We start from the raw sequence: 144,179 nt of genomic DNA, 5'->3' as shown, positions 1-144,179 counted from the left end.
ACTGTCGTTTCTTCACTTGTTTCTTGGATTTTCATGAAGAAAGAAAATATAAGTAAAAACTAGTATTAAACTGATGGGCTCTATAAAATCCAACAGCTGCACTGCAAATACTCTGAGTTTGGAGTTTTAACTAGAAATCTACCAGAATTAATGTTCTTTTAACAGTTTGAAGGTGTTTAAAATATTTGTACATTTGTACAGTCTGAGACAGAAACTTGAGTTCAGACGGTGGACGGTTGGATTTTTCTGATTATAAAGAATTTAGGAGTGAAAATATTTCCTGTCTTGACATTTCGTGAGTTTATGTTGTTGACTTATTAGACTCAGTAGTGAACTGGCTGCTTTTACATCTCCAGCTGAAGCTACAGGCTGTCAGACTGTCACCTCTGAGCTACAGAGTGCTGTTAGGAGACAGGACGGACACACAGAGACGTCTTTGACAGGACGTCAACACTGTTGTTCTTCACTCTGCTCAGAATGTTAGCTGGTTAGCTGAATGTTAGCTGGTTAGCTGAATGTTAGCTGGTTAGCTGAATGTTATTGTAAAGTTAAATCATATCTTACCTTTAAAGAACTGAAAGCAGCAGGTGAGAGCAAACACAGTCCCTCCTCAGCTGCTGACGGTCTCTCAGGTGTGCTTCATCACAGGAGGAGGAGACCAGGTGAGCTCTCACACTCTGTGTACACGCCCTGATGCCTGCTGGGTCCTAGTGCTCAACCCAGTGCTGCCTTCCCTTCCACATCAATAAGAGTCCTGACTGTTGTGAAACACATCAGACCTCAGATCAGACTGAACTCACCTTCTTATCACAGTGTCATCATTCAAAGCACCATGACAAACCACAGCTTCTCTCTGCCGTCAGGCAGCCATCTTGGCTCAAAGACCAGGCAGTTTCCCAGCTGATGTTTGTGTGTGAAAGCAGTACAGGCCTTAAGCAACTTCGTGTTGTCATATATATATATATATAATATTTATGATATATTGTTCATTTGTTCTGAAACTGAAGTGAAACAGTGAAGATAAAGCAGCAGTCTGATGAAAAACAGCAGGTGGAGGAAACTGGCCGTCCTTTCCTTTGCAGGGATAGCAGCTCGGTGCTAACTTGTTCTTTGGATTGTGTAGTTAGCTGGTCAGCTCTGCATCGAAGCTCTGCCGCTGACTGATCTGGAATACTAGCAGGATCTTGCATCGCTGCTGTGAGGAGAAGTTCTCTGAGATTTGACGACCTGGTCAGTCACAGTTTTGAAATCCACAAATCCCCCCTCAGGTCTCAGGATGTTGCTTCACATGTGATCCTGAGAGCACAAATCTACTTGTATAATCCAGAGTTTTAAGGAGTTCATCTGTCAGTTCATTAATATTGGTAACATCTGGGCAGTTCAGTAACCAGCTGGGCATCGGCTTAGTCTCTATCTTGGCTCAGCAAGAATCATGAACAGAACATCAAGATCAGAAGTTACACAAAGAAAAGAAAAATCCAGATAAACACTATAGTTATGACATTGAATTCACTAAATACTGTGTTTCTCAGTTAATCTCTGGGTTAGTGAGAACAGGAAAGTTAGTGATATCAGTTTGTTAGGGTGAGATGCAGAGAGTGGCACCTACAATGATAGAGTCATTTCTGGAGTGTCCAAGAGTGTTTGTGTTCACTCCTTGGATTACAATGCTCATTAAGTGGTAGTCAGACTTATTTTGGCAGATTTAAAATGTGGTCCTTCAGGCAGGTTTTGCTGCTGAAGGGCGTCACAAATGTGTCAGGGGCAGGACAGCTGTTATCACTGTCATGGAGGTGCAGAGAGGAGGCGGGGCACTCCTGGACTGATCTGGTCTCCCTTTCAGAGGGATGGGCACTGATGAAGGTGTCATGCATCAGAGACTGGGAACAGTGGCTAGAATATCTTCTGGGGGAAAAACTACCTGTGACCTCACTGTGTGTTTCAGAAAGATGGAAGTCATGTAACTTATCTCTGTGTCTGGATGGAGGTTGAGGAGCTGACTTCATTCCCAAGGACTAAGGAGGTCAGTCAGGAAGTGTTCACATGGTCTGAGTGGAGAGGGAGTTAACCTTCCATCAAGGGAGGAGTGTGAACCAGAGGAACCAGAATCACATCGGCTCAACGACTGTGGTGGAGAAAGACGTTCTGACCCAAAGCCTTAACAACTCCTTTATGTGTGTATTAGAGTCCATTTTGAAATGCACAATGAACGACTTCATCTGCTGGTCCCAACACTGCTCTGAATCTTTTAATCTGCTCTTCATTTCTGTGATGTGACGTCGTCGTCTTATCGTCCTTTATTGATCTCATTCTTTCATTCATCTCTTTATTTGCATTACCTTTTTCTGTTCAGTGTTTATTCTGTAATGTTCTTGATTCTGCTTGATTGTCAGAGCACTTTGTAAACTCTGTGTTTAAAGCTGCTGTATGAATAAAGTTTATTGTAGTAAAAATCATATATTTGTGTGAAGCCTCAGCTTTAAGTATTTCTTTGAAGTATTCTGGAGAACTTCGGCACCTTTTCAGGTTATAAATTAAATTTGGGGAAAAGTGAGTGTTTTCCCATTAATACTGCAGCACGTCATCTTCAACAGTCAGATTCACCTTTTCAATTTAGTCCATCAGGGTTTAAATACTGAGGTATTAACGTGACTCGTTCTTTATCGAGCCTTGCATCTGCTAATTTCACTCCCCTTATCTCAAAGATTACATCTGATATTCAAAGATGGGGTAACCTCCTGCCTTTCATTAATTGACAAGATCAATGTTGTTAAAATGAATATTTTACCAACATTTCTATTTTTATTCCTGTCAGTTCCTCTTTTTCTGCCAAAATATTTCTTTGACTCACTGGATAAGATCATTTGTTCTTTTATTTGTGGTGGGAAATCACCGAGGGTTCGTTAAACTTTACTGCAGAGATGCAGACTTAGTGGAGGACTTGCATTACCTCATTTTCTAACTTACTATTGGGCTGCTCACATCCATAAACTTTGCTACTGGTTCAAATCTCCTGAATCCTCTTGGTGTAAATTGGAACTATCATCCTGTAGGGGATCTTCTATACCTGCTCTACTTTATTCCTCTTTACCTACAAAACCCTCTATATACTGATAATCAAGTGGTTCTTGTTGGACTTTAAAACTGGTCTGTAACAAGTGGAGCCACCGGGTCAGACAGAGAAAGACTTTTCTCACAGCTGTTTAGTTTCACAGACGAGATTCAAATCACGAGAAACAGACGAGAAACAAACATCCTGAAAATACAGCCGGACTTCAACAGCCACAAAACACTGAGAGAAACACAATGATTGTCATTAAAATGTGTTTTCTTCTCATATAATAATCACACAGAAATGAACAGATGTTGTGCAGTTTATCACGTCACTACGGACATAATTACATGTGTTAACCAACACCATCAAACTTTTAGTTTCATCATTAGAAACACATGAAACAAGTCAGAGTGTTTCAGGTGGAGTGTCGAGTACATTTGATCAGATTTTACTGTCCATTCACAACTTTGTTCACAATGATTCTTTACAATTAAAGCTGCAGACGAGTCAATGTTTTCTGTTTCTTACATTTCACTAATTTTATTGGAACAAGAGCCGGAATTCAAAACAACACATGACAGAAAGTACAAGTCAACACAATTTACACAATTTAATGGAAGAAGTTTAAAATGTAAATGAAGAATCTTTTCAATCAGTTTGAATAATTTTGTACAAAGTTGGCTGATGAATTTATTACAAGAAGCTGAAAGATTGATGTGACTGTGATCCTGTACAGACTCAACTGTTCAGCACTGACAATGTTTCTGTGACAGGAGGAGACTCTGCACACTAAACACCACATAGACTCACTGAGGAGGAACCAGAACTGGGCCAGGAGAGTCCAAATCCAGGATAAAGAGGTTCAGTGAATGTGGTGTTGAAGGTGTGGAGGAGGATCAGTGAGTCAGAGGAGACTCTGTAGAAGGACAGAGTGCCAGCAGGACAGTCCACATACACTGCTACTCTACCAGAGGAGGAGGAGGAGGAGGAGGAGGGTGGAGGAGGAGGAGGAGGAGATGTCTGTTCGTCTCTTATTGTGCCAGACATAGTAACGACCATCATCAGAGCACCTCAGACTCCAGGACTGATCATTGAATCCAAACACACAGTCATTACTGCCTCCTTTCCTTCTGATTCTTCTGTAACTCACTGATATATAAACACTTCCTCTCCACTCGACCTCCCAGTAACAGCGACCAGTCAGACCAGTTCTACACAGCAGCTGAGGCCACCATGAGGACTCAAACCTCTCTGGATGATCAGGATATGACTGATCCTCCTCCTTCACATATGTCATCTTCCTGTTGTTGTCAGACAGTTTGATGTTTCTGCTGACTGTGTTTGTGTCGACTATGAGCTCACAGGAATCTGATGGAGAGAAAAAGACACAACACAGCTGCAGTTATTAATGTGTCATCAGTGTGATGATGACATCACAGATGTGAATGAGTGATGTCACAGTGTTTTCATGAATGAAAGTAAAAAGACACTCACATCTCCACGGACCTGGTGTCAACCATCGGACTCCAGCAGGCTCCACCCTGAAAGGAGGAGGGGGGTCAGAGCAGCACATCCTCTTTCAGCATGCAAACATGGACATGACATGACTCTCATACACAGAAACACAATCTGTCCATCAGGCTGCTTCTCCCTGTTCTCCCTGAACCTCTTCACCTCTGCCACTCTCCTCACACACTGAGAGTGAGCCACAGGATGTTGGTGTGTGTGAAAGAGGACCACAACATCTGAGAACACACACAAACCTCCTGTTGGATTTATCACTTCATCTTTATTTTATTGGATGTTGTTGCTGTTTCCTGTGGGCGACCTTACGCTTGCTGTTTGATCCAATGTCAACTTGTGCTTATGTTTCTATATTATAGGACTTTTGTATTTGGACGTCAGAACTTTTGAGGTCCGATTCCTGTTTGAAGCTTGGAGGGCTTTTCTGAATCTCAGCTGCACAGTCTGCTTTTTGTTCTTGCTGTGTTTCTGCTGCTTTGTTTTACTGCGCAAAGAAACAAATACAATTTATACGTAATAAATCAATCAGAAAACATTGGACGTTGGTTCCCGACCTCTGCCACAAAACCAAGTGACAGAGACTCCCAGACTGTTTCCCTCCAGAACCTCACAAGTGTCACTGAACCTGTTTGTGATAGAAACAGTTTCATGGTTTCATGTGTTGACATGTTCATGTTACTATAGTTTGGTGCTGGATTGATATCTGATGTATATTACAGCAGTAATAGTTACTGTGAGGAGAACTTCATGTCATGTTTGATGCCATTAAAAGCAGAATAATGACGGAAAATGTCTCTTAGTCTGAAATCTGCTGTGGTGAACATGATGTGTCCAGTCAGTGTTTCCCACAGGATTTTGTGAGACTGTGGTGGGTGGATGTACGGGGGTCCATGTTCCCCCGGAAGATTTTTTTAACATTTTAAAGTTAAATGCATCAATCTGGTGCAATTTGAAAGCAAAATCAAGAGGCTAGATCTATGAGAACTGTGTGCTCTTGTACACAATTTAATCACAAACACATTGGTTGTATAGACACAAATGGTGAAAACACAAATTCAACTACAGCATACATCTGAGCCATCAAAGAAATAAAGCAAAAGTGGTGACCTGTGTTGAATTAGTTCATTTTTTAGTTTATTTTTTTAAATAAATAATTAAACTGTAAGCTAAAGTGTAATAAAAAACTAAATGGATTCGGAGGGTACATCATCAGTTCATCATGAGTTGCAGCCTTAAGGGGAGAAATGGCAGGCAAAAACATTTTGGGCTATTTTGTTTCCATAACATGTCTTCTTTCAGACTAGTGGAAAGAAAACATCCAAAATACACATTTATACAACTCTCCCTACATTCCATTCATGGCAACGATACACAGACAGCCAGTGTTGGTCACGTTACTTTTAAATAGTAATTAGTTATAGTTACTAGTTACTTCTTCCAAAAAGTAACTGAGTTAGTAACGGAATTACTCCAATATAAAAGTAATTAGTTACCAGGAAAAGTAACTCTTGCGTTACTTTCTTTTCTTCCCCTTTTGAGCTCGACATTGATTTTAATGTACTCTGCATCTATGTATTTAGAAAATGTCTTTCTGCATGGTGGACCGGCACCTGCTCTCCCCGGTATTTAGCCAATGAAGGAGTCTGGGTCAGCTGTTGATAACGGGAGCATGTTCTCAACAACATACCTGTCTATCATTGCATTCAGTTCAGTCTGTGTCACAAGTTTCAGTGAAGCTGGAGCAGAAACATCCAGCTTTAGCTGCTCGGACGGCTCCGTGTCCTTCTGTGTTAGCGGAGCTCACGTTAGCCACACCTGCTGTCATCATCAACAGTTTCAACAACGGAGTTTTTGGCCACTAGTATTGTAGAAGCGTGTGCAGTTGAGAGATGCTTCATTAGATTAGAGTTGCTTAAAACGGACGTGGACAAAGGAGATTAAAGTAGTGTCTGTACTTCCACTTTGAAAACGTAAACTTTCCCTCTGGACTCGCCATTTCTGCAGCTCACCTCTGCTAGTTTGTGTGTGCCAGGCTGTGTGGTTTGTGTGTAAACCGAACACAGCCTGGGATTGGCTTACGAACTCTCACTCTACCTTAAAGAGCCAATCATCACCTCCACCTTGTCCCGCCCCTCCCTCCTGCCTCACCGGAGAAAAATAAAGCAGCCCTGCTGCTCCGGTGGCTGAGAGCCGAGTCGGATGACTTCAATGAGAAACTTCAATTTGTAACGCGCTACATTTTATAGTCGGTAACGGTAACGGGCAGAGCCGACTGACCTGGAGTGAGAGATGCTTTGCTGAAGCGCGAGACCCAAGTAACAGATCTTTTATGTTATTATGAGAAGTGTACGAATTTTTTCAGTTCACTCTGAGACTGTGGCGGGACAAATTAGACCGTGGCGGGCCGCCACAGTCTAAGTAATTAATGGGAAACACTGCCAGATGTGACCAGAGGAACAACTGAATATGAAGCCAGGAATCTGTCTGTCTTTCTGTCTGTCTGTGGTTCACATGTCTCCAGAACCGTTCATCCAATCTACTTTATACTTGGCAGGTTTGTTGCTGAGGACTCAAAGAAGTGCAGTGTTCAACTTGAATTCAATAGTAGAAGTTTTTAGGGCTGCATCAACTAACCCATTAAATCAATTATAAAAATAGTTGCCGACCAGCTTCATCGCGGATTAGTTGGTTTATGTTGTGATGCAGACGCTTTGACACGGAGCGAGCTACTTCACTTCATAGTAGGGCTGGGCGACAAAACAATAATGATATCTATCGCGATAAACAAGTGATCAATATCAATAGAAAATATGTTCGATAGAACGTTCGATAATTTAACTGAACTCCGTTAGAAACAGGTGATCTGCGAGCAGCGAAATACAGTGTGAGGCCGGACAAGAGGATTATGCATGCAACTCTCTTTACTTTCGATGAAAACAAACTTGACAATTTCAGACACAGACCGTGGAGCCTCCGTATATATATGGATACGGAGGTTCTACGGTTGAGAAAATGTAGTGCCAAAAGAAAGGGTGGTCTGACGGCGATGTAAAGCGGTGTGAATTTTCTCTATACAACGTACAATGCAATAATATAGACTTTTTTAGGTGGGCCTTGTTTTAGGTGGTTAAAATTCGCTTTGCATCTGGACTCCGTTCACTGCAGTACTGAGCTGAGCATCCGGGCTGGAGCGGCTCTCTGCTCCTCCAAACTGTGGCTGCGCTGATCGGTTACGGAAGGGAACAGATCGACTACAGCTATGTACTTCATATGACCCCACTTCAAAAAACCCAAACTATCCCTTTAACATATTGTCAAGCAGCAATGTCAGCTTCTACACTATTCTGTCGCTTTTTTTTTTCTACTCACCTGTAGTCACCATTTAAATGTTTATTTTTCAAATTTATCTCATTTGAAATGGGTAAAAAAAATATATCAATAATTATCGATATCGACTGATATGAAACACTTATATTGTGATACATTTTTCAGCCATTTCGTCCAGCTCTACGTCATAGTCAAAGACGTAGAGCGGAAAATACATCTGGAAAACAATTCAGTGCTGCAGTTCTTGTCTCCTACATTGGGGAGCAGCAAGCCAGCCAATGGCAAGCCTCGTGTAGCTCAGGTGATTAAACAGGAAGCTACTCAGAGTTCTGCTGTCTCCTTTCTGAATCGGCTCCGTTCCACATTTGCAACATAGTGGAGGCCACGGAGGAACAAAAACTACAAACATTATAGAAGAGAAAAGTGTACGAACCAAGTCATCAAAAGTGTGGCAGCACTTTATATTAAAGTCTTCAAAGAAAACAGCTCCAAGATGTGCAGAGCTGATCTCACATGGCCCGGTAGCACCACATCACTGAGACCTGAAGAGAAAGCAGGTCGGAGCCACTACAGGTGACTCGGCACGGTGACTTAGTAAAGGTTTCAAACCCAGAACCTGTCTCCACTGATCTGTAGTGTCTGTCCCTTTAGTCACTTATTGTTCAGAGTTTTAATGAGCAGCAGGATTTGTTTGTTGGACAGGCTGACTGACAAAAGTTTGGACAGGATGAACTTTTGGACCTGATCCACTTCATCCATTATTAAACCTGTTGTTCCTGCAAACACAAGATTAGGGCCCGGCTACATTACAGGTTTCAATTTAACAACCAACGTTTAAGACAGAAACAGCTTCCGTCTGTGCTCTCAGGTCTGTGATGGATCAGTGTCGCCCCCTGGTGGGTAATTAGCTGAAGTACGCTCAGAGACACTGGAGGACATCAGAGGAGGTTTTAGAATATTTCATAATAAGAGATCGTCGGAAGTGAAGTCTTAATTTCTTCACAGTAGAAACTTGAGCACATCTGTTCTGTTAAAATATATATTAAATGTCTTTTTATTCTCAGTGCATGGCTCAGGCTGCATTCAAAACATACATTTATCTTTTTATTTCTTTTTCTATATTCAAATCCAAATTCAAAATGTCTTTATTGGCACGAAACATGCATCTTCTTGCATTTAACACTTCCTTTAAATACTTCACAATAAAAGTCCTGCATTATGTATTTATTTGAAAAATTTTATTTTGAAGCAGCAAAATCAGGAAACATTGGATTTCCAGCAGCAGAACCTTAACACACCTCCAGAACAGCTGAGAGTGAAACTGAGTCAGCAGCTACGAGCCAGGCTGAAGTAAATTACAACAGCATTAAACCAGAGGTCCACCAACTACTGTAGAGAGCTGCAGCTCTGCACAGGTCACATATCATGTTAATCAATTGAGCAGATGATTGATTACTGAATGTTTTCTTATGTCTTTTGATTTCACTGAGCCCATCACTGCTGTTGTTATGGTAATGCGACGGGAAGGTTCCACCTCGTGTCATCTAAAGTTCTTCTTGGACTGTTTTATATCTTCTGTTCACTTTAAACTGATGCCACAGACAGTTGTTACAGTCTGTAAATCTTTTCACACTGAGGCACAAATACACTGTCAGTGATGATCTAGAATATAATTACTCCAGTGTTGATAAAGATCCATGTCAGAACCATTTAAAGTTCAAAGTCAAGCACTTTGGCCAGAACACTGATTCTTCAGTTCAGGGAAAGAGTTTCTAGGACATTCAATGATTAAATTAATGTGTCACAGAAATATTTTGAATTTGAGGTTCAGTATTTTCTGATCAGACAGCGAGCCTATTGTTATTTGTTATCATAATATCCTAACACTGCAGTGAAGTGGTGGAAATTCGACTTATTGTTAAAGTTTTGATAATCCTTTGCAATCAGTGTGGAGTGTGAAGTAGTTTGGACGAGTGATTCATCAAGCAGCAAAACCAGAGGACAAGAAATTAAACAGGGACATTATGAATGAGCACTCAATTAGTCTGAAAAAAGAGGTGTAACTTTAGTGTTCGCCAAGGCTCTCCTAGCTGCTGATCTTGGTCTCTTCTCTCCTTTTTCCTCTCTTCAATAGTCACTCTTGGCTTTAAGCTATGCTGCCTTTTCTCCTGAACTGAACTGAACAACTGGAGGTGGAGTAAACGAAGCAGACTTCCCGAAACTGAACATCTACAGTCGAGAAACAGAGTCTCATGCTCGCCCCTTTCACACAGAGAAATCGCATGAACGCCACAGCGGCAGTTCGCCAATTCTCCGCTGTTGGTCATTCACAGAGAGTAAAGCCCCTCCGCCTAAAAACTAACACATAAGCCGGCGCTGCGGCTTCTAAAGAGGTGTGAGGGTACACGTTATGACGATGAGGTCTGTGTGTTTTCAAGGTGTTTCCCCGATGTCCTTCTGTCAATCTAAACCCGCGGATAGTTTATCATCATATGGATGCTGTTATAATGTGTAGTGAATGAGATCCTGACCCACCAAACATCCTTGAAAGTGACAAAGTTACATTTTTTGCTCTTAAGTACATAATTAGATAATTACCATCAATAAACTCGATGCTGTCTGATTCTGACTCATGGGAAAAGAGGCTGTTTTCTGGGGGAAAGTTCACTGAAGTCTCGGTCTGGAGCAAAGCATGTGAATGGAGCTGAGCGGCGACAATTTCCGCTCCCGGCTTACGTGGGTGTTCACTCCTTCGCTCCTTCGCTCCATCGCTCAAAGTTATACCAGACAGCTCCGCTCACCTAAAATTTCATTCAGCTCCAGTGAAATCGCTCCACACTCGCTCATATTTAAAAGAGGGAGCAATTCCTGACGTTGCACCAATATGACCTCTCTGCTTGCTTTTCGAAATATTTTACAAACTCCATCTCTCAACGAATGACCTCTGATGTAGGCTAGCCCTTGAAGGCAGACGTGAGTCTGGACTTGTGCATGCCCTCGACTCTTGAAGAGAGGTATCGGAACAGAACTGGAGCGAAACGGAACCATCGCTCTGGCCTTTGAATTAAAACACGCTCTGCGCTCCGACCATTTCGCACACTCTGCTCCCCGCTCGCTCTGCGCTCCACTCACATGCCCTGGTCTGGAGGCCTGATTTTCGTGGTGATTTATTTTTCAACACAAACACTTGGTAAGTTTAAGTTGTTGCTTAAAGTTTTTTGTCAGTGACAGACGCTGTTTTTCAGGCAGAGATGTGATTTAGAGTCGGAAGGACGGACGAGACGACAGACGGGAGGACAGATGCTTCTCCACCTATAACTGCAGTATTTTTTTCCTCATATTAGCTGCCAAAGACAGTTACAGTTACTACATTACTTTTGCTTGTTCCTGTAATGTTGCTTTGTGAGACATTTCTATTTATTTAGTTGCGTGAAGGACCTGAGTTAGTTGAATGAAGGACCGAAATGTGCCGATCAGCACCGGAGTGAAATTTCACCCCTCGCCGCCTCTGAAAAATTCTCAGAGGTGGAGGCGGAGAATTGGCAGTGTGCAGTGTGAATTGGGCTACTGACTTTCTGTGGCTGCAGCAGGACTCTACATACCTGAGAGTGTCCAGTCTCCAGCCTGGATCCTCCAGTTGAGCAGAAAGCTGCTTCACTCCTGAGTCTCCTGGATGATTGTAGCTCAGGTCCAGCTCTCTCAGATGGGAGGGGTTGGAGTCCAGAGCTGAGACCAGAGAAGTACAGCCTTCCTCTGAGATCAGACAGCCTGACAGCCTGCAGACACACAAAACAACACACATCACACATCAGCTGAGAGTCCTGATGATTCAGTGCACATCTGTGTTTAAGGGATTCAATGTTTATTATATACATCGTCTTAGTTTTCAATAAATTAATAATTAGCACTGAACACAGAGTATTACTGAAGCTGATGGATATGCCGTTAGTTTTGCAGATATCTTGTCATGAACCAACATATTGTACGGATTAAAATGATGTCCTGATGATGACATCAGATGAAAAGTCAGACGATCACCGAAGCAATTACAGTTCATCCTGAGGGGAGCATGAATGTCAGAATCCACATGACAATCCATCCAATTGTTTTTGATAAATGCAAGTCAGGATTAGTGCAGAATAGACTGACTGACCGATATTTTAAATATATACATAGATTAGGGGTGTCATTGGTTTTGTTTTCTTACTTTGATGAGTGAAGGATCTGAAAAGTTGTCAGACTGTGAACACTGTCAGAACATCACACTCCTGTCCACACAGATGTCGTCTCACCTCTGTTTCTACCTCTGTTTGAGGGTCAGAGGTGGAATGAAACCGTCCCCCCATTCCACCTTTGTAACTTTCACACCTACAGTGAGTTGGAATATCGAGATATCAAGAATCCTGCCTTGAAGAGGCAGTGTGAATTGGGCTTCTATGTCTCTATCTCTCAACCCAACCAGTTGAGACAGATGGCGGACAACCACTAAGTCCGGTTTTGCTCAAGGTTTCTGCCTGTTAAAAGGCAGTACTTTCTCAACACTGTGGGGGAAATGTTGGGTCTTTTTAATAAATTGAATTATATTGGGAGTGTGATCAAGACCTGCTCCAATTGTTAAGATACATAAAATAATGAAATAAAATAAAGAATCCTGACCTGAGAGTTTCAAGGACACAGTGTGGACTCTTCAGTTCAGCAGAAAGTAGCTTCACTCCTGAATCCTGCAGGTTGTTGTTGCTCAGGTCCAGCTCTCTCAGACTATAGGACTGGGAGCTGAGAACTGAGGACAGAGCTTCACAGCTTCTCTCTGAGAGGTCACAGACACTCAGCCTGAAGTGTGAACAGTAAAAAAAAAAAGACATTTACATTATTTATAATAACATTGTACCACATGTGAACTTGCTTTCTGTTTTACTCTAAAATGTCAGAGATATGAAAAATCACCAAGACTAAATCTGGACTAAACAGACATGAAACAATAATAAGCAGCATACTTTCAAAACACAAGAGTTCTGACATGAGAGAGAGAATTGAATTCAAACATTAAAGAAATACAAAAATAGTTTGAAACAAACTATGGACTATCTGACCTGAGAGTTTCAAGTCCAAATTGTGGACTCTCCAGTCCAACAGACAGATGCTTCACTCCTGAATCCTGCAGGTTGTTGTTACTCAGGTCCAGTTCTCTCAGACTAGAGGACTGGGAGCTGAGAACTGAGGACAGAGCTTCACAGCTTCTCTCTGAGAGGTTACAGCCACTCAGTCTGGACAAAGAATAATAAAGTAAATTATTTCTATTTAGGTCAACAACAGCACAATAACTGCATTCTGAAAAAACTTCTCCACACTTACAGAGCTTTGTTGGCGGCTTTGACCACTGGCAGCAGCCTCAGAAGAGCCTCCTCTGAAGCAGAGTATTTCTTCAGGTCAAACACGTCCAGATCTTTTTCTGATGACAGTAAGATGAAGACCAGAGCTGACCACTGAGCAGGAGACAGTTTATTTGTGGAGAGACATCCTGATCTCAGGTACTGTTGGATCTCCTCCACTAGAGAACGATCGTTCAGTTCATTCAGACAATGGAACACATTGATGCTTCTCTCTGGAGACAGATTCTCACTGATCTTCTTCTTCATGTACTTGACTGTGTCCTGATTGTTTTTTGAGCTACTTCCTGTCTGTGTCTGCAGACCTCGGAGGAGATTCTGATTGGTCTGCAGTGAAAGACCGAGGAGGAAGCGGAGGAACAAGTCCAGATGTCCATTTGGACTCTGTAAAGCCTTCTTCACAGCACTCTGGTAGAAACGTGTTGATTTTCCGCCGAACACCTTAGACAACCGGGATGTTGACTGCTCTTCTTCTGCCAGCAGATTGACTCTAGAGTTCATGAATGTCAGATGGACATGAAGAGCAGCCAGAAACTCCTGAACACTCAGATGGATGAAGCAGAACACCTTGTCCTGGTACAGTCCTCTCTCCTCTTTAAAGATCTGTGTGAACACTCCTGAGTACACTGAGGCTGCTGTGATATCGATGCCACACTCTGTCAGGTCTGATTCATAGAAGATCAGGTTTCCTTTCTGCAGCTGATCAAAAGCCAGTTTTCCCAGAGACTCAATCATCTTCCTGCTCTCTGGAGTCCAGTGTGGATCTGTCTCAGCTCCTCCATCATACTTGACTTTCTTCACTTTGGCCTGAACCACCAGGAAGTGGATGTACATCTCAGTCAGGGTCTTGGGCAGCTCTCCTCCCTCTCTGGTCTTCAACACATCCTCCAGAACTGTAGCAGTGATCCAGCAGAAGACTGGGATGTGGCACATGATGTGAAGGCTTCGTGATGTTTTGATGTGGAAGATGATTCTGCTGGTCTGCTCCTCATCTCTGAATCTCTTCCTGAAGTACTCCTCCTTCTGTGGGTCAGTGAACCCTCTGACCTCTGTCACCATGTCAACACACCCAGGAGGGATCTGATTGGCTGCTGCAGGTCGTGTGGTTATCCAGAGGCGAGCAGAGGGAAGCAGTTTCCCCCTGATGAGGTTTGTCAGCAGCACATCCACTGAGGTGGACTCTCTAACATCAGTCAGGATCTCAGTGTTGTGGAAGTCCAGAGGAAGTCGACACTCATCCAGACCGTCAAAGATGAACACAACCTGGAACTCTTCAAAGCTGCAGATTTCTTTGGTTTCAGTGAAGAAGTGATGAACAAGTTCCACCAAGCTGAACTTTTTCTCTCTCAGCACATTCAGCTCTCTGAAAGTGAATGGAAATGCGAACTGTATATGCTGGTTGGCTTTGTCTTCAGCCCAGTCCAGAGTGAACTTCTGTGTTAAGACTGTTTTCCCGATGCCAGCCACTCCCTTTGTCATCACTGTTCTGATTTGTTCATCTCTTCCAGATGAGGCTTTAAAGATGTCTTCTTGTCTGATTGTTGTTTCTGGTCTGTGTGGTTTCCTGGATGCTGTTTAAATCTGTCTGACCTCATGTTCATCATTGACGTCTGCAGTCCCTCCCTCTGTGATGTAGAGCTCTGTGTAGATCTGATTCAGAAGGGTTGGGTTTCCTGCTTTAGCGATCCCCTCAAACACACACTGGAACTTCTTCTGAAGGTTAGATTTAACTTTACGCTGACAAACTGCAGCAAGATGTTCTAAATTAACACACAACAAAAAAGATCATTAAGTTATTTATGAAGAAAATATGTCAATCCCCCCCAAAGATTGTGTATATGAACAGATTCATCATCAGACTTCAGTAAACGTCTCATTGATCCAGGATGTTAAACCTTTAGTGAAATCCTCTTACTGCTCTGCAGACGGTCAGCCAGCTCCTCCTGCTTCATTCTCCTCAGGAAGTGAAGTGTGATCTTCAGAAATGCCTCTCTGCTGCTCCTCCTCTGTTCTTCATCCTCACCATCCAACACCTCCTCATCCTCCCTCTGATTCTCTGAGCATTCTGGGTAATCTGAACTCAGAAGCTTCCGGACCTTCTTCAGCTCGTTCTTCACAAAAGTGGCAATGTTCTCCTCCAGCAGCTGAAACAGAATATTATGTGAATGACAACATTTAACATCAGATCCATGTTGGACAGATACACCACTGGTCTGTAAAGTGCAACATGGAGATTATTATGAACAGACTGGATGTAAAAGTAGTTGTTGTTCATGTACAGACCATAATTATGGAGTCCAGGTGTGTCTGATGCTGCTGGACAGACGGACCTCTGGGAACCTCTGAGCTCTCCTGGTCGACTCTGTGGAGGAATCATGAAGAATCTGTCACATTGTGTCTGTCCACTCAGAGACAAACACAAGCTGAAGATCCTTTGAGTTAAAGTGTTGATGACATCATTGAATCAGATGGTTTCCTCTGACATCACAGTGTTGGTCGTACTGCTGATCCCACTGTGAATCAACAGTCAGTCAGTTTACTGGGTTGGTTCAGCAGCTTGTCTGGTTTAGTCCCTCCAACTCTTGACCTGTTTAATACTGAGGACAGCAACACATAGCTAACCCAAGCTAGCTGGATGCTAACTGTTCAGTGTAAATTGGTGAAGCGTCTCAATAAACTTGTATTCAATCTAGATTCCAACATTGGAGAATGAAAAAATGATTCATTATGTCTTTTCGTTTTCATTTATATTATTTCTGCAATAAATTTGAATCTGACTGTCGTACAAACTTGATTTTGACTATTTTGTGTGTCACTTTATGGCGATTAACGACACAATGACCTAATTATAAAGATAATAATGAATTCATAATTTGTAAAAACAAGCTATACTCATGTAGATATGACTTGTAATACTTATGTCTGAGTTTAAAAATGCTCCACGTAACTTGAGACATATTTTTAACAGTTTATTATTTTGGATATATAATAAATATTGTAAAACAGTAAAATGTTCTGCCTTCATTCATAACTTTTTCTCAAGTGTCCAAACTATATTTAAGAGATCAGAAAATGAGTTATTTGTTTTTATATATTTTATATCTAATTAGCCGATGTATCAGTTATCACAGTTTTTTACTCTTCATATGGGTTTTGGTACCGGCCCCATGAAGTCCAGTTGGGTCGGGCCCTTGTAACGTCAGATATAACACACAGCCCTTCCTCTCCTCAGCAGCAGGACTCAGATTTCAGCAGGAGGTGAGTCACTGCTGTTTGTCTACAGGAGGAACACTGTCCTGTCAGAGTTGTTGAGGCACGGACATGAAGAAATGTGAACCTGTCCTTTAATACTAATCCTGCTCTGACCTCCATCATCACTCTGAGAACATGAAGACTATCAGGACAACTGGTCAGACTGGATTTAATGAGGACAAACATCAACAGAGAGCAACATGACAACAACTTACTGTCTGTCTGAGGAATGTTCTTGTTTGAATTCAATAATAACGTCCTTTGACCCGTGACTCTTGAAGGAAACACAGCTGGGCTCAGGTCCAGGTCCTGGTTCAGGTCCAGGTCCAGTAGAGGCTGGTCTCCTGTTGGACAGAGAAGAATACCACCAGAGATGTTAATTCACTTTCTATTCTTCAGACGTCCGTAAAATAGTGGAAAACATCAGGAATAAACCTTCAGAGAATATTGGACCAAACTAATTCAATAAAGTGAAATGAAGTTCTATTGGGCAGCTTTCTAAAGTGAGAAGATACATTTCAGTGAAGAAGAACGAAGCTGAAAATAAACATCAGGTTTCAAAAAACATCTTTCTCCACAGTTAAAACATGAATCAGTCACATATTAATGTAATAATTATCAGCTCACCTCTTTACAGCAGGAGGTGGTTGTCCTTTAAAATCAATGAAACGATCATTTGACAGGTCACTCTTGAAGGACACACAGCTGGGCTCAGGTCCAGGTCCAGGTCCTGGTTCAGGTCCAGGTCCAGGTCCAGGTTCAGGTTCAGGTCCAGGTCCAGGTCCAGGTCCAGTGGTTTTAGAGGGAGGGCCTCCCTCCTCTCTGTCCTCACACTGATTCATGCTGCTCATCTCACACACACTTTCATCTGGAGAGGAAACACAAATCATTCATCTGCACATCAACTGAAATCAGCCTTTGGGTCAGAAACACTCTTGAAGGACAAAATGTCTGAAAGTCGACTTCCTCTTCTAACATTTAAACTCAGAGCACATTATTCCACAACTCACTGACTCTATTAATACATATTTCACTAAATGGCTGCTACAGGACAACAAACTAAAACTAAATCATGTCATTAAATCAGTTTGTATTCTGTTTTTTACTGTTCTCTACTAATGAAGTTGCTCACAGCAGTGACGTGAAATCTGGAGACAAATGTGAAAATGTCTTCTGACAGAAAAGAGACAGTGGACTGATCCAGGACCTGTCTTCACTGATCTGCAGGAAGGACAGTGATCAGTCATCAGTCTGAGTTTTATTTCAAAATAAAAGACTTTTGTCACATAGTAAGAGAAATTTGTTCACGTCATTTCTACATATACATTATCACATTTTAAAGGTTATAAAAACAGCCACAGTTTTGTCAGTAGAGGCTATGACGTCTCTCACTGACGTCACGTCTCCTGTCAGAACATCAGCTGCTGGACTTGGATCAGTCCACTAGATGACGTCATGACGCTGTGGTGGAGTCAACACACGTTTCTCTGATATCTTTTAGAATCTCTTCCCCTGAGAAGTAATCAGGAGCAGAAATCCTCAAGTAACGTAACGGGCACTTTAAGTACTGACACTGAGAGCCGACGTGTTCCTTCTGACTGTTGCTCAGTGATGAAGTTATATTTGTATTAATTAAATAAACCTTCAGACTCCTGGATGTCCTCTTACTGCCTCCTCATCAGTCCTGGACTGTAAATACAACCACAGATTATTCACCGACAGTGTTGGGAAGATTACTTTGGAAATGTAGTTGGTTACAATTACAAGTTACCCTGTTGAAAATGTAATAGTAGTGTAACTATTTCAATTACTTTCTCAAAGTAATGTAACTAATTACGTTTGATTACATTATGATTACTTTTCTTTATTTTGAATGAAATCTCTCAACTGCTAACCATTTTCACATTTTAAGACCTATAGTGTGATAAACCTTTCAGTTCAAAGGTTTAACCATATATTATGAGTCTGACCTTCGGCCTGTGCTGCAAAGGAGGCTCACTTCCTCACTAAATGGAGCGACAACGGGCTGATTTCAGCCAAGAGGAGCAGGTTGTTTTAATGGAGAGAGTATGAGCGATACAAAAAAGCCTGATCACAGCCTGAAGCAACAGTGTTGCTGCAAATATGACAAGAGGAGGCTGATTTTAATTTCTGACAGCTCTACATTGAGCTGCTTTTAAATATGACGCTTTAGAGCAACAACAACTGTTGTTTTAAACTGTGTTTTATATTGTTTTCATATATTTCACTGATCGCAATTATAAAATGCCAGTGTGTGTTTTATTGAAAGCGAGGCTGGTGTGCTATGAAAATAGGTTACAGTAGGTTTTTTAGGTGCTGTAGGTACAAGCAAATCTAATGTTGTCTCTGTACAAAGACCTTCTTAAATGTCAGAAAACAGAGTAGACTACTCAAGATTTGCGTTTGGACAACACATAACAGGCGAAACAATTAATTTATTCATGGCCACATTAAGTTAAATTATCTGTCCTGCTGCGAGCGCACAACTTCTTTCAGTGGTGACTGACTGTATATAAAAGTAAATAGGCTATAGCCTAATAAATGACCTCCTGACGTGAGTCGGATCAACAGCTGAGCAGCGTTTCCCCTCAGCTGAACATCTGTAGGCGGAGAACTCAGAGAGAAAGTAAACAGCAGCGGGTCAGCGCGATCTCTCCCTCCGTACAAATGTTCCGTTCTGATCCAGCCCCACTGGACTTTCAAAGTAAAGGTCACGCCAGCTGTAAATGAGTTAAATAGTGAAACAGTTGATTTTATGATTAAACAATGAACAGAACCTGGTCGGGACCAGGTTATGAGCTAAGTATAAGTTACCATGGTGATCTAGCCAGGTAAAAAGAGAGCCAGCTTTGTAATACGGGGAAGCCTGGCTTCTGTCTGTATGAAGTGTTTTTTGTATTTCCAGCACAGGAACATCTTGTGCGCCGCCGACACTGTTGCTGCTGAGTCTGACTGCCGCCGTACGGTTTGTCGGTTGAGTCGAATGGCACATGACCAGAGAGCCAATCACAAGCGTCAGTTTTTTGAAGGAGGATGTTGATATGAAAAAAACTAAAAACAAACATGAATCCAGGGGGGCGAAAAACTATTTGATAAATCCGAGCTTTTGCGGCGATTTTTCAAATGTAACTTAAGTTGTAATCATTGAAATTTCCAAAAGCAACTGTAATTTAATTACATATTTTCTCCCAGTAATTTAACGGATTACAATTACGTAAATTTTGTAATTAAATTACGTAACGTCGTTACATGTAATTCGTTACTCCCCAACACTGTTCACCGACACCAACAGCTGCTCTCCAGCCGCGTTTAGTGCGTCACACAGCGGGAGAGCGGCGGCTCGTCTCGGCCTCCTCCACAGGCTGATTCAGGCAGGAGAAGCTGCCTTCAGTCATCAGTAAGTGGAGCTACACAGTGACAACCACTCTGTGTTCACACACTGACCAACTCACTCCACTTCTACTCTCATGTCACCGGCTACACTCCCACAGCGATCTAATAACGACGCTGCATTCTGACTATTCAAGTTGCGTCGGGCCCCAGAAATGATGCAACACGTCTTCCCCTCGTGTGAATGCAGGTGTAATTGTATAAAACTATGATGGAGGTTTTGCTTCGTCCTCTAATCTCATCAGGAACATCTGAAGAGGAAGAAGCACCATGACAGTGAGCAGTAAACATTAGTTCATGTTCCAGCCTGCAGCTTCTCTCTCATCAGTCTATCCTGCTGAGCCGGACACTGCAGCTCCTGATCCTTCTGTCCTGCACTGCAACTTTATTCTTCCACATTTTAGGGTCAATTATTCTACTTTTTATTCAACTACATCTGTGTGATAACTTTAGTTACATCACAGATTAAATGCTGCATCAGAGCAGACAGGCAGAGGAAGAAGAGAAGAGGAAGCTATGTTCAACAACACCGCCTCAAACCAGCAGCTGGCAGCACACAGAGACTGAAAACTGGTTTTCCTGCATTTCACACCTGATGACAAGTTAACAAACCTTCATCTGAACAAACAGGTTGGGTTGGTTTGTTGGCACCAGTTCAGTTTTAACTTTGGTTGTTTTCACAGTGACGGTCGACTCAAAACACACAAGGACAAACCGATTAAATCACAGTAAACATGGAGAGGCTCAGTGTACGGGGCGCCGACTGTAAAGATGCACATCCTAAAATAAACAGCAACTTTTCACCACATTTAGCGACAAATCACGTTAAAAAACATATGTGATTACTTTTGATCAGATGTACAGCAATATTTGTGAATTTTGTGATATTTACTTCTCTTGTGAAAATAAAATGTCAATTGTTAAATCTAAATCTAAATGTTAAATCTAAATATAAATGTTAAATATAAATGTCGCGGGTGAAACTAAATATTTAGCTAATATGTACATTTACACTGCCTGTCGCCTATTTAAAGAAGACACAAGTATTTTGATGCTGCTGTTTAAAATCCATCACACCAGAGTCTAAATGATGCTGTCACATATTTATATGACAGCTGTGTGCAAAGTTTGGATGGAAAGAATCAGTTTTCATGAGAAGGAACCTTTGTGGACTTTAAACAAAATGGCATCCTGCTTTCAGTTTGTGTTCTTTACAGCACATTGAATGGAAAATGATGCAATTTCTCATCAGATTTATGTTCACTTGACCCTTTAAACCACATTAACATGTCCAAACAGCTAATCTGCCATTTTACATCAAATCCTATAAAGTCACAGTCAAAGTTATATGTAAACAGTGTTCATCAGCTAACAACACATGGAGCTGTGCTGTTGATCCACACGAGCTCTTCATCAAACACACAGTAAAGTTACATGTTAGTGTTTGTGATTCAGTTCAGGTCCAGTTTGAATGAAGTGTGTTTGACGACGAGTTAACGAGCAGATTAAACTGATCTCAGTTCAGTCAGAGACAGAAACCTGAGTTCAAACTGTGGATTTTTCTGTTTATAATGAAAATAGGAGTCAATATATTTCCTTTCTTGACATTTAGTGAGTTTATGTTGTTGACTTATTAGACTCAGTAGTGAACTGGCTGCTTTTCCATCTCCAGCTGAAGCTACAGGCTGTCAGACTGTCACCTCTGAGCTACAGAGTGCTGTTAGGAGACATGACGGACACACAGAGACGTCTTTGACAGGACGTCCACACTGTTGTTCTTCACTCTGCTCAGAATGTTAGCTGGTTAGCTAAATGTTAGCTTGTTAGCTGAATGTTATTGTAAAGTTAAATCATATCTTACCTTTAAAGGACTGAAAGCAGCAGGTGAGAGTAAACACAGTCCGTCCTCAGCTGCTGACGGTCTCTCAGGTGAGCTTCATCACAGGAGGAGGAGCCCAGGTGAGCTCTCACACTCTCAGTAAATCAGGCCTGATTTACTAAGATCCCAGATAAGGGGCGCTAAATTGCTTGCGTGCGCTAAAAGATTGCACGCGCTGTTGGTTTGCGTGTTGTGGGTGATCAACTAAGATTCCTCGCGCAATGAATAACAGGGGCAAACGTGTTGGAAACCGCCCTATTTAAATGAGGTTTTTGCGTGTGTTACTAGTTTTCACCATGGAGAACGTGGGAGAGAGTGGGCGCAAACGAAAGATGAAATTTGAAGCTATTGAATTGGAGGTGTTAGTGGAGGAGGCAAACAAACATATTCACGAGTTACAACAAAGAATCATTAATATATCCAGGAGAAACGGGAGGAAATATGGGAGGATATCTGTGACAAAGTCAATGCTGTCAGCAAAACAAGAAGAACGGCCGATGAAATTAAGAGGGGATGGCAAGATGTAAGAAGATGAGCAAAAGAAAAAATGGCTTATAATAAAACCTCGGCAAATAAAACAGGTGGTGGACCGACAGAGGACATCCCCTGTCTTCAATTGAGCAGCAGGTACTGCTGACCTTCTCCGATGAACAGATTTGACACCCTTGAGCCAATAACTGCAGAGCAAGGTATGCCTATAATAGCACAAACACGCATTTCTTTTATTGGATACATTTAATTTATTCAGATATGAGCCAAAAAAAAGAAAAGAAAAAGAATGTGCTTCCTGTGTTAACGTTGAGTTGAATATGCACTGAAAACGCGTAATTTCATAATTTAGGCTACAAAAGTATTTTTGCTTCTGCATTTCTCAGAGAATTTATTTTCCAACAGTGACGCAGAAGTGTGTGCGTTTCATTTTACAGCATCACAAGATGTTTTTCCCTATGATGAAACAGTCTGTGGCACTTGAGGACGCGTTACATTCCATGGCACAGGAGGTGCGAGCTGTGGCCTCTGTGACGCGCGCGCTCAGGCGGGACACTCGTGCCATCGTTACGCACACCAGGCAGCTAGTCAGTGCTGTATCTGGGCTGACGATGGCCATCAATGCCCTGGCAAAGGGGATCGAGGGTGGCGTACAGGGAGCCGGGAGGTCATTAAACATCAGTGGTGTTTCATCTGAGCAGCCGGGAGAGGGAGGGGAGATCGCAGGAGGAGATGGATGCGCGTTAGGCATCAGTAGACACCAGCGCAGCCTGCGAAAACGGAAAGAAAATAGATAATGGCAAATTCAACATTCATTTTGTTTAAATTTAGGCTGGGTCGTCGTTTTTTGGTGGCTTTTATTGTTTGTTTTGTTTGTTAGAGATAGTTCGTTCGTTGTGCCTATGCCTCCTCCTTGCTACAACGACCGCAGCCATGTGTGCGTAAAGCTGTGCCAGTTAATACATGACTTTCAAACGTGCTAAATAAAGACGCAAAATCAGCGAACGCAATTAGTTCTAGGTTTGGTAAATCACATTGCGTGCGCTAAATTAATCTATTTGCATCTACTCCTCCCAATATTTTGCGTGTTCTGGCAGAGACGCCCATATTTACATATTCATTAAGGCAAACACGCTAAATGGATTGCGCGTGCTATTTTGCCCGTTTGAGGGACGCAATCCTCCTTGCGTCCGGTTAGTAGATCAGCTTTAACACGTGTTTGCGCGTGCAATCAAGTTTGCACACGCTTTTACACACGCAAACCTTTAGTAAATCAGGCCCTCAGAGTTCTGCCGTCTCCTTTCTGAATCGGCTCCGTTCCACATTTGCAACATAGTGGAGGCCACGGAGGAACAAACACTACAAACATTATAGAAGAGAAAAGTGTACGAACCAAGTCATCAAAAGCGTGGCAGCACTTTATATTAAAGTCTTCAAAGAAAACAGCTACAAGATGTGCAGAGCTGATCTCACATGGCCCGGTAGCACCACATCACTGAGACCTGAAGAGAAAGCAGGTCGGAGCCACTACAGGTGAAGGAGACTCGGCACGGTGACTTAGTAAAGGTTTCAAACCCAGAACCTCTCTACACTGATCCGTAGTGTCTGTCCCTTTAGTTACTTATTGTTCAGTGTTTTAATGAGCAGCAGGATTTGTTTGTTGGACAGGCTGACTGACAAAAGTTTGGACAGGATGAACTTTTGGACCTGATCCACTTCATCCATTAGCAAACCTGTTGTTCCTGCAAACACAAGATTAGGGCCCGGCTACATTACAGGTTTCAATTTAACAACCAACGTTTGAGACAGAAACAGCTTCCGTCTGTGCTCTCAGGTCTGTTTCTAAAAGGTTTCCACCTCTTTCATTCTTCCATCCTGAGTATTTTCAAAGTAAAAGTGATCAAACTCTGGTTAAACATGTCACATCTGTTGTCAGAACGGTAAAAACACTTAAAACAATAAATAACATGAAGTTAACAGCAGAAAAACACCACATCAGCAAAATGAGACATTTTAATGAATATATACATGATAATACAGAACTGTTTGTTTGTTTTGTATTCTAATCAGCTGTTAATATTCTGTTTTTGTAATAAAACATCCTGATAAACAACCTGTTTTTACATCCATGTTAATTATGTCACTATAGAAACAATCAGATGAGTTTATGAACACGATCACAGGTTTTTTTTTCTTCTCATCGTTATAAAAACACATAAAACAACCAGAAACATCAACATGTGAGTGACACACATCTTGTTAAATAAAGCTTCAGAGACGTTTGATTTTACATCCTGAATGTTTTTCAGGTGAAAGTGTTTAAATATAAAAACTGAAGTGGTATGGAAAGTATGACACGTGTTATTTTCAGAACATCAGTAAAGGACAGAGTAAAATAAGATATTTAGATGTTCTGTAGATACGGGTCGCTCCACACCGACTGACCCAGGACCTGCCAGCTCATGTCACACATTCTTTTTAAAGACATTTGTGTTGAAACTTTGGTTCAATTCATGACAACTTGTAAAATCCAAATACTTGTTTTGTCTCAAATTTCACCAAAATCCTGAAATTGAGTTTAGAGAGTCAAAGTTCAAAAATCCACAAGTTAAAAAGTATTTGGAGTTCAGCTGCACGATCACATTCAGTTCATTTAAGTTTCTACATGAAGTGTTCTGGAGAAGCAGGAAAAGTTCTGGATTGTGGGTGAGTTGGCTGGTTGGAACGACCCATAATCACTACATGACTTATTGATTCACACACATGTTGAAGCATTGAACATATTTGGTGATAAAACGTCTTTTATCCTGAAACAAGTCAGAATAATAAAATAAAAAGAGGAGTTTAAGTTGTGCTCGCTGTGCTGCAATCAGACAGAATAATACTTGTTTCAGATATTTTCTAAAATCAAGTCAAAGTTTTTGTTCTTCACTCGATTTCTGATGCCAGGAAAGAAAGTTTAAAGGAGCAGTCTGTAGTTTAGTTCAAGAAACAACAACGAGCAGACAAAGATCTTCATCAGCTGATCAACAAACTAAATAAACAAACTTTATACTGTTTCACTGTGTTTATATGTGGCGGACCCTGCCACCTCTCTGGCTTCAAACAGTGTGCTATTGGAAAAAAATTGTCTTATTACCTCATTAATATTGTAAATATTTGATGTTCTTATATTGAGCTACTTTATCAGAGGAGAAACATTTCAGTGATGCTGTGCGACATCTTTCAGTCTGATTATAAACTCGTCAGCTGATCGTTTCACAAACAAAGTCAGATTGAAACAAAAAGGAACAATTTGTACAAGTTTTGGACTCTTTGCTCTGAATATCAACGTTCAGAAGCATCAAACATGAGCTCAAATCTCTTCAGCACTTCTTTAAAAACTTCATCAGGACAGTTTAGTTTGTGATCTCTGAAAGTGTTTCAGTATTTCATCCGGCTCTCAGACTTCCAAACATCTTCAGCCAACCGGCTCAGACAGAGAAAGACTTTTCTCACAGCTGTTTAGTTTGACGGACCAGATTCAAATCCAACAAACATCCTGAAAATACAGCCGGACTTCAACAGCCACAAAACACTGAGAGAAACACAATGATTGTCATTCAAATGTGTTTTCTTCTCATATAATAATCACACAGAAATGAACAGATGTTGTGCAGTTTATCACGTCACTACGGACATAATTACATGTGTAAACCAACACCATCAAACTTTTAGTTTCATCATTAGAAACACATGAAACAAGTCAGAGTGTTTCAGGTGGAGTGTCGAGTACATTTGATCAGATTTTACTGTCCATTCACAACTTTGTTCACAATGATTCTTTACAATTAAAGCTGCAGACGAGTCAATGTTTTCTGTTTCTTACATTTCACTAATAGTTGTGGATTTTATTGGAACAAGAGCCAGAATTCAAAACAACACATGACAGAAAGTACAAGTCAACGCAATTTACACAATTTAATGGAAGAAGTTTAAAATGTAAATGAAGAATCTTTTCAATCAGTTTGAATAATTTTGTACAAAGTTGACTGATGAATTTATGACAAGAAGCTGAAAGATTGATGTGACTGTGATCCTGTACAGACTCAACTGTTCAGCACTGACAATGTTTCTGTGACAGGAGGAGACTCTGCACACTAAACACCACACAGACTCACTGAGGAACCAGAACTGGACAAGAACCCAAATCCAGGATAAAGAGGTTCAGTGAATGTGGTGTTGAAGGTGTGGAGGTGGATCAGTGAGTCAGAGGAGACTCTGTAGAAGGACAGAGTGCCAGCAGGACAGTCCACATACACTGCTACTCTACCAGAGGAGGAGGAGGAGGAGGAGGAGGAGGAGGAGGAGGAGGAGGAGGAGGAGGAGATGTCTGTTAGTCTGTAATTGTGCCTGACAGAGTAACGACCATCAAAGCACCACAGACTCCAGGACTGATCATTGCATCCAAACCAACAGTCTTTAATGTCTCCTCTCCTTCTGATTCTTCTGTAACTCACTGATATATAAACATCTCCTCTCCACTCGACCTCCCAGTAACAGCGACCAGTCAGACCAGTTCTACACAGCAGCTGAGGACACCAGTAGGACTCAAACCTCTCTGGATGATCAGGATATGACTGAACCTCCCTCACACGTGTCATCTTCCTGTTGTTGTCAGACAGTTTGATCTTTCTGTCGACTGTGTTTGTGTCGACTGTGAGCTCACAGGAATCTGATGGAGAGAAAAAGACACAACACAGCTGCAGTTATTAATGTGTCATCAGTGTGATGATGACATCACAGATGTGAATGAGTGATGTCACAGTGTTTTCATGTATGAAAGTAAAAAGACACTCACACTTCCTCAGACCTGGTGTCAACCATCGGACTCCAGCAGGCTCCACCCTGAAAGGAGGAGGGGGGTCAGAGCAGCACATCCTCTTTCAGCATGCAAACATGGACATGACATGACTCTCATACACAGAAACACAATCTGTCCATCAGGCTGCTTCTCCCTGTTCTCCCTGAACCTCTTCACCTCTGCCACTCTCCTCACACACTGAGAGTGAGCCACAGGATGTTGGTGTGTGTGAAAGAGGACCACAACATCTGAGAACACACACAAACCTCCTGTTGGATTTATCACTTCATCTTTATTTTATTGGATGTTGTTGCTGTTTCCTGTGGGCGACCTTACGCTTGCTGTTTGATCCAATGTCAACTTGTGCTTATGTTTCTATATTCTAGGACTTTTGTATTTGGACGTCAGAACTTTTGAGGTCCGATTCCTGTTTGAAGCTTGGAGGGCTTTTCTGAATCTCAGCTGCACAGTCTGCTTTTTGTTCTTGCTGTGTTTCTGCTGCTTTGTTTTACTGTGCAAAGAAACAAATACAATTTATACGTAATAAATCAATCAGAAAACATTGGACGTTGGTTCTCGACCTCTGCCACAGAACCAAGTGACAGAGACTCCCAGACTGTTTCCCTCCAGAACCTCACAAGTGTCACTGAACCTGTTTGTGATAGAAACAGTTTCATGGTTTCATGTGTTGACATGTTCATGTTATAGTTTGGTGCTGGATTTATATCTGATGTATATTACAGCAGTAATAGTTACTGTGAGGAGAACTTCATGTCATGTTTGATGCCAATAAAACAATGACAACACTTTTTAGTTTGAAATCTGCTGTGGTGAACATGATGTGTCCAGATGTGACCAGAGGAACATCTGACTATGAAGCCAGGAATCTGTCTTTCTTTCTGTCTGTCTGTGGTTCACATGTCTCTAGAACCGTTAATCTACTTTATACTCGGCAGGTTTGTTGCTGAGGACTCAAAGAAGTGCAGTGTTCAATTTGAAAACAATAGTAGAAGTTTTTAGGGTTTCAACAGCAAACCCATTAAGTCGGTTTTAAAATTAGTTGCCGTGCAGTTTCATTATGAATTAGCTGGTTTATTGTTGGACAGGCTGACTGACAAAAGTTTGGACAGGATGAACTTTTGGACCTGATCCACTTCATCCATTAGTAAACCTGTTGTTCCTGCAACCACAAGATTAGGGCCCGGCTACATTACAGGTTTCAACCTAACAACCAACGTTTAAGACAGAAACAGCTTCCGTCTGTGCTCTCAGGTCTGTGATGGATCAGTGTCGCCCCCTGGTGGGTAATTAGCTGAAGTACGGTCAGATACACTGGAGGACATCAGAGGAGGTTTTAGAGTATTTCATGTTGTAGTCAGAGATCGTCTGAAGTGAAGTCTTTATTTCTTCACACAGAAACTTGAGCACATCTGTTCTGTTAAATTATATATTACATGTCCTTTTTATTCTCAGTGCATGGCTCAGGCTGCATTCTCAATGTACATTTATCTTTTAATTACATTTTCTAAATTCAAATCCAAATTCAAAATGTCTTTATTGGCACGATGTAACACAAACATGTGGCCAAAGCAAGAAAAGAAGAAGAACACTGTAGTGTAAAGACTAGTACAGTAGATGAAAACACAACATAGATATAAGTGTAACCAAAGCTGACAATAACAGCACAACACTAAATAATAAGTGTCATCACATATAACATGAACAACTGTCAGCTGACTGTCACTCACTGTCCCTCAGTTTGTGGCAGCAGAACATAGACTGCTGCTGGATCACAGCTCTTTGGGTTCTCCCCTAGTAGGACTGTTCATGTTTCTGCATCTACTGGCTCAACAAAGCCTTTGTAATCTATTACATGTTTAACATGTAATCTATTACATGTTTAACATGTGTTTCTCTAATATGTTTCTACTTTTCACATGTTGTGAGGAAGTGCTGCTCTGTTGTTGTTGTGTTTTATTGTACAGGCCTGATCTGTATTTGCTCTTTACATCAGCAGATATGAACTAAAACAACAAGGCGTGTACTGAGTTCACTGAGCTTCATGTGAATTGTGCTACTATGCAAACTGATATTATATAATATTGTGTCTGTCACTTGACAAAGAAACAAGTCAACATGGTGACTACGTTGTGAGGAAGGACGCCCCATGACACCACAGCCAGCAGCTGTTCTGACTGATGGTATCCTCAGTATGCTGCTAACACACATGAGGCCACTATCAATGGTGGAGGATGAAGGAGTGCTATGTGCACTTTAGAAAACAAACTAGATTTTACTTTTGCATTCTTCATGTAACAAACACTTTAGAGGTGTGAATCTTCAGCGGCCTCACGATTCCATTACGATTCAACTGTCAATGATTCTCGATGCATCTCAGTGTTCGTCATCCTCAATGATCTATATCACTGCACAAGGCTACTGTTCATCATTTAAATTCATCTTTTATTCTGAAAGTCCCTCCAATGCATTTTGCAGACTACAGCAGTCTACAAAATAAAAGCTGCATTTTTTCAATCATCAAACAAAACCTGTCTCCATCTGCAGCGTCTTTCATGTTTGTCTACAATAATCTAGTTTTCACATGGCAGCTTTAAGATCCAACATTTACTGGCTCTGCTGCACACACCTCTCTCAGAGTTGGACAGCAGAGTTGACAGCAGCTCCTCAGATCTCGGCTGATTAGCGACTGTAACAGTTATTATTCATGGCTGCAGACGTTAGCTTAAGGAGAAAATGACCAACGTGATCAGTGATTGTTGTGAGGCAGAAGTCTTGTCCAGTTCGTGCTTCACAGCAAGTTCATAAAATCTTATGTGTCTCGAGATTAAAAAGATACTCTTTTTTAATCTCTCTCAGATGATCTCTGCCTCCGTCAGACATCCCTCCTACATCAGTAACTTCAGCCGGAAGTCCTCCCACAGTTCAAAGCATGGGAGCAACATTGTGATGAAACTTTATTGTCCAGCTGAGGCCGAAAAATCAAAAATCAACATGAGCTGCAGACTCTTGATGATGCTCTGTCTCTGCATCATGATGCATCTTATAATGGAGACATTTCATCACCTCTAATACATTTATGTTGCTTTTACAATTTGAAGTTGAACTGAACAAGACTAAAGAGAAAAATGTAAGAGATTTTTTGTATTCTTTTAATAAAATGCTGGAAATGTAAAAAGCTAAGTCTGCTTTAGTGATTTGATGTGATTTATGGTTTATGAAAATAGTTGTTAGTTGCAGCTCTATAACTTGTGACAACAAACACTACTCTGTGTTGTGTTGGTAGGGAGTGAGTCTCTCTGGTATGTGACAGAGCTACGAGCACGTTGCTGCAGTCACAGTAAAGTGCTGCTGTTATTACTGTAGTCGGACATAAAGTGTGTGGACAGACTCAGTTAGTGACTGAAACCAGGTGTTGTTTGCTGCCACAGAAGACAAAATTAAAAGTCCATTCATGCAACGTTGTCACGCCATCTTACTGCATTTAACACTTCCTTTAAATACTTCACAATAAAAGTCCAGCATGATGCAGTTATTTCAAAGCTTTTATTTTGAAGCAGCAAAATCAGGAAACATTGGATTTCCACCAGCTGCACTTTAACAGACTCCAGAACAGCTGAGAGTGAAACTGAGTCAGCAGCTACGAGCCAGGCTGAAGTAAATTACAGCAGCATTAAACCAGAGGTCCACCAACTACTGTAGAGAGCTGCAGCTCTGCACAGGTCCCATATCATGTTAATCAATGGAGCAGATGATTGATCAATGAATGTCTTCTTTTGTCTTTTGATTTTGCTGACGGTGTAAAACCCTGAAACTTTCCTGCCCCTGCAGGCTGTTATAATGATAACTACCCAAAACAGCCCAAACTCAGCTGGAGCAACAGTTTCCTTATGACAAGAGCCAAGACGGCACCACTGAGCCCATCTTAAATTAATCTATGCATTGCTGTTGTTATGGTAATGTGACAGGAAGGTTCAACCTCATGTCATCTAACATTGTTATTGGACTGTTTTATATCTTCTGTTCACTTTAAACTGATGCCACATACAGTTGTTACAGTTTGTAAATTGTTTCACACTGAGGCAGAAATAAACTGTCAGTGATGATCTAGAATGTAATTACTACATTGTTGATAAAGATCCATGTCAGAACCATTTTAAGTTCAAAGTCAAGCACTTCGGCAAAAACACTGATTCTCCAGTTCAGGGAAAGAGTTTCTAGGACAAAATTAATCAAATTAATGTATGTGTCACAGAAATCTTTTGAATTTGAGGTTCAGTATTTTCTGATCAGACATCTGATACAGAGGGTCTATTGTTATCATTAATATCATAACACAGCAGTGACGTGGTGGAAATTAGATTTAATGTTCATGTTTTGATAACCCTCTGCTGATCTTCATATGTTTTTATTATCTTCCTCTCTTCAATAGTAACTCTTGGCTTCAAGCTATGCTGCCTTTTCTCTGACCTGAACTGAACAACAGGAGGTGGAGTAAACGAAGCAGATGATGAGGTCTGTTTGTTTTCAAGGTGTTTCCCCGATGTCCTTCTGTCAGTCTAAACCGGCAGATACTCTATAATGATATGGATGCTGTTATCATGTGTAATGATTGAGATCCTGACCCACCAAACATCCTCAAAAGAGACAAAGTTACGTTTTTCATTCTAAATTACATAATTAGATAATTACCATCAATAAACTCGATGCTGTCTGATTCTGTTACTCGCGGGGATGGGGGCTGTGTTCTGGGGTAAGGTTAAGTGAAGTCTCTGTCTGGAGGGACTGACCGTCACAGAGATTTATTTTTCAACACAAAGGAGAGTTAAAGATTTTGTTCAGTGACAGACGCTGTTTTTCAGGCAGAAATGTGATTTAGAGTCGGGAGGACGGACGAGACGACAGACGGGAGGACAGAGGATAGACGGGAGGACAGACGCTTCTCCACGTATAACTGCAGTATCTTTTTCCTCATATAAGCTGCCAAAGACAGTTACAGTTACTATTAGGGCTGGGCGATATGGCCTTTTACTAATATCCCGATATTTTTAGGCCATGTCACGATACATGATATATATCTCGATATTTTCCCTTAGCCTTGAATTAACACTTTGATGCATACAATCATGCCAGTATGATGATTCTATGTGTCTACATTAAAACATTGCTCATACTGCATTAATATATGCAGATTTCATGGATTAAAGCAAAAATAAATAAATCTTTTGACTGAAATGTTTTTTCGAGCTGTAGCCAAGTCATATTCCCAATTTGTAATTTGTGAAATATGTTACAGGACACGTTACTTGACACGTACTGAAAAAATAAGATATGATTTACAGCCTCACCCCACACACTGTTCTCTAATGCAGACATCAAGTTTAAATATTTGACCAACAGTGCCATTTTTTTTGCCAAGCTTCCCTCAAGTTTTACTCTTTCAAATAATCAACCATCGATAGAACTTTTCAGTACACTATTTTTCTACTTCTTCTTCTCATCATCATCATTATTATTAATTATTATTATTATTATTATTATTATTATAATAATAATGTTTAAAGCGAGCCTCTTATCGTTTAACAGAAAAATACATCATACAAACAGTAACTACAGCAACTTTTGCAGCCATGTCAGTCTGATGGCGAGTTATCACCTTTCTGTCATCACTAACATGCTGTTAATAATCAAAGAAGCTCTGAGGCTTTACATTTGTTCTATATGTTATAATACAAGATTTCAGCATTGAGCTACAATCAGGCTACATTCATGATTTTGTACAGTCAAACTAACCAGAAACTTATTATTGATCATTGTAAAGTTTCAGGGCGTTCCTGTAACCATGGTAACTCATGGTGCCAGAGGGGAGGGAGAGACGCTGAAGCCGTTTACACAGATACACTGCAGACAAAGTCCAGACTGTAGTTGTTATTTTACACATGTAGCACACAACAGGAGACTCTCCGTGTCAGACGAGTTCTCACGTGTTGACTAAACTCAAAAACTAATTGGTAACGTAGCAGCGCGACGAGTCCTTGCTAGTTAAGCAGCTAAACGTTAGCGCTGCTCCGTGTTTATATCCCGTCCTGTGCGGGTCACTACACTGTCATTGGTAAGGCGCACACACGCTGTAAACGATACCATTGGCTGTAGAGTGTGACAATCTGTCAATAAGGCACAGCCAACACTTGTTCTCCTCCGACCTACATCGATCTCATAAGTCGCCTCTGTGAAGTTTGAATGACGGAAATCTGTTGTAGCGACGGAGAACTTTAATCCATGCATACTTTACGTCCTCCCTCTTGTACCCAAACCGCCGCCAGACAATGGAGCCTGCGTTGTTTTTCTTGGGAATTAATTCATAGCACCTGCTGCTACCTGAGACCTCTGCTGCTACATGCTGCCGGGCGTATGACGTTGCAAGCACGACAGAATGCGATGTACGTAACTAGGTGCATTTGTTTTATCTCTCTGTGCGGAGAGATGAGAGAGAGTGAGAAATACCTGTAGTTCAGTGCCCGCGACTAAAAGCAACTGCATGACAATTGAATGTATACTCGAGTATTCACGATATAGTCATGTTCTACATCCCACAGAGAACAAGCCGCGATACATCGAGTATATTCAATATATCGCCCGCCCTAGTTACTATGTTACTTTTGTTTGGTCCTGTTACGTTGCTTTGTGGGACATTTCTCTTTATTGAGTTGAGTGAAGGACCGACATGCGCTGATCAGCACCAGAGCAAAATTTCGCCCCTCACTGCTTCTGAAAAATTCTCACAGAGGCGGAGAATTGGCGCAGCACTGTGAATGGGGCTACTGACTGTCTGTGGCTGCAGCAGGACTCATCATACCTGAGAGTGTCCAGTCTCCAGCCTGGATCCTCCAGTCGAGCAGATAGCTGCTTCACTCCTGAGTCTCCTGGATGATTGTAGCTCAGGTCCAGCTCTCTCAGATGGGAGGGGTTGGAGTCCAGAGCTGAGGCCAGAGAAGTACAGCCTTCCTCTGTGATCAGACAGCCTGACAGCCTGCAGACAAACAAAACAACACACATCACACATCAGCTGAGAGTCCTGATGATTCAATGCACATCTGTGTTTAAGGGTTTAATGTTTATAACATAATTATCAGAGGCAGAATGAAACCATCCCCACATTCCATGTGAATGGGACTTCTGTCACTCTCTCTCAACCCAACCAGTTGAGACAGATGGCGGCCAACCACCAAGCCCGGTTCTGCTTGAGGATTCTGTCCGTTAAAAGGCAGTATTTTCTCAACACTGTGTTGAGTGCTTGCTCGTGGGGGACATGATGGGTCTCTTAAATAAATTGAATTATATAAGGAGTATGATCAAGAGCTGCTCCAATTGTTATGTTACAAAAAATAATGAAATAAAATAATAAATCCTGACCTGAGAGTTTCAAGGACACAGTGTGGACTCTTCAGTTCAGCAGAAAGTAGCTTCACTCCTGAATCCTGCAGGTTGTTGTTACTCAGGTCCAGTTCTCTCAGACTAGAGGACTGGGAGCTGAGAACTGAGGACAGAGCTTCACAGCTTCTCTCTGAGAGGTTACAGCCACTCAGTCTGGATAAAGAATAATGAGCAGAACAAGACAATTATTTCTATTTGGGTCAATAACAGCACATTTACTGCATTCTGAAGAAACTTCTCCACACTTACAGAGCTTTGTTGGAGGCTTTGACCACTGGCAGCAGCCTCAGAAGAGCCTCCTCTGAAGCAGAGTATTTCTTCAGGTCAAACACGTCCAGATCTTTTTCTGATGACAGTAAGATGAAGACCAGAGCTGACCACTGAGCAGGAGACAGTTTATCTGTGGAGAGACGTCCTGAACTCAGGTACTGTTGGATCTCCTCCACTAGAGAACGATTGTTCAGTTCATTCAGACAGTGGAACAGATTGATGCTTCTCTCTGGAGACAGATTCTCACTGATCTTGTTCTTTATATACTCCACTATGTTCTGGTTGGTCCCTGAGATACTTCCTGTCTGTGTCTGCAGACCTCGGAGGAGAGTCTGATTGGTCTGCAGTGAAAGACCGAGGAGGAAGCGGAGGAACAAGTCCAGGTGTCCATTTGGACTCTGTAAGGCCTTGTCCACAAAACTCTGGAGGTACTGTGTCAATGCAACTTCGTTTTTACTTGCTTCAGACTCCTGGGAGTTGATGAGATGTGTTGGGTCAGGTTTGTCTCTGAATAGTTTAGACCACCAGGAAGCTGACTGCTTTTCTTCTACCGGCAGATTGACTCTGGAGTTGATGAACGTCAGATAGGCATGAAGAGCAGCCAGAAACTCCTGAACACTCAGATGGATGAAGCAGAACACCTTGTCCTGGTACAGTCCTCTCTCCTCTTTAAAGATCTGTGTGAACACTCCTGAGTACACTGAGGCTGCTGTGATATCGATGCTACAATCTTTCAGGTCTGATTGATAGAAGATCAGGTTTCCTTTCTGCAGCTGCTCAAAAGCCAGTTTTCCCAGAGACTCAATCATCTTCCTGCTCTCTGGAGTCCAGTGTGGATCTGTCTCAGCTCCTCCATCATACTTGACCTTCTTCACTTTGGCCTGAACCACCAGGAAGTGGATGTACATCTCAGTCAGGGTCTTGGGCAGCTCTCCTCCCTCTCTGGTCTTCAACACATCCTCCAGAACTGTAGCAGTGATCCAGCAGAAGACTGGGATGTGGCACATGATGTGGAGGCTCCTTGATGTCTTGATGTGGGAGATGATTCTTCTGGCCTGCTCCTCATCTCTGAATCTCTTCCTGAAGTACTCCTCCTTCTGTGGGTCAGTGAACCCTCTGACCTCTGTCACCATGTCAACACACTCAGGAGGGATCTGATTGGCTGCTGCAGGTCGTGTGGTTATCCAGAGGCGAGCAGAGGGAAGCAGTTTCCCCCTGATGAGGTTTGTCAGCAGCACATCCACTGAGGTGGATTCTGTAACATCAGTCAGGATCTCAGTGTTGTGGAAGTCCAGAGGAAGTCGACACTCATCCAGACCGTCAAAGATGAACACAACCTGGAACTCTTCAAAGCTGCAGATTTCTTTGGTTTCAGTGAAGAAGTGATGAACAAGTTCCACCAAGCTGAACTTTTTCTCGTTCAGCACATTCAGCTCTCTGAAAGTGAATGGAAATGTGAACTGTATGTCCTGGTTGTCTTTGTCTTCAGCCCAGTCCAGAGTGAACTTCTGTGTTAAGACTGTTTTCCCGATGCCAGCCACTCCCTTTGTCATCACTGTTCTGATTGGTTCATCTCTTCCAGGTGAGGCTTTAAAGATGTCTTCTTGTCTGATTGTTGTTTCTGGTCTGTGTGGTTTCCTGGATGCTGTTTCAATCTGTCTGACCTCATGTTCATCATTGACCTCTGCAGTCCCTCCCTCTGTGATGTAGAGCTCTGTGTAGATCTGATTCAGAAGGGTTGGGTTTCCTGCTTTAGCGATCCCCTCAAACACACACTGGAACTTCTTCTGAAGGTCAGATTTAAGTTTGCGCCGACAAAGTGCAGCAAGATGTTCTAAATGAACACACAACAAAAAAGATCAAGACATTTATAAAGAAAATATGACAATTTCCTTCCCCTAAAGTATCACATATAAACATGTTTTCCATGTTTTTCCACCATCTGTTGAGACAAATTGTCTCATTGATCCATCATGTTAAATCTTTAGAGAAATCCTCTTACTGCTCTGCAGACGGTCAGCCAGCTCCTCCTGCTTCATTCTCCTCAGGAAGTGAAGTGTGATCTTCAGAAATGCATCTCTGCTGCTCCTCCTCTGCTCTTCATCCTCACCGTCCAACACCTCCTCATCCTCCCTCTGACTCTCTGAGCATTCTGGGTAATCTGAACTCAGAACCTTCTGGATCTTCTTCAGCTCGTTCTTCACAAAAGTGACAATGTTCTCCTCCAGCAGCTGAAACAGAATATCATGTGAATGACAACATTTAACATCAGATCCATGTTGGACAGATTCACCACTGGTCTGTAAAGTGCAGCATGGAGATTATTGTGAACAGACTGGATGTAAAAGTAGTTGTTGTTCATGTACAGACCATAAATATGGAGTCCAGGTGTGTCTGATGCTGCTGGACAGACGGACCTCTGGGAACCTCTGAGCTCTCCTGGTCGACTCTGTGGAGGAATCATGAAGAATCAGTCACATTGTGTCTGTAAAACTTTGAATCTGATACCAAAAAACTAAATTATTGGTTTGTTTTTCATACAAACTTGATTTTGATATTTAATTTGTCTGATTTGTGACCCGAAAGTCATTTATTGAATATTTTGTGTGTTGCTTTTAGGTGATTAATGACACAACGGCCTAAATATAAAGAAACTAATGAATTCATCATTTGTAAATATAAGATATATTCATGTAGACATGACTTGTAGTAAGAAAAAATACTTAAAGTCTGAGTTTAAAAATGCTCCATGTAACTTTAGACCTGTTTGTATAACTTTATTATTTTTGCATATTTCATAAATATTGTAAAACAGTAAAATGTTCCATCTTCAGTTCATATCTTTGTCTCAAGTGTTTAAACTATATTTAAGAGATCAGAAAATAAGTCATTTGTTTTTATATATTTTATACCTAATCAGCGGATATATCAGTTATCAGAGTTTTTTACTCTTAATATGGGTTTTGGTACTGGCACCATGAAGTCCGGTTGGGTCGGGCCCTTGTAACATCAGATATAACACACAGCCCTTCCTCTCCTCAGCAGCAGGACTCAGATTTCAGCAGGAGGTGAGTCACTGCTGTTTGTCCACAGGAGGAACACTGTCCTGTCAGAGTTGTTTAGGGACGGACATGAAGAAATGTGAACCTGTCCTTTAATACTAATCCTGCTCTGACCTCCATCATCACTCTGAGAACATGAAGACCCTCAGGACAACTGGTCAGACTGGATTTAATGAGGACAAACATCAACAGAGAGCAACATGACAACAACTTACTGACTGTCTGAGGAATGTTCTTGTTTGAAATCAATGTTTGCATCCTTTGACCGGTCACTCTTGAGGGAAACACAGCTGGGCTCAGGTCCAGGTCCAGGTCCAGGTCCAGTAGAGGCTGGTCTCCTGTTGGACAGAGAAGAAGACCACCAGAGATGTTAATTCACTTTCTTGTCTTCAGACACAGAAGCTTCTGTCCATAAAATAGTGGAAAACATCAGGAATAAACCTTCAGAGAATATTGGACCAAACTAATTCAATAAAGTGAAATGAAGAGTTGAAGACTGGTTCTATTGGGCAGCTTTCTAAAGTGAGAAGATACATTTACTAAAGAAGAACGAAGCTGAAAATAAACATCAAGTTTCAAAAAACATCTTTCTCCACAGTTAAAACATGAATCAGTCACATATTAATGTTATTAACAGCTCACCTCTTTACAGCAGGAGCTGGTTGTCCTTTGAAATCAATGTAACGATCGCTTGACCGGTCACTCTTGAAGGACACACAGCTGGGCTCAGGTCCAGGTCCAGGTCCAGGTCCAGGTCCAGTGGTTTTAGAGGGAGGGCCTCCCTCCTCTCTGTCCTCACACTGATTCATGCTGCTCATCTCACACACACTTTCATCTGGAGAGGAAACACAAATCATTCATCTGCACATCAACTGAAATCAGTCTTTCCATCATGTCTCCTGTCAGAACATCAGCTGCTCCTCCTCTGATTGGCTACTTCATATCATTGTCACATGAATGCTGCACTTCTGCTGTCAGTCCACTAGATGGTGTCATGGAGCATCAGACTGGAAGTGAGTCGTCTGCCCTGAACACCAGTTTAACCAGCGAGACATGACTGGAATCATAGAAACACCAGTAACAGTGGAGGAAAGTACATTTACTTGAGTATTCTACGGAACTACAATTCTGAGGTACTTCAGTCACGTACTTCTACTTTGTGCTACTTAATAACTTTACTTGACACGTATCTTTACATTATTTACACATTCAGATGATCAAGACACAATATCATTAATACATCATGATGTATTATTGTAGATGATATTACTGATAATAATTTTAATTAGATTACTCCATCATTTCTTCAGTGATTGATTTTTCACTGGCTGTAATATCACATTCACTGCTTTCATTTCACAGGCTTCTACCGTATTCAAGGGTTTCTCTGTGTGTGTGTGTGTGTGTGTGTGTGTGACATCTATTGAGCCTCTTTTTCATCCACTTCTGGGAATCTTCAAGTCACAGCTTGTCATGTTTGATTGATTGCAAATTAGATGATGTCATCTTGTTCTCTGCGTCGGGATTAAATATTAATTTCAGCTCGCCGGCTCGATACAAAAATTATTTCATGTCCAGATTGTTGCTGTTTCTAGTGTTGCTAAGCTAACGACAGCTTGTGTTAACAAGTCAAACATTTTAAATGTGTAACATTACCTTCAGCTGGAGGTTCACACGGACACGACTGTCTGCACCACAACCATCACAGTGAATGGGACTTTGGACCGGCGCCGCCTGAAGATGCTGTTAGAGTTACACATTAATCACATCATATGAATCATATCAGTGAAATCTGATGACTTGTGTGTTTAATGAGAGTGTAAAGGTCAAATACATGTTCAGTTGTTGTTACTTTGGTTCAACAAAGCAGCTTTAGTGACTTTTACAGACCAACATCACTTTAACTGACTGTTAGTTTCTATGAGGTCACTACACAACAACTCACACAACTCACAAGTTGTCATGAAGAAACATTCAGGTAACAACTTGTGTTATAAAATCCTTCAGCTGTGCTGCAGATATTCTGTGAGTTTTTAACTAGAACCTCGTCAAACACACAGTAAAGTTACATGTTAGTGTTTGTGACTGTGATTCAGTTCAGGTCCAGTTTGAATGAAGTGTGTTTGACAACGAGTTAACAAGCAGATTAAACTGATCTCAGTTCAGTCAGAGACACAAACTTGAGTTTAGATGGTTGGATTTTTCTGTTTATAATCAAAATAGGAGTCAAAATATTTCCTTTCTTGACATCTAGTGAGTTTATGTTGTTGACTTATTAGACTCAGTAGTGAACTGGCTGCTTTTACATCTCCAGCTGAAGCTACAGGCTGTCAGACTGTCACCTCTGAGCTACAGAGTGCTGTTAGGAGACAGGACGGACACACAGAGACGTCTTTGACAGGACAGACACACTGTTGTTCTTCACTCTGCTCACAATGTTAGCTGGTTAGCTGAATGTTAGCTGGTTAGCTGAATATTAGCTGGTTAGCTGAATGTTAGCTTGTTAGCTGAATGGTATTGTAAAGTTAAATCATATCTTACCTTTAAAGGACTGAAAGCAGCAGGTGAGAGTAAACACAGTCCGTCCTCAGCTGCTGACGGTCTCTCAGGTGTGCTTCATCACAGGAGGAGGAGCCCAGGTGAGCTCTCACACTCTGTGTACACGCCCTGATGCCTGCTGGGTCCTAGTGCTCAACCCAGTGCTGCCTTCCCCTCCACATCAATAACAGTCCTGACTGTTGTGAAACACATCAGACCTCAGATCGGACTGAACTCACCTTCTCATCACAGTGTCATCATTCAAAGCACCAGGACAAACCACAGCTTCTCTCTGCCTGCTCACACAGGCAGCCATCTTGGCTCAAAGACGGAGGAGATTTTTGAAACAAATGTTGATTTTACATTAAACTGGTCAGAATCTCACAGCTTCTACGTGTTTTCATTTGTTTTCAGAAAATGTTTGTGTCGCTCAATAACAGACATAAATGAGTCCATTCAATGTGTTTCTGATTTATAGAACTACAGTGTCAACATGTGAAGTTACTGAGAAACACTTCTAATCCTTTAATGACTGTTTTTCTTCATCATTTGGGAAACAACGACTCATATATATATTATTTATCATTTATTGTTCATTTGTGCTGAAACTGAAGTGAAACAGTGAAGATAAAGCAGCAGTCTGATGAAAAACAGCAGGTGGAGGAAACTGGCCGTCCTTTCCTTTGCAGGGATAGCAGCTCGGTGCTAACTTGTTCTTTGGATTGTGTAGTTAGCTGGTCAGCTCTGCGTCGCAGCTCTGCCGCTGACTGATCTGGAATACTAGCAGGATCTTGCATCATTGCTGTGAGGAGAAGTTCTCTGAGTTTTGGCGACCTGGTCAGTCACAGTTTTGAAATCCACAAATCCCCCCTTAGGTCTCAGGATGTTGCTTCACATGTGATCCTGAGAGCACAAATCTACTTGTATAATCCAGAGTTTTAAGGAGTTTATCTGTCAGTTAATTAATATTGGTAACATCTGGGCAGTTCAGTAACCAGCTGGGCATCGGCTTAGTCTCCATCTTGGCTCAGCAGGAATCATGAACAGAACATCAAGATCAGAAGTTACACAAAGAAAAAGAAAACCCAGATAAACACTATAGTTATGACACTGAATTCACTAAATACCTGTTTCTCAGTTAATCTCTGGGTTAGTGAGAACAGGAAAGTTAGTGATATCAGTTTGTTAGGGTGAGATGCAGAGAGTGGCACCTACAATGATAGAGTCATTTCTGGAGTGTCCAACAGTGTTTGTGTTCACTCCTTGGATTACAATGCTCATTAAGTGGTAGTCAGACTTATTTTGGCAGATTTAAAATTTGCTCCTTCAGGCAGGTTTTGCTGCCGAAGGGCGTCACAAATGTGTCAGGGGCAGGACAGCTGTTATCACTGTCATGGAGGTGCAGAGAGGAGGCGGGGCACTCCTGGACTGATCTGGTCTCCCTTTCAGAGGGATGGGCACTGATGAAGGTGTCATGCATCAGAGACTGGGAACAGTGGCTAGAATATCTTCTGGGGAAAAACTACCTGTGACCTCACTGTGTGTTTCAGAAAGATGGAAGTCATGTAACTTATCTCTGTGTCTGGATGGAGGTTGAGGAGCTGACTTCATTCCCAAGGACTAAGGAGGTCAGTCAGGAAGTGTTCACATGGTCTGAGTGGAGAGGGAGTTAACCTTCCATCAAGGGAGGAGTGTGAACCAGAGGAACCAGAATCACATCGGCTCAACGACTGTGGTGGGGAAAGACGTTCTGACCCAAAGCCTTAACAACTCCTTTATGTGTGTGTTAGAGTCCATTTTGAAATCCACAATGAACGACTTCATCTGCTGGTCCCAACACTGCTCTGAATCTTTTAATCTGCTCTTCATTTCTGTGATGTGACGTCGTCGTCTTATCGTCCTTTATTGATCTCATTCTTTTATTCATCTCTTTATTTGCATTACCTTTTTCTGTTCAGTGTTTATTCTGTAATGTTCTTGATTCTGCTTGATTGTCAGAGCACTTTGTAAACTGTGTTTAAAGCTCCTGTATGAATAAAGTTTATTGTAGTAAAAATCATATATTTGTGTGAAGCCTCAGCTTTAAGTATTTCTTTTAAGTATTCTGGAGAACTTTAGCACCTTTTCAGGTTATAAATTAAATTTGGGGAAAAGTGAGTGTTTTCCCATTAATACTGCAGCACGTCATCCACAACAGTCAGATTCACCTTTTCAATTTAGTCCATCAGGGTTTAAATACTGAGGTATTAACGTGACTCGTTCTTTATCGAGCCTTGCATCTGCTAATTTCACTCCCCTTATCTCAAAGATTACATCTGATATTCAAAGATGGGGTAACCTCCCCCTTTCATTAATTGGCAAGATCAATGTTGTTAAAATGAATATTTTACCAACATTTCTATTTTTATTCCTGTCAGTTCCTCTTTTTCTGACAAAATATTTCTTTGACTCACTGGATAAGATCATTTGTTCTTTTATTTGTGGTGGGAAATCACCGAGGGTTCATTAAACTTTACTGCAGAGATGCAGACTTAGTGGAGGACTTGCATTACCTCATTTTCTAACTTACTATTGGGCTGCTCACATCCATAAACTTTGCTACTGGTTCAAATCTCCTGAATCCTCTTGGTGTAAATTGGAACTATCATCCTGTAGGGGATCTTCTATACCTGCTCTACTTTATTCCTCTTTACCTACAAAACCCTCTATATACTGATAATCAAGTGGTTCTTGTTGGACTTTAAAACTGGTCTGTAACAAGTGGAGCCACCGGGTCAGACAGAGAAAGACTTTTCTCACAGCTGTTTAGTTTCACAGACGAGATTCAAATCCAACAAACATCCTGAAAATACAGCCGGACTTCAACAGCCACAAAACACTGAGAGAAACACAATGATTGTCATTAAAATGTGTTTTCTTCTCATATAATAATCACACAGAAATGAACAGATGTTGTGCAGTTTATCACGTCACAACGGACATAATTACATGTGTTAACCAACACCATCAAACTTTTAGTTTCATCATTAGAAACACATGAAACAAGTCAGATTGTTTCAGGTGGAGTGTCGAGTACATTTGATCATATTTTACTGTCCATTCACAACTTTGTTCACAATGATTCTTTACAATTAAAGCTGCAGACGAGTCAATGTTTTCTGTTTCTTACATTTCACTAATTTTATTGGAACAAGAGCCGGAATTCAAAACAACACATGACAGAAAGTACAAGTCAACACAATTTACACAATTTAATGGAAGAAGTTTAAAATGTAAATGAAGAATCTTTTCAATCAGTTTGAATCATTTTGTACAAAGTTGACTGATGAATTTATGACAAGAAGCTGAAAGATTGATGTGACTGTGATCCTGTACAGACTCAACTGTTCAGCACTGACAATGTTTCTGTGACAGGAGGAGACTCTGCACACTAAACACCACACAGACTCACTGAGGAGGAACCAGAACTGGGCCAGGAGAGTCCAAATCCAGGATAAAGAGGTTCAGTGAATGTGGTGTTGAAGGTGTGGAGGTGGATCAGTGAGTCAGAGGAGACTCTGTAGAAGGACAGAGTGCCAGCAGGACAGTCCACATACACTGCTACTCTACCAGAGGAGGAGGAGGAGGAGGAGGAGGAGGAGGAGATGTCTGTTCGTCTCTTATTGTGCCAGACATAGTAACGACCATCATCAGAGCACCTCAGACTCCAGGACTGATCATTGAATCCAAACACACAGTCATTACTGCCTCCTTTCCTTCTGATTCTTCTGTAACTCACTGATATATAAACACTTCCTCTCCACTCGACCTCCCAGTAACAGCGACCAGTCAGACCAGTTCTACACAGCAGCTGAGGCCACCATGAGGACTCAAACCTCTCTGGATGATCAGGATATGACTGATCCTCCTCCTTCACACATGTCATCTTCCTGTTGTTGTCAGACAGTTTGATGTTTCTGCTGACTGTGTTTGTGTCGACTATGAGCTCACAGGAATCTGATGGAGAGAAAAAGACACAACACAGCTGCAGTTATTAATGTGTCATCAGTGTGATGATGACATCACAGATGTGAATGAGTGATTTCACAGTGTTTTCATGAATGAAAGTAAAAAGACACTCACATCTCCACGGACCTGGTGTCAACCATCGGACTCCAGCAGGCTCCACCCTGAAAGGAGGAGGGGGGTCAGAGCAGCACATCCTCTTTCAGCATGCAAACATGGACATGACATGACTCTCATACACAGAAACACAATCTGTCCATCAGGCTGCTTCTCCCTGTTCTCCCTGAACCTCTTCACCTCTGCCACTCTCCTCACACACTGAGAGTGAGCCACAGGATGTTGGTGTGTGTGAAAGAGGACCACAACATCTGAGAACACACACAAACCTCCTGTTGGATTTATCACTTCATCTTTATTTTATTGGATGTTGTTGCCTTCTTGTGGGCGACCTTACGCTTGCTGTTTGATCCAATGTCAACTTGTGCTTATGTTTCTATATTATAGGACTTTTGGATTTGGACGTCAGAACTTTTGAGGTCCGATTCCTGTTTGAAGCTTGGAGGGCTTTTCTGAATCTCAGCTGCACAGTCTGCTTTTTGTTCTTGCTGTGTTACTGCTGCTTTGTTTTACTGCGCAAAGAAACAAATACAATTTATACGTAATAAATCAATCAGAAAACATTGGACGTTGGTTCCCGTCCTCTGCCACAAAACCAAGTGACAGAGACTCCCAGACTGTTTCCCTCCAGAACCTCACAAGTGTCACTGAACCTGTTTGTGATAGAAACAGTTTCATGGTTTCATGTGTTGACATGTTCATGTTACTATAGTTTGGTGCTGGATTGATATCTGATGTATATTACAGCAGTAATAGTTACTGTGAGGAGAACTTCATGTCATGTTTGATGCCATTAAAAGCAGAAACAATGACAGAAAATGTCTCTTAGTCTGAAATCTGCTGTGGTGAACATGATGTGTCCAGTCAGTGTTTCCCACAGGATTTTGTGAGACTGTGGTGGGTGGATGTACGGGGGTCCATGTTCCCCCGGAAGATCTTTTTAACATTTTAAAGTTAAATGCATCAATCTGGTGCACTTTGAAAGCAAAATTAAGAGGCTAGATCTATGAAGAACTGTGTGCTCTTGTATACAATTTAATCACAAACACATTGGTTGTATAGATACAAATGGTGAAAACACAAAATCAACTACAGCATACATCTGAGCCATCAAAGAAATAAAGCAAAAGTGGTGACCTGTGTTGAATTAGTTCATTTTTTAGTTTATCTTTTTAATAAATAATTAAACTGTAAGCTAAATTGTAATAAAAAACTAAATGGATTCGGAGGGTACATCATCAGTTCATCATTAGTTGCAGCCTTAAGGGGAGAAATGGCAGGCAAAAACATTTTGGGCTATTTTGTTTCCATAACATGTCTTCTTTCAGACTAGTGGAAAGAAAACATCCAAAATACACATTTATACAACTCTCCCTACATTCCATTCATGGCAACGATACACAGACAGCCAGTGTTGGTCACATTACTTTTAAATAGTAATTAGTTATAGTTACTAGTTACTTCTTCCAAAAAGTAACTGAGTTAGTAACGGAATTACTCCAATATAAAAGTAATTAGTTACCAGGAAAAGTAACTCTTGCGTTACTTTCTTTTTTTCCCCTTTTGAGCTCGGCATTGATTTTAATGTACTCTGCATCTATGTATTTAGAAAATGTCTTTCTGCATGGTGGACCGGCTCCTGCTCTCCCTGGTATTTAGCCAGTGAAGGAGTCTGAGTCAGCTGTTGATAACGGGAGCATGTTCTCAACAACATACCTGCCTATCATTGCATTCAGTTCAGTCTGTGTCACAAGTTTTAGTGAAGCTGGAGCAGAAACATCCAGCTTTAGCTGCTCGGACGGCTCCGTGTCCTTCTGTGTTAGCGGAGCTCACGTTAGCCACACCTGCTATCATCATCAACAGTGTCAACAACGGAGTTTTTGGCCACTAGTGTTGTAGAAGCGTGTGCAGTTGAGAGATGCTTCATTAGATTAGAGTTGCTTAAAACGGACGTGGACAAAGGAGATTAAAGTAGTGTCTGTACTTCCACTTTGAAAACGTAACCTTTCCCTCTGGACTTGCCATTTCTGCAGCTCACCTCTGCTAGTTTGTGTGCGCGAGGCTGTGTGGTTTGTGTGTAAACCGAACACAGCCTGTGATTGACTTACAAACTCTCACTCTACCTTAGAGAGCCAATCATCACCTCCACCTTGTCCCGCCCCTCCCTCCTGCCTCACCGGAGAAAAATAAAGCAGCCCTGCTGCTCCGGTGGCTGAGAGCCGAGTCGGATGACTTCAATGAGAAACTTCAATTTGTAACGCGCTACATTTTATAGTCGGTAACGGTAACGGGCAGAGCCGACTGACCTGAAGTGAGAGATGCTTTGCTGAAGCGCAAAACCCAAGTTACAGATCTTTTATGTTATTATGAGAAGTGTAAGCATTTTTTCGGTTCACTCTGAGACTGTGGCGGGACAAATTAGACCATGGCGGGCCGCCACAGTCTAAGTAATTAATGGGAAACACTGCCAGATGTGACCAGGGGAACAACTGAATATGAAGCCAGGAATCTGTCCTTCCTTCTGTCTGTCTGTGGTTCACATGTCTCCAGAACCGTTCATCCAATCTACTTTATACTTGGCAGGTTTGTTGCTGAGGACTCAAAGAAGTGCAGTTTTCAACTTGAATTCAATAGTAGAAGTTTTTAGGGCTGCATCAACTAACCCATTAAATCAATTATAAAAATAGTTGCCGACCAGCTTCATCGCGGATTAGTTGGTTCATGTTGTGATGCAGATGCTTTGACACGGAGCGAGCTACTTCACTTCATAGTAGGTCTGGCCGATAAAACAATAATGATATCTATCGCGATAAACAAGTAATCAATATCAATAGAAAATATGTTCGATAGAACGTTCGATAATTTCACTGAACTCCGTTAGAAACAGATGATCTGCGAGCAGCGAAATACAGTGTGAGGCCGGACAAGAGGATTATGCATGCAACTCTCTTTACTTTCAATGAAAACAAACTTGACAATTTCAGACACAGACCGTGGAACCTCCATATATATATGGATACGGAGGTTCTACGGTTGAGAAAATGTAGTGCCAAAAGAAAGGGCGGTCTGACGGCGATGTAAAGCGTTGTGAATTTTCTCTATATAACGTACAATGCAATAATATAGACTTTTTTAGGTGGGCCTTGTTTTAGGTGGTAAAAATTCGCTTTGCATCTGGACTCCGTTCACTGCAGTACTGAGCTGAGCGTCCGGGCTGGAGCGGCTCTCTGCTCCTCCAAACTGTGGCTGCGCTGATCGGTGATTACGGTAGGAAACAGATCGACTACAGATATGTACTTTATATGACCCCACTTCAAAAAACCCAAACTATCCCTTTAACATATTGTCAAGCAGCAATGTCAGTTTCTAGACTATTTTGTCTTAGATTCTGATTCTGAAATCTTGAAAAAAAAATTCTTCTTCAAAAATCTCACCGGTCATCACCATTTAAATGGTTATTTTTCAAATTTGTCTTATTTCAAATGGGTAAAAAAAAAATATCAATAATTATCGATATCGACTGATATGAAACACTTATATTGTGATACATTTTTCAGCCATTTCGTCCAGCCCTACTTCATAGTCAAAGACGTAGAGCGGAAAATACATCTGGAAAACAATTCAGTGCTGCAGTTCTTGTCTACTACATTGGGGAGCGGTAAGCCAGCCAATGGCAAGCCTCGTGTAGCTCAGGTGATTAAACAGGAAGCTACTCAGAGTTCTGCCGTCTCCTTTCTGAATCGGCTCTGTTCCACATTTGCAACATAGCGGAGGCCACGGAGGAACAAAAACTACAAACATTATAGAAGAGAAAAGTGTACGAGCCAAGTCATCAAAAGTGTGGCAGCACTTTATATTAAAGTCTTCAAAGAAAACAGCTACAAGATGTGCAGAGCTGATCTCACATGGCCCGGTAGCACCACATCACTGAGACCTGAAGAGAAAGCAGGTCGGAGCCACTACGGGTGAAGGAGACTCGGCACGGTGACTTAGTAAAGGTTTCAAACCCAGAACCTGTCTCACTGATCCGTAGTGTCTGTCCCTTTAGTCACTCATTGTTCAGAGTTTTAATGAGCAGCAGGATTTGTTTGTTGGACAGGCTGACTGACAAAAGTTTGGACAGGATGAACTTTTGGACCTGATCCACTTCATCCATTAGTAAACCTGTTGTTCCTGCAAACACAAGATTAGGGCCCGGCTACATTACAGGTTTCAATTCAACAACCAACGTTTAAGACAGAAACAGCTTCCGTCTGTGCTCTCAGGTCTGTGATGGATCAGTGTCGCCCCCTGGTGGGTAATTAGCTGAAGTACGCTCAGAGACACTGGAGTACATCAGAGGGGGTTTTAGAGTTTCATGTCGTAGTCAGAGATCGTCTGAAGTGAAGTCTTTATTTCTTCACACAGAAACTTGAGCACATCTGTTCTGTTAAAATATATATTACATGTCTTTTTATTCTCAGTGCATGGCTCAGGCTGCATTCAAAACATACATTTATCTTTTTAGTTCATTTTCTAAATCCAAAATATCTTTATTGGCACGATGTGACACAAACATGTGGCCAAAGCAAGAAAAGAAGAAGAACATTGTAGTGTAAAGACTAGTACAGTAGATGAAAACACAACATAGATATAAGTGTAACCAAAGCTGACAATAACAGCACAACACTAATTAATAAGTGTCATCACATATAACATGAACAACTGTCAGCTGACTGTCACTCACTGTCCCTCAGTTTGTGGCCGCAGAACATAGACTGCTGCTGGATCACAGCTCTTTGGGTTCTCCCCTAGTAGGACTGTTCATGTTTCTGCATCTACTGGCTCAACAAACCCTTTGTAATCTATTAGATGTTTAATATGTAATAGATTACATGTTTAACATGTGTTTCTCTAATATGTTTCTACTTTTCACATGTTGTGAGGAAGTGCTGCTCTGTTGTGTTTTATTGTACAGGTCTGATCTGTATTTGCTCTTTACATCAGCAGATATGAACTAAAACAACAAGGCGTGTACTGAGTTCACTGAGCTTCATGTGAATTGTGCTACTATGCAAACTGATATTATATAATATTGTGTCTATCACTTCACAAAGAAACAAGTCAACATGGTGACTACGTTGTGAGGAAGGATGCATGGCACATGGCAGCTTCAAGATCCAACATTTACTGGCTCTGCTGCACACACCTCTCTCAGAGTTGGACAGCAGAGTTGACAGCAGCTCCTCAGATCTCGGCTGATTAGCTGCTGTAACAGTTATTATTCATGGCTGCAGACGTTAGCTTCAGGAGGAAATTACCAACGTGATCAGTGATTGTTGTGAGGCAGAAGTCTCGTCCAGTTCGAGCTTCACAGCAAGTTCATAAGATCTATTACGTTGCTGCAGTCACAGTAAAGTGCTGCTGTTATTAGTCGGACATTAAGTGTGTGGATAGACTCAGTTAGTAACTGGAACCATGTGTTGTTTGCTGCCACAGAAGAGAAAATAAAAGTCCATTCATGCAAAGTTGTCTTGGCATCTTCCTGCATTTAACACTTCCTATAAACTATTCACAACAAAAGTCTTGCATGATGCAGTTATTTTAAACTTTTATTTTAACAAAAAACATGTTATCATGTTAATCAATGAAGCAGATGATTGATCACTGAATGGTTTCTTATCTTTTGTCATTTGATTTTGCAGGCGGTGCAAAACTCTGAAACCTTCCTGCCCCTGCAGGCTGTTATAATGATAACTACCCAAAACAGCCCAAACTCAGCTGGAGCAGCAGTTTCCTCATGACAGGAGCCAAGACGGCACCACTGAGCCCATCTTAAATTAATCTATGCACTGCTGCTGTTATGGTAATGTGACGGGAAGGTTCCACCTCGTGTCATCTATTGTTGTTATTGGACTGTTTTATATCTTCTGTTCACTTTAAACTGATGGCACAGACAGTTGTTACAGTCTGTAAATCGTTTTGTCAGTGATGATCTAGAATATAATTACTCCAGTGTTGATACAGATCCATGTCAGAACCACTTTAAGTTCAAAGTCAAGCACTTTGGCTAAAACACTGATTACAGATTCTATTCGTTAAGTGATTAAAATAACTTATGTGTCATAGAAATCTAATGAATTTGAGGTTCAGTATTTTCTGATCAGACATATGACACAGAGGGTCTATTGTTATTATTAATATCACAACACAGCAGTGATGTTGTGGAAAGTAGATTTAATGTGAATGTTTTGATAACCCTATTTATTTTCATTATCTTCCTCTCTTCAATCAAAACTCTTGGCTTCAAGCTATGCAACTGGAGGTGGAGTAAACAAAGCAGACTTTCCATTAACGCCACAGCAGCGGTTCACCAATTCTCTGCTGTTGGTTGTTCACAGAGAGTAAAGCAGCTCCGCCTTAAAGACGAACTGACGTGTAATTCACACAGAAAGTCGACGCTGCGGCTTCTAAAGAGGCGTGACGGAACACATCGTGATGATGACGTCTGTGTGTTTTCAAGGTGTTTCCACAATGTTCTTCTGTCAATCTAAACCCACGGATAGCTTGTAATCATATGGGTGCTGTTATAATGTGTAGTGATTGAGATCATGACCCATCAAACTTCCTTGAAAGTGACAAAGTTAAGTTTTCCGCTCCAAAGTACATAATTAGGTAATTACCATCAGTCAACTCAACGCTGCCAGACTCTGTCACTAGCAGGGATGTTGGCTGTTTTCTGGGGGAAAGTTCACTTGAGTCTCGGTCTGGAGGGCTGACTGCCGCAGAGATTTATTTTTTCAACACAAGCACTTGGTGAGTTTAAGATTTTTGACAGTGACAAACGCTGTTTTCAGGCAGAACTGTGATTTAGAGCTGGGAGGACGAACGAGAAGACAAACGGGAGGATAACTGCAGTATTTTTTTCCTCATATAAGCTGCCAAAGACAGTTACACTTACTACGTTACTTTTGTTTGGTCCTGTAACATTGCTTTGTGGGCATTTCTCTTTATTTAGTTGAATGAATGACCTGAGTTAGTTGAGTGAAGGACCGCTAGGGCTGGGCGATATGGCCTCAAATCAATATCACGATATATTGAGCAACTCACCTCGATAACGATAAATGAACAATAAGTAACCCCCCCACACATTGTAGTTAAGATTTATATTATTTATTTAGTAGTTAAGAACATCTGATAAGCACACGATTGAACAGCTGAAAAGCACAGATTACTTGAAATGACAACAACTGAACAAGTTTAAAAGTATAAAATATACAGTCCCTTATAAACAAATTCTAAACTTCTCGCTTTTTTCATTTCTTCGAATTGAATCACGTTGTTGTACTGCAGGTGGTGGAAGAGGTTGGATGTAAATAAATAAACATTTTGAGGACTTCAGAATCAGAATCTAAGACATGAGACAAAATAGTGGAGAAGTTGACATTGTTGCTTAATAATATGTTAACCTCTTGAGCATTAGAGAACTTTTTTTTACCATTATCTTCTTTATCATTATATATTTTTGATAGACACAGAATCTGTTTCAGAAGTCAGTGGGTCACATGACATGGAAGCTTTTGAGAAAAGAAAAAATCAAGATTTCTGCATATTAATATTCATATAAAATAGAGGAAGCACTAAAGTACAATAAACATAGCTGTGTCTCATTCGTCCAGTTTACTAATACAATCTGCTGCTGGAGTCACTGGGCCCCATGACATGGAAGATATTGAAAGAACTGCAATTATTTTGTCCCTAAATCAGTTTCCAGCGATTCAGTGCCATGTTCTGGGAGGTGAGCTAACCGTCCTCCTGCTGCTCACACTGGGTGAACCTCAGTAAAGTCGCGGCTGGACCCGAGTAGAGCTTAGAATCAAGCCCGACCCGAGCTCGACCCGAGCCCGTGCACGTTGCGTCCGAGCCCGGCCCGACACACTGAATGTAATTATGAGCCCCAGACTGATTTAAACCCGACAACTGTTTAATACGTGGGCTGTTATAACAGACGTTCTTGACTACAATTGCGAGTTGTTTGAACTACAGAAATCTTAATGAATAATGCAACAAGTGCCGCATTTAATGCACTCGACAAAGCCGACAAATGTTATCATCACGGTCCACGACTTGTTTAAAATGGGTTCACACCTCCGACTTTCCTCCAAACTTGCTCAAAGTTAATTCTACTGTTTTTATTTTTTTCTTTACATCTTCATGCTCCATGTTGCACTTAAGCTACACAATCAGTGATGCCGGTAACGTGTTACTAGTTTTGTCATTTTCCTTAGTAAAAAAAAATATATTTTTGCTTTTTTCTTGCGTCTCGGGGAGTGACGTCACGTACACGAGAAGTCACGTTTTCCAGCATGAGGACACTCACGTGTCAGACCACGCAGACACACAAATGCAAACAACAATGGAGGGAGGAGAGAGATGCGAGTTTTCTAGCTAGAAATACAGTCATTATTTGGAGTGAATAAAAAACAAAACACAAATGTTTGATCAATGGACCAGCCCGGCCGAAGACAGTGGCCTGTTGCAGCCTTTGAACGCAGCATCATTACACAAACTGTCCGCGACTCTCAGCGAGAGTGGGTTCACTTGATTACTAACCTGGCATAGCTGGTGTTGCATCAGCGGGCGGAGTTTGCCATCAAATGAATGCAAAATAAACACATCGGTATACGCCAGGGTAGATTAATCAAATGGACCTAACATGTCCCCTGTCCCTAGTGGATGTTATGCCTATGACACTGAATATACAATCATGGCCAAAATGACATCCGTTATTGTTGTAAATTTCGGTATCGGTAAATTTTCGGTTTATCGCCCAGGCCTAAGGACCGCCACGCGCTGATCAGCACCGGAGCGAAATTTCGCACCTCACCGCCTCCGAAAAATTCTCACAGAGGTGGAGGCGCAGCACTGTGAATGGGGCTACTGACTGTCTGTGGCTGCAGCAGGACTCTACATACCTGAGAGTGTCCAGTCTCCAGCCTGGATCCTCCATTCGAGCAGAAAGCTGCTTCACTCCTGAGTCTCCTGGATGATTGTAGCTCAGGTCCAGCTCTCTCAGATGGGAGGGGTTGGAGTCCAGAGCTGTGGCCAGAGAAGTACAGCCTTCCTCTGGGATCAGACAGCCTGACAGCCTGCAGACACACACATCATAACACATTACAGATCAGCTGAGGGTCCTGATAATTCAGTGAACACCTGTGTTTAAGGGTTTAACGTTTATCACATAATTATAAGAGGCGGAAGAAACTGTTCCCCCATTCCACCTTTGTTAATTTCACACCTACAGTGAGGTGGAATATTGACACAAGATTCCTGCTTTGAAGAAGCAGTGTAGTGGGGCTTCTGTCTCTCTCCCCCAACCCATCCAGTTGAGTCAGATGGCGGCCAACCACTTAGTCTGGTTCTGCTCAAGGTTTCTGTCTGTTAAAAGGCAGTATTTTCTCAACACTGTGTTGACTGCTTGTTCATGGGGGAAATGTCGGGTCTCTTAAATCAACTGAATTATATAAGGAGTATAATCAATACCTGCTCCAATTGTAAAGTTACATAAAATAATGAAATAAAATAATGAATCCTGACCTGAGAGTTTCAAGGACACAGTGTGGACTCTTCAGTTCAGCAGAAAGTAGCTTCACTCCTGAATCCTGCAGGTTGTTGTTACTCAGGTCCAGTTCTCTCAGACTAGAGGACTGGGAGCTGAGAACCGATGACAAAGCTTCACAGCTTCTCTCTGAGAGGTTACAGCCACTCAGTCTGGATAAAGAACAATGAGCAGAACAAGACAATTATTTCTATTTGGGTCAATAACAGCACATTTACTGCATTCTGAAGAAACTTCAACACTTACAGAAGTTTATTGGAGGCTTTGACCACTGGCAGCAGCCTCAGAAGAGCCTCCTCTGAAGCAGAGTATTTCTTCAGGTCAAACACATCCAGATCTTTTTCTGATGACAGTAAGATGAAGACCAGAGCTGACCACTGAGCAGGAGACAGTTCATCTGTGGAGAGACGTCCTGATCTCAGGTACTGTTGGATCTCCTCCACTAGAGAACGATCGTTCAGTTCATTCAGACAGTGGAACAGATTGATGCTTCTCTCAGGAGACAGATTCTCACTGATCTTCTTCTTCATGTACTCGACTGTTTCCTGATTTGTCTGTGAGATACTTCCTGTCTGTGTCAGCAGACCTTGCAGGAGTGACTGATTGGTCTGCAGTGAAAGACCGAGGAGGAAGCGAAGGAACAAGTCCAGATGTCCATTTGGACTCTGTAAGGCTTCGTCCACAGCACTCTGGTAGAAATGTGTCTCTGCAGATTGACGGTCTGTTGTTTGTTCCTCTGTCAGCAGATTGACTCCAGAGTTGATGAACATCAGATGGACATGAAGAGCAGCCAGAAACTCCTGAACACTCAGATGGATGAAGCAGAACACCTTGTCCTGGTACAGTCCACTCTCCTCTTTAAAGATCTGTGTGAACACTCCTGAGTACACTGAGGCTGCTGTGATATCGATACCACAATCTGTCAGGTCTGATTGATAGAAGACCAGGTTTCCTTTCTGCAGCTGATCAAAAGCCAGTTTTCCCAGAGACTCAATCATCATCCTGCTCTCTGGAGTCCAGTGTGGATCTGTCTCAGCTCCTCCATCATACTTGACATTCTTCACTTTGGACTGAACCACCAGGAAGTGGATGTACATCTCAGTCAGGGTCTTGGGCAGCTCTCCTCCCTCTCTGGTCTTCAACACATCCTCCAGAACTGTAGCAGTGATCCAGCAGAAGACTGGGATGTGGCACATGATGTGGAGGCTTCGTGATGTCTTGATGTGGGAGATGATTCTGCTGGCCTGCTCCTCATCTCTGAATCTCTTCCTGAAGTACTTCTTCTTCTGTGGGTCAGTGAACCCTCTGACCTCTGTCACCATGTCAACACACCCAGGAGGGATCTGATTGGCTGCTGCAGGTCGTGTGGTTATCCAGAGGCGAGCAGAGGGAAGCAGTTTCCCCCTGATGAGGTTTGTCAGCAGCACATCCACTGAGGTGGACTCTCTAACATCAGTCAGGATCTCAGTGTTGTGGAAGTCCAGAGGAAGTCGACACTCATCCAGACCGTCAAAGATGAACACAACCTGGAACTCTTCAAAGCTGCAGATTTCTTTGGTTTCAGTGAAGAAGTGATGAACAAGTTCCACCAAGCTGAACTTTTTCTCTTTCAGCACATTCAGCTCTCTGAAAGTGAATGGAAATGTGAACTGTATGTCCTGGTTGGCTTTGTCTTCAGCCCAGTCCAGAGTGAACTTCTGTGTTAAGACTGTTTTCCCGATGCCAGCCACTCCCTTTGTCATTACTGTTCTGATTGGTTCATCTCTTCCAGGTGAGGCTTTAAAGATGTCTTCTTGTCTGATTGTTGTTTCTGGTCTGTGTGGTTTCCTGGATGCTGTTTCAATCTGTCTGACCTCATGTTCATCACTGACCTCTGCAGTCCCTCCCTCTGTGATGTAGAGCTCTGTGTAGATCTGATTCAGAAGGGTTGGGTTTCCTGCTTTAGCGATCCCCTCAAACACACACTGGAACTTCTTCTGAAGGTTAGATTTAAGTTTACGCTGACAAACTGCAGAATGACTTTCTAAATAAACACAACAAAAAAGTTCAGTTAGTTATTTACAAAGAAACTATTACAAATTCCTTCCCCTAAACATTGTATATATAAACAGATTCATCATCATCAGACATCAGTAAATGTCTCATTGATCCAACAACTTAAATCTTTAGAGAAATCCTCTTACTGCTCTGCAGACGGTCAGCCAGCTCCTCCTGCTTCATTCTCCTCAGGAAGTGAAGTGTGATCTTCAGAAATGCCTCTCTGCTGCTCCTCCTCTGCTCTTCATCCTCACCGTCCAACACCTCCTCATCCTCCCTCTGACTCTCTGAGCATTCTGGGTAATTTGACCTCAGAACCTTCTGGATCTTCCTCAGCTCGTTCTTCACAAAAGTCACAATGTTCTCCTCCAGCAGCTGAAACAGAATATTATGTGAATGACAACATTTAACATCAGATCCATGTTGGACAGATTCACCACTGGTCTGTAAAGTGCAGCATGGAGATTATTGTGAACAGACTGGATGTAAAAGTAGTTGTTGTTCATGTACAGACCATAAATATGGAGTCCAGGTGTGTCTGATGCTGCTGGACAGACGGACCTCTGGGAACCTCTGAGCTCTCCTGGTCGACTCTGTGGAGGAATCATGAAGAATCAGTCACACTGTGTCTGCAAAACTTTGAATCCAATACCAAAAAACTAAATCACTGGTTTGTTTTCGTACAAACTGGACTTTGATATTTAATTTGTCTGATTTGTGACATTCATTTATTGACTTTTGTGTGTTGCTTTATGGTGATTAACGACATAACAGCATAAATATAAAGATAATAATGAATTAGTCATTTGTAAATATAAGCTATATTCATATAGACATGACTTGCAGTAAGCAAAAAATACTTCACGTCTGAGTTTCAAAGTGCTCCACGTAACTTTAGTCGTATTCGTAGAACTGTATTATTTGTTTCATATTTAATGAATACTGTAAAACGGTAAAATGTTCTGTCTTCAGTTCATATCTTTATCTTAAGTGGTTGAAATTTATTTAAGCGATCAGAAAATAAATTATTTGTTTTTATATATTCTATATCTAATCGGCCGATGTATCAGTTATCACAGTTTTTTATTCCTTCATATGGGTTTCGGTACCGGCCCCATGAAGTCCAGATGGGTCGGGCCCTTGTAACGTCAGATATAACACACAGCCCTTCCTCTCCTCAGCAGCAGGACTCACATTTCAGCAGGAGGTGAGTCACTGCTGTTTGTCCACAGGAGGAACACTGTCCTGTCAGAGTTGTTTAGGGACGGACATGAAGTAATGTGAACCTGTCCTTTAATACTAATCCTGCTCTGACCTCCATCATCACTCTGAGAACATGAAGACCATCAGGACAACTGGTCAGACTGGATTTGATGAGGACAAACATCAACAGAGAGCAACAGGACGACAACAACAACAACTTGTTTAAAATAAATGATCGGGACAAGCAGGATCTGGTGTAAAAAGCATGGATCAGGTATATTTAAATGTAACAGCTCACCTCTTTACAGCAGGAGCTGGTTGTCCTTTAAAATCAATCAGACGACCTTTTGACTTGTCACTCTTGAAGGAAACACAGCTAGGCTCAGGTCCAGGTCCAGGTTCAGGTCCAGGTCCAGGTCCAGTAGAGGCTGGTCTCCTGTTGGACAGAGAAGAAGACCACCAGAGATGTTAATTCACTTTCTAGTCTTCAGACACAGAAGCTTCTGTCCATAAAATAGTGGAAAACATCAGGAATAAACCTTCAGAGAATATTGGACCAAACTAATTCAATGAAGTGAAATGAAGAGTTGAAGACTGGTTCTGTTGGGCAGCTTTCTAAAGTGAGAATATAAATTTAAGTGAAGAAGAACGAAGCTGAAAACAAACATCAGGTTTCAAAAAACATCTTTCTCCACAGTTAAAACATGAATCTGTCACATATTAATGTTATTAACAGCTCACCTCTTTACAGCAGGAGCTGGTTGTCCTTTAAAATCAATCAGACGACCTTTTGACTTGTCACTCTTGAATGAAACACAACTGAGTTCAGGTCCAGGTCCAGGTCCAGGTTCAGGTTCAGGTCCAGGTCCAGGTCCAGTGGTTTTAGAGGGAGGGCCTCCCTCCTCTCTGTCCTCACACTGATTCATGTTGCTCATCTCACACACACTTTCATCTGGAGAGGAAACACAAATCATTCATCTGCACATCAACTGAAATCAGCCTTTCCATCACGTCTCCTGTCAGAACATCAGCTGCTCCTCCTCTGATTGGCTGCTTCATGTCAGTGTCACATCAATGCTGCACTTCTAAATATTCATTTCAGCTCATCGGTTCAATACAAACATTATTTCACGTCCAGATTTTTTGCCGACACGACTGTCTGCACCACAACCATCACAGTGAATGAGACTTTGGACCGGCGCCGCCCGAAGATGCTGTTAGAGTTACACATTAATCACATCTTATGAATCATATCAGTGAAATCTGATGTTCAGTTGTTGTTACTTTGGTTCAACAAAGCAGCTTTAGTGACTTTTACAGACCAACATCACTTTAACTGACTGTTAGTTTCTATGAGGTCACTACACAACAACTCACACACAACTCACAAGTTGTCATGAAGAAACATTCAGGTAACAACTTGTGTTATAAAATCCTTCAGCTGTGCTGCAGATACTTTGTGAGTTTTTCACTAGAACCTCGTCAAACTCACAGTGAAGTTACATGTTAGTGTTTGTGACTGTGATTCAGTTCAGGTCCAGTTTGAATGAAGTGAGTTTGACGACGAGTTAACGAGCAGATTAAACTGATCTCAGTTCAGTTAGAGACAGAAACTTGAGTTCAGACGGTGGACGGTTGGATTTTTCTGTTCATAATGAAAATAGGAGTCAAAATATTTCCTCTCTTGACATTTAGTGAGTTTATGTTGTTGACTTATTAGACTCAGTAGTGAACTGGCTGCTTTTCCATCTCCAGCTGAAGCTACAGGCTGTCAGACTGTCACCTCTGAGCTACAGAGTGCTGTTAGGAGACAGGACGGACACACAGAGACGTCTTTGACAGGACGTCAACACTGTTGTTCTTCACTCTGCTCAGAATGTTAGCTGGTTAGCTGAATGTTAGCTGGTTAGCTGAAAGTTAGCTGGTTAGCTGAATGTTATTGTAAAGTTAAATCATATCTTACCTTTAAAGACCAAACGACACAGAGTCTTCACTTGGCAGGACAGGAGGGAGAAACTGAAAACTATTTAAGTCTGTCAGACAAATATTTGCCTCAAACATCAAGAAAAATAAAGACACTGATGTTTTATTATTATTATTATTATTATTATTATTATTATTATTATTATTAGACAACCAATACTTTGCTAGTGTGCTTCTGTTATTACATCTAACATGATTTTACCTGCATGTGATAAATTAACTGCATTTGTTTTGAGTTCAGGGACATCGAGCCTAAAAATATTTCTAGTTTATATGAAAATATATTATATATATACATATATGTGATCAATAAAATATTAATGCTTGTAAGAAAAGAGTTTTCCAACATGTTTTTTATGTAGTGAATCTTTTACAGATTCTGCTCGTCATCTTACTCTGATACAAAGAGCAGCGATCTGAGTTTAACCTCATGTGTGACTAAATGTGTTACAAGCTCAACAATATAATATAATATATAATATAGACCTATGTCACGAACATAACACTTGTTTACTTAATGGTTGCGAGTGTGCTTCACCTGTGTGACGTAGCTGAGGTCTGAGGTCACATGACGTAACACACCGCGGAGTAATAATATGAATACTGATAAGAAATTAAGCTTCTACAGTGAAACTCTAAATACTCAAAGATGTTTAACCAAGGTAGTTAAACTGTCGTCAGTCTGTGTTGGCTGTGTTTCAGTAAGTAAGCAGGTATCGGCACAAAATGGCGGATATTCTTATCGGCTGTTGTTTCTCCGCCGTCGTCCCGAGTTTAAACTTAAACGAGTTCGTCGAGAGATAAACAACGAGCTTCACTTTTTGTGCTGTTTCCGGTGTAACAATGAAAAGTAGAGCTTGTCTTAGCGAGTCGAACATGTCAGATTCATTACATTACCTTCAGCTGGAGGTTCAGACGGCCAATACAGGTGCGCAGCACACCTGTCAGAGAAAGTGAAAGTAAACTGTGATGAGGAAACAGCCAGAGAGGCGTGTGACTGACTGGGAGTCTTCCTGTTAGACTGAGGGGGCTGCAGCACGACCCACAACGAGCTAACACATGCCGAATTTACAAGAAGGCCCAAATAATGAAGAATCAGTCACAAACAGCGTTTCAGGAGGTTATAAAGTGTCTCCTAACTCAAAAACTCACTAAATGGAGAGATTTCATCAGGGAGTCTGGGGGTTCACATGTTCAAACTGTTAGTGACGTCGCAACAGAGGCTTTCTGGGTATTGAAGTTCCAATCAAGAGTAGAATGTGTTGGTCAGAGTGTTTTCACAGCTGATGTGGACACGATTCATTATTAAATACGGCACATTTTCAATGAATATCCTTGAATATATTTGTCTGTGTGATTTAGCTGCTGTGATAAAAAACAAATGTGTTTTTATCACACTGGAACAGAAAACCCTCAGACTATAAAATCTGTGATGATGCTCACCTGGTTTCCACCTTTTTACATGGCAGCAAAGAAGCACTAGATGGAAGCAGAATTCAATTAATAAAATGTAACAAATGTTTTAAAATGCTTTCTCCACATATTCCTAACTATATGGACCTACTTGTTAATTCGGCAAGGATTATAAATACAATATAACCAGACTCCCTTAAAAAAATCGTCTGTTTATAAGAGTTGTTGAGTGAGGAGAAACTTTATAGACTTTGTGAAACAGCTACGACAAATCCTTAATCATTGGTGCCTTCTTGTAAATTCGGCTTTAAAATGCAAAACATTAGGATGTTTATATCTTTGTAAAACGTGTCAGTTTCCACCAGCCTACATTAAACAGTAACTACTGTAATATGAGCTACTTCTTAGTCATGTTGAATATAAAAGCAGCTTTGTTATAAGATCAGTTCAGGGCTGGATGAAGAGTCAGAGCTGTCAGACTGAGAGCGCAGGACACGAGATTCACCACAAGAGGGAGCTAAAGGGCAGCAGAGCAGAGGAGAAGCACCAGAAGACACAAAAACATACTTTAATAAATGTCTTTGACCTGTTTCACTGTTTTCTGTCACTTTACTCGTTTACATTTTCTTTTTGTGTGATTTTATTTGAAAAGAGCTCCGTGAATTATCATCGGGGGGTTCTTTTTCTCCTTTTTGTTCATGTTCTTATTTTTCTGAGTTTAAAATGATCCTCATCTGTATCTACCCAGAGCTGCTGTCAGATATTAAAGGGTAAATTCAACTGAAAATAGGAATTCAGTCCTCATCTATTCAGCTCCGTGATGATGGAGAGTCAGGTGAAGTGTCGTAGTCCACAGAACATCTCAGGAGCTCAATTAAACTTTGCTGAATTAATTATCAGAACTTCCTGTTTGCAGTGTGCCTGTGGATATACACGCTTCTGTCACCAGATTACTTTCATACTGAGGGAAACTTAAAAATGTGAAGTTTCTGAGGCAAGTTCTGCACATGAACTTCTTTTAAAAGCATTTCTAAGTGGATTTACAGACTCATCATCCCAAAGTGAACATCATGAAGATGAAGCAGCTGCTTAAAACATTCATTAAAAAAATATAAATAAAGTTTGAGGTCTTTTGTCTACGATGTTAAAGAAAAAAGAACATTTAAACCTCAGACACAGGAATTTATCACAGGAATGAACAAATTATTAATTATAAAATCTCTTCCTCTTTTCTTTGTTACAATGATTTAAATTAACTATTAATGCATTTTCAAGTATAACATTGTATTATACTTGAAAATGCATTAATAGTTGACATATTGAAAGTGAACAAAGAAAACAGACTTTTCTTCATCTTGGTCAGTTCATGTAGAAGACGAGGGGTTCAAACAGCTGAACTACATTTTATTGTGAAAGGCTGCTGTGTTATCTTCTAGACATATTCTACATTTAACAAGCATGTTTAAATGTTGATTTTGTTTTAATGTACATGGAAGTTATTTGGTGTAAAAGACATAACGGTGAGTTCCCTCTCAGGATCTGACGCACCTGAAGAAGAAACAAAGTTAAAGTTTCCTGTTAGCAACAAGAATCTGACAGATAAACTTAGTTCCTCATTACAGGACGGTTTACAAACACCTCATCTGTTCTCACCTGCTACCTTTTCACCAGCGAGTCCTTCAGGCCTCGTCAGCTGGTTTTAAAGTTCTGGTCCCGGGGTCCGCCCCTCTTCTCATCGTGCAGGGCTGTGTTTCTGCTGAATGTCTGAAACTAATCAAATGCAGACAGAATCAGACAGAAACACTACAGGCTGTAGAAACTGACACAAACCTTCAAACTGTTTATTTTCTACTTGCTGTGACTGTTGTCTTTTCATTCTCAGGTGACAGTCAGCCAGCTGAGCCTGGTGTCCCACGTACCTGCTGATGGTTATCGCTGTGCAGCTGCACGCCTGGCAGATCTACTACAGCAAGAAGCTGCTGGACCAGAGGTTCACCAGCACACAGGACCAGAAGAAGAAATCAGCTCATCTGAGGTTCTGTGAGGACAAAGAGGAGCAACTCCCAGAACTGTTGTGCTCCTCTGTCACCCGTTTCTACATTTCTATTAGAATCGTTCCTGGACTGCTGCTGTCCGTCTGTACATTAATCCTCCTGGCCTTTTCATCATTCAGAAACTGTAACATGGAAGTTGTTATTGTGGAAACATTAAAAGTACATTTAAATCAGACTGGATCATCTGTCAGCTGGTTCTGAAGTCATTTACCCCTCAGCCTGTTGTGTTGTCTCAGAAATCTTGTGACGGAGGATCGGCTGACTTCAGCTCTCCTGAAAAACTGTTGCCTGTGCAGATAAACTAACCACCATAGATGATCTGTTAGAATCAAAAGTTCAGGATTTCAGATTCTGTTCAGTTATTTTATTGAAGATTGAGCGTGATGATTTGGAAACAGTTCAGTAGGAGTGGTCTCCTATAAAAGAAACAAACAGAAATAATTAGTAACAAACTCTCACTGGTGACTTTACAAAGGAAATTCATAATTGTAAATTCTCCTTTGATTTCACCAAAGTCCTCTTCAGCAACACCATAAGTGCATCAGAAGTGACAGTCAACCATAATGATCATTAAATAGAGACCCAGTGGACCAACAGCCCAACACATGTGATCCAGAACCCAACAGCAGCTCCCAGAATGTGTCCAAACCTAAAGTAGCATCACGTCACCAACACCAAGTCATGACATCACTCACCTGAGCAGGTACGCACGGCGAGTGATGGCGAGATGAAGCTTCATGAAGCATTGAAGCTTTCCATCCAGTTGGTTCACACTTGGGCCGAAGCTTCACGGCTTTGGTGCAAGAAGCTTTGACTTGAACTGTGTTTAAATGATAATGCCAATAAACATAATATAGTCATAATGTCTGTTTTTCTGATAGAATGGTGGTTGAAGGTATTTTTGGACCTCTGTTGCATCAGCTGTGACGTTTGTGGTCCTCTTCTGCACAACTGTGGCGTCCAACCGATGCCACAGTTTGCTACTGAGGACAGAGAAACAGGCTGTAAGTGACTAAACAGGCCTACAATAACACATTTTGATGGCGATGACGGGAATTACTCTGATCCCGACACCCTCTTCTCCTCTGACAGCTCCACTGTGGCATCGTTGAAGCAGGACAGCACTTTCAGAGATTCTGCAATGATGTCGTGCTGTTCTGTTGTCAGTGGGACAATGTCCATATGTAGACCTGCCAGAGCCGCTCCTACAGGTTCCCTTAGTTTGTGAACACGCTGGAGCATGTGTGTTCCAACGTGTTTCCACCTCTTGAATGAGCTTTAGAGAAGGCCGTCCCATTTGCTCCTGAACCTTTGTCAGCCTCTCCTATAAAATTTGCCAACAAAAAGTGATTAATTCAAGTGTCACTACTGCAGCAGCAACTTAAACAAAACAGAGTGATTTAGAATATTGCAATGAAATAAAGGAACTCACCTTTGCAGTGGTGCTGCTCCTGAAATAGCCCACCATCTTTCTTGCTTTTACCCTGATGTCAGACAGCACAGTGTTTTGTCCAAGAGCCTTTTTAATCAATTAATTTTAACATATGTGCCACACAAATTGTGTGAAGCAAACGGAGCTCCTTGGCACAAGAACTCCTATTTGCTGCACCATCAGTCACGAGGCACGTGACTTTGTGTGTGATTCCCCACTCTGACAAAGGTGCTGCTTTCATCCTAGCCAGATCCTCGACAGTGTGGGCCTCAGGGAAATGCAGCACCCCCAAAACAACGGATTGTAATGAGGTGCTTGCATCTACAAAATAGCAAATCACAGCCAGATACACATCAGTATTAATTGAGGTCCACATATCTGAAGTCAGGCTGAGTGCAGATGCCTGGGACACAAGGACTTTGGCTTTGTCCTTGGATTCCTTATATCTGTCCTCCACCACAGCTTTCAAAGTCTAAAGAAAAGAGAACATTCTTGTAATGGCAAATATTAGGAAATGGGGAAAAATGCTTCATGTGCTCACATAAGCACCGGCCTTGTGGGGAGAACATGGGTAGAGTTCAAAGCTTTCACAAGTTTTCTGAACCATTTGTCCTCCACATTAGTGAAGGGCTGGGAATCCTCAGTAACCATGGTGACCATGCCTCATCCACATCAGTCTTCCCTCCTGATGACAAAACAAATGCAGTATTCAATTACAGATGTCATTAATTAGTCACAATTAAAACATAAATTAATGCTGTAGTTGTATGTTTGTATGCTGTCTCATCATTGCATCCTAAAATGGCTTACCTGAGCTTGGTCCACCTTGGTTGGTCTCCTTGTTCCCATGTAAGGCCCCATAATGCCTCAGCATAGAGGAGGTGTTGTTGTATCCAAGTTCTTTGGAACACAGACACTTCACCTTTTAAAATACCAGACATTAGAAGAAAGAAATCAGAACAAGGGATATGCTGTGTTGCCACATTTAGTCATTACTGTGTATACATTATTATGGGAGATCAGCTCAAATTGTTCCCAGACAGGGAAAATCTTGTCTTTCTTGCAGGTTCCATCATAAAGTCAAATGACACTCAAATAGATCGCAAAGAAAAAACAGAAACTACACAAAATGTGAGGTAACGGGGGACCTCCATTGCATTTTGTTGCCCCTTAAATTTCAAATTGAACGCCAAAACCACGAGACAGTTCCTGAATCAGTCACGTAGTACGGCCGGCTCGTGAGGCTTCGAACAAACCTCGATACGCACTTCACAAATATCTTCCTGGACTACTCGACACAGAAGACACATCACTACGAATGTCACACTGAGGAACAAAAGACCTTCTGTGTGGCAGCAGCTCAGCTTTATAGGCTACAGGTGGCTGATCAGGTGCACTGCAGTGGCCCCGCCCCCGGAATGTACCATTTCTGTGGGGGAGACGGATTCTCTTTGAACAAATCTAGTTCCAATGCCTCAATTCATTGATTCAATCAATCAATCAAAGATTTTAAAGTTACTAAAATTTCCTCCCAGTAAAAGGTCTGAACCTCACAAAGTCCAGCTTGTGTCTTACAGTCTTCCACAAACGTGGTCCAGGTGTGCAGTGCTGCTTTGGTTAGACCATGAAAACAGTGTGCAGCAGCCAGAAAGCAGCAGGTCAGTGGCCTCTAAATGCTCTTCATGCATCACTTCCTCACAGATCAATGAGCTCCAGCTGCAGAGATCCCACATGAGCCCACCTCAACGTCTGTGTCACCTCCTGTGAAAAGTTCTGTGATGAGGAGAGGATTGTGGGTCAGCAGGAGGAGCTGCTGCCCGAGGCTGAAGCTGTCAAAGCTTTTACTGAAGTTTCCACTCAGCTTGTGTATGAAGTCAACACGGGGAGGAACATCTCTCTCAGACTGAGTGTGTTCTGCAGCTTTGGGAAGTGTGTTCACTCTCCTTCAACATCTGCTGTGAGAATGTGCAGCTTCCTGTGGAAACATCCAGCAGCTTTCATCCAATGAACCACTGAATGTTTCCGGTCCTGCAGCTTTAACTTGAGTTCATGAAGGTGTGATGTGATGTCAGCCGACACAGCAACCGTCAGGTGAGTATCATCAAAGATTGTCTAGACTCTAGACGATCTTTGATGATGCTCACCTGTTTCTAAAAGGTGAAACCAGGTGTTTCTACTGACAGAGGAGATCATTCCGGCTCCGTCTACTTCCTGCTAAGACCCTCAGACTATACAATCTTTGACGATGCTCACCTGTTTCTAAAAGGTTTCCACCTCTTTCAGTCTTCCATCGTGAGTATTTTCAAAGTAAAAGTGATCAAACTCTGGTTAAACGTGTCACATCTGTTGTCAGAACGGTAAAAAACACTTAAAACAATAAATAACAGGAAGTTAACAGTAGAAAAACACCACGTCAGCACAATGAGACAGTTTAATGAATATATATAATAATACAGACTCGTTTTGTTGTTTTGTATTCTAATCAGCTGTTAATATTCAGTTTTTGTAATAAAACATCCTGATAAACAACCTGTTTTTACATCCATCTGTTTATTATGTCACCATGGAAACCATCAGATGAGTTTATGAACACGATCACAGGTTTGTTTTTTCTTATCATCGTTATAAAAACACATAAAACAACCAGAAACATCAACATGTGAGTGACACACATCTTGTTAAATAAAGCTTCAGAGACGTTTGATTTTACGTCCTGAATGTTTTTCAGGTGAAAGTGTTGAAATATAAAAACTGAAGTTGTATGGAAAGTATGACACGTGTGTTATTTTCAGAACATCAGTAAGCGACAGAGTAAAATAAGATATTTAGATGTTCTGTAGATACGGGTCGCTCCACACCGACTGACCCAGGACCTGCCAGCTCATGTCACACATTCTTTTTAAAGACATTTATGTTGAAACTTTGGTTCAATTCATGACAACTTGTAAAATCCAAATACTTGTTTTGTCTCAAATTTCACCAAAATCCTGAAATTGAGTTTAAAGAGTCAAAGTTCAAAAATCCACAAGTTAAAAAGTATTTGGAGTTCAGCTGCACGATCACATTCAGTTCATTTAAGTTTCTACATGAAGTGTTCTGGAGAAGCGGGAAAAGTTCTGGATTGTGGGTGAGTTGGCTGGTTGGAACGACCCATAATCACTACATGACTTATTGATTCACACACATGTTGAAGCATTGAACATATTTGGTGAGAACTTAAAGCGTTTAACAAAAGAAATGAAGAGAAAATGAATGATTGAATGTGAGTGTTAAACAAATGAGTCACATACAGATTGATGAGAGTCGTCAGGACAGAAGATCTCTGAGTCCCACTGATTCTGTGCTGCCACCTGCTTTCATTTCAGCATCAATTCATGTCTCAGCAAACTTTTACACTCATTCTGTTTTGCTTTTATTATTTATTTGTTCCTTCTCTAAAGAAAACATGTTTAAGCTTTAAGAATATTAAAAATCTGTTTTAAAAACATCTTTTATCCTGAAACAAGTCGGAATAATGAAATAAAAAGAGGAGTTTAAGTTGTGCTCGCTGTGCTGCAATCAGACAGAATAATACTTGTTTCAGATATTTTCTAAAATCAAGTCAATGTTTTTGTTCTTCACTCGATTTCTGATGCCAGGAAAGAAAGTTTAAAGGAGCAGTCTGTAGTTTAGTGGAAGAAACAACAACGAGCAGACAAAGATCTTCATCAGCTGATCAACAAACTAAATAAACAAACTTTATACTGTTTCACTGTGTTTATATGTGGCGGACCCTGCCACCTCTCTAGCTTCAAACAGTGTTCTGTTGGAAAAAAAAAATTGTCTTATTACCTCATTAATATTGTAAATATTTGATTTTCTTATATTGAGCTACTTTAGCAGAGGAGAAACATTTCAGTGATGCTGTGCGACATCTTTCAGTCTGATTATAAACTCGTCAGCTGATCGTTTCACAAACAGTCAGATTTAAACAAAAAGGAACAATTTGTACAAGTTTTGGACTCTTTGCTCTGAACATCAACGTTCAGAAGCATCAAACATGAGCTCAAATCTCTTCAGCACTTGTTTAAAAACTTCATCAGGACAGTTTAGTTTGTGATCTCTGAAAGTGTTTCAGTATTTCATCCGGCTCTCAGACTTCCAACATCTTCAGCCAACCGGCTCAGACAGAGAAAGACTTTTCTCACAGCTGTTTAGTTTCACGGACCAGATTCAAATCCAACAAACGTCCTGAAAATACAGCCGGACTTCAACAGCCACAAAACACTGAGAGAAACACAATGATTGTCATTAAAATGTGTTTTCTTCTCATATAATAATCACACAGAAATGAACAGATGTTGTGCAGTTTATCACGTCACTACAGACATAATTACATGTGTTAACCAACACCATCAAACTTTTGGTTTCATCATTAGAAACACATGAAACAAGTCAGAGTGTTTCAGGTGGAGTGTCGAGTACATTTGATCAGATTTTACTGTCCATTCACAACTTTGTTCACAATGATTCTTTACAATTAAAGCTGCAGACGAGTCAATGTTTTCTGTTTCTTACATTTCACTAATAGTTGTGGATTTTATTGGAACAAGAGCCAGAATTCAAAACAACACATGACAGAAAGTACAAGTCAACGCAATTTCCACAATTTAATGGAAGAAGTTTAAAATGTAAATGAAGAATCTTTTCAATCAGTTTGAATCATTTTGTACAAAGTTGACTGATGAATTTATGACGAGAAGCTGAAAGATTGATGTGACTGTGATCCTGTACAGACTCAACTGTTCAGCACTGACAATGTTTCTGTGACAGGAGGAGACTCTGCACACTAAACACCACACAGACTCACTGAGGAACCAGAACTGGACCAGATGAACCCAAATCCAGGATAAAGAGGTTCAGTGAATGTGGTGTTGAAGGTGTGGAGGTGGATCAGTGAGTCAGAGGAGACTCTGTAGAAGGACAGAGTGCCAGCAGGACAGTCCACATACACTGCTACTCTACCAGAGGAGGAGGAGGAGGAGGAGGAGGAGGAGGAGGAGGAGATGTCTGTTTGTCTGTTATTGTGCCAGACAGAGTAACGACCATCATCAGAGCACCTCAGACGCCAGGACTGATCATTGTATCCAAACCAACAGTCTTCACTGTTTCCTTTCCTTCTGATTCTTCTGTAACTCACTGATATAGAAACATCTCCTCTCCACTCGACCTCCCAGTAACAGCGACCAGTCAGACCAGTTCTACACAGCAGCTGAGGACACAACCAGGACTCAAACCTCTCTGGATGATCAGGATATGACTGATCCTCCTTCACACATGTCATCTTCCTGTTGTTGTCAGACAGTTTGATCCTTCTGTCGACTGCGTTTGTGTCGACTGTGAGCTCACAGGAATCTGATGGAGAGAAAAAGACACAACACAGCTGCAGTTATTAATGTGTCATCAGTGTGATGATGACATCACAGATGTTAATGAGTGATGTCACAGTGTTTTCATGAATCAAAGTAAAAAGACACTCACATCTCCACAGACCTGGTGTCAACCATCGGACTCCAGCAGGCTCCACCCTGAAAGGAGGAGGGGGGTCAGAGCAGCACATCCTCTTTCAGCATGCAAACATGGACATGACATGACTCTCATACACAGAAACACAATCTGTCCATCAGGCTGCTTCTCCCTGTTCTCCCTGAACCTCTTCACCTCTGCCACTCTCCTCACACACTGAGAGTGAGCCACAGGATGTTGGTGTGTGTGAAAGAGGACCACAACATCTGAGAACACACACAAACCTCCTGTTGGATTTATCACTTCATCTTTATTTTATTGGATGTTGTTGCTGTTTCCTGTGGGCGACCTTACGCTTGCTGTTTGATCCAATGTCAACTTGTGCTTATGTTTCTATATTATAGGACTTTTGTATTTGGACATCAGAACTTTTGAGGTCCGATTCCTGTTTGAAGCTTGGAGGGCTTTTCTGAATCTCAGCTGCACAGTCTGCTTTTTGTTCTTGCTGTGTTTCTGCTACTTTGTTTTACTGAGCAAAGAAACAAATACAATTTATACGTAATAAATCAATCAGAAAACATTGGACGTTGGTTCCCGACCTCTGCCACAAAACCAAGTGACAGAGACTCCCAGACTGTTTCCCTCCAGAACCTCACAAGTGTCACTGAACCTGTTTGTGATAGAAACAGTTTCATGGTTTCATGTGTTGACATGTTCATGTTACTATAGTTTGGTGCTGGATTGATATCTGATGTATATTACAGCAGTAATAGTTACTGTGAGGAGAACTTCATGTCATGTTTGATGCCATTAAAAGCAGAAACAATGACAGAAAATGTCTCTTAGTCTGAAATCTGCTGTGGTGAACATGATGTGTCCAGATGTGACCAGAGGAACATCTGACTATGAAGCCAGGAATCTGTCTTTCTTTCTGTCTGTCTGTGGTTCATGTTAGCTAACAAAGGCGGCCATAAGCGCGCTAGCTAACGGTCGCTAATGTTAGCTATGTTATTCGCGTTTAGCCAGCTAGCTATTGATAGCGACCGTTAGCTAGCGCGCTAACGGCCGCTAACGTTAGCTGGCTAGCTAACATGAGTCCTTCTTCATTTGAACTTGTAGCTAGCTAGCTAACGTTAGCGTTAGCTAATGATGCAGGACTCAAGTGACGAACGGCCGTTAGCTAGCTAGCTACTTCAGAACCCCTCACACATTTTGTTACACTTTGAGACACCAAAAATGAGCGGACGTGTGTTTTCTTCATTTATGTTTGCATATTATGTGTTTACAACTTGTTTGGAGTCCTGTTGTGAACAGGAACAGCTCCAGAACAGCTGAGAGTGAAACTGAGTCAGCAGCTATGAGCCAGGCTGAAGTAAATTACAACAGCATTAAACCAGAGGTCCACCAACTACTGTAGAGAGCTGCAGCTCTGCACAGGTCACATATCATGTTAATCAATGGAGCAGATGATTCATCACTGAATGTCTTCTGTCATTTGATTTAGCTGGTGGTGCAAAACACTGAAACTTTCCTGCCCCTGCAGGCTGTTATAATGATAACTACCCAAACGCAGCAGCGCTTCACCAATTCTCTGCCGTTGGTCGCTCACACAGAGTGAAGCAGCTCCGCCTTGATTACAAACTGACGTGTAATTCACACAGAAAGCCGACGCTGCGGCTCCTATAGAGGCGTGACCTACACATCATGATGATGACGTCTGTGTGTTTTTAAGGTGTTTCCCTGTTTTCATTGTCAATCTAAACCCACGAATACTTTATAATCATTTATACCATGGTCTGGGGGAATACTCGATTCTGATTGGCTGCAGGGTGTCAATTAACCCCTGATATATGGACACCTACTAAGTAGTTTCAGTCAATTTGACTGTTCACCACTGCAAATTAATGCGCTAGCTGGCGTACCAAATCTGAATATTTTATTTCCAGCACTGAGTTCAGTGTATCAGTCCTTCAGTATCCTCTGAACACCACAGGGTGGCGACTGTAACACACAAGCTGCAGAAAGTTCACTTCCCCTTTAAACTTACTGATACGCGAATAATCCCATATCCCGTTCACTGTTCAGCTCTCTGCTTCAGGCTGCGGCCACAGTAATGTTACACACGGCCGGTCATTTGTTCGTGAAAATCTTGCTATTGATTTGGGGACAATGACATGACTGGTTAGTTAGCTAATCGTGTTAGCTAGCATACTGTCAAATTATATTTACTGTTTGTCAACCGTATGCAATGTTATTTACTTTTAATCTTGCTAGCATAGCATTAGCTTTCTGGCTCATCGCTGAGCGGACTAGAATATCTCCCGTTGCCAAGTCGAATTTATGATCCGTCCTATTTACTGGAGGAGTGAACAACGTCTCCGTTGCATAAGAACCTTACGGGAGAGTAATGACTGTTCCAGGTATTAGTCAAACCCTCAGGCGTTACCAGGGAAACTAAGTTATGGCTTGTGAAAAACTTAATATTTTGATTGTAAAACGCATGAAAATGTAAATTAATGGTCCGAATTTCTTTTCTTTGGCAAGTGACCATGGTATAAGTGGGATAATGCTCTTTGAGGTGTCCATAAACAGGAGTTAATGGGCCTCTGCGTCATCCATTAACTCCTGTTTATGGACACCTCGTCGGGCATTATCCCTTACATGGATGCTGTTATAATGTGTAGTGATTTAGAGCTAAAAACCTAACTTTGTCACTCTCAAGGATGTTTGGTGGGTCAGGATCTCACTTGCTTAAGTAAATAATTTCCATCAGTAAACTCGACGCTGTCTGACTCACTAACGGGGACGGAGGCTGTTTTCTGGGGGAAAATTCACTGAAGTCACGTGGATCTGCTGTATTTTCTTGCTCAGCTTTTGTTTGGTCGTGTAACTTTGGTTTGTGGAACATTTCTCTTTACTGAGTTGAGTGAAGGACCTGTGTTGTTATCAGACTGTCAGACCGACAGTCCCTTGATATGCACAGCTGGCTTATTCATTCACACTGGTTCAGTTCACCAATAAAGCGCCCCTGATACCACCTCCAGAGGCGGATCAGCGTCGGAGCGAAATTTCACCTCTCGCCGCCTCCGAGAAATTCACACAGAGGCGGAGAATTGGCAGTGTGCAGTGTGAATGTGGCTACTGACTGTCTGTGGCTGCAGCAGGACTCTACATACCTGAGAGTGTCCAGTCTCCAGCCTGGATCCTCCAGTCGAGCAGAAAGCTGCTTCACTCCTGAGTCTCCTGGATGATTGTAGCTCAGGTCCAGCTCTCTCAGATGGGAGGGGTTGGAGTCCAGAGCTGAGACCAGAGAAGTACAGCCTTCCTCTGTGATCAGACAGCCTGACAGCCTGCAGACACACAAAACAACAAACATCGCAGATCAGCTGAGAGTCCTGATAATTCAGTGCACATCTGTGTTTAAGGGTTTAATATTTATCAAATTCATCATCTTAGTTTTCAATAATCAGCACTAAACGTTGAATATAACTGAAGTCGATGGAAATGCCATTAGTTTTGCAAATATTTGGCCATGAACCAACATATTGTACAGATTAAACTGATGACCTGATGATGGCAAGAAAATAAATTACAGTTCATCCTGAGGAAAGCATATATCTTAATATATATATTATAGTTTTAGGAGGATCAGAGGTGGAATGAAACTGTTCCCCCATTCCACCTTTGTAACTTTCACATCTACAGTAAGATGAAATGAAGAGGCAGTGTGAATGGGGCTTCTGTGTCTGTCACAACCCAACCAGTTGAGACAGATGGCGTCTCACTATTTAGTCTGGTTGTGCTTGAGATTTATGCCTGTTAAAAGTCAGTTTTTTCATGCCACTGTAACAACTGCTTGCTCATGAGGAAAATGTTGGGTCTCTTAAATAAATTGAATTATATTAGGAGTATGATCAAGACCTGCTCCAATTGTAAAGTTAAATGAACTAATGACATAAAATAATGAATCCTGACCTGAGAGTTTTAAGGACACAGTGTGGACTCTTCAGTTCAGCAGAAAGTAGCTTCACTCCTGAATCCTGCAGGTTGTTGTTACTCAGGTCCAGTTCTCTCAGACTAGAGGACTGGGAGCTGAGAACTGAGGACAGAGTTCCACAGCTTCTCTCCGAGAGGTTACAGACACCAAGTCTGGAGCGTGAACAGTAAAAAAGACATTTACAGTATTGATAATATCATTGTAGAACATGTGAACTTGCTTTCTGTTTTACTCTAATATGTCAGAGAAATGAGTAATCAACAAAAGGAAATCTGGAATAAACAGAAATTTAACAAAAATGAGTAGTATGGTTTCAAAACATAGTTCTAACACAAGGCAGAGAGAGAGAACTGAATTCAAATGTTAAAGAAATAACAATAGTAGTTTGAGACAAACTATGAACTACCTGACCTGAGAGTTTTAAGTTTACACTGTGGACTCTCCAATCCAACAGACAGATGCTTCACTCCTGAATCCTGCAGGTTGTTGTTACTCAGGTCCAGTTCTCTCAGACTAGAGGACTGGGAGCTGAAAACTGAGGACAGAGCTTCACAGCTTCTCTCTGAGAGGTCACAGCTACTCAGTCTGGAGCGTGAACAGTGAAGAAGACATTAGGCGATGCAGTATTCATAATATCATTGTAGCACATGTAGACTTTCTGTCTGTTTTACGCGAATATGTCAGAGATATGAAAAATCATTAATACTAAATCTGGATTAAACAGACATTAAACAATAATAAGTAGCATGGTTTCTCTCTGAGAGGTTACAGACACTCAGTCTTGACAAAGAATAATGAAGAAAATTAATTTTTATTTGGGTCAATAACAGCACATTCAAAATAAAATAAAATAAAATAATGAATCCTGACCTGAGAGTTTCAAGGACACAGTGTGGACTCTTCAGTTCAGCAGAAAGTAGCTTCACTCCTGAATCCTGCAGGTTGTTGTTACTCAGGTCCAGTTCTCTCAGACTAGAGGACTGGGAGCTGAGAACTGAGGACAGAGTTCCACAGCTTCTCTCTGAGAGGTCACAGCTACTCAGTCTGGATAAAAAATAATAAGCAGAACAAGACAATTGTTTCTATTAGGATCAATAACAGCACATTTACTGCATTCTGAAGAAACTTCTCCACACTTACAGAGCTTTGTTGGAGGCTTTGACCACTGGCAGCAGCCTCAGAAGAGCCTCCTCTGAAGCAGAGTATTTCTTCAGGTCAAACACATCCAGATCTTCTTCTGATGACAGTAAGATGAAGACCAGAGCTGACCACTGAGCAGGAGACAGTTTATCTGTGGAGAGACGTCCTGAACTCAGGTACTGTTGGATCTCCTCCACTAGAGAACGATCGTTCAGTTCATTCAGACAGTGGAACAGATTGATGCTTCTCTCAGCAGACAGAGTCTTTTTGAACTTCTTCTTTATGTGCTTGACTGTTTCCTGATTGGTTTTAGAGCTACTTCCTGTCTGTGTCTGCAGACCTTGTAGGAGAGACTGATTGGTCTGTAGTGAAAGACCCAGGAGGAAGCGGAGGAACAAGTCCAGATGTCCATTTGGACTCTGTAAGGCCTCGTCCACAGCACTCTGGTAGAAACGTGTTGATTTTCCTATGAAAACCTCAGACCACCAGGATGTTGACTGCTCTTCATCTGACAGCAGATTGACTCCAGAGTTGATGAACATCAGATGGACATGAAGAGCAGCCAGAAACTCCTGAACACTCAGATGGATGAAGCAGAACACCTTGTCCTGGTACAGTCCTCTCTCCTCTTTAAAGATCTGTGTGAACACTCCTGAGTACACTGAGGCTGCTCTGATATCGATGCCACACTCTGTCAGGTCTGATTCATAGAAGATCAGGTTGCCGCTCTGCAGCTGATCAAAAGCCAGTTTTCCCAGAGACTCAATCATCTTCCTGCTCTCTGGAGTCCAGTGTGGATCTGTCTCAGCTCCTCCATCATACTTGACGTTCTTCACTTTGGACTGAACCACCAGGAAGTGGATGTACATCTCAGTCAGGGTCTTGGGCAGCTCTTCTCCCTCTCTGGTCTTCAACACATCCTCCAGAACTGTAGCAGTGATCCAGCAGAAGACTGGGATGTGGCACATGATGTGGAGGCTTCTTGATGTCTTGATGTGGGAGATGATTCTGCTGGCCTGCTCCTCATCTCTGAATCTCTTCCTGAAGTACTCCTCCTTCTGTGGGTCAGTAAACCCTCTGACCTCTGTCACCATGTCAACACACCCTGGAGGGATCTGATTGGCTGCTGCAGGTCGTGTGGTTATCCAGAGGCGAGCAGAGGGAAGCAGTTTCCCCCTGATGAGGTTTGTCAGCAGCACATCCACTGAGGTGGACTCTCTAACATCAGTCAGGAACTCAGTGTTGTGGAAGTCCAGAGGAAGTCGACACTCATCCAGACCGTCAAAGATGAACACAACCTGGAACTCTTCAAAGCTGCAGATTTCTTTGGTTTCAGTGAAGAAGTGATGAACAAGTTCCACCAAGCTGAACTTTTTCTCTCTCAGCACATTCAGCTCTCTGAAAGTGAATGGAAATGTGAACTGTATGTCCTGGTTGGCTTTGTCTTCAGCCCAGTCCAGAGTGAACTTCTGTGTTAAGACTGTTTTCCCGATGCCAGCCACTCCCCTTGTCATCACTGTTCTGATTGGTTCGTCTCTTCCAGGTGGGGCTTTAAAGATGTCTTCTTGTCTGATTGTTGTTTCTGGTCTGTCTGGTTTCCTGGATGCTGTTTCAATCTGTCTGACCTCATGTTCATCATTGACCTCTGCAGTCCCTCCCTCTGTGATGTAGAGCTCTGTGTAGATCTGATTCAGAAGGGTTGGGTTTCCTGCTTTAGCGATCCCCTCAAACACACACTGGAACTTCTTCTGCAGGTCAGATTTAAGTTCACGCTGACAAAGTGCTGCAAGATGTTCTAAATGAACACAGAACAACAAACATCATTAAGTTATTCCTAAATAAAATAAGACAATTTCCTTCCCTTAAAGTATGACTCATTGATCCATCATGTTAAATCTTCAGTGAAATCCTCTTACTGCTCTGCAGACGGTCAGCCAGCTCCTCCTGCTTCATTCTCCTCAGGAAGTGAAGTGTGATCTTCAGAAATGCCTCTCTGCTGCTCCTCCTCTGCTCTTCATCCTCACCGTCCAACACCTCCTCATCATCACATTGACTCTCTGAGGATTCAGAGTGATCTGAACTCAGAACCTTCTGGATCTTCTTCAGCTCGTTCTTCACAAAAGTCACAATGTTCTCCTCCAGCAGCTGAAACAGAATATTATGTGAATGACAACATTTAACATCAGATCCATGTTGGACAGATTCACCACTGGTCTGTAAAGTGCAGCATGGAGATTATTGTGAACAGACTGGATGTAAAAGCAGTTGTTGTTCATGTACAGACCATAAATATGGAGTCCAGGTGTGTCTGATGCTGCTGGACAGATGGACCTCTGGGAACCTCTGAGCTCTCCTGGTCGACTCTGTGGAGGAATCATGAAGAAACAGTCACATTGTGTCTGTAAAACTTTGAATCTGATACCAAAAAACTAAATTACTGGTTTGTTTTTCATACAAACTTGATTTTGATATATAATTTGTCTGATTTGTGACCCGAAAGTCATTTATTGAATATTTTGTGTGTTGCTTTTAGGTGATTAATGACGCAACGGCCTAAATATAAAGAAACTAATGAATTCATCATTTGTAAATATAAGCAATATTCATGTAGACATGACTTGTAGTAAGAAAAAATACTTAAAGTCTGAGTTTAAAAATGCTCCATGTAACTTTAGACCCGTTTGTATAACTTTATTATTTTTGCATATTTCATAAATATTGTAAAACAGTAAAATGTTCTGTCTTCAGTTCATATCTTTGTCTCAAGTGTTTAAACTATATTTAAGAGATCAGAAAATAAGTCATTTGTTTTTATATATTTTATATCTAATCTGCCGATATATCAGTTATCAGAGTTTTTTACTCCTTAATATGGGTTTTGGTACTGGCACCATGAAGTCCTGATGGGTCGGGCCCTTGTAACATCAGATATAACACACAGCCCTTCCTCTCCTCAGCAGCAGGACTCAGATTTCAGCAGGAGGTGAGTCACTGCTGTTTGTCCACAGGAGGAACACTGTCCTGTCAGAGTTGTTGAGGGACGGACATGAAGAAATGTGAACCTGTCCTTTAATACTAATCCTGCGCTGACCTCCATCATCACTCTGAGAACATGAAGACCATCAGGACAACTGGTCAGACTGGATTTAATGAGGACAAACATCAACAGAGAGCAACATGACAACAACTTACTGACTGTCTGAGGAATGTTCTTGTTTGAAATAAATGTTTGCATCCTTTGACCAGTCACTCTTGAGGGAAACACAGCTGGGCTCAGGTCCAGGTCCAGTAGAGGCTGGTCTCCTGTTGGACAGAGAAGAAGACCACCAGAGATGTTAATTCACTTTCTAGTCTTCAGACACAGAAGCTTCTGTCCATAAAATAGTGGAAAACATCAGGAATAAACCTTCAGAGAATATTGGACCAAACTAGTTCAATAAAGTGAAATGAAGAGTTGAAGACTGGTTCTATTGGGCAGCTTTCTAAAGTGAGAATATACATTTAAGTGAAGAAGAACGAAGCTGAAAATAAACATCAGGTTTCAAAAAACATCTTTCTCCACAGTTAAAACATGAATCAGTCACATATTAATGTTATTAACAGCTCACCTCTTTACAGCAGGAGCTGGTTGTCCTTTAAAATCAATGTAATGATGATCTGACTGGTCACTCTTGAAGGACACACAGCTGGGCTCAGGTCCAGGTCCAGGTTCAGGTCCAGGTTCAGGTCCAGGCCCAGGTCCTGGTTCAGGTCCAGGTCCAGGTCCAGTGGTTTTAGAGGGAGGGCCTCCCTCCTCTCTGTCCTCACACTGATTCATGCTGCTCAACTCACACACACTTTCATCTGGAGAGGAAACACAAATCATTCATCTGCACATCAACTGAACATTAATTGACTATTATTCATTTCAACCATGAAAATTTGAACATAAAACAATTATTTCTCAACAAGAAGTATAAAGTGACCTTTGAAAAAGAGAGAAAGGACAAAATGTTTGAAACATTCAACAAATAAAATGAAAATGTTAAAAACTAAGATGAGCTGCAGAATCACACAGCGCAGCTCCTGATTGGTCAGTGGTTTAATGGACTAAATTCAAGAGGTGTGAAGCAAAGATTACACAGCAACACACACACCAATGAAATTATTATTCTAAACAACGTTTGGCTCTAAGAAACTGTCAAGTGTTCTCCACAACTTTTGACATCTTAAAGACCAAACGGCACAGAGTCTTCACTTGGCAGGACAGCAGGGAGAAACTGAAAACTAACTATGAATTAAAGTCTGTCAGACAAATATTTGCCTTTAAAATGTCGTGGAGTAGAAATATAAAGTTGCATAAAAAGAAATACTAGAGCCTTAATACAGTATTTGAGTAAATGTACTAAGTTTCAATCCACCTCTGTTGATAATAATCATTTAAAACTCTAATAGTTTCTATTTATTAACATATTTACTGTTGTCTGAGTTTGTTCATAAATATTTCACTTGAATGTATTTAATGTCAGAAAAACATCAAGAAAAATAAAGACACTGATGTATTATTATTATTATTATTATTATTATTATTATTATTATTATTATTATTATCATTGCTGTTGTTAATAGACAACCAATACTTTGCTAGTGTGCTTCTGTTATTACATCTAACATGATTTTACCTGCATGTGATAAATTAACTGCATTCATTTTGAGTTCAGGGAGAAAATTGTCTCGATATCGGGCCTAAAAATTATTTCTTGTTTATGTGAAAATATATTACATATATTCATATATATGTGATCAATAAAATATTAATTCTTGTAAGAAAAGAGTTTTCCAACATGTTTTTTATGTAGTGAATCTTTTACAGATTCTGCTCGTCATCTTACTCTGATACAAAGAGCAGCGATCTGAGTTTAACCTCATGTGTGACTAAATGTGTTACAAGCTAAACAATATAATATATATAATATATAATATAGACCTATGTCACGAACATAACACTTGTTTACTTTATGGTTGCGAGTGTGCTTCACCTGTGTGACGTAGCTGAGGTCTGAGGTCACATGACGTAACACACCGCGGAGTAATAATATGAATAATGAGAAGAAGTTAAGCTTCTACAGTGAAACTCTAAATACTCAAAGATGTTTAACCAAGGTAGTTAAACTGTCGTCAGTCTGTGTTGGCTGTGTTTCAGTAAGTAAGCAGGTATCAGCACAAAATGGCGGATATTCTTAACGGCTGTTGTTTCTCCTCCGTCGTCCCGAGTTTAAACTTAAACGAGTTCGTCGAGAAATAAACAACCGAGCTTCACTTTTTGTGCTGTTTCCGGTGTAACAATGAAAAGTAGAGCTTGTGTTAGCGAGTCGAACATGTCAGATTCATTACATTACCTTCAGCTGGAGGTTCAGACGGCCAATACAGGTGCGCAACACACCTGTCAGAGAAAGTGAAAGTAAACTGTGAGGAGGAAACAGCCAGAGAGGCGTGTGACTGACTGGGAGTCTTCCTGTTAGACTGAGGGGGCTGCAGCACGACCCACAACGAGCTGACACATGCCGAATTTAAAAGAAGGCTCAAATAATGAAGAATCAGTCACAAACAGCGTTTCAGGGAGTTTATAAAGTGTCTCCTAACTCAAAAACTCACTAAATGGGGAGATTTCATAAGGGAGTCTGGGGGTTGACATGTTCAAACTGTTAGTGACGTCGCCACAGAGGATTTCTGGGTATTGAAGTTCCAATCAAGAGTAGAATGTGTTGGTCAGAATGTTTTCACAGCTGATGTGGACACCATTCATTATTAAATACGGTACATTTCAATGAATATCCTTGAATATAATTTTGACAAATCCTTAATCACTGGTGACTTCTTGTAAATTCGGCTTTAAAATGCAAAACATTAGGATGTTTATTTCCTTGTAAAACGTGTCAGTTTGCACCAGCCTACATTAAACAGTAACTACTGTAATATGAGCTACTTCTTAGTCATGTTGAATATAAAAGCAGCTTTGTTATAAGATCAGTTCAGGGCTGGATGAAGTGTCAGAGCTGTCAGACTGAGAGCGCAGGACACGAGATTCACCACAAGAGGGAGCTAAAGGGCAGCAGAGCAGAGGAGAAGCACCAGAAGACACAAAAACATACTTTTTTTATTCTTTACAAAAAACAAAGGACAGAGAAAGGAAACAAAAAACCAAAAAAAACAAAAACCTACATACAAAATGGACATACAACACCTGACATTGTTACCCTGAGAGGAAAATCAAAGCCTTGGTCAGTACAGAAACAATACAGGAAACTGAATGAATTACAAATACCACATAGCAGCCTGATTCATATTATTGGTCATTTAGGTCTCATCAAGTAAGGCCAAAAATGGTTTCCATGTTTTCTCATAATGCTTAGGTGCATTCCCTCTACTAAGGCGAATCTGTTCCATCCTTGAAACAAAAACCATTTCGTTAAGCCACCTCTTAAAGCAAGGGGATGATGGAGATTTCCAGTTAAGTCAAATAAATTTTTTGGCTGCTACCATGCCTGTTTTGAGAGCCTGCTTACAGTGGGAAGGGAGGGTCGATGTCCTTTCAGAGGAACCAAAAATAGCAAGGTTACAGTCTGGTTGAATAATTATTTTATATTGCTTAGAGAACCAATTGAATATGTCGCTCCAAAAGCTGTCCAGCACTGGGCAATACCAAAATAAATGTGAGAGTGAACCTTCGGCTCTGTTACATCTATCACACATGGGAGACACTGATTCAAATATTCTATTAAGTTTAGTTTTGGAGTAATGCAGTCTATGTAGGACTTTAAATTGAATTAGGCGATATCTTGAGTTTATTGAACACTTCTGTATACTGGACAGGCCCTCCTCCCATAGTTCCTCTGACAGTGGAACTCCCAGTTCTTTTGACCATATATCCCTGAGATGACTGGTACTCACTGGCATCTCAAAAGCAGTAACAAAGCGGGAAATCAAATGCCTGGAGTTTGGTTGTAAGAGAAATGTATCATAAAAATTATAATTATGTGGTCTTAATGGGAAATCCGAAACATGTTCTCTTACAAAATGTCTGACCTGTAAATATCGATAAAAATGTGACTGAGGGAGGTGATATCTAGCCTGGAGCAGAGGGAAAGAAGCAAAATTGTTATCCATGTAAAAATCAGAAATGCAACGTAGGCCTCTCTTTCTCCAGTCCAGAAACACCCCATCCGTCAAGCCTGGTTTAAACAAATGATTACCCGCTATTGGTGCATTTAATGAAACATTTGGTAATCCAAGGGCTTTTCTTATTTGACTCAATATCTTCAAAGAATTGCTAAGAACAAAATTGTTACCAAATAACTTGTGGGATGGCTGTGCAATTGAAAAGAGCAACGCTGGGAGCGAAGTTTGTGATACAGACATGGATTCAATTTTTAACCAGAGCGGAGAGGAAGAGTCATCATGAGGAGAACCCCCCTGCCAGAAAATGAGAGCCCTTGCATTTGCAGCCCAGTAATAATGCCTAAAAATCGGGAGACCAAGACCCCCGCTTTTTACGTTCTTCTGCGACCTGGGATAAATCCAGTCTGATTAGGGTGTATAATTGTGGAAATACGCCTACCTAATTTTGTAGCCAAAACTTGAGTTATTATTTTCAGATCACAATTTAAGAGAGCAACCGGTCTGTAACTTGCAGGATCCACCGCTTCCCTTCCCCCTTTCAAAAGCAAGGAGATATTTGCCTCATATAATGAACTGGGGAGCGTCTTATTTCTCATAGAATCTTTCACCATTCTCAGCATGAGTGGAACCATTTTGTCACGAAATGATTTATAAAATTCACAGCCAAAGCCATCTGGGCCGGATGTTTTTCCAGAGGGGAAGGCTCGAATAGCATTCAAGAGGTCAGTTTCAGAAAATGGGGCATCTAAGTCATCTCTCGCCGCACTATCTAATTGGGGAACATTTAAATGAGCAAAAAAGTTACAGAAATCTGCTTCAGTGGCCTTTACTTTACTGGAATACAGTTCCTTATAGAAGTCCCTGAAGCACGCATTTATCTCTCTCGGATTGGTTAGGAGTCTGCCTGGTTTGGATTTTATCCTATGAATGGCCTGTTTAGCCCTTTCGCCTTTAAGTTGGCTAGCTAGCAGCTTCTCTGGTTTATCTCCAAGTTCAAAATATTTCTGTTTATTTTTTAATAAAAGACTACCAACACGTTTATTAAGAATGGTGTTATATTCATATTTCAATTTCAAGATCTTATTGTAATCAGCGGATGAGAGGGAAGATTTATAAGCCTCTTCCAGTACAGGAAGCATTTTTTTCAATGTCCTTAAGACGATTGTTAAATTCTCTTTTCTTGGTGGATTCAAATGAACTAATGTGGCCCCTTGTAACTACTTTGAAGGCCTCCCACAAAACAGAATCCGAAACCTCCCCATTATCATTTGTAACAAGAAATTCGTTTATACGTGCATTCATATGCTAAATGAAAGACTGGTCTTCAAGAAGAAGAGGGTTGAAGCGCCGGCTGTATTTTGGTCTAGATAGGATATTTCTGAAGTTAAGAGAAACTGGACTGTGATCAGATATTAAAATATTACGATACGTAGAATTAGTAACACTAGGCAGTAATTCAGAAGCTATCAGAAAGTAGTCAATCCTAGTGTAAAACTTATGGACATGAGAATAAAAAGAAAACTCCTTATCTGTAGGATGCTGCAGGCGCCATATTTCAACCATATTCCTTGTTTTAATTAAATCATTCAGAATTCCCACTGAAGCTATAGTGGGAGGTGGCTTTGTAGAAAACCTATCCAGGACCGGGTCCAGATAACAATTAAAGTCTCCTCCAATAATAACATTCGGGTTGGAGTCCGGTATCAAATCAAATGCTTTACGGAAGAAATCAGGATTATCGATATTTGGACCATAGATGTTAAGCAACGTTATTGGAAGGGAGTTTATGTGTCCAGATATCATCAAATACCTGCCATATGGGTCTGCTGTCATACAGTCAAGACTAAATGGTATATCTTTTCGGAAAAGAATAGCAACCCCCCTAGACTTGCGGGTAAAAGGTGCTTGATAAACTTGTGAGATCCAATTTGCTCTCAACCTGCGCTGCTCATTTACACCGATGTGCGTTTCCTGAAGAAAAACTACGTCTGGTTTTAATGACTTGAGATGCGAGAAGACGCGACCCCTTTTAATCACATGACCCAATCCCTTTACATTCCATGAGACCAATGTAAATTTATCATTTATGCTGCTACGTGTTACGTTATCTGATACTGACATTATCCCTATAATAAAAGCAATCTGGTATCCTCTCAAACGTGCACAAAATATAATAAAACAAGACACACAAAGTACATCCATTGTAACCTGAGGTAACACCCTCAAACAAACCCATGAACCTGAACATGTCCCCTACCCGCCCGCAAGCACTTCCCCAAACGAAGCACAGACATCCCTTCATGCTCGGGGCCGCTACACGCACGGTCTGAAACCTGCCTTCAAACCTAACTCGCTGTTAAAGCTGTGATAGCTAACTTAGCCCAGTTCCGCTGCCAAACATAACTGACCTGAGTCCGAAGAATCAGAATGACAGTCTCTCAGTGTGTTGAACACAGTTATTTGAATGAGAAGTGTAGCACTAGTCTTAAGATGAGTTCTTTAAGTCAGTGTTGATAAAAGTCATTGCCTCACTCGGTGTTCTGAAGACCTTGAACCGCTCCTTGTGCTTTATCCGGAGCCTCGCTGGGAAAAGTAGGCTGTGCTCCACCTTTAGCTCCCGTAGCATCCGCTGGGCCTCGGTGTACTCACGCCGCTGCCGCATCACCTCAGGCGTGTAATCCGGGAACATTAGCACCTTGTTGCCTTTGTACTCTAGTTGTCGTTCCCTCCGGAGGCGAAGTATGAGCTCCTTCTCCCGATAGAAGTGGACCCTGGCGATGATGGCGCGAGGCTTAGCTCCAGCTGTGGGCGGCGGCCGCAGGGTCCGGTGCGCCCGGTCGATAACCACCGGTGACTGAAAACTGTCTTTGCCAAAAAGTTTCGGGATTAATGCCTCGATGAATTCGGTTGGTTTACCGCCCTCTTCCTGTTCAGGAATGCCGATAATCTTGATATTGTTGCGACGCGACCGGCCTTCGAGGTCATCCACCTTTAGCCTGAGCGCGTTGTTTTCATCCTTCAGGCCAGAGACTGCCTTCTTCAAGCAGGTTATGCGGCTCTCATGGTCCAGCACTCGTTCTTCCACTGTTTCAACCTTCTCCAATAGTTCCCTTTGAGAGCTCTGCACTACTTGAAGTGTTTGCTCTAGTTTATCAAACCTGCCGTTCATGTGTCCCAGGATCTTGTCGGAAACTTTCTCCCATATTGACGGCAACAGCTCCGTGCTGCTGGAGTCATGAACTGGCTGGCTAGCGCTAGCATTGTTAGCATTAGCGCTAGCATTGTTAGCATTAGCGCTAGCATTGTTAGCATTAGCGCTAGACGAAGCAGAGGATGGTGGAGGCCACTCGACGTTTTTTGACGACTTCCTCGGCATGTCGTTGCATAAACTTAACTGGTTAGGCCACTACTGTGTACAGTTGTTCCCGAGGCTGATAGAATTATGTACGAGACTGTCAGAATAATAATTTTACATATTGGCAGGGAAGAGCCCATGAAAGCACGTCTACTCCATGCGCTGCTCACTAGTGCCCCCCACAAAAACACACTTTAATAAATGTCTTTGACCTGTTTCACTGTTTTCCGTCACTTTACTCGTTTATATTTTCTTTTTATGTGTGATTTGATTCGGAAAGTGCTCCATGAATTATCATCAGGGGGGTTGAAAGCTTTAATTTTTCTCCTTTTTGTTCATGTTCTTATTTTTCTGAGTTTAAAATGATCCTCATCTGTATCTACCCAGAGCTGCTGTCAGATATTAAAGGGTAAATTCAACTAAATAGGAATTCAGTCCTCGTCTTTTCAGCTCCGTGCTGATGGAGAGTCAGGTGAAGTGTCGTAGTCCACAGAACATCTCAGGACCTCAATTAAACTTTGCTGAATTAGTTATCAGAACTTCCTGTTTGCAGTGTGCCTGTGGATATACACGCTACTGTCACCAGATTACTTTCATACTGATGGAAACTTAAAAATGTGAAGTTTCTGAGGCAAGCAGTTCAAAGATTTCTGAACCATTTGTCTTCCACATTAGTGAAGGGCTGGGAATCCTCAGTAACCATGGTGACCATGCCTCATCCACATCAGTCTTCCCTCCTGATGACAAAAAAATGCAGTATTCAATTACAGATGTCATTAATTAGTCACAATTAAAATATAGATTAATGCTGTAGTTGTATGTTTGTATGCTGTCTCATCATTGCATCCTAAAATGGCTTACCTGAGCTTGGTCCACCTTGGTTGGTCTCCTTGTTCCCATGTAAGGCCCCATAATGCCTCAGCATAGAGGAGGTGTTGTTGTATCAAAGTTCTTTGGAACACAGACACGTCACCTTTTAAAATACCAGACATGAGAAGAAAGAAATCAGAACAAGGGATATGCTGTGTTGCCACATTTAGTCATTACTGTGTATACATTATTATGGGAGATCAGCTCAAATTGTTCCCAGACAGGGAAAATCTTTTCTTTCTCGCAGGTTCCATCGTAAAGTTAAATGACACTCGAATAGATCGCAAAGAAAAAACAGAAACTACACAGAATGTGAGGTAACGGGGGACCTCCATTGCATTTTGTTGCCCCTTAAATTTGGAATTGAACGCCAAAACCACAAAACAGTCCCTGAATCAGTCACGTGGTACGGCCGGCTCGTGAGGCTTCGAACAAACCTCGATACGCGCTTCACAAATATCTTCCTGGACTACTCAACACAGAAGACACATCACTACGAATGTCACACTGAGGAACAGAAGACCGTCTGTGTGGCAGCAGCTCAGCTTTATAGGCTACAGGTGGCTGATCAGGTGCACTGCAGTGGCCCCGCCCCCGGAATGTACCATTTCTGTGGGGGAGTTTGATTCTCTTTGAACAAATCCAGTTCCAATGCCTCAATTCATTGATTCAATCAATCAAAGCTTTTAAAGTTACTAAAATTTCCTCCCAGTAAAAGGTCTGAACCTCACAAAGTCCAGCTTGTGTCTTATAGTCTTCCCCACATTCAATGTTCAACACTTGTACAGTCATCAACCAGATATTTTACCAGAAATAGAAGTCGTCACAGGTGAATTAATTTAACGCCTTTATTTCAAGTTAAAGAAAACAGAAGCCTCAGTATAAAAGCTATAAGAGATGAAAACAGAGCTCAGAATAACCTTTTTTACGCTTCAATTAGACATTTCAAGTGAAACCACGTCAACATATTCAGAAAACAGTCAATAAAAAGTGCAAACAGCCTTTTCTCTTTGAATATCTGCTTCTTTTCTTTGACTTGTCTTCCTGAGAGGAATGGGCATGTGATGGTCCTGCCACTGATTTCAATCTTGGCTGAATGGAGTCGCTGCCGTTCTCATGCAGATCTGTAGGTGTTCACCTGTGAGCCTGGAACCACACTTGTTCTTCATGTTGTTGACGGTGGAAAAAGCCGACTCACAGCCGTCAGTGGGTCCAAACGTGGTCCAGGTGTGCAGTGCTGCTTTGGTTAGACCATGAAAACAGTGTGCAGCAGCCAGAAAGCAGCAGGTCAGTGGCCTCTAAATGCTCTTCATGCATCACTTCCTCACAGATCAATGAGCTCCAGCTGCAGAGATCCCACATGAGCCCACCTCAACGTCTGTGTCACCTCCTGTGAAAAGTTCTGTGATGAGGAGAGGATTGTGGGTCAGCAGGAGGAGCTGCTGCCCGAGGCTGAAGCTGTCAAAGCTTTTACTGAAGTTTCCACTCAGCTTGTGTATGAAGTCAACACGGGGAGGAACATCTCTCTCAGACTGAGTGTGTTCTGCAGCTTTGGGAAGTGTGTTCACTCTCCTTCAACATCTGCTGTGAAAATGTGCAGCTTCCTGTGGAAACATCCAGCAGCTTTCATCCAATGAACCACTGAATGTTTCCGGTCCTGCAGCTTTAACTTGAGCTCATGAAGGTGTGATGTGATTTCAGCCGACACAGCAACCGTCTCCATGTTGTGCTCATCTTGCAGAAACAGTGAAATCTGTGTTGCTGTCTGACTCTTGAGCTGCTCTTGTTCATGACTTCAGCGCATAGAACAGTGTGATGGATGAGACGGTGGTGAGCTCTGAGATCAGGGTCGTCTTCTCTCTTCCCACCATGGCAGGGGCTCCATCTGTGGTGATGAGACCACCTGGTTCAGATCGACACCTCTCTGTCTCAACATCTCCTTTATTGCTGCATATATGTCCTCTCCTCTCGATGTGTCTCAGTGGTGTTACAGACAACAGCTCCTCACAGAGCTCTTTATCATCTCTGGGAAAAGATGTAAACCTTTTAGAAACAGGTGAGCATCATCAAAGATCATCTAGACTCTAGACGATCTTTGATGATGCTCACCTGTTTCTAAAAGGTGAAACCAGGTGTTTCTACTGACAGAGGAGATCATTCCGGCTCCGTCTACTTCCTGCTAAGACCCTCAGACTATACAATCTTTGATGATGCTCACCTGTTTCTAAAAAGTTTCCACCTCTTTCATTCTTCCATCCTGAGTATTTTCAAAGTAAAAATGATCAAACTCTGTTTTAACGTGTCACATCTGTTGTCAGAACGGTAGAAACACTTAAAACAATAAATAACATGAAGTTAACAGTAGAAAAACACCACATCAGCACAATGAGACAGTTTAATGAATATATACATGATAATACAGACTCGTTTGGTTGTATTCTAATCAGCTGTTAATATTCTGTTTCTGTAATAAAACATCCTGATAAACAACCTGTTTTTACATCCATCTGTTTAATATGTCACCATGGAAACCATCAGATGAGTTTATGAACACGATCACAGGTTTTTTTTTTCTTCTCATCATTATAAAAACACATAAAACAACCAGAAACATCCACATGTGAGTGACACACATCTTGTTAAATAAAGCTTCAGAGACGTTTGATTTTACGTCCTGAATGTTTTTCAGGTGAAAGTGTTGAAATATAAAAACTGAAGTCGTATGGAAAGTATGACAAGTGTTATTTTCAGAACATCAGTAAAGGACAGAGTAAAATAAGATATTTAGATGTTCTGTAGATACGGGTCGCTCCACACCGACTGACCCAGGACCTGCCAGCTCATGTCACACATTCTTTTTAAAGACATTTGTGTTGAAACTTTTGTTCAATTCATGACAACTTGTAAAATCCAAATAGTTGTTTTGTCTCAAATTTCACCAAAATCCTGAAATTGAGTTTAAAGAGTCAAAGTTGAAAAATCCACAAGTTAAAAAGTATTTGGAGTTCAGCTGCACGATCACATTCAGTTCATTTAAGTTTCTACATGAAGTGTTCTGGAGAAGCGGGAAAAGTTCTGGATTGTGGGTGAGTTGGCTGGTTGGAACGACCCATAATCACTACATGACTTATTGATTCACACACATGTTGAAGTATTGAACATATTTGGTGATAACTTAAAGTGTTTAACAAAAGAAATGAAGAGAAAATGAATGATTGAATGTGAGTGTTAAACAAATGAGTCACATACAGATTGATGAGAGTCGTCAGGACAGAAGATCTCTGAGTCCCACTGATTCTGTGCTGCCACCTGCTTTCATTTCATCATCAATTCATGTCTCATCAAACTTTTACACTCATTCTGTTTTGGTTTTATTAATTATTTGTTCCTTCTCTAAAAGAAAACATGTTTAAGCTTTAAGAATATTTAAAATCTGTTTTTAAAAGTCTTTTATCCTGAAACAAGTCAGAATGATAAAATAAAAAGAGTAGTTTAAGTTGTGCTCGCTGTGCTGCAATCACACAGAATAATACTTGTTTCAGATATTTTCTAAAATCAAGTCAAAGTTTTTGTTCTTCACTCGATTTCTGATGCCAGGAAAGAAAGTTTAAAGGAGCAGTCTGTAGTTTAGTGGAAGAAATAACAAGGAGCAGACAAAGATCTTCATCAGCTGATCAACAAACTAAATAAACTTTATACTGTTTCACTGTGTTTATATGTGGCGGACCCTGCCACCTCTCTGGCTTCAAACAGTGTTCTGTTGGAACAAAATGTCTTATTACCTCATTAATATTGTAAATATTTGATGTTCTTATATTGAGCTACTTTAGCAGAGGAGAAACATTTCAGTGATGCTGTGCGACATCTTTCAGTCTGATTATAAACTCGTCAGCTGATCGTTTCACAAACAGTCAGATTGAAACAAAAAGGAACAATTTGTACAAGTTTTGGACTCTTTGCTCTGAACATCAACGTTCAGAAGCATCAAACATGAGCTCAAATCTCTTCAGCACTTGTTTAAAAACGTCATCAGGACAGTTTAGTTTGTGATCTCTGAAAGTGTTTCAGTATTTCATCCGGCTCTCAGACTTCCAAACATCTTCAGCCAACCGGCTCAGACAGAGAAAGACTTTTCTCACAGCTGTTTAGTTTGACGGACCAGATTCAAATCCAACAAACGTCCTGAAAATACAGCCGGACTTCAACAGCCACAAAACACTGAGAGAAACACAATGATTGTCATTCAAATGTGTTTTCTTCTCATATAATAATCACACAGAAATGAACAGATGTTGTGCAGTTTATCACGTCACTACGGACATAATTACATGTGTTAACCAACACCATCAAACTTTTGGTTTCATCATTAGAAACACATGAAACAAGTCAGAGTGTTTCAGGTGGAGTGTCGAGTACATTTGATCAGATTTTACTGTCCATTCACAACTTTGTTCACAATGATTCTTTACAATTAAAGCTGCAGACGAGTCAATGTTTTCTGTCTCTTACATTTCACTAATAGTTGTGGATTTTATTGGAACAAGAGCCAGAATTCAAAACAACACATGACAGAAAGTACAAGTCAACGCAATTTACACAATTTAATGGAAGAAGTTTAAAATGTAAATGAAGAATCTTTTCAATCAGTTTGAATCATTTTGTACAAAGTTGACTGATGAATTTATTACAAGAAGCTGAAAGATTGATGTGACTGTGATCCTGTACAGACTCAACTGTTCAGCACTGACAATGTTTCTGTGACAGGAGGAGACTCTGCACACTAAACACCTCACAGACTCACTGAGGAACCAGAACTGGACCAGAAGAGTCCGAATCCAGGATAAAGAGGTTCAGTGAATGTGGTGTTGAAGGTGTGGAGGTGGATCAGTGAGTCAGAGGAGACTCTGTAGAAGGACAGAGTGCCAGCAGGACAGTCCACATACACTGCTACTCTACCAGAGGAGGAGGAGGAGGAGGAGGAGGAGGAGGAGGAGGAGGAGGAGGAGGAGATGTCTGTTAGTCTGTTATTGTGACAGACATAGTAACGACCATCATCAGAGCACTCCAGACTCCAGGACTGATCATTGTATCCAAACCAACAGTCATCACTGTCTCCTTTCCTTCTGATTCTTCTGTAACTCACTGATATAGAAACTTTTCCTCTCCACTCGACCTCCCAGTAACAGCGACCAGTCAGACCAGTTCTACACAGCAGCTGAGGACACCAGTCAAACCTCTCTGGATGATCAGGATATGACTGAACCTCCTTCACACGTGTCATCTTCCTGTTGTTGTCAGACAGTTTGATCTTTCTGTCGACTGTGTTTGTGTCGACTGTGAGCTCACAGGAATCTGATGGAGAGAAAAAGACACAACACAGCTGCAGTTATTAATGTGTCATCAGTGTGATGATGACATCACAGATGTGAATGAGTGATGTCACAGTGTTTTCATGAATGACAGTAAAAAGACACTCACACTTCCTCAGACCTGGTGTCAACCATCGGACTCCAGCAGGCTCCACCCTGAAAGGAGGAGGGGGGTCAGAGCAGCACATCCTCTTTCAGCATGCAAACATGGACATGACATGACTCTCATACACAGAAACACAATCTGTCCATCAGGCTGCTTCTCCCTGTTCTCCCTGAACCTCTTCACCTCTGCCACTCTCCTCACACACTGAGAGTGAGCCACAGGATGTTGGTGTGTGTGAAAGAGGACCACAACATCTGAGAACACACACAAACCTCCTGTTGGATTTATCACTTCATCTTTATTTTATTGGATGTTGTTGCTGTTTCCTGTGGGCGACCTTACGCTTGCTGTTTGATCCAATGTCAACTTGTGCTTATGTTTCTATATTATAGGACTTTTGTATTTGGACGTCAGAACTTTTGAGGTCCGATTCCTGTTTGAAGCTTGGAGGGCTTTTCTGAATCTCAGCTGCACAGTCTGCTTTTTGTTCTTGCTGTGTTTCTGCTGCTTTGTGTTTCCCGACCTCTGCCACAAAACCAAGTGACAGAGACTCCCAGACTGTTTCCCTCCAGAACCTCACAAGTGTCACTGAACCTGTTTGTGATAGAAACAGCTTCATGGTTTTATGTGTTGACATGTTCATGTTATTATAGTTTGGTGCTGGATTGATATCTGATGTATATTACAGCAGTAATAGTTACTGTGAGGAGAACTTCATGTCATGTTTGATGCCATTAAAAGTAGAAACAATGACAGAAAATGTCTCTTAGTCTGAAATCTGCTGTGGTGAACATGATGTGTCCAGATGTGACCAGAGGAACATCTGACTATGAAGCCAGGAATCTGTCTTTCTTTCTGTCTGTCTGTGGTTCACATGTCTCCAGAACTGTTCATCCAATCTACTTTATACTTGGCAGCTTTGTTGCTGAGGACTCAAAGAAGTGCAGTGTTAAATTTGAATTCAATAGTAGAAGTTTTTAGGGCTGCGACAACTAACCCATTAAATTGATAATAAAAATAGCTGCTGACTAGTTTCATTGTGGGTTAGCTGGATTACGTTACGATGCAGGCGCTATCACACGGAGCGAGCTGCTTCACTTTATAGTCAAAGATGTTGCTCAGGCTGCATTCACAATGTACATTTAACTTTTCATTTCCGTTCTGTTTTCTTTCCCCTTATCTGTGAGGGTGCCACATGGTGCCACTCAGTAGAAACTTTGGGGTTCAGTGTCTAGCTCAGTCCCAGGGGAGCCGGGATTATAACCAGCGATCTTCCGATCATTAGTCCACCAGCTCTACCCACTGAGCTACAGCCGCCCCACTTTTCATTTCAATTTATTTGAATTTAACAGATGAACTTTCCAAATTCAAAATGTCTTTATTGGTACGAAGTCACACAGACATGCTGCCAAAGCAAGAAAAGAAGAAGAACATTGTAGTGAAAACACTAGTACAGTAGATGAAAACACAACATAGATATAACTGTAACCAAAGCTGACAGCCTCTCAGCTGACTGTCACTCACTGTCCCTCAGTTTGTGGCAGCAGAACATAGACTGCTGCTGGATCACAGCTCTTTGGCTTCTCCCCTAGTAGGACTGTTCATATTTCTTCACCTACTGGCTCAACAAACCCTTGGTAATCTATTACATGTTTAACATGTAATCTATTACATGTTTAACATGTGTTTCTCTAGTATGTTTATACTTTTCATGTTGATCAATGGAGCAAATGATTGATTACTGAATGTTCTGTCTTCCTCATTTGATATTGCTGGTGGTGCAAAACACTGAAACTTTCCTGCCCCTGCAGGCTGTTATAATGATAACTACCCAAAACAACCCAAACTCAGCTGGAGCAGCAGTTTCCTCATGACAGGAGCCAAGACTGCACCACTGAGCCCATCTTAAATTAATCTATGCACTGCTGCTGTTATGGTAATGTGACAGGAAGGTTTTGCCTCGTGTCATCTAATGTTGTTGACTGTTTTACATCTTCTGTTCTCTTTAAACTGATGCCACTGATGACAGCTGTTACAGTCTGTAAATCCTTTCAAATACACTGTCAGTGATGGTCTAGAATGCAATTAATCCAGTGTTGAAAAAGATCCATGTCAGAACCATTTTAAGTTCAAAGTCAAGCACTTTGGCCAGAACACTGATTCTTCAGTTCAGGGAAAGATTTTCTAGGACATTCAATGATTAAATTAATGTATGTGTCACAGAAATCTTTTGAATTTGAGGTTCAGTATTTTCTGATCAGACATCTGATACAGCGAGTCTATTGTTATTTGTCATCATCATATCCTAACACTGCTCTGAAGTGGTGTAAATTTTTTTTTTTTTTAACATTTTTTATTTTCATTTTGTGAAGGCATTACAATACAGTAGTTACTTTCAGGGAGTATACAATGTTACCTCTGCCATTCACAATTAATTTCGTGTGTGTTTTTTTTTTTGTGTGTACAAAACAATAAACAAAGTACACAAAGTAAAAAAAAAAAAAAAAAAAAAATTACATCTGAAGACTTTGAACTAACTGGGAAAGATAGATCTACATAAAAGAGCAAATAAAGAAATGTTACCAGGCAGTTTTGACATAAAGTGTGAGTGATACAGATTAATCCTTAGGTCCAACAAAACATTCAGAAAAACACAATAAAATGAAAGTAAGTAACAGCATTGTAAGGTCACCCATTCCGTACTTCTGTCTGATCAAGACCGGTATATTTAACCCACTTGGCCCACCTTTTAGTAAATGTGATTTTTTGAAGGCGGAGGGAGGAGGTAATCCTTTCCATAAGGTAAATGTCATTTACGATACTTATCCACTCCTGTGTTGTGGGTGGATCCGGGAGTAACCAACGTCTTGTAAGTGCTTTTTTACCAGCAGTTCTCAAAATATCAAATAAATATTCATCAGCTTTCCTGACCTGTAAGTCAAAAATTCCTAAAAATAATGTGGAAAACTGCATAGGTAGATTAGTGTTAAATAGACCACTTAATACTTTATGAAGCTCTGCCCAAAAGGATTCAACCACCGGACATCCCCAAAAGATATGCCAATGATTGGCTTCCCGGTGTCCACATTGCCTCCAACACGTAGCCTCCCCTCCTGTAAAATGTGCCTTTTGTTTTGGCGTAATGAAAAAACGGACCATACATTTCCAACCGAACTCTCGCAGTGAATGAGAGCTGGTGCATTTCCACTGGGATTGGCAAATGTGAGGCCAATCCTCCTCAGATATTAGCAGATTACCCTCTCTCTCCCATTTTTTCCTAACATAATCTGTATTGTGGGACTTTTTAGACAATAAGCCTTTATAAATTCTGGAGATGACACCCTTGTTTGATTTTCTTTGATAAGCATCAATAAAATTTTTGGATATAGGGTCATTAAGGTCTGTTTCCTTTCTGATATGTTCAAAACGACTACGTACCTGGAGGAACCTAAAAAAATCAGTTCTGTCCAGGTCACAGTCTTCCTTCAACCTATCAAAGCTTTTAAATTGTCCCTTTTCTGTAAGAGAATAGTATGTCGTTATCCCTTTCGAAATCCATGATTTAAATCCCTTATCTATTGCGTTAGCCTTAAACTCCGGGTCTTAAGCACACTATTGGATTATTTGTAACTTGTTACTTAATTTATACTCATCTTTTATCATATTCCATATTTTTAACTGCACTTTGATCCATGGGTTCTGTACCTTATCTACAAGTCCTCCCAGATGTTTGTGAGGTAGTGCTGCTTGTATTGGAGGATCAACTAGACTTGAGAGTTCTATATGTTTCCATCTAGCTTGAAAGGACGGGTTACACAAATTAATTAGGGGTCTAGTCTGAGCTGCAAAAAAATAATCTTTAAAATTAGGTAGCGACATTCCCCCTTGCTCTTTTGGAAGTTGTAAGGTCTTAAATCTAACCCTGGGTTTTTTACCCTGCCAAATAAATCTGGAAATAATTTTATCCAGTTCAGAAAATTGTTTTGGGGAAATTTCTACAGGGAGTGCCTGAAATAAGTAGAGGTATCGTGGGAGAATATTCATTCTTACAGAATCAATTCTGTGACTAAGACTAAGGAAAGAAATAGAGTTCCATCTGTGTATGTCGTGTTTAATTTTCGTTAAGAGGGGGCCATAATTTATCTCTGCCAGCGTTTGAATTCTTCTCGGCAAGTTTATTCCGAGGTATTTTAGCGACTTTTGATCCCAGTTAATATGAAATTTCTCTCTAAGTTGCTTTGTGGGTTGATAGTTAATATTACCTTTTTTCTTCGAGAAACCTTTTTATTTCCTCTCTCATTTGGGTTTTGAATCTTGGATTATTTAAGATACTTGTATTCAACCTCCACAAAGTTCTACCCGGGTTATCAATAATATCTACAGTGCAGGAGAGGGGGGCATGGTCGGATAGATCAATGCATCCAATATCACAATCGCGAATTCGATGACGATCTCTCTTTAATATAAAAAAATAATCTAATAAGCATCATGTGGATGTGAATAAAAAGTATAGTCACGGCCAGATGGATAGAAGTCTCTCCACAAATCCAAAATGCCAAGCTCTGTCATTAAGACATTAATTTTCCTATGTAACAGCGTAGTAGCTGGGTTTTTGGATGAATCCTGTTTTGGATTGAGACGGATATTAAAATCACCTCCACATATGACAACCCCTGTGTCCTTTATCATCAAATCAAATATGTTTCTATAGAAAGCAAAAGTACTTCCGGGGGGAGCATAAACATTACAAATTGTTATAATTACATCATGTATTTTCCCTGAGACTACTACATATCTCCCTTCCTTGTCAGATATCTCTGAGACCTGTTCAAATGGTATTTGTTGTGAAATCAAGGTTGCTACACCTCTCCTGTGGCCTGATTTAAATGATGAGTAGTACACCCTTGAAAAACCCATTCTTTTAAGTTTTTCATGCTCCAGTGGGGTGAGATGTGTCTCTTGTAATAGCACAATCTGCGCATTCTCCCTTTTCATTTTTGTTAGTATCTGCCTCCTCTTAGCTGGATTTAAAATCCCATTCACATTAAATGAGATCACTTTAAGGGTTTGTCTGTTCATTATCTATTACTGTGGTCTACATTTATTATCACACACCCACAAATCTCTCCTGGGATCCCTGGAAGTATGTATACTAAACCTATCTTTCCCGACGAACACAAGCAAAAAACAGTATAGAACAGTCTGAAACAGAACATCACCAGAGCAGTTCAGAACAGTTGCTTCCGATGCTGAGGCTTGCTTCAATGAAGCCCTGCGGGACCTTGTAAAGTCAAAGCCCTCGTAAGGGAACGTCCCACGTCGCAGTGGTGGGGCCCTGAGATGTGGCCGCACTTCAGCCAGAGTCCAAATAAAGTAAATAGTAAAAGAAAAGAAAAGAAACAAATCAAGGATGACTCGCCTAATAAGTCCCGTTAATCTGATTAAACAATAAATAAAAAATAGAAGTATGGACTATAATCAGACATGGGCCTGGGCCAGGTGAAGCAAAATTGTTGTGGCAGACTTCTGCACCTGAAATGCAAGCTACATGTTTCAAATAAGACTTATCTGGTAAGTTCGAGGATATGATCCATCAATGATCAGTTAGTGTTTTGGGAGGGCTGTCTTCTGAACTCCTTGAGTCTGTCTTTAAAATGAGCGTGTTGATGTCTCCACTGTGTGCTGCCGCCCGCAGCGGTAGGCTCCTGACTTCCGACCTGGTCGCTCCGTCCCCTCGCCACCTGCCAGATGGACAGGAGCTGGATCTCCTCTTGTTCCGGTGTGGAGGGGGTCTTTACCACCGTAACTGGAAACCCTCGCGCCGACATGTCCCTCGTAGCCTCCGCAGCGTTCTCGAATAGCCGGGTGCCGTCATCATAAAAGATCCGCATCTTTGCAGGATACGGCGTCTGAAACTTTATTCGTTTTTCTTTCAACACCTTTCTGGCCTCGGTGTATTCGCCGCGTTTCTTAAGCACTTCAGGGGGAAAGTCATGGTCGACATAGAAACGAACGTTGTCGCAGAACACCTCCTTTTTCTGCCATGCTCTCTTTATCAAGTCCTCTTTGGTCCGCCAGCTGCCAAGCCTGACCACTATGGAGCGAGGCTTTGCCTGTGAGCCGGTGGGCTTCGGGGCCAGAGCTCGGTGTGCTCGTTCAATTTTGAGGTCTCGGTCACGTGGCAGGTTGAGTGAAGTTTTCAGCAACTTATCCAGAAAGCCAGCCATGTCGGTGCCTTCTTTGTCTTCGGGTATTCCGTAAATCCGCAGGTTGTCTCTCCGCGCTCGAGCCTCCTGGTCGATCAGCGTCGCTTCCAAACTAGCTTGGCGCAATGTTAGCCGCTTGACTAACGTTGATGTTGCCTGAAGCACGGTCTCCGCTTCATCTACTCTCCCTTCAACTTCGTCTAGTCTGTCGTTTGCCCTCTTTAACTCCTGTTTTATGTCGGAGAGTTGCGCCCTGTTGTCTCTTCTAAATTCACGGATTTCGTTGAGGATACTATTCAGGCTAGCTTCGGGGCCATGTTCCTCACGTGGGTTTAGCTGTCTGGAGAGCTACTTCGGCTGTGCCTCCGTTCTGGGTTTTCTTCTGCCAGAGCCATGCTTAGTCCACTTCTAGTAGTAACCCCTTTTTCATTATTTTTAAAAATGCCCACCAGGATTGACAAAATCAAGGTTTTGGGGGGTTAGATTGTAAAACCTTTCGGGAGCTAGAAGTTTAGGCTGCCATCCCCTCAATAGCGGAACCGGAAGTCGAAGTGGTGTAAATTTGACTTATTGTTAAAGTTTTGAAAATCCTTTAGTCAGTGTGGAGTGTGAAATAGTTTGAATGAGTGATTCATCAACCACCAAAACCAGAGGACAAGAAATCAAACAGGGACAACTAGAGCGAGCAATCAATTAGTCTGAAAAAAGAGGTGTAACTTTAGTGTTTGTACCAAGGCTCTCCTAGATGCTGACCTTGGTCTCTTTTTCTCATCTTCCTCTCTTCAATAGCAACTCTTGGCTTCAAGCTATGCTGCCTTTTCTCCTGAACTGAACTGAACTGGAGGTGAAGTTAACGAAGAAGACCTCCTGACAATGATCCATCTACAATCGAGATACAGAGTCTCATCCTAGCCCCTTTCACACAGAGAAGTCGCATGAACACCACAGTGGCAGTTTGCCAATTCTCCACTGTTGGTCGTTCAAAGAGAGTAAAGCAGCTCCGCCTTAAAAACTCTCTGCGGGTTCTAAAGAGGTGTGATTGTACACAAGGATGAGGTCTCTGTGTTTTTTTAAGGTGTTTCCCTGATGTCCCTCTGTCAATCTAAACCCGTGGATAATTTATAATTACATGAATGCTGTTACAAGGTGTAGTGATTGAGATCCTGACCATCCAAACATCCTTGAAAGTGACAAAGTTACATTTTTCGCTCTTAAGTACATAATTAGACAATCATCATCAATTAACTTGATGCTGTCTGATTCTGTCACTTGTGGGATCAGAGGCTGTTTTCTGGGGGAAAGTTAACTGAAGTCTCGGTCTGGAGGGCTGATTATCGTGTAGATTTATTTTTCAACACAAACCCTAGGTATGTCTAAGTTGTTGCTTAAAGTTTTTTGTCAGTGACATACACTGTTTTTCAGGCAGAGATGTGATTTAGAGTCGGAAGGACGGACAAGATGACAGACGGGAGAACAGATGCTTCTCCACGTATAACTGCAGTATTTTTTTCCTAATATAAGCTGCCAAAGACAGTTACAGTTACTAATTTTCTTTTGCTTGGTCCTGTGCTGTTCTTTGTGAGACATTTCTATTTATTTAGTTGAGTGAAGGACCTGAGTTAGTTGAATGAAGGACTCTCATGTGCTGATCAGTGCCGGAGTGAAATTTCACCCCTCATCGCCTCTGAAAAATTCTCACAGAGGCGGAGGCGGAGAATTGGCGCGGCAGTGTGAATGGGGCTACTGACTGTCTGAGGCTGCAGCAGGACTCATCATACCTGAGAGTGTCCAGTCTCCAGCCTGGATCCTCCAGTCGAGCGGAAAGCTGCTTCACTCCTGAGTCTCCTGGATGATTGTAGCTCAGGTCCAGCTCTCTCAGATGGGAGGGGTTGGAGTCCAGAGCTGAGGCCAGAGAAGTACAGCCTTCCTCTGTGATCAGACAGCCTGACAGCCTGCAGACACACAAAAAAACACACATTGCATATCAGCTGAGGGTCATAATGACTCAGTGCACATCTGTGTTTAAGGGATTCATCGTTTATTATATTCATCGTCTTAGTTTTCAATAAATTAATGATCAGCACTTAACATAGAGTATAACTTAAGCTGATGGATATGCCATTAGTTTTGCAAATATTTGGTCATGAACCAACATATTGTACGGATTAAAATGATGACCTGATGATGGCATCAGATGAAAAGTCAGAGGATCACCAAAGTAATTACAGGTCATCCTGAGGGGAGCATGAATGTCAAAATCCACATGACAACTCATCCAATTGTTGTTGAGATATGCAAGTCAGGATTAGTGCAGAATAGACTGACTGACTGATATTGTAAATATATACATAGAGTAGGGGTGTCATCGGTTTTGTTTTGTTATTTTGATGAGTGAAGGATCTGTTAAGTTGTCAGACTGTGAACACTGTCAGAACATCACACTCCTGTCCACACAGATATCGTCTCACCTCTGTTTGAGTGTCAGAGGTAGAATGAAACCGTCCCCCAATTCCACCTTTGTAACTTTCACACCCACAGTGAGGTGGAATATCGAGATATCAAGAATCCTGCCTTGAAGAGGCAGTGTGAATGGGGCGTCTTTGTCTCTATCTCTCAACCCAACCACTTGAGAGAGGTGGCGGACAACCACTAAGTCCGGTTTTGCTCAAGGTTTCTGCCTGTTAAAAGGCAGTATTTTCTCAACACTGTGGGGGAAATGTTGGGTCTTTTAAATAAATTGAATTATATTAGGAGTGTGACCAAGAACTGCTCCAATTGTTAAGTTACATAAAATAATGAAATAAAAATAAAGAAGCCTGACCTGAGAGTTTCAAGGACACAGTGTGGACTCTTCAGTCCAGCAGAAATTAACTTCACTCCTGAATCCTGCAGGTTGTTGTTACTCAGGGCCAGCTCTTTCAGACTAGAGGATTGGGAGCTGAGAACTGAGGACAGAGCTTCACAGCTTCCCTCTGAGAGGTCACAGACACTCAGCCTGAAGTGTGAACAGTAAAAAAAGACATTTACATTATTCATAATAACATTGTAGCACATATGAACTTGCTTTCTGTTTTACTCTAAAATGTCAGAGATATGAAAAATCAACAAGACTAAATCTGGATTAAACAGACATGAGACAATAATAAGCAGCATACTTTCAAAACACATCAGTTCTGACATGAGAGAGAGAATCTAATTAAGCCATTAAAGAAATACAAAAATAATTTGAGACAAATTATGGACTATCTGACCTGAGAGTTTCAAGTCTACATTGTGGACTCTTCAGTTCAATAGACAGATGCTTCACTCCTGAATCCTGCAGGTTGTTGTTACTCAGGTCCAGTTCTCTCAGACTAGACGATTGGGAGCTGAGAACTAAGGACAGAGCTTCACAGCTTCTGTCCGAGAGGTGACAGACACTGAGCCTGGAGCATGAACAGTAAAAAAGACATCAGGTGATACAATATTTATAATATCATTGTAGAACATGTGAACTTGCGTTCTGTTTTACTCTAAAATCTCTGAGTAATGAAAAATCAACAAAACCAAATCTGGATTAAACAGACATGAAACAATAATAAGTAGCATGGTTCCAAACACAACAGTTCTGATATGAGAGAGAGAGAGAGAGAGAGATAGAATTAAATTATAAAAATTAAAGAAATAACAAAAATAATTTGAGGCAACTATGAACTATCTGACCTGAGAGTTTGAAGTCTACATTGTGGACTCTTCAGTCCAACAGACAGATGCTTCACTCCTGAATCCTGCAGGTTGTTGTTACTCATGTCCAGCTCTCTCATACTAGAGGACTGGGAGCTGATAACTGAGGACAGAGCTTCACAGCTTCTCTTTGAGAGGTCACAGCCACTTAGTCTGGATGAAGAATAATAAAGGAAATTATTTATATTTAGGTCAACAACAGCACATTAACCTCTCCGCACCCACCCGCCCGCCGACGGGCGATTTCAGATAAATGACTGTATGTCTACACTGCGCAGTGACGTATCCCGCTTCAACTTTCATCAATATGGACATACTATACGTCGTTAGAAAGGGGAGAATCTCCGCAATTCATTCATCCAGTTGATTTTGCAGAAATCATGAGCACCAAACCATAAATCATTGATATTCACCAGCATGGTAAACGTGAGACACAAGAAACACACGGCGACTCCCTACCTTTGAAGCGTCCATAAAGCCGTAATATGTGTCCATTCCTCAATTATCTATATTCCAGTTGTCCGTAAGAATCCACTGATCAAAAGCATCAAAATGGTTTTTCATAAAATTATTCAAGCTTGTGAATATCGTCCTGTAAAGTCCATTTGTTTACCGTCTGCCAACTTTGTCCGGCATATAAAGTTCATACTTTACCGGCTGCACCGAAATGTTTTCTAGTTCCTGTATGGTGATGTTGGGTATGCTTGTTTTCATCACTTTGCTAGCTACAAAATAAAAGTGTCCCCATCTTTTTCTGTTCAGTTTTCACCCCAGCAGAGCCCCTGAAGTAGATCGAGCGCTGCCTGTTTGAAGGACCAATATACTTTGTTTACTGTTTTTCGCTGCCTTAGTATAGGAATAGCGTATTGGCTATCGACATGTCAATAACTCAGGCTTCTAGCCAATTATTTTACCTTTCTAATGAGGGCAGGTGTGCCCAGGTCAGGTATTTATGAGCCGAGGGGTTTCCGTGCGTCTGGCGACTCGTGGGCGGACTTTACGCAGCAGACGCACGGTGAAGAGACGCAGCAAACATTTACATTTCTTCGTAGGCATTTTCAGAGTTTACAATGGCGAAAGCCAGGAAGAAATCCAAATATATCCGAGAAGATGACCAGGAATGGACTATAGCATCATCTGATGAGAGTCAAGACAGTGAGTATGACTCTGAGAGAGAGGAGATGTTCGCTCAGGGACTTGACGACATCTTAGATCGGTGAGTAACGTTATCTTTGATCATGTTTTATTTATTTATTTAGCCATGAGTGAAATTTGAATGAAAGTTAGTGGGTGGGTTTTTTTTTTATGATTACAGTGAACAGTACAGTATACATTAGCATGTCATAAATGATGCTAAATGGTTAGCGCCCCAGGGCCTAATTAGCCTTGCTAAGCCTAGCTAGCTAGCTAGCTACTCAACTACTCAACTAAAGTTATGTAATCCTTGTAATCCTATTCTATAATGTCAGGGTTTTCCCTGCCATTATACGGCTTAGGCGCGGCGCCCAAGCGTTTTTGCCTCCCGCCTAAGCAGGGTTCTCCCCAGACGGTGGAACAGCGGCGCTACACCGCTATACCGCTAGGTCAGCGGCGCTATACTCCGCTCGTGACGGTGACGAGCGTCCGTCCCCCGGCTGACGGCGATGAGCGTCCGTCCGTCCGTGTCTCTCTCTTCCCCCCCCCCCCCGGGACAGACTATCCTCTAATTCCCTTTTATTTAGATTTTTTTTTTCAAGCTTGTAAACAAATTGAACTAGATCTTTTTCACTGACCAGACACTGGGAATATTCCCCCAATTCAATTATTCTGTTTATGTACAGTTATTTCCCTGATGTTTTTGTGTAATATATAATATCATATCCGTGTTTATTTGTTTCCTATGTAAATAACACCCCATTGAAATGCATTTATATATTTTTTCATTATATTTGGTAACATTTGTGCATTGCATTGTGTTTTGTAGGTCACAGTCTGACAGTGACGTGGATTGGGAGCCTCAAAGTAGGACACTCAGACGCCAAACCCCATCTCCTGCTGAAGGTGGTCGGCAGAAGCGGCAACGATCCTCCTCTGCATCCACCAGTGCTACCTCCCCCGCTGCATCTTTCACTGCCCCCTCTGGCTCAGGGGACGCTGCAGCTTCTACACCAACTGCTGGACGTTCCCGTGCTGCCAGACGTGCCCGGGGGAGGGGCAGAAGAGGAGGATCCTCCAGAGCACATAGCTCCCACACGGAGGAACAACAGTGGCATGATGTGGGGGATGACGACGTTGAGCCTGCTCAAGTTGCCTTCATGCCGGTGAGACAGCCCGGACCACAGCAGGAGACCAGAGTGGCAACCAGTCCACTGCAGTTTTTCAGACTGTTTTTCACCGACGCAGTGCTTGGGACTTTGATGGCAAACACTAATATTTTGTTGATATTGGCACAGTTATACATACAGTAATAGTGTATTGATAGATAATACAATCCTTGTTTGAAATTCAGTTCAGTATAGTCTGTCATTTTTGTATAATGGTAACTATTCTGTAGTGTCTTGTCACATGACAATATCTCAATATGGCCACCTAGAAGCGTGTGGAAACCCCCTCCAACCACCCATCAAATGAATGTGTGAATAAATTATGTTTTGAATCATGGAGAAAGATTTTATAGTCACCAAAATGCTTCAGTAATGTTTCCAGTGTCACAGAAGTGAGTAAAAGCATTTGGCACAATTTGGCCATTTGGAGACGTTTTGGAGAGGTTCGTGGACGCCAGTGACACCACAAACTAAAACCTCCATAACTCCCATAAGGGTAGGCCTAGAAGTCTAAAATTTCACCCAGGTGTAGTTGACAAGATGAGGAAGGTATGTGCTATATTGCCATATGCCTTACATAAAGCACATCCTAGTTATTGTTATTCAAATATGACCTATTATTTTCGAAGACAAAAAAAATGTTTTAGAGCCATGTTTGAACTGATGTCATTTTGGTTGTGTGTATGGTACATGCTAAATAAACACATTCACAGAAACTAGAGGTTGTCTGCTTTCAAATGGCGTATCATACATCCATCTCGGACTTGTAGTTCTTGTGTTATCAGCTTTTCCATTTGGGTATGCTAAATAGGTGAAGTTACTGAAAATAGGTGGGTGCGAACAGGTTGACTGAATTCTGAAAAAAAACTTCTCCACACTTACAGAGCCTTGTTGGAGGCTTTGACTACTGGCAGCAGCCTTAGAAGAGCCTCCTCTGAAGCAGAGTATTTCTTCAGGTCAAACACGTCCAGATCTTCTGATGACAGTAAGATGAAGACCAGAGCTGACCACTGAGCAGGGGACAGTTTATCTGTGGAGAGAGGTCCTGATCTCAGGTGCTGCTGGATCTCTTTTACTAGAGAACGATCGTTCAATTCGTTCAGACAGTGGAACAGATTGATGCTTCTCTCTGGAGACAGATTCTCACTGATCTTCTTCTTAATGTACTTCACTGTTTGCTGATTGGCTTTTGAGCTTCTACCTGACTGTGTCTGCAGACCTTGGAGGAGAGACTGATTGGTCTTCAGTGAAAGACCCAGGAGGAAGCGAAGGAACAAGTCCAGGTGTCCATTTGGACTCTGTAAGGCCTTGTCCACAGCACTCTGGTAGAAATGTGTTGATTTGTCTCCAAAGACTTCAGGCCGCCAGGATGTTGACCGCTCTTTATCTGACAGTAAACTGACTCTAGAATTGATGAACGTCAGATGGACATGAAGAGCAGCCAGAAACTCCTGAACACTCAGGTGGATGAAGCAGAACACCTTGTCCTGGTACAGTCCTTTCTCCTCTTTAAAGATCTGAGTGAACACCCCTGAATACACTGAGGCTGCTGTGATGTCAATGCCACAATCTTTCAGGTCTGATTGATAGAAGATCAGGTTTCCTTTCTGCAACTGATCAAAAGCCAGTTTTCCCAGAGACTCAATCATCTTCCTGCTCTCTGGAGTCCAGTGTGGATCTGTCTCAGCTCCTCCATCATACTTGACCTTCTTCACTTTGGACTGAACCACCAGGAAGTGGATGTACATCTCAGTCAGGGTCTCGGGCAACTCTTCTCCCTCTCCGGTCTTCAACACATCCTCCAGAACTGTAGCAGTGATCCAGCAGAAGACTGGGATGTGGCACATGATGTGGAGGCTTCGTGATGTCTTGATGTGGGAGATGATTCTGCTGGCCTGCTCCTCATCTCTGAATCTCTTCCTGAAGTACTCCTCCTTCTGTGGGTCAGTGAACCCTCTGACCTCTGTCACCATGTCAACACACCCAGGAGGGATCTGATTGGCTGCTGCAGGTCGTGTGGTTATCCAGAGGCGAGCAGAGGGAAGCAGTTTCCCCCTGATGAGGTTTGTCAGCAGGACATCCACTGAGGTGGACTCTCTAACATTAGTCAGGATCTCAGTGTTGTGGAAGTCCAGAGGAAGTCGACACTCGTCCAGACCATCAAAGATAAATACAACCTGGAACTCTTCAAAGCTGCAGATTTCTTTGGTTTCAGTGAAGAAGTGATGAACAAGTTCCACCAAGCTGAACTTTTTCTCTTTCAGCACATTCAGCTCTCTGAAAGTGAATGGAAATGTGAACTGTATGTCCTGGTTGGCTTTGTCTTCAGCCCAGTCCAGAGTGAACTTCTGTGTTAAGACAGTTTTCCCGATGCCAGCCACTCCCTTTGTCATCACTGTTCTGATTGGTTCGTCTCTTCCAGGTGAGGGTTTAAAGATGTCTTCTTGTCTGACTGTTGTTTCTGGTCTGTGTGGTTTCCTGGATGCTGTTTCAATCTGTCTGACCTCATGTTCATCATTGACCTCTGCAGTCCCTCCCTCTGTGATGTAGAGCTCTGTGTAGATCTGATTCAGAAGGGTTGGGTTTCCTGCTTTAGCGATCCCCTCAAACACACACTGGAACTTCTTCTGAAGGTTAGATTTAAGTTTACGCTGACAAACTGCAGCAAGATGTTCTAAATGAACACAGAACAAAAACGATCAAGACATTTATAAAGAAAATATGACAATTTCCTTCTCCTAAAGTAGCACATATAAACACATTTTCCATGTTTGTCCTCCATCTGTTGAGACAAATTGTCTCATTGATCCATCATGTTAAATCTTTAGTGAAATCCTCTTACTGCTCTGCAGACGGTCAGCCAGCTCCTCCTGCTTCATTCTCCTCAGGAAGTGAAGTGTGATCTTCAGAAATGCCTCTCTGCTGCTCCTCCTCTGCTCTTCATCCTCACCGTCTAACACCTCCTCATCATCATCACTTTGACTGTGTAAGTATTCAGAGCAATCTGAACTCAGAACTTTCTGAATCTTCTTCAGCTCGTTCCTCACAAAAGTCTCAATGTTCTCCTCCAGCAGCTGAAACAGAATATTGTGTAAATGACAACATTTAACATCAGTTCCATGTTGGACAGATTCACCACTGGTCTGTAAAGTGCAGCATGGAGATTATTGTGAACAGACTGGATGTTAAAGTAGTTGTTGTTCATGTACAGACCATAAATATGGAGTCCAGGTGTGTCTGATGCTGCTGGACAGACGGACCTCTGGGAACCTCTGAGCTCTCCTGGTCGACTCTGTGGAGGAATCATGAAGAATCAGTCACATTGTGTCTGTACACTCAGAGACAAACACAAGCTGAAGGTCGTTTGAGTTAAAGTGTTGACGACGTCATTGAATCAGATGGTTTCCTCTGACAAAGTGTTGATCGTACTAATGATCCCACTGTGAATCAACAGTCAGTCAGTTTACTGGGTCGTTTCAGCAGCTTGTCTGGTTTAGTCCCTCCAGCTCTTATTGACTCGTTTAATACTGTGGACAGCAACACACAGCTAACACAAGCTAGCTGGATGCTAACTGTTCAGTGCAAATTGGTGCAGAGTTTCAATAAACTTGTGTTCAATTAAGATTCCAACATTGGAGAACAAAAAAATGATTCATTATGTATTTTCTTTTTCATTTATATTAATTCTGCAAGAAATTTGAATATGACACCAAAAACTAAAATACTGGTTTGTTTTTGTACAAACTTGATTTTGATATTTAATTTGTCTGATTTGTGGCCTGAAAATCATTTATTGGATTTTTTTTGGGTGAATAACGACTCAACGTCCTAAATATAAAGATAATAACGAAATAATCATTTGTAAATATAAGCAGTGTTGGGTATAGTTACTTTGGAAAGTAGTTAATTAGGTTACAACGTTACCATCAATTAAAAGTAATCAGTTACGTTACAGCGTGACCTATGAATAAAAGTAACGCGTTAGAGTACTCATGCGTTACCAAAGATTAAACGCCGTTTGCAGCGCCTCGCACATGCTGCAACTTAACTGACACACACACAGCCTCCTTTAAATGCACGAGAAGTCGTGACAATGATGAATAACATCAGTCATCGGTCGACAGAAGCTTTTCACCAACGCAGAGTGTGCATTTTACTGTTATGCTGTTCTTGTCCTTTTCGCTGGCGAATTGAAAATAATGTGCGTACTTCCACGATGCAAAAGCTGTCCTCTCTGCCATCTGGCTGGGGGTCCGAAAAACACTCACTCACTCACACACACACACACACACAGGTAACATAGGTCAGCAGCAGGGCACAGACGCATCACAGCGCTGTGCCTCCGCTGACACATCCGCAGGTGGCACAGTACTGTCTGACAAAAAGCAGGCTGCAGTCGGGATTTTCCTTTCCTTATCCGGAGAAAATCTTAAATTAACAGATTACTTTTTTAAAAGTTACTGATTGCTTGACGCACGAAACTAACGTGTTACATTACACGAAAAAAGTAATTAGAGTAATCTCTAATTACTTACCACAACACTGAATACAAGCTATATTCATGTACACATGACTTGCAGTAAAAAACAACATAGAGATATATTTTTCATTTTTATAAACTTTATCATTTTATGCAGATTTAACAAATATTGTAAAACAGTAAGATGTTCTGCCTTCAGTTCATATCTTTGACTCAAGTGTTTGAACTATATTTTAGAGATCAGAAAATAAATGATTTATTTTTATATATTTTATATATAATTGTTTATGTTTTTTAATCTTGATATAGGTTTCAGCCCTTGTAGCGTCAGATATAACATTCAGCCCTTCCTCTCCTCAGCAGCAGGGTCAGATTTCAGCAGGAGGTGAGTCACTGCTGTTTGTCCACAGGAGGAACACTGTCCTGTCAGAGGTGTTTAGGGACGGACATGAAGAAATGTGAACCTGTCCTTTAATACTAATCCTGCTCTGACCTCCATCATCACTCTGAGAACATGAAGACCATCAGGACAACTGGTCAGACTGGATTTAATGAGGACAAACATCAACAGAGAGCAACATGACAACAACTTACTGTCTGTCTGACACATGTTCTTGTTTGAATTCAATGATCTCATCCACTGATCAGGACAAGCAGGATCTGGTGTAAAAAACATGAATCAGGTATATTTAAATGTAACAGCTCACCTCGTTACAACAGGAGGTTGTTGTCCTTTAAAATTAATATAATGACCTATTGACTCGTCACTCTTGAAGGAAACACAGCTGGGCTCAGGTCCAGGTCCAGTAGAGGCTGGTCTCCTGTTGGACAGAGACGAAGACCACCAGAGATGTTAATTCACTCTCTAGTCTTCAAAGACAGAAGCTTCTGTCCATAAAATAGTGGAAAACATCAGGAATAAACCTTCAGAGAATATTGGACCAAACTAATTCAATAAAGTGAAATGAAGAGTTGAAGACTGGTTCTATTGGGCAGCTTTCTAAAGTGATTATGTACATTTAAGTGAAGAAGAACGAAGCTGAAAATAAACATCAAGTTTCAAAAAACATCTTTCTCCACAGTTAAAACATAAATCAGTCACATATTAATATTTTTAACAGCTCACCTCTTTACAGCAGGAGCTGGTTGTCCTTTAAAATTAATGGGATGATGATTTGACCAGTCACTCTTGAAGGACACACAGCTGGGCTCAGGTCCAGGTCCAGGTCCAGTAGAGGCTGGTCTCCTGTTGGACAGAGAAGAAGACCACCAGAGATGTTAATTCACTTTCTAGTCTTCAGACACAGAAGCTTCTGTCCACAAAATAGTGGAAAACATCAGGAATAAACCTTCAGAGAATATTGGACCAAACTAATTCAATAAAGTGAAATGAAGAGTTGAAGACTGGTTCTATTGGGCAGCTTTCTAATGTGAGAATATACATTTAAGTGAAGAAGAACAAAGCTGAAAATAAAACATCAGGTTCATAAAACATCTTTCTCCACAGTTGAAACATGAATCAGTCACATATTAATGTTATTAACACCTCACCTCTTTACAGCAGGGGGTGGTTGTCCTTCAAACAAATTAATGAGACTCTTGATGGAAACACAGCTGGGTCCAGGTCCATGTCCAGGTCCAGGTCCAGGTCCATGTCCAGTGGTTTTAGAGGGAGGGCCTCCCTCCTCTCTGTCCTCACACTGATTCATGCTGCTCATCTCACACACATTTTCATCTGGAGAGGAAACACAAATCATTCATCTGCACATCAACTGAAATCAGCCTTTCCATCACGTCTCCTGTCAGAACATCAACTGCTCCTCCTCTGATTGGCTGCTTCATATCAGTGTCACATGAATGCTGCACTTCTAAATATTCATTTCAGCTCATCGGTTCAATACAAACATTATTTCACGTCCAGATTGTTGCTGTTTCTAGTGTCGCTAAGCTAACGACAGCTTGTGTTAACGAGTCAAACATTTTAAATGTGTAACATTACCTTCAGCTGGAGGTTCACACGGACACGACTGTCTGCACCACAACCATCACAGTGAATGAGACTTTGGACCGGCGCCGCCCGAAGATGCTGTTAGAGTTACACATTAATCACATCGTATGAATCATATCAGTGAAATCTGATGACTTGTGTGTTTAATGAGAGTGTAAAGGTCAAATACATGTTCAGTTGATGTTACTTTGGTTCAACAAAGCAGCTTTAGTGACTTTTACTGACCAACATCACTTTAACTGACTGTCAGTTTCTATGAGGTCACTACACAACAACTCACACACAACTCACAAGTTGTCATGAAGAAACATTCAGGTAAAAACTTGTGTTACAAAATCCTTCAGCTGTGCTGCAGATACTTTGTGAGTTTTTAACTAGAACTTAGTCAAACTCACAGTAAAGTTACATGTTAATGTTTGTGACTGTGACTCAGTTCAGGTCCAGTTTGAATGAAGTGTGTTTGATGACGAGTTAACAAGCAGATTAAACTGATCTCAGTTCAGTCAGAGACACAAACTTGAGTTCAGACGGTGAACGGTTGGATTTTTCTGTTCATAATGAAAATAAGAGTCAAAATATTTCATTTCTTGACATTTAGTGAGTTTATGTTGTTGACTTATTAGAATCAGTTGTGAACTGGCTGCTTTTCCATCTCCAGCTGAAGCTACAGGCTGTCAGACTGTCACCTCTGAGCTACAGAGTGCTGTTAGGAGACAGGACGGACACACAGAGACGTCTTTGACAGGACGTCAACACTGTTGTTCTTCACTCTGCTCAGAATGTTAGCTGGCTAGCGGAATGTTAGCTTGTTAGCTGAATGTTAGCTGGTTAGCTGAATGTTAGCTCGTTAGCTGAATGTTAGCTGGTTAGCTGAATGTTAGCTCGTTAGCTGAATGTTATTGTAAAGTTAATTCATATCTTACCTTTAAAGACCAAACGACACAGAGTCTTCACTTGGCAGGAAAGGAGGGAGAAACTGAAAACTAACTATTAATTAAAGTCTGTCAGACAAATATTTGCCTTTAATATGTCTCGGAGTAGAAGTATAAAGTTGCATAAAAAAATAAATATTAGAGCCTAAATACAGTGTTTGAGTAAATGTACTAAGTTTCAATCCACCTCTGCTGATAACGATCATCTTAAACTCTAATAGTTTCTATTTATTAACATATTTACTGTTGTCTGAGTTTGTTCATAAATATTTCACTTGAATGTATTTAATGTTAGAAAAACATCAAGAAAAATAAAGCCACTGATGTTTTATTATTATCATCATTATTATTATTATTATTATCATCATCATCATCATCATCATCATCATCATCATCATCATCATTATTATTATTAATAGACAACCAACACTTTGCTAGTGTGCTCCTGTTATAACATCTAACATGATTTTACCTGCATGTGATAAATTAACTGCATTTGTTTTGAGTTCAGAGAGAAAAGTGTTTCGACATCGAGCCCAAAAATTATTTCTTGTTTATGTGAAAATATATTATATGTATGTACACATATATATGTGATCAATAAAATATGAATGCTTGTAAGAAAAGAGTTTTCAAACATGTTTTTTATGTAGTGAATCTTTTACAGATTCTGCTCGTCATCTTACTCTGATACAAAGAGCAGCGATCTGAGTTTAACCTCATGTGTGACTACTAAATATGTTACAAGCTCAATAATATAGTATAATATATATAATATATAATATAGACCTATGTCACGAACATAACACTTGTTTACTTTATGGTTGCGAGTGTGCTTCACCTGTGTGACGTAACTGAGGTCTGAGGTCACATGACGTAACACACCGCGGAGTAATAATATGAATAATGATAAGAAGTTAAGCTTCTACAGTGAAACTCTAAATACTCAAAGATGTTTAACCAAGGTAGTTAAACTGTCGTCAGTCTGTGTTGGCTGTGTTTCAGTAAGTAAGCAAGTATCGGCACAAAATGGCGGATATTCTTAACGGCAGTTGTTTCTCCTCCGTCGTCCCGAGTTTAAACTTAAAGTCCGTGTAAACCAAAATCAGCCATTTTCTTCTAAACACATTAAACGGGTCATAAATGTGTTTACTTAAAACATGTAAAAGCCATTCGGCCATGTAGAATTTAATTTTGGAGCTAGGCTCACAAACAGTTTTTCAACATTTCTGTGTTCAGGATTTAATGGGCGGGTCAGAAATCATGCAAATCATGGCCGCGTTAGGTAACGCGGCCATGATTTGCATAAACCCCGCCCTGCTGCGGAAGTGGTATAAATACGTTCAGCGCATCGGCTTCAGCGGTTCTCCCACTCACTCTCCAGTTTCGGATTGCATTGCTTACAATAGTTTGCAGCTAGCTAACCAGCCAACCAGTCAGCTAACCAGCCATGTCTCCTCCACATCGCTCTGCATCTTTCCTGGATGCCACAGTGTGCAGGGTGACTGGCTGTTAGCTTATTTAAGTTTCCTTCGGATGAAACGTAAGGAAACGGGGGAGTCCATTGACGCTGGTCAACTCCGTCCCCGGCTTGCATCCTCTCCTCCGCCAACGAGGAGATGTGACCGCTGCTGACCGCCGCTGACACTCTCCGTCCTGCTGACGGGGGTCCCACCGGCATGATGTGGCCGCACCGCAGCCGGCCCTCCGTCCCGCTGACGGCGGGTCCCACCGGCATGATGTGGCCGCGCCACAGCCGGCCCTCTCTGTCCCGCTAACGGCGGGTCCCACCGGCATGATGTGGCCGCGCCGCAGCCGACCCTCTCCGTCCTGCTGACGGCGGGTCCCACCGGCATGATGTGGCCGCGCCGCAGCCGACCCTCTCCGTCCTGCTGACGGCGGGTCCCACCGGCGGTATGTGGAGGTAGTATCAGGGCCGCATTATTGGTGAGCCGTCCCAGTGTGAACGGATAATCCGGAGGCGCGGAGCGGGGGCGTGTCGGTCTGACAGTCTGATAACTGCACAGGTCCTTCACTCAACTAAATACAGAGAAATGTCCCACAAAGCAACGTTACATGACCGAACAAAAGTAACGTAGTAACTATAACTGTCTTTAGCAACTCATATGAGGAAAACAAATCCCACAGCTGTATGTGGAGAAGCGTCTGTCCTCCTGTCCGTCCCCTCCCTGTCCTCCCGACTCTTCCTCACATTTCTGCTCACAAAACAGCGTCTGTCACGCTTGTCACAAGAGTGTTTAACTCACCGAGTGTTTGACGAAAATAAATCACCGCGACCGCCAGCCCTCCTGACCGAGACTTAAGGAAACTGTCCCCCAGAAAACAGCCTCCGTCCCCGCGAGTGACAGAGTCAGACAGCGTCCTGTTTACTGATGGTGATTATGTATAATTATGTAATTTAGCGCGAAAAACTTCACTCTGTCACTTTCCAGGATGTTTAGTGGGTCAGGATCTCAATCAATACACGTTATAACAGCATCTATATGATTATAAACTGTCCGCGGGTTTAGATAGACAAGGGGAACACCTGGGGAACACCTGGGGAGACACCGACGTCATTAACATGACGTGTAGCCCCCGCCGCATGGGCGTGGTTCCAGCGCCTCTAACTGACACGCCCCCAGCGTTTCACAGCAGAAAGAAGTGCTTGTTTTTCCATGATTTTGAGACCTAATTTTATATACTTAACAATTTTTTTAATCTTTCAAATTTGGCTCAGTGGTCAATGATACATGTTTCTTTGGTGTGACAAACTCATAACACAATTTTTTTGCCACTTTGCACGGACTTTAAGTGCAATCTGGCAAGGTTTGGTTTAATTGTTTATTTATTTATTCTCTGTTTAATGGTTGAATTTCTGTTAATTTGATCAATTTGAGTTAAAACTGTTAAAACTGGTTAATTGATATCTCTGGCCAGAGACTCGTTTCTTTTGTTTGTTTGGTTGATTTATTAATCTAATTTAACACTTTTCAGTTTATTAATTGATCATTTACATTTGTGGGCACGCATTATAAAAGCTTGTTTTGTCCTTAAATTTGAGCCCTTTTAATCGTGTTTTCCTCTCCCCTTTAGTGCTGAAGGCTGATGGTGGTGGTGGTCCTCCTGGGTGGTGGTGGTCCCCTGTGTGCTGTGTGATCCCTTTTCAAGATTTTCTTTGTTTACACGTCACTTTTTGCTGTGTGCGTGGGGTGTTCTCCTTTTTCTTTTGGATGTCACTTCTCCTACCAAACCCCTCTTCCAGCCGGTAAGCCTCAGCCTACGTCCCCCTTTTTGGTTGGGCTCCCTTCTTTCTGTTGCATTGCCAATCTTGTGCTTATCTTTTAATAAATAAAATATTGTATATGATCATTGAACGCCGTCTCTCTCCCTCCCTGAGTGAACGAACCTGAGTGTCCTTCTCGTTTTGAAGGTAATAATTGACCTTTAGCACGGGTCCTTGGGCCCTAACCCAAGGTGGCGTTGTTGGTATCTGGTGTATAACGTAGTAATAGCCCTCGTGTCGCCACATTTGTATTAATTAAATAAACCTTCAGACTCCTGGATGTCCTCTTACTGCCTCCTCATCAGTCCTGGACTGTAAATACAACCACAGATTATTCACCGACACCAACAGCTGCTCTCCAGCCACGTTTAGTGCGTCAGACAGCGGGAGAGCGGCGGCTCGTCTCGGCCTCCTCCACAGGCTGATTCAGGCAGGAGAAGCTGCCTTTAGTCATCAGTAAGTGGAGCTACACAGTGACAACCACTCTGTGTTCAAACACTGACCAACTAACTCCACTTCTACTCTCATTTCACCGGCTACACTCCCACAATGATCCAATAACGACGCTGCATTCTGACTATTCAAGTTGTGTTGGGCCCCAGTAATGATGCAACACGTCTTCCCCTCATGTGAATGCAGGTGTAATTGTATAAAACTATGATGGCGGTTTTGCTTCGTCCTCTGATCTCATCAGGAACATCTGGTCACCAGAAGAGGAAGAAGCACCATGACAGTAAGCAGTAAACATTAGTTCATGTTCCAGCCTGCAGCTTCTCTCTCATCAGTCTATCCTGCTAAGCCAGACACTGCAGCACCTGATCCTTCTGTCCTGCACTGCAACTTTATTCTTCCACATTTTGGAGTCAAATATTCTACTTTCTACTCAACAACATCTGTGTGATAACTTTAGTTACATCACAGATTAAATGCTGCATCAGAGCAGACAGGCAGAGGAAGAAGAGAAGAGGAAGCTACGTTCAACAACACCGCCTCAAACCAGCAGCTGGCAGCACACAGAGACTGAAAACTGGTTTTCCTGCATTTCACACCTAATGACAAGTTAACAAACCTTCATCTGAACAAACAGGTCAGGTTGGTTTGTTGGTATGTTAAATCTAAATCTAAATGTTAAATATAAATGTTGTGGGTAAATGTTGTGGGTAATATGCAAATTTACACTGCCTGTCGCCTATTTAGAGACAAAACAAACCTACAGTGACTGTGACAATAAAACAGCAGCTCAGTTTTTATACAGGTGAATATGTGACATGGCCTCATGAAGCCACAAGTATTTTGATGTTGCTGTTTAAAATCCATCACACCAGAGTCTAAATGATGCTGTCACATATTTATATGACAGCTGTGTGTAAGTTTGGATGGAGAGAATCAGTTTTCATGAGAAAGAACTTTTGTGGACTTTAAACAAAATGGCGTCCTGCTTTCAGTTTGTGTTTGAGTGAAGGAAGTGTTTAAACAAAGAGGAGAGGCTGGAATAGTTTTAAGTTCTCTGCCCTCCACATCTGATGACAAGATAACAAACAGGTCGACTTGGTTTGTTGGCACGACTTCACTTTTAACAGTGACGGTCGACTCAAAGACTCAAACACAACACTGTTGTTTCTTCACTTGTTTCTTGGATTTTCATGAGAAAAGAAAATACAAGTAAAAACTAGAATTAAACTGAAGGAGCTTGTAAAATCCTACAGCTACACTGCAAATACTCTGTGAGTTTGGAGTTTTTTAACTAGAAATCTACCAGAATTAATGATCTTTTAACATTTTTGAAGGTATTTAATATATTTCTGCATTTGTACAGTCAGAGAGACTGCAGTCAGATTATAATGAAAATAGGAGTCAAAATATTTCCTGTCTTGACATTTAGTGAGTTTATGTTGTTGACTTATTAGACTCAGTAGTGAACTGGCTGCTTTTCCATCTCCAGCTGAAGCTACAGGCTGTCAGACTGTCACCTCTGAGCTACAGAGTGCTGTTAGGAGACAGGACGGACACACAGAGACGTCTTTGACAGGACGTCAACACTGTTGTTCTTCACTCAGCTCAGAATGTTAGTTGGTTAGCTGAATGTTACCTTGTTAGCTGAATGTTATTGTAAAGTTAAATCATATCTTACCTTTAAAGGACTGAAAGCAGCAGGTGAGAGCAAACACAGTCCGTCCTCAGCTGCTGACGGTCTCTCAGGTGTGCTTCATCACAGGAGGAGGAGCCCAGGTGAGCTCTCACACTCTGTGTACACGCCCTGATGCCTGCTGGGTCCTAGTGCTCAACCCTGTGCTGCCTTCCCCTCCACATCAATAACAGTCCTGACTGTTGTGAAACGCATCAGACCTCAGATCAGACTGAACTCACCTTCTTATCACAGTGTCATCATTCAAAGCACCAGGACAAACCACAGCTTCTCTCTGCCTGCTCACACAGGCAGCCATCTTGGCTCAAAGACCAGGCAGTTTGCCAGCTGATGTTTGTGTGTGAAAGCAGTTCAGGCCTTAAAGTAACTTCATGTCACTGCTTTACCTTCAGATAACAGCTTAAAAACCACTGTGATGCTACACTGACTTATAACAGGGTGAACCCTCTGGGATTGTAAACAGTCTGTGTTTTGTTTCTATTACAACATGAATCAATAATATTGAGACTTTATTTTTTTTCCTCCTGATTTTAAACAGCGACCTGCCTTCTTCTGTCTGGTTTTAGGACAAAAACTCATTCTTAGGAGATTTTTGAAACAATTGTTGATTTTACACTAAACTGGTCAGAATCTCACGACTTCTACGTGTTTTCATTTGTTTTCAGAAAATATTTGTGTCGCTCAGTAACAGGCATAAATGAGTCCATTCAATGTGTTTCTGATTTATAGAACTACAGTGTCAACATGTGAAGTTACTGAGAAACACTTCTAATCCTTTAATAACTGTTTTTCTTCATCATTTGGGAAACGAGTCATATATATAATATTTATCATTTATTGTTCATTTGTGCTGAAACTGAAGTGAAACAGTGAAGATAAAGCAGCAGTCTGATGAAAAACAGCAGGTGGAGGAAACTGGCCGTCCTTTCCTTTGCAGGGATAGCAGCTCGGTGCTAACTTGTTCTTTGGATTGTGTAGTTAGCTGGTCAGCTCTGCGTCGCAGCTCTGCCGCTGACTGATCTGGAATACTAGCAGGATCTTGCATCGCTGCTGTGAGGAGAAGTTCTCTGAGTTTTGACGACCTGGTCAGTCACAGTTTTGAAATCCACAAATCCCCCCTCAGGTCTCAGGATGTTGCTTCACATGTGATCCTGAGAGCACAAATCTACTTGTATAATCCAGAGTTTTAAGGAGTTCATCTGTCAGTTCATTAATATTGGTAACATCTGGGCAGTTCAGTAACCAGCTGGGCATCGGCTTAGTCTCCATCTTGGTTCAGCAAGAATCATGAACAGAACATCAAGATCAGAAGTTACACAAAGAAAAGGAAAACCCAGATAAACACTATAGTTCTGACACTGAATTCACTAAATACCTGTTTCTCAGTTAATCTCTGGGTTAGTGAGAACAGGAAAGTTTGTGATATTAGTTTGTTAGGGTGAGATGCAGAGAGTGGCACCTACAATGATAGAGTCATTTCTGGAGTGTCCAACAGTGTTTGTGTTCACTCCTTGGATTACAATGCTCATTAAGTGGTAGTCAGACTTATTTTGGCAGATTTAAAATTTGGTCCTTCAGGCAGGTTTTGCTGCTGAAGGGCGTCACAAATGTGTCAGGGGCAGGACAGCTGTTATCACTGTCATGGAGGTGCAGAGAGGAGGCGGGGCACTCCTGGACTGATCTGGTCTCCCTTTCAGAGGGATGGGCACTGATGAAGGTGTCATGCATCAGAGACTGGGAACAGTGGCTAGAATATCTTCTGGGGAAGAACTACCTGTGACCTCACTGTCTGTTTCAGAAAGATGGAAGTCATGTAACTTATCTCTGTGTCTGGATGGAGGTTGAGGAGCTGACTTCATTCCCAAGGACTAAGGAGGTCAGTCAGGAAGTGTTCACATGGTCTGAGTGGAGAGGGAGTTAACCTTCCATCAAGGGAGGAGTGTGAACCAGAGGAACCAGAATCACATCGGCTCAACGACTGTGGTGGGGAAAGACGTTCTGACCCAAAGCCTTAACAACTCCTTTATGTGTGTATTAGAGTCCATTTTGAAATCCACAATGAACGACTTCATCTGCTGGTCCCAACACTGCTCTGAGTCTTTTAATCTGCTCTTCATTTCTGTGATGTGATGTCGTCGTCTTATCGTCCTTTATTGATCTCATTCTTTTATTCATCTCTTTATTTGCATTACCTTTTTCTGTTCAGTGTTTATTCTGTAATGTTCTTGATTCTGCTTGATTGTCAGAGCACTTTGTAAATTCTGTGTTTAAAGCTGCTGTATAAATAAAGTTTATTGTAGTAAAAATCATATATTTGTGTGAAGCCTCAGCTTTAAGTATTTCTTTTAAGTATTCTGGAGAACTTCGGCACCTTTTCAGGCTATAAATTAAATTTGAGGAAAAGTGAGTGTTTTCCCATTAATACTGCAGCACGTCATCTTCAACAGTCAGATTCACCTTTTCAATTTAGTCCATCAGGGTTTAAATACTGAGGTATTAACGTGACTCGTTCTTTATCGAGCCTTGCATCTGCTAATTTCACTCCCCTCATCTCAAAGATTACATCTGATATTCAAAGATGGGGTAACCTCCCCCTTTCATTAATTGACAAGATCAATGTTGTTAAAATTAATATTTTACCAACATTTCTATTTTTATTCCAGTCGGTTCCTCTTTTTCTGCCAAAATATTTCTTTGACTCACTGGATAAGATCATATGTTCTTTTATTTGTGGTGGGAAATCACCGAGGGTTCGTTAAACTTTACTGCAGAGATGCAGACTTAGTGGAGGACTTGCATTACCTCATTTTCTAACTTACTATTGGGCTGCTCACATCCATAAACTTTCTACTGGTTCAAATCTCCTGAATCCTCTTGGTGTAAATTGGAACTATCATCCTGTAGGGGATCTTCTATACCTGCTCTACTTTATTCCTCTTTACCTACAAAACCCTCTATATACTGATAATCAAGTGGTTCTTAACACACTCAAGATCTGGTATCAATTTAGACGGCAGTTTAAATTTGTAGCTGCATCTTCCTTGGGTCCTTTAAATAACAACCATTTATTTCCTCCATCACTTTCAGACTCGACATTTTCAGTGTGGTATGACACAATTCAAATATTTGTATGTAGATGGTGTCTTTGATAGTTTTGCCAATTTGTCATCTCACTACAGCCTCCCTGTTACTCATGTGTTTCACTATTTTGTAACTAAGGGTTTCTCTAATTTCCCCTCTTTACCTCCAGAACAGCGATGGGAAACCACGCTATCATTTGCTCCTCATCACAGAGGAATCATCTCAAAGTTGTATGATATTATCTTGGCTTTTAGCAAACACTCAAATGCTAAACTTAAGTGTACATGGGAAGAGGAACTAGGAATGCAAATACAAGAAGAGTCCTGGGAACAGGCCATAGAGAGGATACCATCTACCACCTCTTGTGCTCATCTTGGACTTATCCAATTTAAGCTCTTGTACAGGAGCATTTCTCTAAGTCTAGACTGTCTAAACTGTATCTGGAAGTGGAAGATGGCTCTCCTTGTCACCTTAGCCACGTTTTTTCTTTGTCCTGGTCTGAAAGGTTTCTGGGCGGGTTATTTTACTATCATGTCCACTGTTCTTGGGGTAAATCTCCAACCTTGTCCTCTGATTGCTATATTTGGGATTCCTGACCCCTCACTTGCACTTAACTTTACACAAAAGGACATTATAGCTTTCACATCCTTACTAGCAAGACGTTCCTTATTGTTGCATTGGGAGTTAAATATCCTTCTATCTCCCGGTGGCTCAAAGACATCATGTTATTTTTTAAAACTTAAGAAAATTAAATACATGTTGAGAGGATGTTCAGTCAAAATTTTCCACAAATGGCAACCCTTTATTTCCTGTTTCACTAATTCAGAGGTACTACCTGATTGAATGTGTGCCTGTTACTGTTGTACCTTTTGTATTGCATGAATAACCAGTAATATGTGTGTTGGTCATGATGAGTTGAGTGGGGGCGTGGGTGGGGGGGTTGTTCATTGTTTATTAAACTGTACTCTGTAATTTGATTTAATCATTTTCCTCTACATTCTTATCAGTGTTTTTATTTTGTTTTGTTTTTTATTTTGCTTCATTTCGTTTTAAATGTGTATATGTGACTGTGTACAAATGCTTACGTGTATAACATAAAAAGGAAAAGGTAAATTGTATTTCTGCATTTCAAAGTATCATATTGTATTTTTTCAATAAAAATATTTTGAAGAAAATAAGTATTTCTCAGTACTTTCTGAGTTTTCTCTGGCTCTTTATTCAGCATTATTCTGCTGGAGTTGGAGGACGTTGCCGCCCTCTGCTGGTGAAAAGAAACCACAGCTGTTGTGTATCCAGTGAGCTCATATCACACTGTTCAGTCTGTATATATCTCAGTCTGTTACATTTCACTGCACACATTTCACTGTTTGTCGTCCTGGAATCAAATGAGGGAAATGTTCAGTGGTGTTCTGAGGCGGCACAATCACTGACATCTTTTAAATCAGCAGGAAGTCTTTTATTAATGCTGCCACCACGCTGTTTTATTTCAACTGCAGTTATTTACTGCAGCAAAGGATTGTGGGTATTTCTACCACTATTTATTCTTAACAAACAGATGTGGGCCTGAATAAGTTTGTCCTTTTTTTATTCTTGTGGATATCAGGTTTAAAATCAGCTGAACTACCCAGGGATTGAACCCACAACCTCCAGACTTCACAGCATCACTTCACCATCCTGAGCTGATGAATCAGTCTTAAATGAATCACTTTCTTTGAGCATTTCACTTCTTTTGACCACAAAACTCACAACTTTAACAGTGGAAGTGACGTCATCAGATACTCGTCCTTCCTTTCTTACTGGTTCTGACTCCAGGCTTGAACCCACAACCTCAGAACTTCAATTTACACAATTTAATGGAAGACGTTTAAAATGTAAATGAAGAATCTTTTCAATCAGTTTGAATCATTGTGTACAAAGTTGACTGATGAATTTATTACAAGAAGCTGAAAGATTGATGTGACTGTGATCCTGTACAGACTCAACTGTTCAGCACTGACAATGTTTCTGTGACAGGAGGAGACTCTGCACACTAAACACCACACAGACACACTGAGGAACCAGAACTGGACCACAAGAACCCAAATCCAGGATAAAGAGGTTCAGTGAATGTGGTGTTGAAGGTGTGGAGGTGGATCAGTGAGTCAGAGGAGACTCTGTAGAAGGACAGAGTGCCAGCAGGACAGTCCACATACACTGCTACTCTACCAGAGGAGGAGGAGGAGGAGGAGATGTCTGTTTGTCTCTTATTGTGCCAGACACAGTAACAACCATCATCAGAGCACCTCAGACTCCAGGACTGATCATTCCATCCAAACGCACGGTCATCGCTGCCTCCTTTCCTTCTGATTCTTCTGTAACTCACTGATATAGAAACTCTTCCTCTCCACTCGACCTCCCAGTAACAGCAACCAGTCAGACCAGTTCTACACAGCAGCTGAGGCCACCAGGACTCAAACCTCTCTGGATGATCAGGATATGACTGATCCTCCTCCACACGTGTCATCTTCCTGTTGTTGTCAGACAGTTTGATGTTTCTGCTGACTGTGTTTGCGTCGACTGTGAGCTCACAGGAATCTGATGGAGAGAAAAAGACACAACACAGCTGCAGTTATTAATGTGTCATCAGTGTGATGATGACATCACAGATGTGAATGAGTGATGTCACAGTGTTTTCATGAATGAAAGTAAAAAGACACTCACATCTCCACGGACCTGGTGTCAACCATAGGACTCCAGCAGGCTCCACCCTGAAAGGAGGAGGGGGGTCAGAGCAGCACATCCTCTTTCAGCATGCAAACATGGACATGACATGACTCTCATACACAGAAACACAATCTGTCCATCAGGCTGCTTCTCCCTGTTCTCCCTGAACCTCTTCACCTCTGCCACTCTCCTCACACACTGAGAGTGAGCCACAGGATGTTGGTGTGTGTGAAAGAGGACCACAACATCTGAGAACACACACAAACCTCCTGTTGGATTTATCACTTTTATCACATTTATCACTATCACTTATCACATTTTATTGGATGTTGTTGCTGTTTCCTGTGGGCGACCTTACGCTTGCTGTTTGATCCAATGTCAACTTGTGCTTATGTTTCTATATTATAGGACTTTTGTATTTGGACGTCAGAACTTTTGAGGTCCGATTCCTGTTTGAAGCTTGGAGGGCTTTTCTGAATCTCAGCTGCACAGTCTGCTTTTTGTTCTTGCTGTGTTTCTGCTGCTTTGTTTTACTGTGCAAAGAAACAAATAAAATGTATACGTAATAAATCAATCAGAAAACATTGGACGTTGGTTCCCGACCTCTGCCACAAAACCAAGTGACAGAGACTCCCAGACTGTTTCCCTCCAGAACCTCACAAGTGTCACTGAACCTGTTTGTGATAGAAACAGTTTCATGGTTTCATGTGTTGACATGTTCATGTTACTATAGTTTGGTGCTGGTTTGATATCTGATGTATATTACAGCAGTAATAGTTACTGTGAGGAGAACTTCATGTCATGTTTGATGCCATTAAAAGCAGAAACAATGACAGAAAATGTCTCTTAATCTGAAACCTTTTATTTTTTTATTTTTATTATACTTTATTAATCCCCGGGGGGAAATTATTTTATCAGATATATTACATGCTACATGCAAACACACCTGAAATTCTCTGCATTTGACCCATCACTAGCTGCATATATTGTAAGTATACTGTGGTTTCTGGGCTTCTCTTCCTTAAGGTGTCGGCGTGTAGTTTGATCATAAAAGGAGTCTGCGGAGTCAAGGCGGGTGGAATGAAGAAGCAATCTTTATTGAAACAAATCTAGCGCCTTGAGTCCTGATCAGAAGCGGCCGTGTTCTGATATGATCAAATCTGTGGACAAAACAATGCCAAAAAATGCTCTGCCCTCTGCTCCCTCAAAACCTCAGCCTTTGCTTCTTAGGGGGTTTTTCCAAGTGCCGTCCTCCTGTTTCTTTTCCTGCACCGGCCTTTAGAGCCCCTTAGCCCAGTAAACACCCACTTCTTCTAATTGGTCATTTTGGCATATTATCCAATAAACTAAAAGTGGAGTTGACCTGTTTCTCCACTCTTCTTCCCTAACTCATCTGACCTGGCTGCGGTCAACTGTAGGTCTTGTCCCCAAAATGACCCAAATGGGTTCCCCATCCCTCTACGGGAACATAAGTGTTTGGTCATCTCCCACCATTTGGCAGGGGCCAACCTCAGGTTTTAGTACTTTATGATGGCCTGCTAACCTTTAGCCTTCACCAGTTGAAAAACTACTTTAGGACCCCTGGAGCTGTGAGCCTCACTCTGTCTGCACTCCTTCACTCACATGAGGAGAAACAATTAGTCATCATTCCATCTACACTAAGTAAATTCAAAAATCAGAATGTGTTGCCCTCGAGATACCTCAATACACACACACACACACACACACACACACTCCCTGCAAGCTAGGAGCAGTGGGCTGCTGTGACAGCGCCCGGGGAGCATATGGGGGTTTGGTGCCTTGCTCAAGGGCACCTCGGCAGTAGTCAAGGAAGTGAACTGGCACCTCTTCAGCTCCCAGTCCACTTCCATATTGTGGTCCGTAGCTGGACTTGAACCGGCCACCCTCCGGTCCCCAAGCCAAGTGAAGTCCTTCTTCATTTTAACTTTTAGCAAGCTAGCTAACCATTAGCGTTAGCTAATGAAGCAGGACTCAATGGCCGTTAGCTAGCTAGCTCCTTCATAACTCCTCACACATTTTGTTACACTTTGAGACACCAAAAATGAGCGGAGGTGTATTTTGTTTATTTTTGTTTTGAGTCCTGTTGTGGTAAAATCGGTGGGCCATATTTTCCAGAAATTCCATCACTCTTTGCAGCTGTGAAGACTCTCATTTCAGATAAGGTCACAGAGAGCTCAGGCTATGAAGGTGAAAGTGAATATGAGGCCAGTGTTGCTCTACAATCACCACCTCCTTAACCCACATCTCCCAAACCAACATCAGTAAGTACATTTTGTAATGATCAATTAAAAACATAAAACATTCTGTCACTTGTGATTTTCTTTGTTTTTATTCCTGTGTTTCTTTCATCTTACAATTAATTAGGTGCAACTAGGGAATGACGACTCCACCGGAGTGTCTGCTCATTGTTGGGAGACTGCAAAATCACAACCCACAGTGAAAGGAAAGGCCCGCACCCTTCTGCTGGGCCTGTTCAGCACTGATGTCCTACTGAAGTCCAACCTGACGGGAGGGGTCAACAAGGTCGGTCCATCTGCAGAGAGACGCAGCCTCTGGACCCCAAGAAGCTTAAAGCTTTACTCAGTAAGACAGTAAAAAAATGTTTAATGGATTCATATATTTTGCTTAAGTTATTGTAGATGGTAAAGGGTAACAAACCTCGGGTTATTCACCGCCTGTGTCTACAGACACCAGCGATACAGCCCAGATGTGCATTTTTATTCAGATGGTGTTTACAGATATGACTGTAAAAGAGGAGCTGTTAACATTACTGCTCATGAAAGAACACACGTGGGGAGAGGACATTTTTCAGACATTCAAAGACTTTGAGGAGAAAACCAGCAGCAGCTCCTGGTGTGTAAACTGTGTAGTATTGACGGCTGTTTGTCACCTATGTGCATTATTGCTGTCAATGTTTATGTGCAGCACCAAGGGTTACATTACTCTCTCAATATCAGTTATGCATTGTGTTATATAAAGTATACTCAGTGTATGTATAAATAAAGAGATGTTTAGTATTTTTTTATGAAGGTAGATCATTTCGACCTGGTCATTTTGAAAGTAGCTCGCAAACTAAAACAGTGTGTGCACCCTGCTCTACAACGTCACAAACCCTATAATATATTTTGATGTTCCTCTGTTCTGTTGTGACAATAAAACAAACAAGTTTATTTTTAAACTGCATCATCATATTATTTCAGTGAGGACTCATAAGTAACTACAAATAACTAATGTTACTGAAATCTGTTTATGTTTTGTGACACGTTTCTGGATACATTTTTTGTATCGGTATCGGCCTTAAAAATCCTTTATCGGTCGGGCTCTAATCCTCAATGATCTTTATTCTGAAAGTCCTTCCAATTATCAGACTACAGCAGTCTACAAAATAAACGATGCATCTTTTCAATCAAACCTGTATCCATCTGCAGCGTCTTTCACGTTTGTCTGCAATAATCTAGTTTTCACATGGCAGCTTTAAGATACAACACTGGGGCCGAACAATCAACAATCAACATGAGCTGCAGACTCTTGATGATGCTCTGTCTCTGCATCGTGATGCATCTTATAATGGAGACATTTCATCACCTCTAATACATTTATGTTGCTTTTACAATTTGTAAGTTGTTTGAAAGTGAACTGAACAAGACTAAAGAGGAAAATGTAACAGCAATGTTTTATTCTTTTAATAAAATGCTGGACATGTAAAAAAGAAAACATCAGCTTTTGTGATTTGATGTGATTAATGGGTTCTGAAAATAGTTGTTAGTTGCAGCTCTATAACTTGTTACAACAAACACTACTCTGTGTTGTGTTGGTAGGGAGTGAGTCTCTCCGGTATGTGACAGAGCTACGAGCACGTTGCTGCAGTCACAGTAAAGTGCTGCTGTTATTACTGTAGTCGGACATAAAGTGTGTGGATAGACTCAGTTAGTGACTGAAACAATGTGTTGTTTGCTGCCACAGAAGATAAATTAAAAGTCCACTCATGCAACGTTGTCACGCGCTCATCCTGTATTCAACACTTCCTATAAATCTTTCAAAATGAAGGTCCTGCATTATGTAGTTATTGAAAGCTTTTATTTTGAAGCAGCAAAATCAGGAAACATTGGATTTCCACCAGCAGAACCTTAACAGACTCCAGAACAGCTGAGAGTGAAACTGAGTCAGCAGCTACGAGCCAGGCTGAAGTAAATTACAACAACATTAAACCAGAGGTCCACCAACTACTGTAGAGAGCTGCAGCTCTGCACAGGTCACATATCATGTTAATCAATGGAGCAGATGATTGATCACTGAATGTCTTCTTCTGTCATTTGATTTAGCTGGTGGTGCAAAACACTGAAACTTTCCTGCCCCTGCAGGCTGTTATGATGATAACTACCCAAACGCAGCAGCAGTTAGACAATTCTCTGCTGTTGGTCGCTCACACAGAGTGAAGCAGCTCCGCCTTGATTACAAACTGACATGTAATTCACACAGAAAGCCGACGCTGCGGCTCCTATAGAGGCGTGACCTACACATCATGATGATGACGTCTTTGTGTTTTCAAGGTGTTTCCCCGTTTTCATTCTGTCAATCTAAACCCACGAATAGTTTATAATCATATGGATGCTGTAATAATGTGTAGTGATTTAGAGCTAAAAATGTCACTTTGTCACTTTCAAGAATGTTTGGTGGGTCAGGATCTCAATTATATAAGTACCATCAGTAAATTCGATGCTGTCTGACTCACTCACGGGGACGGAGGCTGTTTTCTGGGGGGAAAAAATTCACTGAAGTCTCAGTCGGGAGGGCTGACTGTCACAGAGATTTATTTTTCAACACAAACACTTGGTGAGTTAAAGTTTTTTTCTGTGACAGAGGCTGTTTTTTGGGCAGAAATGTGATATAATCCGGAGAGGATGGACGGGAGGACAGGCGGAAGGACAAATGCTTCACATGTATCTGCTGTATTTTTTCCCTCAAATAAGCTTTTGCTGGGTCCTGTAACTTTGGTTTGTGGGACATTTCTCTTTATTTGATTGAGTGAAGGACCTGTGTTGTTATCAGACTGTAAGAACGACACGCCCTCAATACGCACAGCTGGCTTATTCATTCACACTGGTTCAGTTCGCAAATAATGCGCCCCTGATACTACCTCCAGAGGTGGATCAGCGCCGGAGCGAAATTTCACCCCTCGCCGCCTCTGAGAAATTCAAACAGAAGCGGAGGCGGTGTGAATGGGGCTACTGACTGTCTGTGGCTGCAGCAGGACTCTTCATACCTGAGAGTGTCCAGTCTGCAGCCTGGATCCTCCAGTCGAGCAGAAAGCTGCTTCACTCCTGAGTCTCCTGGATGATTGTAGCTCAGGTCCAGCTCTCTCAGATGGGAGGGGTTGGAGTCCAGAGCTGAGGCCAGAGAAGTACAGCCTTCCTCTGTGATCAGACAGCCTGACAGCCTGCAGACACACAAAACAACACACATCACAGATCAGCTGAGAGTCCTGATAATGAAGTGCACATCTGTGTTTAAAGGTTTAACATTTATTATATTCATCATCTTAGTTTTCAATAATCAGCACTAAACATTGAGTATAACTGAAGCTGATAGAAATGCCATTAGTTTTGCAAATATTTGGCCATGAATCAACATATTGTACAGATTAAAATGATTAACTGATGATGGCAAGAAAAGTAATTTACAGTTCATCCTGATGAAAGCATATATTTTAATATATATATTATAGGTTAGGGGTGTCATTGTTTTTTTTTGTGGTTACTTTGATGAGTGAAGGATCTGTTAAGTTGTTAGACTGTGAACACTATCAGAACATCACACTCCTGTCCACACAGATGTTGTCTCACCTCTGTGGCTCTGTTACTACCTCAGTAGGAGGATCAGAAGTGGAATGAAACTGTTCCCCCATTCCACCTTTGTAACTTTCACACCTACAGTGAGGTGGAATATCGATGCAAGATTCCTGCCTTGAAGAGGCAGTGTGAATGGTTTCTCTGTCTCAACCCAACCAGTTGAGACAGATGGCGGCCCACTACTTAGTCCGGTTGTGCTTGAGATTTATGCCTGTTAAAAGTCAGTTTTTTCATGCCACTGTAACAACTGCTTGATCATGACGAAAATGTTGGGTCTCTTAAATTAAATTGAATTATATCAGTAGTGTAATCAATACCTACTCCAATTGTAAAGTACACGAACTAATGACATAAAATAATGAATCCTGACCTGAGAGTTTCAAGGACACAGTGTGGACTCTTCAGTTCAGCAGAAAGTAGCTTCACTCCTGAATCCTGCAGCTTGTTGTTACTCAGGTCCAGCTCTCTCAGACTAGAGGACTGGGAGCTGAGAACTGAGGACAGAGCTTCACAGCTTCTCTCTGAGAGGTTACAGCCACTCAGTCTGGATAAAGAATAATGAGCAGAACAAGAAAATTATTTCTATTTGGTTCAATAAAAGCACATTTACAGCATTCTGAAAAAACTTCTCCCCACTTACACAGCTTTGTTGGAGGCTTTGACCACTGGTAGCAGCCTCAGAAGAGCCTCCTCTGAAGCAGAGTATTTCTTCAGGTCAAACACATCCAGATATTTTTCTGCTGACAGTAAGATGAAGACCAGAGCTGACCACTGAGCAGGAGACAGTTTATCTGTGGAGAGACGTCCTGATCTCAGGTACTGTTGGATCTCCTCCACTAGAGAACGATCGTTCAGTTCATTCAGACAGTGGAACAGATTGATGCTTCTCTCTGGAGACAGATTCTGACTGATCTTCTTCTTTATGTACTCGACTGTTTCCTGATTGGTTTTTGAGCTACTTCTTGTCTTTGTCTGCAGACCTCGGAGGAGAATCTGATTGGTCTGCAGTGTAAGACCGAGGAGGAAGCGGAGGAACAAGTCTAGATGTCCATTTGGACTTTGTAAGGCCTTCTTCACAGCACTCTGGTAGAAACATGTTGATTTTCCTCCGAACGCTATAGACAACCAGGATATTGACTGCTCTTGTTCTGACAGCAGATTGACTCCAGAGTTGATGAATGTCAGATGGACATGAAGAGCAGCCAGAAACTCCTGAACACTCAGATGGACGAAGCAGAACACCTTGTCCTTGTACAGTCCTCTCTCCTCTTTAAAGATCTGTGTGAACACTCCTGAGTACACTGAGGCTGCTCTGATATCGATGCCACACTCTGTCAGGTCTGATTCATAGAAGATCAGGTTTCCTTTCTGCAGCTGATCAAAAGCCAGTTTTCCCAGAGACTCAATCATCTTCTTGCTCTCTGGAGTCCAGTGTGGATCTGTCTCAGCTCCTCCATCAAACTTGACGTTCTTCACTTTGGCCTGAACCACCAGGAAGTGGATGTACATCTCAGTCAGGGTCTTGGGCAGCTCTCCTCTCTTTCTGGTCTTCAACACGTCCTCCAGAACTGTAGCAGTGATCCAGCAGAAGACTGGGATGTGGCACATGATGTGGAGGCTTCTTGATGTCTTGATGTGGGAGATGATTCTGCTGGCCTGCTTCTTCTTTATGAATCTCTTCCTGAAGTACTCCTCCTTCTGTGGGTCAGTGAACCCTCTGACCTCTGTCACCATGTCAACACACCCAGGAAGGATCTGATTGGCTGCTGCAGGTCGTGTGGTTATCCAGAGGCGAGCAGAGGGAAGCAGTTTCCCCCTGATGAGGTTTGTCAGCAGCACATCCACTGAGGTGGACTCTCTAACATCAGTCAGGATCTCAGTGTTGTGGAAGTCCAGAGGAAGTCGACACTCATCCAGACCGTCAAAGATGAAGACAACCTGGAACTCTTCAAAGCTGCAGATTTCTTTAGTTTCAGTGAAGAAGTGATGAACAAGTTCCACCAAGCTGAACTTTTTCTCTTTCAGCACATTCAGCTCTCTGAAAGTAAATGGAAATGTGAACTGTATGTCCTTGTTGGCTTTGTCTTCAGCCCAGTCCAGAGTGAACTTCTGTGTTAAGACTGTTTTCCCGATGCCAGCCACTCCCTTTGTCATCATTGTTCTGATTGGTTCATCTCTTCCAGGTGAGGCTTTAAAGATGTCTTCTTGTCTGATTGTTGTTTCTGGTCTGTCTGGTTTCCTGGATGCTGTTTCAATCTGTCTAACCTCATGTTCATCATTGACCTCTGCAGTCCCTCCCTCTGTGATGTAGAGCTCTGTGTAGATCTGATTCAGAAGGGTTGGGTTTCCTGCTTTAGCGATCCCCTCAAACACACACTGGAACTTCTTCTGAAGGTTAGATTTAAGTTTACGCTGACAAACTGCAGCAAGATGTTCTAAATGAAGACACAACAAACAAGATCATCAAAGGGATAGTTTGGGTTTTTTGAAGTGGGTCATATAAAGTACATATCTATAGTCGATCTGTTTCCTACCGTAATCACCGATCAGCGCAGCCTCAGTTTGGAGATGTAGAGAGCCGCTCCAGCCCAGACGCTCAGCTTTGTACTGCAGTGAACGGGGTCCAGATGCAAAGCAAATTTTAACCACCTAAAACAAGGCCCACCTTAAAAAATCTATAACAGTTCAAGTGTACGTTGTATAGGGAAAATTCACACTGCAATTCACATTTGCAGACCGCCCTTTCTTCTGGCACTCCATTTTCTTAACCATAGAACCTCCGTATCCCTACGCAGTTGCGCTAATGCGGAGGGATACAGAAAATTAAGTTTCGTTTTTATTGAAAGTAAACCTCTCACCCAGCAACTGGGCCTCGCTGTATTCCGATGCTCGCAGATCAGCTGTTGCCCAGTTCGCTAATGCATAGGGATACAGAGGTTCTACGGTTGAGAAAATGGAGAGCCAAAAGAAAGGCCGGTCTGACGGCAATGTAAAGCAGTGTGAATTTTCCCTATACAACGTACACTTGAACTGTTATAGATTTTTTAAGGTGAGCCTTGTTTTAGGTGGTTTATTTAGCTTTTTCTCTGGACCCTGTTCACTGCAGTACAAACTGAAGCTGTGCTGATCGGTGATAGATAAGTACTTTATATGACCCCACTTCAAAAAGCCCGAACTATCCATTTAAGTCATTTATAAAGAAAATAACACAATTTCCTTGCCCTAAAGATTGCATATATAAACAGATTCATCATCATCAGACATCAGTAAATGTCTCATTGATCCATCATGTTAAATCTTCATAGATATCCTCTTACTGCTCTGCAGACAGTCAGCCAGCTCCTCCTGCTTCATTCTCCTCAGGAAGTGAAGTGTGATCTTCAGAAATGCATCTCTGCTGCTCCTCCTCTGCTCTTCATCCTCACCATCCAACACCTCCTCATCCTCCCTCTGACTCTCTGAACATTCTGGGTAATCTGAACTCAGAACCTTCTGGGCCTTCCTCAGCTCGTTCTTCACAAAAGTGACAATGTTCTCCTCCAGCAGCTGAAACAGGATATTATGTGAATGGCAACATTTAACATCAGATCCATGTTGGACAGATTCACCACTGGTCTGTAAAGTGCAGCATGGAGATTATTGTGAACAGACTGGATGTAAAAGTAGTTGTTGTTCATGTACAGACCATAAATATGGAGTCCAGGTGTGTCTGATGCTGCTGGACAGACGGACCTCTGGGAACCTCTGAGCTCTCCTGGTCGACTCTGTGGAGGAATCATGAAGAATCAGTCACATTGTGTCTGTCCACTCAGAGACAAACACAAGCTGAAGGTCATGTGGAAGAAGTCCCACATCCCTGTTGTAATAAAAAGGGAGGAGGTGGAGATGCTTGACACTTCCATGTTTCATTGGGGTGCAACTGGATAACAAGCTGAACTAGTCATACAACACTGAAGCCTTCAACAGGAAAGGACAGAGCAGCTGTTCTTTCTGAGGAGGCTCAGGTCCTTCAATGTTAGCAATAGGCTGGTTCGGATGTTCTACCAGTCTGTGGTCCAGTGTCATTTGTGTTGTGGTGGATGGGGAGGTGGCATCAGCAGCTGTGGTACAAACAAACTGAATAAGCTGGACAGGAAGGCCAGCTCTGTGGTGGGGATGGAACTGGACAGTCTGGAGGCCGTGACAAAGAATGAGATGAAAGCTGAAAGCTATCATGGACAATCTCTCTCTCCACTGAGGTGGTTCAGGGGTTCGATCCGACCTCTGGCCTTTTACTACATATCTTTTGTAATACTTGGCTGGCTTTATGGTGCATTCCTTTGCAAGCTGGAGCAGTATTCCCAACATCCAATCTAAAAGCTTCCCCATGGATCTGATCAGAGAAACATGGACGCTCAATGCAAACAGGTATTTGATTGGAATGTCTGTGAACTTCAGATCAACTACAGCAGCTGATTTAACAGTTGAGGACACAAAAGACAGGAGGAGTCAGAGGCTAACACATACTGTCAGAGACTGAGACTGAGCTCAGATCAACTGAATCAAAGTGAGAATAACAACTACAAACTGTTTAAACTGCATGTTCCACAAATAAACACTACATGAAGTCAAACATGATGAAGAGGTTAAATCATCAGACAGATGTTAAACTGGACTGAAGAGATGAAGACTGGCTCTACTGGGCAGCTTTAAAATGTGAGAATATAAATGTACTAAAGAAGAACTATGCTGAAAAAAAACAACAAGTTTGAACTAATTTCTCTGAATAAATAACATAAAAAATGAATCAGTCACATATTAATGTTATTAACAGCTCACCTCTTTACAGCAGGACGTTGTTGTCCTTTAAAATCAATGGGACGACCCATTGACCCGTCACTCTTTAAGGACACAAAGCTGAGTCCAGGTTCAGGTCCAGGTCCAGGTCCAGGTCCAGGTCTAGGTCCAGGTCCAGTAGAGGTTGGTCTCCTGTTGGACAGAGAAGAAGACCACCAGAGATGTTAATTCACTTTCTAGTCTTCAGACACAGAAGCTTCTGTCCATAAAACAGTGGAAAACATCGGTAATAAACCTTCAGAGAATATTGGACCAAACTAATTCAATAAAGTGAAATGAAGAGTTGAAGACTGGTTCTATTGGGCAGCTGTCAAAGTGAGAATATAAATTTAAGTGAAGAACGAAGCTGAAAATAAACATCAGGATTCAAAAAAATGTCTTACTCCACCAGTGTTGGGAATAACAGCATTAGAATAAACGGCGTTACTAACGGCATTACTTTTTTTCAGTAACGGGTAATCTAATTAATTACTATTTCCATCGTTACAACGCCGTTACCGTTACGGACTATTAAATGTGGCGCCTTACTAACTGAAGCTGCTGTCATCCGACTCGGCTCTCAGCTTTTATCTCGCGAGTGCGTAAAAGTATATCTGTTTTATATAATAACAGAAGACAGCAAAAGTGTTTAGTGTACTTGCTCCTGTTATCAACAGCTGACTCAGACTCCTTCAGAGCACTCACTGGCAAAAATATCTGGGAGAGCAGGAGCCGGTCCGCCATGCAGAAAGACATTTTATAAATACATATGTAGATGCTGAGTACGCTAAAATGACTGCCGAGCTCAAAAGGGGAAAGAAATAAAAGTAACGCAATAGTTAATTTTCCTAGTAACTAATTACTTTTATAGTGGAGTAATTCCATTACTAACTCAGTTACTTTTGGGGAGAAGTAACTAGTAACTTTAACTAATTACTTTTTAAAAGTAACGTGCCCAACACTGTTCTCCACGGTTAAAACATGAATCAGTCACATATTAATGTTATTAACAGCTCACCTCTTTACAGCAGGAGCTGGTTGTCCTTTAAAATCAATGGGACGACCCATTGACTGGTCACTCTTAAAGGACACACAGCTGGGCTCAGGTCCATGTTCAAGTCCAGGTCCAGGTCCAGGTCCAGGTCCAGTGGTTTTAGAGGGAGGGCCTCCCTCCTCTCGGTCCTCACACTGATTCATGCTGCTCATCTCACACACACTTTCATCTGGAGAGGAAACACAAATCATTCATCTGCACATCAACTGAAATCAGCCTTTGGGTCAGAAACACTCTTGAAGGACAAAATGTCTGAAAGTCGACTTCCTCTTCTAACATTTAAAGTCAGAGCACTTTATTCCAGAACTTACTGACTCTATTAATACATATTTCACTAAATGGCTGCTACAGGACATCAGACCAAAACTATTAGCAGACGCTGTTACTGTGATGATAAATGACACTTAAATATTGAATCTGTGTCTATAATAACCACACCCTGACATGTAAATGTGACATCTGTCTTGGTTCATTTAATTTAACTTAACATTTGGACAACTGACAGCTTAATATATGAATCAGAAACAGAAATGCTTTACAGGAGCTCCCATTCAAAGTCAAGAATATGCAGAAAAATAGTAGTCGTAATAAAAATGATAATAATAATAATGAAAAATTAAAACTGCAAGCAGTGATGAACGGGCCCTCGCAGTCCGTGCGCGCGTCGGGGCGTGCCGCCGTCCAAACGAGTCATTTGTGCGTCTTGTCATAACACACATGCATGCCAAATTTCATTCATGTACATGCATGTAGGGCGCCAAAATTGACTGCGATAAAACTTACTTCATGTTTCCAGTGGGTTTCCAGCGGGTGGCGCTATGGATATGACACAGTATTGATGCACAGATCTATTCAGGGCGACTCCCTCTAGATTCCCTCTAGATTTGGCCGAGCCAGGAAATAGTATGAAGGAGATATCAGGACTTGATGCTTCATGGCGAAGGATTGTTATGGCGGGCTCTGCAACTGCCAGCAGGAATGACGTAGGATAAAGATTTTAATAACTTTTCATCTTCAAGGTCAGAGGATGCTACTGAGTGACTTTGAAGTCGGTGGTGTTACATCTGTAGGAGGAGATAATTTAAGTACGAAGATTGGCAATATTTCAAAATGGCGTCCAAAATCAAAATGGCCGACTTAGTATTGATGCTGAGATTTATTTGGGGAGACAGCCTCTACACTAAATAGAAGTTTGGTGTGGATAGGTAATTGTATGTTAAAGTTATAAAGCCTTGATGTTTGACCGCGAGGGGAAAAAATGGTTTCCACCGCCCCGCCCACTAAAGCATGTCGCAGCTGAAAGATTTTAATAACTTTTGTTCTCCAAGGCATGAAGAAAATTACTGAGTTAATGTGAAGACTGTGGTGTTTAAGCTCTAGGACAAGATAATTTTCTAAGTAGGCATGAATTTGTCAAAAATTCCGCCACACATCTAAATAACTGACTTCCTGTTGTAGTGAGAGTAAGCATCCAAATGGGTTTTTTGTGCGTCTGGTCATGATGAAGGTGCATACCAATTTGCGTCCTTCTATGTACAAGTAGGAGGCGGGGCATCACAATAGGGGGCGCTACAGAGCCCACGCGTCACCGCCACGCCCCATGACCACACAGATCTCATCAGGGCGACTCCCTCTGCATTCCTGAGAGATTTGGCCGAGATAGGAAATTGTATGAAGAAGTTATGAGGACACGATGCTTTACGGCGAAGGATTCGAATTGCCCGCTCCACTGTGGCCAGCAGGTATGACGTAGGATAAAGATTTTAATAACTTTTCATCTTCAAGGTCAGAGGATGCTACTGAGTGACTTTGAAGTCGGTGGCGTTACGTCTGTAGGAGGAGATAATTTAAGTACGAAGATTGTCAATATTTCAACATGACGGCCAAAATCAAAATGGCAGACTAAGTATTGATGCTGAGATGTGTTCGGGGAGACACCCTCTACACTTACGAGCAGTTTGGTGTGGATAGGAAATTGTATGTTGAAGTTATAAAGCCTCGATGCTTGACCGCGAGGGAAAAAAATGGTTTCCACCGCCCCGCCCACTAAAGTATGTCGCAGCTGAAAGATTTTAATAACTTTTGTTCTCCAGGGCATGAAGAAAATTACTGAGTTAATGTGAAGACTGTGGTGTTTAAGATCTAGGACAAGATAGTTTTCAAAGTAGGCATGAATTGGACAAAAACGCCGCCACACATCTAAATAGCAGACTTCCTGTTGGAGTGACAGTATGGTCCCACCAGACTTTTTTGTGCGTCTGGTCATGAGGAATCTGCGTATTGAATTTCGTTCTTCTACGCACTTGTGGGAGGCGGGGATGAACATTAGGGGGCGCTACAGAGCCTGCAGGTCACGACCTCGCCCAACGACATTAAATTATCAAATTTTTCGCCAGATGTGATGTATATTCCAAATTTGGTGAGTTTTTGAATATGTTCAGGCGTCCAAAACTGCAGTCAAAGCGCAGAAGAATAATAATTTCTGTCCTTCCAATAACAATAGGGACCTCACAGGTCGATGACCTGCTCGGGCCCTAATTAAAACTTCAAACAGTGATGAACGGGCCCTCGCCGTCCAAACGCGCCGCGGCTTAAGCCCCGTTCCTCGATCGTTGTTCACGGAGGCGGCAACCGCCTGCGTTTGGGACGGTGCACGCCGGGGGTGAATATCAGCCTCTTCTCCCAAGGTGTGTTTGTAACGCGGTGGGTTGCCCCTGCCAGTATCAAGCGCTTTCAGGTGAAGTCAGAACAACTTCGTGCAATCCACAGAAATCCTAATGGGCTGCAGGTGAATGATTTCTAAAACATTTAATAATCGGGTACGTTTTGACAATCGATTCTGCACCGTTACGTTGTGTGAAGTGTTACGGCCTTCTCTAGATTGGAAGTGGGACAGAGAAGGGGGGGTTGTGGCTTGCAGTAAACTTCCTCCGCCCTAAATTCAAACCTGGGTCCACTGCGTATGTGGCATGCACTCCAACCACTCGACCACCGGCGCAGATAAGACACTGCCTTCTGTTGTCACCGTGAAGGCAGGAAGGCAGCGCATCATAGGGGAGGATGGAAGTGGAATGCCACAGATTTAGATAGGTAGTGGAGTGCAGCCAGATGTGATTCTTCCTTTTGGAAAGGGACAGCGGTCAAGTGACCAGGTTTGACGAGTGTCCTGCAGTAGCGGTGTTTAACCAAAGAACTCACTCAGTTGTTTCATATCGAAGTGGAATTCACTTCGTTCATCGCGGAAGAGTTGGGCAGAATCACAACTACACACATCTTGTTGTGTGCCACATTGACAGGGCAGACACAACACGCAAATGGCATTCTTAGCAAATTGGCTTATTTGAAAATTGTGTGCTGTGGCTCACTACCACTCACTTATCCATTATGTGGCTCAACCCATTACCATTCAAATATGCCCTGTTGTAACGTGCAATTAAGACAAAACTACCTGCAAATGCCATGTACATCTGACTATGTTTGTCATCACTGCACATAAATATGTGCAGAATAATGCTTCACTTGCCCTCTTTCAAAAATGTATTTATGGCTGTCTATCAGTGTCAAGCTTTTGATCTAAGTTCTGCTTTGTTTACCAGTTTTTATTCCAAGAAGTGCATGCTGCCACCTTTTGAAGTTTCAATAAAATCTGATGAATATGCGGCTGACTTACTGGAATTGAATGGAATCATTCAGAGGTTATCTAGATAGGATATATGTGCCTTGAAAGACAACAGTGCCATCTAGTGGCGACTTGTATCACGTACATCATACATTCATGTGCTTCTAAGCTAAATAGACCACTTCCTGTTGGACTGAGAGTGTGGGTGTAAATGAGTCATTTGTGCATCTTCTCATAACACACATGCATGCCAAATTTCATTCATGTACATGCATGTAGGGCGCCAAAATTGACTGCGATAAAACTTACTTCATGTTTCCAGTGGGTTTCCAGTGGGTGGCGCTATGGATATGACACAGTATTGATGCACAGATCTATTCAGGGCGACTCCCTCTAGATTCCCTCTAGATTTGGCCGAGCCAGGAAATAGTATGAAGGAGATATCAGGACTTGATGCTTCATGGCGAAGGATTGTTATGGCGGGCTCCGCAACTGCCAGCAGGAATGACGTAGGATAAAGATTTTAATAACTTTTCATCTTCAAGGTCAGAGGATGCTACTGAGTGACTTTGAAGTCGGTGGTGTTACATCTGTAGGAGGAGATAATTTAAGTACGAAGATTGGCAATATTTCAAAATGGCGTCCAAAATCAAAATGGCCGACTTAGTATTGATGCTGAGATTTATTTGGGGAGACAGCCTCTACATTAAATAGAAGTTTGGTGTGGATAGGTAATTGTATGTTAAAGTTATAAAGCCTTGATGTTTGACCGCGAGGGGAAAAAATGGTTTCCATCGCCCCGCCCACTAAAGCATGTCGCAGCTGAAAGATTTTAATAACTTTTGTTCTCCAAGGCATGAAGAAAATTACTGAGTTAATGTGAAGACTGTGGTGTTTAAGCTCTAGGACAAGATAATTTTCTAAGTCGGCATGAATTTGTCAAAAATTCCGCCACACATCTAAATAACTGACTTCCTGTTGTAGTGAGAGTAAGCATCCAAATGGGTTTTTTGTGCGTCTGGTCATGATGAAGGTGCATACCGATTTGCGTCCTTCTATGTACAAGTAGGAGGCGGGGCATCACAATAGGGGGCGCTACAGAGCCCATACGTCACCGCCACGCCCCATGACCACACAGATCTCATCAGGGCGACTCCCTCTGCATTCCTGAGAGATTTGGCCGAGATAGGAAATTGTATGAAGAAGTTATGAGGACACGATGCTTTAAGGCGAAGGATTCGAATTTCCCGCTCCACTGTGGCCAGCAGGTATGACGTAGGATAAAGATTTTAATAACTTTTCATCTTCAAGGTCAGAGGATGCTACTGAGTGACTTTGAAGTCGGTGGCGTTACGTCTGTAGGAGGAGATAATTTAAGTACGAAGATTGTCAATATTTCAACATGACGGCCAAAATCAAAATGGCAGACTAAGTATTGATGCTGAGATGTGTTCGGGGAGACACCCTCTACACTTACGAGCAGTTTGGTGTGGATAGGAAATTGTATGTTGAAGTTATAAAGCCTCGATGCTTGACCACGAGGGAAAAAAATGGTTTCCACTGCCCCGCCCACTAAAGTATGTCGCAGCTGAAAGATTTTAATAACCTTTGTTCTTCAAGACATGAAGAAAATTACTGAGTTAATTTTAAGACTGTGGTGTTTAAGCTCTAGGACAAGATAATTTTCAAAGTAGGCATGAATTGGACAAAAACGCCGCCACACATCTAAATAGCTGACTTCCTGTTGGAGTGACAGTATGGTCCCCACAGACTTTTTTGTGCGTCTGCTCACGATGAATCAGCGTACCGAATTTCGTTCATCTACGTGCATGTGGAAGGCAGGGAGGAACATTAGGGGGCGCTACAGAGCCCGCAGGTCACGACCTCGCCCAACGGCATTAAATTATCAAATTTTTCACTAGATGTGACGTATATTCCAAATTTGGTGAGTTTTTGGGTATGTTCAGGCCTCCAAAACTGCAGTTAAAGCGGTACACTAGTCCTTCCAATTACAATAGGGACCTCACAGGTCGATGACCTGCTCGGGCCCTAACTAAATACATGCTGCATATTTATAATAGAAGTCTACTGCAACTGTACTTTTTTTTTACCATTAAATGTTATTTTGTACATTATCATATTTTATAATGTTCTGTCATGGACTATGTCACTTCACTGCTAACAGAAAAGAGAGCTGCTCACTGCCAGTTGCAGCTTCTTTTCTTGATCTGCAGTCTTTGTTAATTTTTTGTCATGATTTCAATTAGTATTTTGTCAGGCTTGGCAGAAACTGAGGACTCAGATGCAGGAAGGCAGTAGTACAGACAGGCTTTATTTTTTAATACAGTTCCTCTGTAGACAGAGTGATAACAGAACAGGCTGTGAACACTATAGGTCCAACGGACCACACTAAAAAAAAAAAAACACACAACAAGAAAAAAAGATGCTCCTGTAGGAGAAAAAGGGGATAACTACACTGATCTTAAGAAACTAGAAGTTTATAAAAATTACTCAAACTAAACGTCGCTCCCGAAGGAGGAAGGCACACAGGCTATGAAAATTTGTCTACTCTAAATAAGGCTGAGAAATTTTAAAGAACGGAAAACACTCCAACAGGAGGAAAAGCAAACGCTATGAAACTTTAACTAACAACGAAACAAAATTCTGACCAAAAGATATCCAACTCAAAATCACTCTACCACAGAGGAAAACTATATGCAAAAAACAAAACTTGACAATACTTAACTTTCTCGAAATACAAGGCTATGATCAAGGCTGTGAGATAGGCTGGACGTACTTGACGAAACGAACGAAATACTCTGGCAACGAAGACAGGGGAAGACAAAGACTATATACACATGAGGGGAGGGAGCACAGGTGGAAACAATCAGGGATCAGGGAAGACGCCAGACCGGTGACACAAGAGGAAGGGCAAGTGACCTGAAATGAGAGGAGAGTTACTTTTCAAAATAAAACATGAAATTCACAAGACAAAAAAAACCAAGACAGGACATCCCTCACCGCGGTGTGACATATTTAGATTATCAAAAATCACAGTTACATGTCAGTATGTGGTTATTATAGACAGATTCAATATTTAACTGTAATGTGTCATCACAGTAACAGCGTTAGATACATTAGCAGCTGTAAACACATAAAAACATAATAAAACACATCATGTGGTCCCCTGACACTGCACTGACCACTGACAAGGCACGATTTTTTTCTTCGCCTTTTTCACGTATCGTGCTGCTTTCTGTCAGTCATCACACTGATGACTCCGGTGCAGCAAACTTTCTGTCTTAAAATATGCAGAGGAAAACTCGGGAGAAGCAGCCGCTAGCTGTTTCTCTTTCGACCTCAAGAGAGGGAGAGATTGGCGAAAAAATAAAACCGAGCTTCAGCGTCTGTCAGAGGAGGACCGCAGCAGGGCCAGGCTGCCTGCTGGAGGGAGGAAGAAGGCTAGCGAGGAGCTTCAGATAAACATGCGGGATTAGTTATCAGCAAACGGGCACGCCACGAGAGAGTGTCCCGCAAAATGATCAGGGTGATGGAGAAACAAATGTACACCACCGTGAGTGACAGTAGAGATGAGGAGTTTGCAGCGAGTGCTGGTTGGATGAATCGTTTCCTCCGCCGCAACAACTTCACTCGCAGAAGACAACTATTGCCCAGAAGGATGCCAGAGAATTCACAGAGAAGCTGGAGAAGTTTGTGACATTTTCGTCACAAACTTCTCCAAAAAAACCTCAAATGTTCAAAATAACTCAGAAATATGTTAAAAGTCTGATTAAAGTAATAACAAAAAATCAAAATCTTACAAATATGTTAAAAATCTGAGAAAATGTTACAAAAAAAACTCATAAATAAAGAAAAAAGATGTAAATACATCTGAAATCTTAAAAAAAGTTACATATGTTCAAAACTTTTCAATAAATCTTACAAATATGACAAAGTTGTGAAGAAAAATTAAGCAGAAAAACAACTAATGAATATGTTAAAAGTCTGATTAAACATTAAAAATGTGCAACATTTTACCAAAATCTTAAAAATTAAAAACAAAATCTGATTAATAAAAAAAATTGAAAAATTATAAACATGTTAAAAATCTGAGAAAATGTTCAAAAAACTCAAATATTAAGATGTTAATAAATCTAAAATGTTTGAAAAAAGTGACAAAAAAAGTGTAATAAATCTTACAAATATGTTAAAGTTGTGAAGAAAAATATTTAAAAAACATGTAAACGTGTAATTAAATGTTAAAATCTGATGAACATGTTAAAATGCTTGTTTTAAACGCAGCACAAAGTTGATGTGAAACACGACGAGAAGCTAAAAAGGAGAAAATGCAGTAAACATGAGGGCGATGCTGAGCAGTTGCCATGGTTACAGATACATGTGATGTTCTGCTGTCTTTGTTTCAGCAGTCAGAACTTCACGTGTCATCACATGTCAGTCATCCAGTAAAATATGCAACATGAAGAAGGATCAATACGTTCATCAACACTTTATAAACTGTCTACCACATTTTGGAGTCAAATATTCTACTTTTTGTTCAACTACATCTGTGTGATAACTTTAGTTACATTACAGATTAAACGCTGCATCAGAGCAGACAGGCAGAGGAAGAAGAGAAGAGGAGGCTACGTTCAACAACACCGCCTCAAACCAGCAGCTGGCAGGACACAGAGACTGAAAACTGGTTTTCCTGCATTTCACAACTGATGACAAGTTAACAAACCTTCATCTGAACAAACAGGTCGATTGGTTTGTTGGCACCAGTTCAGTTTTAACTTTGGTTGTTTTCACAGTGACGGTTGAATCAAAACACACGAGGACAAACTGAATAAATCACAGTAAACATGGAGAGGCTCAGTGTACGGGGCGCCGACTGTAAAGATGCACATACTGAAATAAACAGCAACTTTTCACCACATTTAGCAACAAATCATGTTAAAAAAAAATATGTGATTTTTTTTTTTTTACTTTTGACCAGAATATTTGTTAACTGTGATATTTAATTCTCTTGTAAAAAACTAAAATGTCAATGTTAAATTTAAATCTAAAAGTTCAATCTAAATGTTAATGTTAAATCTAAATGTCGCAGGTGAAACTAAATATTCAGCTAATATGCAAATATACACTGCCTGTCGCCACGGTTACCAAGTCCGCTTATTATAAGCGACTTTGGGCTTGTTTTTCTGTAAAGTCGCTTATAGATATTGGTAGTTGCGGGTTGCAGGTTTTTTGGGCTTGTTCTTCCTCGATCCTCTTCCTATTGTATTGTATGTCATATTGTTTTGAATTCCTGGTACTAAAGCAAAAAAGGATCATAACATATAAAACAATAATAAATGCAATGATACAATGCAATACATTTCTGGATTCAGGGTGATATTTATGTGTATGTGCAAAGTGTAATGATACCTTTTTTTTTAATACCACGACCAGAGAAGTCGCTTGTTTTGGGCTTGTTTTCATAGGCACGCTTGCTTGTTTCTCTCGCAAGATCTGGCAACACTGCCTGTCGCCTATTTAGAGACAAAACAAACCTACAGTGACTGTGACAATAAAACAGCAGCTCAGTTTTTATACAGGTGAATATGTGACATGACCTCATGAAGCCACAAGTATTTAGATGTTGCTGTTTAAAATCCATCACACCAGAGTCTAAATGATGCTGTCACATATTTATATGACAGCTGTGTGGAAAGTTTGGATGGAAAGAATCAGTTTTCATGAGAAAGAACTTTTGTGGACTTTAAACAAAATGGCGTCCTGCTTTCAGTTTGTGTTTGAGTGAAGGAAGTGTTTAAACAAAGAGGAGAGGCTGGAATAGTTTTAAGTTCTCTGCCCTCCACATCTGATGACAAGTTAACAAACAGGTCGACTTGGTTTGTTGGCACGACTTCACTTTTAACAGTGACGGTCGACTCAAAGACTCAAAAACAACACCGTCGTTTCTTCACTTGTTTCATGGATTTTCATGAAAAAAGAAAATACAAGTAAAAACTAGAATTAAACTGAAGGAGCCTGTAAAATCCTACAGCTACACTGCAAATACTCTGTGAGTTTGGAGTTTTTTAACTAGAAATCTACCAGAATTAATGTTCTTTTTACAT

The 144,179-nt window shown here is 41.5% G+C and overlaps 1 protein-coding gene, 2 long non-coding RNA genes and 1 pseudogene across 4 annotated transcripts; 1 reads left to right on the top strand and 3 right to left on the bottom strand.

The window, feature by feature from the left end:
• Positions 1 to 62,203: 62,203 nt before the first annotated feature.
• Positions 62,204 to 63,208, bottom strand: LOC115577246 (uncharacterized). 2 transcript variants are annotated; one of them, XR_003983053.1, is made up of 4 exons: positions 63,111 to 63,208; positions 62,765 to 62,883; positions 62,499 to 62,615; positions 62,204 to 62,393 (listed from the first exon to the last, which is right to left on the bottom strand). It is a non-coding gene; the product is annotated as an uncharacterized LOC115577246 (long non-coding RNA). The 2 variants fall into 2 exon arrangements; XR_003983052.1 differs by lacking the exon at positions 63,111 to 63,208 and having other exon boundaries at positions 62,309 to 62,393; positions 62,765 to 62,933.
• Positions 63,209 to 69,159: 5,951 nt separating this feature from the next.
• LOC115577228 (NLR family CARD domain-containing protein 3-like) lies at positions 69,160 to 77,278 on the bottom strand. Its single transcript, XM_030410208.1, has 8 exons — positions 77,258 to 77,278; positions 76,890 to 77,118; positions 74,974 to 76,768; positions 74,704 to 74,877; positions 73,812 to 73,985; positions 73,013 to 73,186; positions 69,852 to 69,898; positions 69,160 to 69,725 (listed from the first exon to the last, which is right to left on the bottom strand). Exons 1-8 carry the CDS (start codon positions 77,258 to 77,260, stop codon positions 69,160 to 69,162), a joined length of 3,162 nt encoding a protein of 1,053 aa, XP_030266068.1. The 5' UTR covers positions 77,261 to 77,278.
• Positions 77,279 to 88,658: 11,380 nt separating this feature from the next.
• On the bottom strand, positions 88,659 to 105,992 carry LOC115576513 (NACHT, LRR and PYD domains-containing protein 12-like; annotated as a pseudogene).
• Positions 105,993 to 124,813: 18,821 nt separating this feature from the next.
• Positions 124,814 to 125,312, top strand: LOC115577258 (uncharacterized). The gene is made up of 2 exons (XR_003983065.1): positions 124,814 to 124,981; positions 125,085 to 125,312. It is a non-coding gene; the product is annotated as an uncharacterized LOC115577258 (long non-coding RNA).
• Positions 125,313 to 144,179: the final 18,867 nt, after the last annotated feature.

Source organism: Sparus aurata, chromosome 24 (assembly GCF_900880675.1).
Source record: "Sparus aurata chromosome 24, fSpaAur1.1, whole genome shotgun sequence".
In the NCBI taxonomy this organism is placed as follows: domain Eukaryota; kingdom Metazoa; phylum Chordata; class Actinopteri; order Spariformes; family Sparidae; genus Sparus; species Sparus aurata.
Note: the sequence above shows the minus strand (reverse complement) of the source record. Positions and strands in the feature narration are given on the sequence as shown.

What these genes read in the sequence shown, in the direction of transcription:
- LOC115577228 (XM_030410208.1), bottom strand. An exon ending in AAAGCCTCCAACAAAGCTCT is followed by an intron (nt 74,878 to 74,973) that starts GTAAGTGTGGAG and finishes TTTTTTATCCAG; the next exon opens with ACTGAGTAGCTGTGACCTCT. An exon ending in TGGAGACTGGACACTCTCAG is followed by an intron (nt 69,899 to 73,012) that starts GTATGTAGAGTC and finishes TCCTCCTTTCAG; the next exon opens with GGTGGAGCCTGCTGGAGTCC.